The following is a 137,417-nucleotide window of genomic DNA, read 5'->3' on the forward strand; positions in this document are numbered from 1 at the left end:
CTCTCATCCCTACAAACCCCCCCCGGCAAACCGACGCGTCCCTGGGCCAAACTAGACATCGACAAATGGAAGCAGGTTTTGGAACTCCTTAAACCAAACCATGAATCAGACCCTCTGACAGCAGATCTGGCGTTTTCCTGTTGGATTGAAAACTCTCTCAACAGGACTCTTCCAAAAAAACAGTAGCTAACTTCCCGTAAAAAAACTTTCTCCCCATGGTTCACCCAGGAGACTCGCCACCTGAAGAAGATCTGTATAAGGGCCGAAAGAGTGTGGCGCAAAGATTTCGACCCTAATAGCAAGAAGGACTATAGATTGCCTATTCTTAACTATAAAAAAAGCCCTGAAAACTGCCCAAACCACTTTTTTCCAAAAGAAAATCAGTGATGCATCTTGCTCGTCTAGGGAGACTTTCCAAATCGTAAAACAACTTTTAAAAACACCAGAACCCACAGGCCTGATAGAGCCTTCAGACAACCACTGTGATAAATTGGCTACGTTCTTTGATCAAAAGATACAAAATATTCTACAGCAACTTCCGCCCCTCTCCCCTATGGACCCCCCATCGTTGTCCGTAAAGCAGGTCAACAACCTTAACACCGAACTCGACTTACTCGTCCCCATTAGCCCGGACACTCTGTCCCCCATCCTCCATGCACTTAAAAGTGGCTCACCGTCGGACCCCGCCCCAGTAAAAAATTTAAAGCAAGTAGCATCTACCATTCTTGCACCAATGGTAAACGTGATCAATGCCTCCTTGACAAAAGGTCTGGTACCCCCTAGCTGGAAGAAGGCAAAAGTTAGGGCCCTACTTAAAAAACCTAACTTAGATCCCCTCAACTTATCTAACTTCAGGTCGATCTCTCTCCTCCCGTGCATCAGCAAGATAACAGAAAAATTCATCAATTCCCAGCTGTCTAATTACCTCGAGACGAATGAACTTCTCAAACCATCACAGACAGGCTTCCGCCCGGGCCAGGGCACTAAAACAGCGATGGTGACGGTGGTCGAGGAGGCCAGGAAGATCATGGATGCAGGAGGATCAGTGGCAGTGATCCTCCTGGACCTGAGCGCGGCCTTCGACACGGTCAACCACCAGATCCTGGCCCAGCGACTTAAAGATCTTGGGATCTCAGGCACTGCCCTGTCTTGGCTGAAATCGTTCCTTCAGGACCGCTCATTCCAGGTGATTGAGGGCAATTATACATCTAAAGAGACCCCTAAATGCTGCGGAGTGCCACAGGGCTCTTCTTTGAGCCCCACGCTCTTCAACGTATATATGTCCCCCCTGGAAAAGATAGTCACCCCACATGGGATCAAACTCCTGACGTATGCAGATGACACACAGCTGGTTGTCTCTCTTACTCAGCAGGAAAATCCCACCATCGACCTCTATTCCTGCTTGAGAGACATAGTCAGCTGGATGGACAGATCTCACTTGAAGCTTAATAGCGACAAGACGGAGATTCTTGTGATGGGGAATCAGGCCCACTTTCGTCCAGACTCTCTCTGGCCCCCATGCATGGGCAAGCCCCCAACTCCCAAATCCGGGATTAAAAGCCTCGGTCTACGGCTAGACCAAAATCTCACCATGCATACTCAAGCTAGGAAAACGACTGGAGTCTGCTTTGGTCTCCTGCGCTCCACCCGGAAAATCCTACCGCTGCTCCCTTTCCAATCAAGGAAACTTCTGATCCAGGGCCTCATTTTGTCAAGGCTGGATTACGGAAACGCACTGTACCTGGGGGTACCGCGGAAAGTTACCACTAAATTACAGGTAGTGCAGAATGCGGCCGCTAGGATTCTGACTAATACCAAGAGTCGCTGTTCGGCCAAATCTGCCATCAGAGAGCTGCATTGGCTTCCCGTCGTAGAAAGAGTGCAGTTTAAGGCACTCTGTCTAACACACAAAATCCTAAATGGAAAAGCACCCCTATCATCAAAGACCTGGTGACTCCCTACACCACCTCCAGACCCCTCCGATCCTCTAACGCCCACCTCACTCTGCCACCTAAGATCAAGAGAGCACGTTCAGGAGGTCGACGTTTTTCATACAACGCTTCCAAACTGTGGAACTCCCTCCCCTCCAACCTCCGCGCACAACCCAATCTTCTGGCATTCCGTAAATCTCTGAACACTTGGCTGTTCCCGTAGGCCTCCCCTCTTGATTCCACCTGTACATGTTCAGCGCTGGGACGCTCACGGGCAGCCATGCGCTCTAGAAATCTGGTAACATTTAACATTTAACATTTAAAGGATTGCCATAAAACACTGGAGGAAGGGACCATAGCCTTGTTTAGCTTAAGGTATTAGTAGTTATCCTCTCGAAAGAAGGTAGAAAATTTGTCATCCATGAGACACTCAATTGCCATATTCCAGGTATGCCTGCACTTGTTCAACTGATGGGCAATTCTACTAATGAAAAGTCTTGTAGGACCTATAAAAACGAAATAAGAATCACACAGTCTACATACTACACTGAAAAGATTAGATCGGCTAAGTCTAAGCCTAAAGAGATCTATCAGATAGTGAAAACACTGACTAGGCTGCCGTCTCCGTCGACAGGTGATGACAATTCATCCTCTCGATGTGACAAACTGGCTAATTCTTTCTTTTTGAAAGTAAACACAATTTATCTCTCCTTTTCAGATCCAGACGTAGAATTGTCCACTCAAAAATCGGACTTACCCATAGAGCTAGAGGCCTCCCTTCAAAAAAACTATCTAGACCATTATCCTCTGCTGCACCTTGACACTCTTGAGCCCTTAATAAACCAAATAAAATCGGGTTCTTCATGTGACCTTGCTCCCCCTGGCACGCTGATCCTAGCCAACAAAGTCATCCTTCCCACACTTATGGAGTTGTTGAACTCTTCCATAGTAAGTGGGATAGTGCCACAGGCCAGGAAGCATGCCATGGTTTGAGCATTGTTGAAAAAACCCGCTCTTGATCCGACGAACTTTAATAACTATCGTCCGATATCACTTCTTCCCTGGGTAACCAAGATCTTAGAGAAACCCATTAACATCATTGTAACTCAGTTCTTCGAGCACAACCATCTGCTCGACGTTTCCCAGACAGGCTGTTTGGGACGGAGAGTGCCTTGTTGGCTGTGACAGAAGAGACAAGGCGGATCCTGGATCAGGGAGGGTCAGTGGCAGTGATCCTCCTTGATCTGAGTGCCGCCTTTGATACGGTAAATCATAAAATTCTCTTAAACCGTCTCCTCGACTTGGGAATATCGGGAGAAGCCCTGGTTTGGTTCAGGTCTTTTTTAAGTGATTGAACCTTCCAGGTCTTTGAAGGTACATCGGTCTCTTCTAGCAAGCCACTGGGATGTGGAGTGCCGCAGGGCTCTTCACTAAGCCCTACACTCTTTAAACGCATATATCAGACCGCTGGCTGGGATTGTGCGTCCACATGGTATTAACATCATTACCTATGCGGACGATACCCAGCTAGTGGTCTCCCTTGTGCAAAAGAGCAGCCCACTACCACAGTCCAACTTAACAACATGCCTGGAACAGGTCAAGAGCTGGATGACAAAGTCCTGTCTGAAGCTCAATGATGATAAAACGGAGCTTATGCTCCTAGGCCCCCCCAACCCCTTCTACCTTAGTGCTGTTATGGCCTCTGAGCATGGGCACAGCCCCCACCCCCAGAGACAATATCAAAAGCCTGGGGGTGTGGATGGACAAATCATTGACCTTCGACATGCAGGCAACTAAAGTCTCAGCGACCTGTTTTGGCCTCTTGAGGATGGTTAAAAGAATCCTTCCGCTTCTTCCCTCTGAGGCTAGGCAGACAGTTATACAGGGCCTAATTCAATCTCGCCTTGACTTCAACAATGCTCTGTACCTGGGGGCGCCGGAGTACAAAAACTGCAGCGCACCCAAAACTGTGCAGCTCACACATTGCTTGGAATTCCCCACAGAACCTCAATAAAATCTGGCTTAAGAGCGTTGCACTGGCTCCCCATTAGAGAGAGAGTAAAGTTTAAGTCTATGTGCATTGCCCATCAAGCTTACTGGAAATCCGGCCCAGAAATCAGCCACTCTCTGGTATCACCATACCAACCCACTAAAGCCCTCCGCTCCTCATATGCTTTCTTAGCCCAAGTTCCGAGGATTTATAGAGCGAGGGCTAGAGGTCGATCCTTTGCTTATAAAGCCCCTAAACTATGGAACGCTCTACCCCTCCATCTTAGAGCGGACTCTAACCTGTTGAGCTTCCGCAAACAGCTCAAAACTTTCCTTTTTAATTAGTGGGATCTTCCCTGCTCTTTTTTTCTGAAGGCATTGGTTGTAGTCTTAGCGCCTGGACGCCTCAGGGCAGCTGTTAGCACTTAATAAAATTGGTTTTCATTTCATTTCTGAGATGCCCTGAGGGAGGCTACATGAGCTTAAAGCCCATACCAGATCGGTAGCTGGAATGAAGAAATGGTTGATTCAAGACTCATGAATGGCTGAATAAAAAGTGAAGGATTGCTTTCTGAATGTCAGATTCACCATAAGTTGCATCACCCAACAAGTCGTCCAAGTAGGATGTTTCTAAACGTTCTTTAGTGTGGTGGAAATGGCAGACATTGAGGTATACCTCCAGGATTGCAACAAAATATCTCCTTATCACTTTTGAACCTACTGAGCTAGATTATTAGGTCAGATAACATCCAAAAGGTACCTTGAGCATGAGGTTGGCACAAATGCGCAATATTGACCACAAGTGACCCGCCAGTTTGCCTGTTACCGGAACATATTGTCCCAGAATATCTATGTTCTCTCAGGACGATACTAGTTGAACAGGTTTACAGAATATGTCTATCGCGCTTAATGACCCTATAATGAACCTGAAGTGGTACACAGTGTCATATAGCCAAGTCTTTGCAGGAAGCTGCAATGAGTGCCCTCAAAATACATTTCTTACTGTGACAGAACCTCAAGGAAGTTCCAAACTGACACTGCAGAACTGTGCGATCGTATCATTGAGTAAGTTAATAATCCATGCTAAGAAGCGATACAAAAGATTCATACTGCCGCTATATTTGAGCCATTAGGAGATCTATGTAATACTTCGAAGGAACAAGTTGCATGCGCATGCTCCTGCCATAGCGATCCATGGCCAAGCAAAGCATGCCTTTGTTAGGCTGTGTTGCACCTAGAGGATCATGTGCGCCCTCATTAGCACTGTGAACACACTGCAACAGCAAATTTTTTAATTCTGGAGAAAACTCCTTTCCCAACTCTCTTACACCCCACACAGAAATGTCTGCTGCCCTAAAAACCACTGATCTAAAGTGACTGGAAAAACATAATGTTGGGTGGAAAAGACCCGAAAGATAGGTTAATCTGTATAGTCTACAGGTGGCATAGTACTGTTGTCATGTGGGATGGCCACGCAACCTGCCCACAACCCATTCACAAGATCCCACCTCACCTATCAAGCTAAGAGGATGAATTAATTAATGTGGACCAAATCCATTCGGGTTCCCCAACAGAAAAAGAAAGACTCAAGGAAAAGGATAGCTGAGTGACCAAAGCAGATGCAGTGTGGTACCCAACGCTCTGCTATAATAGCCTCACCAGTGGTTGCGATTTTACTGGAGGATTTGTGATAATTGTGCCCCTCCCTTTCACTTAGCCCTCCATGGGCTACTTTGCTTGCACTCAACACTTGTCAACAAGCCATTCATGATACAGCACTGGTGACTTAGCCAAAATATCCTTTATTTGGGGGCACCATAAGTGAATCCTCCCTTACCGCAAACACATGGGAAGCGGCTTTTGAATGTCCCGAAGGACTGAAGAAGACCACCTTGTCTTCAACTCTGTCCCAGGTACCTTCCAAGATCTTGAAGGAGTATGACTTCCCCCAGAGGATATCCTTGAGTTCAGCCAGGTACATCAGGCAAGTTCTAACGTCATAGTATTAGACGTGGCATCCTTGGCGTGGTTTGCCCTGACTTTTTGATCTCTACCACCTATGTTTTTGACTCTATGCTGGATTACGTTTTGCTGGTTTAGATGCTTTGGGCACGTTGCCACTGCTGATCAGTGCCAATGGGCAAGTGCTCCTAGTACGGTCTGTACTGATGTAGGGGACATGCTGTGGTAGTGGACTACTGCCAAATTCGTTTTTCACTGCAGCAAGCTATCTTGCCCATAGGACGGAATGAGGGAGGGCGGGGTCCCATGGGTGCCTGCCTATCTTCCCCCAGGAGCAATATAGAAAATCCATACCTGGTTTCCCAGGGACCGGAAATTGATAATACATCTTTTAGCACAGATGGTTTTCCAATGTTGTGTCTGAAAATAGAACTTTTAGAAAGTGGCTATTTTCTTGTCCAGTCTGTCTGTGGGCCTGCCTGGGTGTGCGAGTTAGAAGGAGTGTGACAGGGTCTGGGAAAGATTTAGCAGTGGAATGATAGCTGGCTGCCCCTGAAGGTTAGGGGGAGGAGTGTTGCTGGGCTGTGCCCTGCCTTTTACGATACCGGCTCCTCTGTCTGCTGGATGAAGTATGTCCCTACCTCCCTGCTTCAAAGAGAAAGATTCCCCAGGACCAAGAGACTCCCACCGCTAGGGTCTGGACAAGGGCAACCTGTGCCTAAATCACAAAACCTCAAAGGCATCAAAGACAATTTGCTGTATAAAGGAAAGACCCGTGCACGATAGAATCAGACTACTTGTGACTCAAGAGGAGGATCCCTGCTGAAGAAGAACACCGGAAGAAGACCTGGGGAACAGTGCTGCCATTGCTTTGTGTCTGGGAGCTGACCTGCTGTCTTTATTGTTCTACCTAAGAGGGACCGTTGGGACTGTGCTGTGTGCTTGGTCTCCCTCCTGCCAAGAAGAACTCTCCAAGGTCTAGAAGTAGAGCTAGCCTCCTGATCTCATGAATCAGGGCCATCAAATTCCCGCCGTTTTGACCTACACCACTCTGCTGCCTTCAGAGCGGGAAGATCACCCTTTCTTGCGTCTGTACCGGAGGAGAACAAGAGTGGCGTGTGCCTTGCTGGCCCACTCTCCCCCTGGTGCCTGTTTTACCAAAGATCACCGCTGCGGCCACAGGGCCTGTCTGCCCATGCCTTCCCCGAAGCGCCGAGGGCCCCTGGCCTCCACCGCTGGAGCTGCGAGGTCCAGAGAAGATCGCTGTGAGGGAAGAGGGGCTCGTCGTCCCCGCTGTGCTGCGATTGGCCCGTGGGCCCTGACGTTATCGCCAGAATCCCCAGAGGCCGCGCCGTGAGTGGCTCGCCGAGTCTTCAGGAGGAAAGCCCGGAAGCAGCGCTAGGATTGGCCCAGCGCGTCTGCCACGAGCTTCGCGTCACAAGGAACCCGGGAGCCGTACTGCCTGCGGCTTCCCCCCCAGGTAACGCTCAAGTGTTTGCCTCGGACGAGCGCGTGTCTACCTGGGGGGAGAGGGAGGCGCTAAGTGTGTGGATCGCCGGCATTAGCCGGCGCTGAAGGGATCTATCGCCGAGCCCCTCCCTGGAAGCCCGTACCGGCACCAGAGTGAAGTGCGGTACCGGGCTAAAAGGAAGATATTGTTTGTATCATTATTCGAGCAGCCTTAAGAAGGTACAGTTCATGGGTGCATTACATTCTTACGCGCACAGGGTCCCCATGAAGAGAGGGGCAGTCCTTTTCAATCAAAGACTGCTCGTGGTGCATTCTGAATTGCACAATCTTTTGCAACAGACTCTTTTTACCCGTGAGGAACCCTTTCTACCTTAAGAATCCTTTTGTTTCAAGAAGCATATTTTATGTTGGTTTATGTCCGTTTTAAAGTCTGGCTAAAAATATATAAAGATATATTATTTTTATAAATATACCTGTGTGGTGTCCGTTTGTGGTGCTCTATATTATTACTGTATGTATTGGCGCAAATACTTTACACATTGCCCTGGAGATAAGCCTGTCTGCTCTGCCAAGCTACCAAGGGGGTGAGCAGGGATTATCTACTAACGTGTGTCCACCTTGCCCTGACTGGAGGAGAGGGTCCCTATTTGGTCAGAAGCCTTGGCCTCTGCCAACTGGAGACCCCCAATTCTAACACATAACATAGAGAGGATCTGCCCCCCCCCCCCCCAGTGTAGAAAAACATTTCGCCAGGCCCCCCCTCAAAATATTTCACAATTATTTTATTTAACTGGCAATGTTTAAATATGTCTAGACTTATTTAGCTAAGTTCTGTCACTGTTTTAGAAATGCAAACAAATACATGATTTCCAAACATACTATTCCGGTGAGGCAGGCCTTACTAATGTGCAAAGGATCCAGTGTGGTTATTCAAAATGGCAGTGTGGGCCTTGGAGAAAATTTGAAGTCCCTTCCCTTTTGACATCCTTCTCCCAGCCAGGATTTAAATGACAAAGGATGTGAATGATGGCCCATTACAGACGTGCTTACTGCTGCTCATTTTTTTAGGCTGAAAACAAAAAGCATAATGTTTCTTTTGGCCAGAGCCTGGCGCCCCCCCTGAGATCACTCGAGCCCCCCCTAGGGGGGCCCGCCCCCCAGTTTGAAGACCTCTGCCATACGGTCTTCAGTAACACCAGTTTTGAATTGATCTAATTCTTTATATTGCATCAGGTGTATCTTTCCCCCATTAAATTACATACATTTTCTGAGGGGAGCTCGCCTCTTTCCTCCGTTGCAATTTTGGAAACATGGACCTGCACCACATGCTATGAGCTTGCTCCTCCCTTTCCACGGACTGCACTCATATCTTTCACACGCTCTTCCCATGCACAGAATACCCTTTTAATAGATGTGGGAAGGAGGAGCTCTAGGCCCCCCCAGTCCTAAACACCATAAAGTGAGGGCCCCAATTTGATAGTGGCTAAATGAGCAATTACAAACAACTCGAAATCCCCCCGCAGCCAAAATGTATTTGACCAATATGTTTAAGGGATGGGACCAAGCAGAAAGAAAAGCCCTACACAGTGAAGATTGTAAAGGTCTTCTCACTCATCTGATAATGGAGTCCTGGGATCGCTTATGGGCCAAACAAGAGGAAAAACCAGTGGACAAAATCCTTCCTCCGCGACAACTCCAGACCCCTTGCCCACACCCTGCACTGCCCAACTCCTTGAGTATCTCATTTCACTGACCCCTATGACCACTTCCTTACTAGACTCCTTCAAGAAACAACACTCCGTCCAAGTCCAGAATTACCTCCTCTCACACAGACTTCTGACTTTGCCACTCAACACAGATTCCATCCCCACCCCATCCACTAAGCACCATCATCTGATCCCCCCAGACTGTCTGTTTGCTTTCACCCCAGTTTCTCCCATTGTCTTACCCAGTTTCCATTTTTTAAACCCCCCAACATTACCCTCTAGAAGCAAAGTTACTCGTGACCTCTACATATCAGACTACTTACCCTATGGATTCTCTGAAGGGTTGACATCCCATTGAATATCTCTCCCCCCCCCCCCCAATTAATGAATTTTGAATGCCATATGATCTGGTACACTCACACAATGTCACCATCCGATCCAGAAATTCAAGCCACTTCACTGCCCATCCTAGATTTTATCTGGCATCCCTCATTCCAAACCTCGCTTGTCACAAGTGATAATCCTTCTTCAAAGGCGATGAGTCGACCTTAGACGGAGGCTCCACCCTAGAAGTGGACTGTTTTCACCCAATGTACTTTGACCTTAATCTGTTGTAACGTTGCATTGCATAACATTTCACTAAATATGTGTGAGAAAAAATATAAAATTTATAAAATTCCATTGCTGGTCCAGGTAGTCCTGGGACTAGTGGAAACAAGGGACAAGGCACCGTGAGATGGTGCAATACCTCAAAGATGACTGAAGTCTTTGCCCCAGTCACAGTTGCTGTCAACAATAGGTGAAAAGCGTGCAGGTGGAAATTAAGAAAATGTTGAAGCATGCAGAGGAATTAAAGAGGAGGAATCTGAGAATGTGTCTTAAGACCTCCATTATCTAGAAGATCTAGATTGCCTTGTTAATCTAGAACAAGTAGATCTCCTAGACCAACGGCACCTTCTGGAGAGGTCTCCTGAAGATCTTGGACTTCCAAAAGGAGCCAAAGGAGGCACTGTAGGCAGGGGACCTAGTAGAGGCGCATGACGCACGGGATATGGAGGAGGTAGATATAAAGCTCCCTTATCAAGTGATAGCCAACATGAAGGAAAGTCACTGCAGTAGATATTTCTCTGGTAGTAGAGAAAGTCCTGCAACATTTTGTAGTCAGGCATACATGGAATCCCTACTCTTTTTTTAGCCTGCTGACCCATTTTTGCAAATAAATGGCATGATTGCCTAGGAAAAGAGATCCTAAACATCGATTGCATCATGGACTTCTATATAGTTGTCGACATGGCATCCTTTTGACCATGGTGCCAACCTACCCTTCGTTGACGTCAAGCCAGCTCTTTATAGCAAACAGATAGTGAGAGACCCTACCATCAATATCACAGTCCTTCCCCAGAGGAGTCTTCTTTCTTCCGATAATCTTCTCCTGGATCTCACCCACAAGGCTAGCCATAGCCTTGGGAAAACGTGGAAGGAGCAGAGGTAGCGAGGGCAACCTCATGTCCCAGGTCTTCCAGACAGCTCTTCACATCTGCATTGATCCTCTTGAAGGCCATACAGCCTAATAGTCTCCCTCTCCTTTAAAGTTCTCCTGGACCTGTTGCTAAAAAAAGTGCAGGAATCAGGATATATATGACACCCCTTGTAGTGGCACATTTACAAAAACTGGCTGCCAGTGATCCCATTCTTAGACAGTCTGTAGTTACTGGCATCTTCTTTTCTATGCCAAAGACTGATAGCCAGCATGTGTTCCTCTTTCTGAAACACCATGGCTGAATCCTGTACTGAATGAAGCTTCACCAAAAAACAAACCTACATTGGAAGTCTTCTTGCCTTGTAGAAATGAAATGAAAATGGGATTTGTAGAGCGCTACAGTTGCCCTGAGGCGTCCAGGCGCTGAAACTAAAACAGAAGGTGCCCTCAGAAGGTTACTACTTACTGAACAAGAAGGTTTTTAGCTGTTTCCGGAAACTAGTTAGACATAGAGCTTTAAACTTCACTCTGTCCCTAACAGGTAACCAGTGTAAAGTTCTTAGGCCAGTTTTTATTGAGGTCCTCCGTGGGACTTCCAATAGCGCACGGGGAGCACAATTTTGAGTGCGCTGAAGTTTTTGTAGGGTGTAGTCTGGTGCTCCAAGATAGAGGGCATTATTAAAATCCAGACGGGATTGGACAAGGCCCTGTTTGATTATTTGTCTGGCCTCAAATGGGAGAAGGGGAAGAATTCTTTTGATCACCCTAAGGAGGCCGAAACAAGTGGCCGACACCTTGGTGGCCTGTGTATTAAGGCTCAGCGATTTATCGAGCCATAATCCCAGACTTTTGATATTATCTCTCAGGGGTGGGGCCGCACCCATGCTTGTGGGCCATATCAGCTCCAAAGTAGAGGGGGCCGCCGGGCCCAGGAGCATGAGCTCGGTTTTGTCGTCGTTGAGCTTCAGACATGAGCTCATCATCCAGCTCTTTACATCCTCCAGGCATGCCGCTAGATTGGGCGGTGATTGGAGGCCGCTCTTCTGTGCAAGGGAGACCACCAGCTGGGTGTCGTCCGCATAGGAGATGATATTGACACCATGCGGACGAACAATCCCAGCCAGCGGCCTCATGTATGCGTTGAAGAGCGTGGGGCTCAAGGATGAACCCTGCGGGACTCCGCACCCCAAAGGCCTACTTGATGATACGGATGTGCCGTCAAAGACCTGGAAGGTTCTGTCCGATAGGAAAGACTCGAACCAGACCAGGGCTTCTCCGGACACTCCTAGGTCGGCGAGACGGTTCAACAGAATTTTATGAGGTACCGTGTCAAACGCGGCACTCAGATCGAGGAGGATCACTGCCACTGACCCCCCCCCCCCCCCCCCCGATCCAAGATCCGTCTCGCCTCCTCAGTTACGGCCAGTAGAGCGGTCTCTGTCCCATGTTTTGGGCGAAAGCCCGTCTGGGAGGCATCGAGGAGATGGTTTTCCTCGAAGAATTTTGTCAGAGTGGTATTGACGTGCTTCTCCAGACTCACAGAGGAGCATCATAGCTACGACGACTAGTGCCAGTCAGCTATCCAACAGCAACAGCCAGACAATAGCTTCCCTCACTGGTACATTTGGGGGGAACCATAGATGTAGTAACTTGGTCCCAGCTGCACTTAAACCCATTGGCATTCTGTCCCAGTGGGTCACAAACTATAAGGATTATGTTTTTCTGATGCTAGTGCCAGGCTCAATCAAGAAGGACCTAGACTGGTGACTGGAAATATGTCAAACAGCCAGGATTACCTTCACCCATAAACATACACGACTTCTCAAAACCAATTTGACGGTTCTGGGTCAAAATTTTCAGGAATGTTGGATGGCACCGGAGTCAGCAGTCTTTCAGATGGAGGGATCTTCTAAACACAGGGCTCTGCCTCACTGCGCTCCACTACTGGAAGGACAAATTGTTTCAGTGCGTAATGATAAACAAGTATTCAAGAGCAGTGTTACCTAGCTGTAGTTGAGGCGGCACAGGGAACGTAGGTTCCACAGCTGAGAAACTTTGACCACAGCAGTTGTCCATGACCTGGCATACCTGTGCAGGTCCGGACACCTACATATGGGTCAGCTCTGATGTGAATTTCCTTCCTCTGTTCACTTCCATCTGCATTTCTCACAATTTGGGAAGAAGGGGAGATGGGGAGGGGGAGGTCCTCAGAAGGTCCTCTTTGCCCCAAAACAGTGTCCATCTACCAATATTCTGCCCAGAAGCTCCATCCCTACACCCTTGGCAAGTAAGTGGATTTTTGGATTAACGTTCCAATGGTTGGGAAGTCCATTTTAGGCCTTATCAGCATTCCCATGCTTGTACAAAGTTTTGAAAAAAATTCAAGAAGGTGTCAAAATTATTTCTAGAGCTCAGAGGGCGGGGTGGGGGTTCAGTTCAAGGCCCTAGCTTTGATAACATCTCTAATTACCACTCCCTAGGTTCTTCTGGTTCTTTATGCGAACCTCCCTTTCAATTACAGCCTTGCACTGGCTTCAAATGATGGTCTAAAGGCATATAGTGTAGGTCTGCATAGGAGTTGTTCCTTGAGATTTAGAAATCTTATCAGCCAGAGATGTTAAACTTTGGGAAGAACTGCTCACATCTGCTAATCAGGCATGCATCGAGGGAGTTGCGCCAAAGGTCCGGCCATCTCCTATACATCCTTGACTTTTGGAGAGTTTTTTTATTTACTAAGCTTGGAACAATCATTGCATGACTAATGTCTGCCAATTCAAGTCTTAGGAGGGTTTGGACTTCGGTGTCACTGAGCCAATGTCAAGTAGGTGCCTAAAAATCTTAGAGAACAGAACACATTCCATGGGCGCATAATGTGATTTCCCATAGGTCTTGCTACTGCTCCAGCCTACTTCATTCGAACCACCTGAACAGTTTAATTTTGGCTTCTCAATGGCAGTAGTTGTCTTTTTGACAGCCATCACGTCCTCCATGTATGAGAGTAATGAGCAATCTTACAGCTAGGTTCTCCCTTTTGAAGTGTTTAAGCCAACCCTTCAAAAAGGTGATAAACCAAATAAACACGCTTGAGAAGCACCAATCTGCTAGGCAGAGATGAGATTCTTTACTTGAGTGTGGCAGAGGGTATGTAAAGGCCATGGAGATTGAGAGAAGGAACGGAGGCTTAAATTAAAAGATTGATCAGCAGCTCAAGAGGACAGGTGAAAAGATGCAGGAACTACACAAGGTGTGACTATCCCTATTGCTAGAATTGTTGCACCACCTCTGACGGCACATCTTTCTCAGACTGACAGGCACCGCAAAAGCTGCAAATGGTGGCCTATAGTCAGCATCAACAATAAAAGAGTTCCAAAGACAAGGTGGAATAGAAGTGAACGTTCCTCATATCAACCTATTTCGCAGTTGTTCTTTACCCATGGTTCTTCTCGTAATCTTCCCAATTTCTAAGTCACCCTCTGTCCCAAATAGCAAAAATGTAGGCATATCAAATCCACTTTAATCCATTAGCTCAGGGACAACCATCTGCATCCCATCGTCTGGGTTCAGTTGTCAAACGTCACAGGTCATAATCACAGTGACTAAAGTAACAGACATCCCTGTAGGTGACCTAGTTATGCAGTGAGCGCTCTGCTTTTCTCATGATTCAAATCACCTAAATCAAGCTTCTTTAGTGCTCCTATGTAGCTTAATCTAGTTTAGCCACTGATACTAACCAGTTCATCAATCAGTTGTGCATCTCTGAGACCTTCCGAAGTCCCAGAGCTCAAGGCCAGGACATCTTATAGCAAAACAAATCCTGGGCAGTTGACCTGACACTAAGTTACAGAAAATGTCACAAGGCGTCTATAGCAGAATACACATTTAGTCCCACAGTCCTTCATGTTTGTATTGTCGTCTCTACAATGCGGCAGACAGTGTTTGGGAGATCTGGTTTCGCTCAGAATCTTGGACTTGTAACCACCAGATTGGTTATGGGCCTCTTGGAGGCATTTAGAAAATTCATTTCTATTCAGTTTGGTCTCATCACCATTGATATCTTGTTGGCACAGTCAGTTTCTTGGGTCTCTCTATATTATCTTTATTTGAAAGTTCCCCAAAAGGGCCAGAGAGGGAATAGGAGTTGAAGATTTGTTATTGGTCTTGCAGCTAGCACAGTTTTCTTTGGTGCATTTAGTCTCTGGAGCATTTTTCCCTGGTGGCAACACACTTTTAAAGTTTCTTAAGAAATATGGAAGCACAGGTAATCTCATCATCTTGATCAGAGGATATAGTTTAGCGAATATCTTTGTTTGTTTCATCACCAGTTTCCAGTGAGTAGTGTACTCTAACAGATCTGTGACAAATGAACAATTGCTCTCTATTGTGTGGTCTTGTCTCTACATCAAACTAATTAAAGACCTCTGGGAGGTGTTGAGTATCACACACAATATCTTGTTCTCACAACTAGCATAGTCTTCAATGCCACCAGGAGACACAGTTTATCAACAGCGACTTATTGCATGATCCCACCTAACAGAGGTGGCGCTGAATATCTCCAGGAGGCACAGTTTCTCATCATTTTTCTGCTCTTCCACAGTGGATTTGCTCCAAATAGTTCCTCAGTCATGCACCAAAGGGGTGGCTAAGGAGGTAAGAATGTGAATGAGCATGGGAGATGGGTTGCCACCCATGAACTGCCACAAAGTATACACTCAGGAGCTCTAGTGAACACTGCGTAGACGAATCCCAGATTCTGGTAGGGACGGAGTGTCATCCAAGCTTCCCTCGGTCAGGATAGCTGGATCAGGCACAGCTGGAGTCTCTTGCACTGAAGTAGTAACTGGTGGAAGGTTTACACCGGAGAGCAACGGGGCATCGCCAGTGAGCTCTGAAAGAAAGAAATAGCTCTGTTAGAATCAACCTGGTACCTCAGGACAACGCAGCCACTGTGTCTGAGCCCCCTTCATATCAAATAACCCTCGCTTATTTGACTCATAAATAACCAATCAGTCATTTCTCACAACTAACTAAGGAAGTAATTGTGACCCCCCCCCCAATTTACCACCAAAAAGACAGACCATCCCTTTTTTCCATGTAGAGGCTGGATGGCAATGTTCTATTCAACATCAAACCCGAGTTAGTTCTCACCTGCAACCCAGAACACTGCACCCTCCAGTTGCAAGGACTAAAACATATGTCCTCAAACCCAAACTAAGAAGCTGGTAAGCAAAAATGGGGGTGCAGAGTGAAAGGAGCCAATGCAACTAGGCAGCCAAACCTAAGAAAGCATACTCTATCCACACATCTGGCTGTACACAGACAAATACAGGCCCAGACAAACCAAAAGGGAAAAAGATCTACTTTACATCTCAGGTTGACAAGTCACAGAAATTGGTACACACTCATAATAAAAAGTAATTACTCACTTTTTTTGTATTAGTGGGTCCTTTCTGACATTAAAAAAATGCCTCCCCCCAAAAGATGAGCAATATTCATCTAGTTTGTCTGCTGTAATAACAGCATACCAATATGATGGAGTCCGTAACATACTGCCCCCAGTTGCATAATGTCTATGACTTCCATATTTTTTAATGTACACATGGCTAACAAAGCACGCCACACTTATTTCTTGGCATAAAGGCACTTGCTGACCTGCTATTTAGTTTAAAGGTTCTGGAGCAGAGTGGCCGCTATCAATACATTTGAGAAGCTCTGACTCACAGTCCCCAAGTTGCATTTGTTCTCAATCTACTTGGACCTGCTAATTGGACCTAGTAATCTGTGGTTGGTGGTGTTCTTCAATGTACGTTTTATGGTACCATTTGTCTTTCTTGGCTTGTTTTTCTAGTTGTCTGTGGAGGCAAACTCAGCATTTCCGTCACCATAATGGGTGGTCAACTGCCATTATACATTGGATATTGGCGATAGGTATAACTGCCAGTTGCATTTTGAGGGCTTCCTTTGGCAGGCTGTAATGTGCTGGTCAGTCAACCAGTTTAAAGACCTGGCATCAAAGTATGCGGAAGACAAGTGAAGCTGCACTTGTACACACCAAACATTTGCCAATGGAGGGAAATGCTCTTTCAGCTGGAAGCAAATTTGAGAACACTTATGTGGAAGAGGTGTGGCGCAGCAGCCAGGGTGCTCGACTCCGGACCACAGGGTTCACGATTGGATCCCTAGCTCCGGCAGCAGGTTAGCCCAGCACCATGTGACTCTGGGCAATTGCTTGCTTAATCTTCCTGACAGCCCCCAGCGCCAGGACACCTCCGTTGGAGGTAGCTGTGCGCTTTACAAATGCTGGCATGTTATGTTATTAACACTTCTAACGCGCACAGATACTAGAGAGTGTCCCGGCACGTAAGGCAGCTGCGAATGCAAGGAGCTAAGAGGAGCTATGGGTTAATTAAAAAAGCAAGATCTTTAACTGCTTCTTAAACAGCCTAGGATCTGGAGTATGCCACAATTCATGAGGAAGGGAATTCCAGGCTTTGGCTGCCTTAAAAGGAAGAGCTGTCCCTCTTTCGCGTAAGACGAAAACGGGGAATCGCAGGAAGACGCTGCGCGGTTGAGCATAATTGTCTTCAGGGGATGTAGAAATCAAAGTGTCTCCTAAGATACGGCGGCCCAAATTTGAGAGTGCTCCGTGGGCAAGAGTGAGCCTTGAACTGGACGTGTTGCAACAGAGGGAGCTAATGAAGGTCCCAGAGATGATGTTTTAAGCTTGATCTACCAGAGATACCGAGCAGCACTCTTGCTGCCACGTTTTGAATAATTTGCAACTTTTTCAGCTGGTATCCAGGTAAGACAATATACAATGCATTGGCATAGTCAATACGTGACAGAATAAGAGCACGAGTCAGCATTTCCTCAGCTGGCCTGGGTAGCAATGGAAGGAACTTCCTAAGCGATTTCAATGTACCAAAGCATAATCCGGGCTGTTCATCTGTGTAGAGCAGGGGTCTCCAAACCGGTCCTGTAGGGCCAGATCCATGCCAGATTTTTAAAATAACTACATGTATCTCAATGGGGAAATCCAAAAAATCTGGCATGGATCCGGCCCTCCAGGACCGGTTTGGAGACCCCTGGTGTAGAGAACAAGAGGTCCTCACTAAACCAGACCCCCAGATTCTTAACAGGATTACCCACAGAGATAGGTATAGGATACTCTGTGGCCCAAAGATTCTCCCTAAATGGGGGGGGGGGGGAGGAGACCCATAGAGAAGTACTTCCAACTTGTCCTCATTAAACTAAAGCTGAGCCTGTGCAAGCCAGTTAAAAATAGCAGAAAGACAGTTTTACTTCCTCGTGAAGAGGAGCTGTGTATCATATGCGTGCGCTATGATCTTAGCTCCCAGCTCCTCCAACAGAAAGTTCAAGGGAGTAACGTATAAATTGAAGAGAAGGAGACTCAAAGTAGAGCCCTGCGGAACTCCTGTGGTCACCTTTCTTGGGGCCAAAGAGAACGGAGGCAGCCAAACCTGCTGTGTTCTATCCTCATTTGAGCCAATCGCTCACCCGATATTCCAATGCTTGAAAGATGGGACAATAGTTGGTGAAGAGGCACCGTATCGAAGGCGGCAGAGAGATCCAATAAAATCAAGGCCGCTCTGCCGCCTACATCCAAACATTCTCTTATAGCCTTGGACATCTCAACAAGGGCCGTCTCTGTACTATAAGTGACCCTAAATCCCGACAGGGCTCAGTGAAGAGCTCCAGATGTCACAACAAAGTTGGCAAGTTGTTTGTGGACTGCTTACTCGCACACTTTCGCCACAGCCGGGAGGAGAGAAATAGGTCGCTAGCTGGCTAGCGTAGAAGGGTCTAAAGAAGGTTTTTTTAATAGTGGGAGCAATTTAGCCTGTTTCCACTCAGGTGGAACTGAGGCAGTCTGAAGCGACATGTTAGTAATGGTGTTAACCTCAGAGTTGACCACCTCAGCAGCTGCCGCTAGCAGCCTAGCCAAACAGGGGTCGGCTGGAGAATCAGATTTAAGTGATTCAGTCAATTTCTTCAGCATTCAAACCTCTCAAGTCTGCTTCCACACATTATGATGCTACTGTAACAGTTGAGAATTGCAAATAAATTAGTAAATGCAACAATATGGGATTCAAATTATTTTGTCATGTCACATTTCTACACCGAGTGCTTTTCGGCTAATTTATCGCCGTCTGACCTAATTCTTGGATAATATATATTTTGATATAATGGGACAAACAGTCTTTAAATCAATCATGACTACCAACATTCCGTTCCCAAACGGCCTCACGTCTCCCCTCACCTCAGGAACCTTCACTGGCTCCGCATCAAGAAGATATGCCAGATCAAGAGCCTCACGCCTACAAAGCCCTCCACGACCAAGTACCATCCTGCATTGACCACCGCCTGAACTTTCACCAACGCTCCAGACACCTCCGCTCCTCCTCAATTGCCCTCGCTCACACCCCTGCAACGATCACAGCCATAGCAGAGGCCACTTTTTCTCCTACATTGTTGCCAAGATCTGAAACAACCAGGCCCTTCATCTCCAAACCCTACCCTCCCTGGCAGATTTCAGAAAGAGACTCGAGACTTGGCTCTTCAACAATAACAAAGAATCTTCAGCGCCTAGATACCCCTAGGGGTGACAGAGGTGCTCTTTACAAGTACTGAACGATTGAACATTGGTGAGCTTATTTACATGTGAACAAGAACACACTGCCGGGGTAGCGGTGCTAGAGTGCGGAGCAACAAGATTCCGGGCCCTTGAAAAGCTTCTCCAGCCAAAGAATTATTCAATATGAATCTGGTTGAAACAGGCCCTACCGAGCAATCCAAGCTGGAGGGAGACTGACTCCACCTCTTCCAGGGATTAACTGCATTAACATTCATCTGGCCTGGGTCTGTTAGTCCGTCCCTTATTTTCCCCAATCTCATATTGGATGCATGAGGCAACACTGTTCTGGCGGGGTGAGGCCGGACCCATTCTGACAGCACCCTGCAGTGATGCCCTCAATGTTATTTCCTGTTGCTCCCTGGAAGGTCTGGCAGAGGTTAGCTATGAAATCAAAGAGACTGTCCCTGCCAATATCAAACCTCACTAGGTGGAGAGCTAATTTACCTGCACAAACTACGCACGCTTATAGACTGAGCAATTGCACTCGCTTTGGAGCGAACAAGGGGAACATAAGAGCAAGGAATCTACGATCATCTTTGATTCCCGGTGCATGGCGAAGCCATCCGGCCAGAACCCCGCTGTAGACAATCTGCACCATTCTGGGTCAGGGGCTACCCTGAAGCATGATCTTCTGAGTCTTGTTGACTGACATGAAACCATGTCTGATCATGATCAACCTGAAGATTGATAGGCTAATTGACCAATTGTATCCAAAATAGACCTACTGGCCAGGGAATAGAGTTCTCCCGCAAAACCTGTGAAAAGACCTGAATAAAACAGATCAGGTGAAGCTCATCAAAACTTGGCTAGCCACTACAACAATAAAGTATGCTGTAATTATTAGAATGTTTTATAGATTGTGGGTGCACTGCAGATTCCTGAATGTGTGCGTGTATTAGGGCCGTTATTGCAAGCATGAATTCTGTGCTTAGGGTCTATAAGCTGCAACATAATTTTCTTTTTTCACTTCTCATAAACTGTGCAGCAGGGTGTTGCCGGTTGTTTTACTAGTTTTCTTGTCAAAAACGAATTTTAACAAATTAAAAACATGCACACCCTTATTTGGAGATTTTTTTGTTAAAAAAGGCTCGAGACCTTTGTTCGACTCCAATTGGTGGTTCTCAGGACTTAGTGGCCATTGATGATGTTTACCCTCTTACTTGGAAAGATCATCATTTGGTTTCCTTTTTTTGCCAACTTTCTGAATTTTCAAGGTATTAGGCCATAATAATGTGAGCCCGCTGTTAATTATGAGTGGAAAAATGTAACTTGTTGCTTTGGAGGAAGAATATTGCAGTCCAGCTGGGAAACGCCCTTTGACTGATTGAATGACTTCTTTCTAGTACTTTTATAGCTGTGACAACAATTTCTTAAACCACATGAATCTTTGTAAGTCTGCAGGTCGCAAAACTGCAACACCTCCAAATTCCTACATTTCTTTTATTGCAGAGATCCTACTCTTTTTAGGAGCATAAAAAATATCCAAACCGAAAGTACAAAAAAGGCTTTGTTAAAGCCAGAGCAGATCCACACTAATATTAACAAGGCTGGAAAACGTATCTTCCACTCATTTTGTCCTCACAGGTTTTTCAGGATCAATAAAAACCATACTTTCTATTCCTGGGCACAAGCCCAACAAAACACCATAGAGAAGCCTCATTACCTGTCCGCTTCGTCGGCTCAGAACCTTCATCTTCCTTCTAACTGATTTCTTATTAGGAGGTGGTAGTTCTCGGGCAAAAGGGTCTGAAAACGGGATCCAAATAGCCGGTGCCCACTTGCTGCTCTTACATCTGTGGTCTATTCACTGGTCAAATGAATGTGTCAGCTTCAGGGTTAGTCCCATCTAAATACAAAGGAGGAGGGAATGCTTCTTTGATGAAGATGGCTAACCCTGATGACCATGATGTTACTATTTATCATCTTATTACCCTTCTCCAGTTTTGTATAAATTATTGCATAAGCTTGCAATAAAACACCTTTCTACAATTCTGCAAGAACTGATGCAATGGGAACTCTGGAAGCTTGGTTTAATCCAAGGCATAAACACAAAACTGTCCTAGGTTACTGTTGACAAAATTAGGACAATTCTGGATTATGACAGTGATACAGCAGAAGTGATCACATTTGACCACTCCACCGCTTTTGATCCTTTGGTTCACATGAACTTGATCCAAGTGCTAGAAGACAATATAACAAGTAAAAGTACAATGAGCTTTGAATTGCCAGAATGGAAGTTTCCCCATCTCGGCACCTAAACACAATCTCTTGGTTTTAGCCTGGAACAAGACCTGGCCTAAATTAAAAGTTTTTGGATTCATCTTTCAACTGTTGCAACAGCTAAAGAAGATTCTTCCCTTTCTCCCAAACGAGTCTTATTTTAAAGTAGCAGCTTCTTGTATCTTCCCAAGGCTTGACAACTGTAATAGCTTGTATTCTTGAATGACATCCTAAGGTCTTGCTAAACCATAAAGAGCATAGAACGTTTATGACAAGAAACAGACGTGGCTTCCCATTCAGCATAGTCTTGTTCGGCAGTAAGTGCATGGTTTATTACTCCATTCCGACCTAGTGGCTTTTTCCACTAGGTAGTTGGTCCCCCCCTGAAGAAGTTGCTGTGTAATCCCCTGCAGCTGCGACGAAACACGGTTTGGCTAAGAAGGCTTAAGATCTTGAATTAAAGACATTTGAAAATACAAAGACAAGCATAATTGTGTTATTTTATGAAACGTTATGTATTTACTTTTAAACGTGTGCAGAGGATTTGTATATATAGTAGAGTGGTCTGCTAGCCACACACGTGGGGATTTGGTTGTTTTTCACTACCTTATGTACCGTGCTAGATTACCTGCCATAACTGATTAGTACTTGTGATAGACCTTAGAGCGCCACTTTGCGACCGACTGTATACCAGAACTCCAAAGATGTCAGGAGGTTCGCCATCATTTAGAGGTTCGCCATGACCAACTATAGCAATCCCATATACAGGAGCCAGTCTTCATGGCAGGGAAAAACTAGCATCCCCAACCTCCAAAGATAGGCAGCGAGGATTAGTTACTTACCTGTAATCCTAGTTCTCTTCCAGGGGTATACTCTTTAAAGTCATAAGCACTGAATTATCTCCGCCCATGAGCGGGGACCCGGAACACAAACAATATACATATATATGTGTAAATATAACCAAAAGTACAAAGTACTAAGTAATTATACACATATACATGTATAATAACATAATATGCAGCCTAACCTTAACACATAGGCTAATCAAACCAAAACCTTACACGTTCTGAAGCATGAAAATATGCTGTATATAAATGCAATAAACAGGCATGAGCCTAAAATGCATTTCATAGCCATGAAAAAACCTTTTATTTTCATCAAAGAACCTGTAGTAAACAGTTATTAGCCTAAAAGGGCTGCATATGAAAAAATGTCTGTGTACAGAAAATCAGACTGGCACCCTGCCTTTAAGGCCCCAGAGAATCTGCACACTTCGCCTTTAAGGCCTCCAGGAGAACTCTGTTCCCATCATGCCCCACAGGTGACAGTTAGGTCAGTTCTTTTGTACGGTACAGTAAACTTTAGCAGGAATCTGCACTTAAACATATTGAAACTTTAAACCTTAATGCTACTGCTCGCCCGGGGAGGCGGGAGGGTGCTTATGACTTTAATGAGTATACCCCTGGAAGAGAACTAGGATTACAGGTAAGTAACTAATCCTTCTCTTCCAGGGGATACTCATTAATAGTCATAAGCACTGAATAGAGTAGCAAGCTCATACCCACAGAAGCGGGCGAACAGATTAAAGCATAGTCATACTTTAAAATCACAGTGTTTAACTAGTATTAGCAAACAAATTTCTGAGTGATGCTTGTCCCACTTGTGCATCAGCCTGAGCATCAGAATCCAAACAGTAATGGCGTGTAAACGTATGAACTGAACGCCAAGTAGCTGCTTTACATATCTCTGACATAGCCACATTCCTAAGGAGAGCTGTGGTAGAAGCTTTTCCCCTTGTAGAATGAGCCCTAGGTCTACCTGGTAAAGACTTGTGGGCTAGCTGATAAGCCAGTAAGATACATGACACTATCCACCTAGAAATGGATCTCTTGGATGCTGCCAAACCAGTATTTGTAGGACCATAGTTCACAAACAGACGGTCCGTCTGTCTCAAAGACTTAGTTTTATCTAAGTAAAATTTCAAAACCCTTTTAAGATCTAATGAATGTAAAGTCCGTTCTGCCGGACTTGAAGGGTTCGGAAAGAAAGTAGGCAATGTTATGGATTGGTTAATATGGAAATCCGACACCACCTTAGGTAGGAAAGCAGGATGAGTCCTGAGTACCACTCTGTTTCCATGAAAAACTGTGTATGGTTCATTGCAACACAAAGCCTGGATTTCGCTCACCCTACGAGCAGAAGTGATGGCCACCAGGAACGCTACTTTCCACGTCAGGTGTTGCAAAGACGCCTTATGTATCGGCTCAAATGGGGGACCCATTAATTTAGTCAATACCACATTAAGCTCCCAAGGTGGAGACGGAGACCTGATTGGAGGATAAACCTTTCTTAACCCTTCCAGAAAATCCTTCACCACAGGCATTCGAAAGAAAGATATCTGTGTTGGCGATTTTCTATAAGCAGTTATTGCAGCAAGATGGACCTTGATGGAATTGAACTGCAAACCAGATTCAGCAAGGTAAAGAAGATAAGGCAAGACCACCTTTTCTTGACCATGAATAGGGTCCAGACCCTTACTCTGACACCAAAGGTAAAAGCGTTTCCACTTAAATCCGTAGGATTGTCTCGTAGAAGGCCGCTTTGCTTCCTTAAGGATGTTCATACACTCCGGATTCAGCTGTAAGTGTCCGTACTGGATGACTTCAGGAGCCATGCTGCCAAGCGCAAGGAGGGCAGATTGGGATGAAACACTTGCCCCTTCTGCTTGGACAGAAGATCCGGGCGACACGGCAATCTCCTGTGCGGTGTTATTGACAACTGGAGGAGATCTGGGAACCACCACTGGCGTGGCCACTCTGGGCAAATCAGTATCATTCTGGAGTGAGTCTTGTACAGCCGATTGATCACTGCTGGTATCAACGGTGTCGGTGGGAAGGCGTACAGCAAATTTTGACACCAATCTATCAAAAGGGCATTCCCTTGAGACCCTTTCTGGTAGAACCTGGACGCGAAGACGGGGCATTTTGCGTTTGCCGCGTCTGCGAACAGATCTATGTCTGGTGTTCCCCAATCCTGGAAAATGCTGTGCGCGACGTCTTCGTTGAGAACCCAGTCGTGCGCTTCGACGAAGTCTCTGCTGAGGTCGTCCGCCTGTGTGTTGAGACTCCCCGGCAGGTGAATTACTGTTATGGACAGGTCTCGCGCCAGTAACCAATGCCAGATGGTCTGGGCTTCTATGGAAAGAGTCCTGGATCTGGTACCCCCCTGCTTGTTTAAGTAATACATTGTAGTTGTATTGTCTGTTTGTACCAGGAGGGACCGAGTCTGTAGCGATGGCGCCAGGGACTTGAGAGCAAGATGGACCGCTCTGAGCTCGAGAAGATTGATGTGATATCCTTTCTCGAAGTCTGACCATTGCCCTTGTACCTGCAGAGGGCCCATATGCGCCCCCCAGCCTTGGAGAGAAGCATCTGTTATCAGAGCCTGCGTTGGTGGGTCCTGATGAAAAGGGACTCCCTTCATCACATGCACCTTCTTCATCCACCACCGGATGGAATCTTTTGCAGACTGTTGGAGATAAATCCGGTCCTCCCAGCATCCCGTCCTCTGTTGCCATTGATCTTCCAGACACTGTTGTAGAGGACGCATCTGCAAACGTGCGTTTGGCACGATGAAAATGCACGACGCCATTGAGCCCAGGAGAGAGGACACTTGCCGAACTGTCGGACGTGCAGTTTGAAGGAGAAGCAGACACTTCGCTCTGATGGATGACCACCTCTCCTCCGAAGGACACACGTTTTCTACTTCTGTATCCAGCTGAGCACCCAGGTAGTGTATCTTCTGTGTGGGATTCATTATCGACTTCTTGTAGTTGACTTGCAGACCCAACTTGTACATGAGCTGAAGACAAATCGACAGATGTTCCTCTAGAAGCGATGGGGATGAACTCTTCAGAAGCCAGTCGTCTAAGTACGGATATATGAAAATCCGACTCTTTCGAAGACAAGCCGCCACTACAGCCATACATTTTGAAAATGTCCTGGGAGCTGATCTCAGGCCAAAAGGAAGCACTGCGTACTGATAATGACGAGCCGCCACTTGAAACCTGAGAAATTTGCGATGTTTTCTGGATACCGGAATATGAAAATAAGCGTCCTTTAGATCGATGGAGCACATCCAATCCCCTTGGTGTAATTGAGGGAAGATCTGGTGAAGAGCCAGCATTCGGAATCTCTCCTTCCGAATGAATTTGTTCAGTCGCCTCAAATCCAGAATGGGTCTGAACTCTGTGACTGGACCTTTTTTCTGCACAAGAAAGAATCGAGAGTACAGGCCTTGACCTCTCTGCTGGAAAGGGACTGGTTCTATGGCCTTCTTCTTCAGGAGGACGTTCGCCTCCTGTTGCAAGCGCTTTATATTCCACTGTACCATCTTTAGAGGGCGCATGACAGGGGGTGCCTTCTTGAACCTCAAAAGGTACCCGTTCTGAATGACATCCAGCACCCATCTGTCCTTCGTGATCTGTTTCCACTCGTCCAGATAACGCACAATACTTCCTCCAACCGGAGTGGGACACGGTTGTAGAGGAAGCATCCATTCATTGTTTCTGAGGCTGTTTGGCAGCTGATGACTGCTGCCTATTTCCATTGCCTCTGCCCCGTCCAGGCCGCCTCTGCTGGAATTGCGATCTTTGCTGATTCTGGCCTTGATTTTGCGAAGACCAATTCGTTTGTTGAGTCCTTTGTTGAAAAGATCTCGTCATAGGGACGAAAAGTACCCCGACGTTTAAATTCTTTTTTCTTCTCAAGGCCTACGGCCTTAAGAGTGTCCAACTCCACTTTCATCTTAGACATCTCGTCGTCTGCATGAGATCCAAACAGAGTTGATCCATTAAAAGGTAAATTGACCATTTTCCTCTGTGCCTCCGGCTTTAGCCCCGTAAGGCGAAGCCAGGCTGTACGTCTCGCGCAAACACCGTGTGCATAGCCATGAGCCGACAAGTCTGCAGCATCAGCCGCCGCGCTAATGCTCTGGTTAGCCACCAAACCTCCTTCCTCCACTATTTCCAGGAAGTCTTTCTGATCCTCTTTAGGGAGTTTATCTGCAAAACGAGTCACTGAGTCCCAGAGTAGACGGTCATAACGGCCCAATAGTGCAGACGCACTGGCCACTCGCATGACCGATCCTGAGGTATTGCACATCCTTCGCCCCAAGGAATCCATACTCTTACTGTCCTTTTCAGGTGGAGCAGAAGAGGTAGATGCTGCCGAATGCGCCTTTCTGACTGCTGCTACAATCAGGGAGTCTGGTGGTGGGTCAGATCGCAAAAACATTGGGTCTTCATCTGGAGCCTTGTATTTTTTCGCAATCCTTGAAGGACCTGAACCCACCGTGGCCGGAGTTAGGAATGTTCTCATTGCTGGTTCAATCAATCCGGGCACTAACGGTAGGAGAGGCCTGCCAGTCGTCTTGTGATGTAAGGTTTCGAAGATGACTGAGGTTGCTACCTGGGGAACTGCCATTTTGATGCTGAATTTACTCGCTCCGCGACATAACACATCATTAAATGTGCTTAAATCGTCTACTGGAGACACCCTGGAAGGAGGAGTAGAAGATATAGTCGGAGAATAGTCCCTATATGAAGATCTTGAAGAGGACGAAGACGATGTAGAAGATGGAGTAGGAGTTCTACGTCTTCTTTGAGGAGTTGCCGATCGTTGCCTCCTAAGCTCCCTTGAACGAGATTTCTCTCTCACTAAGGATCTTGAGCGTGATCTTCTATGCAGTTCCTTCCGAGGGACTGGAGTTCTCTCCCCCATTATCGGACGCATCTTCCAGTGCCTTAAACTTTCCAACCACCTCGGTGACAAGTTAATAGGCCGCTCTGTATGCTCAGGTGAAGCTTCAGGTGACACCTGCACAATATTCAGCTCTGCGGAAGACCTAGAAGCTCTCGACGCTGCACTGTGTTCAGAGACCAATGAACCAGACGGGGTCCGCTGTCTGGGCACCAACTGTCTGTCATCTGGCACCTGACCTGAGGACGAGCCCGAATGAGCCACCACAGAAGAGTCCTGGTGCACTATCCCTTGCCCCACTGCAGATCTGTTGTCTTGCTGATCATGTGGGGAACCTTCCACTCTAGGTTCGGGACTTATTTCTGACCTCGACAAAGACCTAATTGAGGTCCGAGAGGCTGGTCTTGATAGTCTCGACTCCGACCTATGATCAGGTAGGAGAGACCTAGACACTCCATGCTTCGAGCCCGAAGCATGCTTCGACGTCGACTTACATCGCGATGGAGACCTTGACCTTCTCTTTTTAGGTCTCGACGTCGAATCCTTCGACGTCATCCTTTCTCTCGACGTCGATCTTTTCCTCGACGACGTATGTCTCCCCCTCGACGTCGACCGATGACTCTTCCTCGACGTCGACCCTTTATCCTTAGACGTCGACCCTTTATCCTTCGACGGCGAACCTTTATCCTTCGGCGTCGAACCTTTTTCCTTCGATGTCGACACACGATCCTTCGACGTCGGACATCTCTTGTCCCTCGACGTCGACCTCATACGATCCTTCGACGTCGAGCGTTGCACTCCCGACGTCGTCCTCACTGCAATCGACACCAATTGCCTCGACGTCGACAAGGATTTCGATGGCGACTGCCTCACTGGCGATGTCCTCGACGTCGATGGAGCTCTCTTCGACGTCGACGGTGATCTTCTCGACGTCGAGCGCACCTTTTTTGACGGTGACGCTCCCTGGAGTCGATGCTTCTTAGATCTACCTTCTGGAGACGCTGATCTTCGACGTTTGGGCTGAGAAGATGGCCTGGCAGATGATAATAGGCCTTTAGAACTCTTCTCACCACGGTTTTCTCTCTCCAGAAGGCCCAGCAACCTCATTTTCTCTCTTTCTTTTAAAGTTCTATTTGAAAGGTTGAGGCAGTGATAACATTCTTCCACCTTATGAGAAGCTGGAAGACACACCACACAAACAGAGTGTGGGTCAGTTTTCGACATCTTCTTCCCACAGGAAGGACATTTGTAAAATAAAGGTGGCATTCTGACTAAAAAACACCAACAGCTTAGTCAGGAAAGGGTAACAACCCACCACCAAAGATATATTTTGTCAAGACAAGGCAAGAAAAACCAATTTCTGACAGAAAATACTTCAAAAGAGCAGAGCTCAAGTTCCAGGTTCCTCACAGAACAAGCCGGAAAAAAGAACTGACCTAACTGTCACCTGTGGGGCATGATGGGAACAGAGTTCTCCTGGAGGCCTTAAAGGCGAAGTGTGCAGATTCTCTGGGGCCTTAAAGGCAGGGTGCCAGTCTGATTTTCTGTACACAGACATTTTTTCATATGCAGCCCTTTTAGGCTAATAACTGTTTACTACAGGTTCTTTGATGAAAATAAAAGGTTTTTTCATGGCTATGAAATGCATTTTAGGCTCATGCCTGTTTATTGCATTTATATACAGCATATTTTCATGCTTCAGAACGTGTAAGGTTTTGGTTTGATTAGCCTATGTGTTAAGGTTAGGCTGCATATTATGTTATTATACATGTATATGTGTATAATTACTTAGTACTTTTGGTTATATTTACACATATATATGTATATTGTTTGTGTTCCGGGTCCCCGCTCATGGGCGGAGATAATTCAGTGCTTATGACTATTAATGAGTATCCCCTGGAAGAGAACCACCACCATCACTTTCATGAACACCTGAGAGGCACAGGGAAGGCGGAAGGGGAGCACTGCAAAGAAATGCTTCTGGCCAATTCTGAATTGCAATTAATGTCTGTGAGACTGCAGGATGGGCACATGGGAGTACAGGCCATGCTAGTCCAAGGCTATCATCAAATCACACTAACCTGGGGCAGCCAGAACCTGGGCCAGAGTGCACATTTGGAGTTTGCCCTTCCGTAGGGAAGGCATTCAGATGGAAAAGTTCTAAATTAAGACAAAAGCCTCCATTCTTTTTCAGGATGAGGACATAGCAGGAATAACATCCTGTCCCTATTTTAATTTCAACATTTCACTCGATGGGCCCCTTGAACAGTAGAGCTTGCACCTCTTACAGTAAGATGGATAGGAGCCCCTCTGAGGGCTGCTATGATCTGGGAGGAAACAGGCAGGTCGGAAAGGAATGGAAGCAGAGCATAGCACTGTTCACTATTTAGAGGACCTACCTGCCAAATGTGATGGATTGCCATTTTAGGCGAAAATGTTGGATTCTGTCTCCCACCGAGCGATTACGTCCTGGTAAAGATGATCTAAAATGACTTGGACAGTGATGTTGCAGGGGGTGGGGTCTAGGAAGATCGATGCCCCTGTGACCTGTGCGTTGCAGCTACGAAAGGGCTGGGGTGACTACGGTGGGGGGACCCTGACGTTGCTTCTATGAAAACCCTCTGCAGTAGCCTTGGAAGGGACAACACGGATCTCGGTCTGACTTTACAAAACCATGAGCCCACCCACACAGGTGGACACCTTCTCGATTTGGTTTTCACCAACTTCCCCAAAGTACACTGCCTTTCCCAGACTCAAATAATTTGGTCCGACCACCATATCGTGGAATTCTCTATATCCAAGGTGGCCAAGCCTTCCAATAAAAACTCCCTACCTTCTGTCTGGCGTCGACAATGGCATAAAGTCACTGCAGAGGAATTGCAAAAGGTATGGAAGCAGCCTACTTCCACAGAGACAGACAGTACAGAGACCGTTTTAACCAAATTTAACACGTCCCTTAAAGAAGCAATTGACCAAATAGCTCCTCTAAAACTACACAAACAATACCCTGCCACCAAACAGGAAGCATGGTACACCGAGGAGCTTAGAACAGAAAAACAAAACTGTAGGAGGTTGGAAAAGAAGTGGAGAAAAACTCGTACCGAAGAAAACAAGATGGCACATCATGAGACTCAGGCTAGATATTACAAAAATATCAAACTTGCTCGGAGGAATAGCCTTTCTCAACGACTCGCAGAAGCGGGAAACCGCTCCAAGGAATTATTTAAAATCCTTCAGGACTTTGTAAAACCAACAGCATCTAAAAGCCCTGATGACTTTTCCCAACATCTATGCAATGAAATCTCCCTGTTCTTCGAAAATAAAATCAACTTGATTTACGATAAAATTTTATTGGTCTCCAATCAAAATAGTAACAACTCATTCTCCCCTTCCATCCTGCCCACATGGAGTAAAAACCCACTTACGGCATTCCCAGCAGTCAATTAATCAGATCTTACCTCCCTAATGAGTCATATAAAATCAGGATCTCCAGATCTTCTAAAATAACTGCCTCCCTGCAAAATCTGCTTAGGCCCCACATTCTAACATTGATCAATCACTCTCTTAGGGAAGGATCTGTGCCTACAGGATGGAAAAAAGCAGTGGTGAACCCAATGCGAAAGAATGCAGCAATTCCATGGACTGACCTCTCCAACCTCCGACCCATCTCCCTCCTACCCCTTCTCAGTAAGATGACCGAGAGACACGTTAACATTCATTTGTCTAAATACATCGAGGCAGCGGAGGGCCTAGACCTCTCTCAATCTGGATTTAGGCCCAACCACAGCACAGAATCTGCCCTCCTTTCAGTGACTGATAATATCAAGATGTCACTGGATGGAGGAAATTCAATGATCCTAGTGCTGTTGGATTTATCCGCTGCCTTCGACACTGTGTCCCATGAGATACTTCTCGGTCGTCTGAAGGAGAGGGGAGTGGAAGGGATGGCTGTCTCTTGGCTGGAGAGCTTTCTTTCGGATAGCCAACAAGAGGTGAGACTGGGCTCTCACCATTCAATCTCAAGGGAGCTCACCAAGGGAGTACCACAGGGCTCCTGCCGAAGCCCCACACTTTTCAACGTGTATGTGGCTCCCTTGGCGGATATTGTAATATCTTATGGGTTCTCCCCTGTGTCGTACGCCGACGACACACAGCTTTTGTTCCCCTTTAAAACCTTAACGCCCGCAATAAAAAAATCTTTTGTGGACGGAATGAGGGCAGTATCCAACTGGATGGCCATTAATCGCCTCCAGTGCAACATAGGCAAGACTGAGGTAATGCTGTTCGGGGAGGCCACACTTCTGTGGTCCCCGGATTGGTGGCCTCTGGACCTAGGACCAACTCCGAGCCCCAAACAGATTGTCAAAAATCTTGGTGTGCGCTTAGACAGAACACTCCTGCTCAAAGAGCACACAAATCAAGTAGCAGGTTCCAGCTTCCAGGTCATTGGTCTGCTACGACGAGTCTTCCCATTTTTATCAAACTCTTATAGGAAGACTCTCATCCAGGCCTTGGTTATAAGTAGGATGGACTACTGCAATGGCCTGTTGATCTACTACAGAGACTACAGGTGATCCAGAACATTGCCGCAAGACTAGTCCTCAACGCCCAGCCAAGGTCTGCCTCACTCCCCCTGCTGACAAAACTCCACTGGTTGCCAATTAGACAACTTGTAAAATGTAAAATCTGTTGCACAATTCATAGATGTCTGTTTGGCAACGGACCCAAATATCTAAAAGATATATTCAAACCCTACATACCCAGTCGAACTCTGCGATCCAGTAGCCAGCAACAACTCCAGGTTCCTAGGATAAAAAAAGCCAGGCAGGGAGGGCGAGCCCTGTCCAACAAAGGCCCCATCCTTTGGAACTCATTGCCTTTTGTTCTCAAAAATACAACCAACTTTCAATCCTTTAAGAAGTCTCTGAAAACTTTTCTATTTGTCGCCTGTTAGGTCCGTTTCCCCTCATTTCACTGTCTTAATACTAGCTTCTGGCTCTTTCTGGTAATACGTAAGCGCAGAGATATCCTTTCGAGGATTGACTTCCAGCGCTATATAAGAATATAAATAAATAAATAAATAAATAAATAAATGTGCTCTGCGGACATAGGACGGTGTTTTGGGGGTATGTTGGGTGGAGTGGAGGTTAGCTCTAGACAATAGCCGTACTGAATAAGTTGTCTCACCCACCTGTCTGTGGTAATGCTTTCCCAGACTGGCAGGAACTGTTGTAATCGTCCCCCGACCGGTGTTATATGGTCCGGGGGCAGTGACAAGGCGTCACTGTTTAGTATTGGTGGAGGATCCGGTGTTACTCTCCCGTCCTCTGCCCTTGCTGCTGTTGCCACGGTATCAACCTCTATTGTTCTTATTATAGGTGGTCTGCGTGCTCCCTTTATTGTATGGAGTCTGCTGGGATGCCTGACCCCGTGTAGCTCCTCTGTTACCGGAGCGACGAAAGGAGCCTCCTCTGAATTGTTGTGACTGCAAGGGACCCATAGACTTGGCTGTCTGTGTCTTTTTTAATCTTCTCTAAGATTGTGTCCACATCAGGACCAAATAGAAAATCAGGGTTCACAGGCGGATTTAATAATGTGGTTTGAATCTCAGGTTTGAACCAAGAGATACGCAACCGAGCAGGTCTCCTGAGCATGACACTTGTGTTGATGGCCCTAGCTGTGGTGTCTGCTGCATCTAGCGCACACTTAATGGATGCGTTGGATATGAGTTTTCCCTCTTGTATCAGTGTTTCTGCTCCCTCCTTGTAGACATCAGGCAAATGTTGTAGCAGTTGCTCTAGTGGGTCATAATGCGCCCTATTGTATCTGGCTAATAGGGCCTGAGTATTAGAAATTCTATTAGCTGCTTGAGCAGCTACCCTTTTCCCAGAAGCTTCTAATATCTTAGATTCCTTGTCTGGAGGAGGAGCATCACCAGTAGTCTGAGTTGGCACGCTTACGAGAATTTGATACCACCAAAGAGTCCAATGGCAGCTGTCCCTTAATATATGTAGGGTCCACAGGCGCCGGTCTGTATTTTCTTTCAATTCTGGGGTTAGCAACCCTTGCTCTTGTGGTTTCCTTGAAAATGTCTCCTGCGTGTTTAAGGACACCTTTCAACATTTCTTCAATTGGGTCAGCATGCATTTCTACATCATGATTCTGTGCTGCCCTTTCTATTAATGCGTTAAACGCCGCTGTATCTTCTGTTGGCGAAGTTTTGACAGGATAAGATGTAGTGTCAGGAATAGTCTGTGACTCCCCCGGGTCAACAGGGTCTGTCCAGGCTTGAGTCTGGTCATCCTGATCCGTGTACGCAGGGTAATTATATTGTTCATCATAGTCATACCCCATATCCTCATTAGTGCGTGTGGGTGAGTATGCAGAAGTGTCCTGGTCATGGTACCGTACAGTCTCAAAAAGGACAGGCGATGTGGAAGAATCCCTTTTCTTTTTGAGTGGAATTTTATATGATTAAAGAGGATTTTTGACCGGATCTTCCTTTGATAGATAGTAAGTCTGCCAGATTCGGAGTCGATATGTAGTTTCGACTGCTCATTATAGGAGGGCTCTTGGTACACAATGTCCTCTTCAGGAGGATGACTCCTCTTTCCTATCGACACAGTCTTGGGTGTTTCGACCCCGGTTTTTGGATCGAGCGCCTTAGGGCGTGCAGTCGTGGGCAGTCCGAATTTTATTGGTGGCATAGTGTCTTTAGACAGACTGACCTTTTTCGGGGCAGTCGTCGATATAGGTCCGACCGACTTTGCCTTTTCACCAATATGTTTTTGGCCTTGCGTCGACTTCGGGGCTTGTGGCGTTGGAGGCGCACTCTTTTTCCTCAATTCGACGTGCTCCTTCGAGGCGCTTTTTGATTTCGTCTCGAGGCCTTTGACGAGCTGTGGCCTGTCGACTCGTTGCTTCGGATCGAGAACCTTCCGAGACTCGAGTCCCTTGTTTGTGTCGCTGTCCGTCGACCTCGACGGTTCGACGTGCTTGACTTTAGTGAAGGACTTCAGCGCACCGATCTTCGGTTCGACACCCTTTAGTTTCGCTGTCTTCATAATAGTTGGAGGCACGCTCCGAACCTGGATCCGACTGCTGTTCTGGATCCTCAGTCTCGACGGCCTCATCATCTTCTTCATCGAAGATATTCACCGGGTCGGGCGCTGGCTTCGTCATCGTTTGCCTTGCGGCGCGTCTGAGCCGAAGCGTCTTCTTTGACCTGAATCGAGCACAAGCTAGACAGTTGTCCTCATTGTGCTCTGATGATAAGCACTTGTTGCACACCGGGTGTACATCGATGTGCGGGTACTTAGAGTTACAAAGGGGGCATCGTTTGAACGGGCTCCGTTCCATCGACGATCGGGCCTCTGGTGTCGAAAAGGCCACGTGGCTCTTTTCGACATCCTGCTCGAAAAGAACTGGAACAAAGAACTCGGCACCGATCGAAAGAACAATACCGACGACCCGAAGGCCTTTTGGCCTTTAGAAAGTTTCCGAACTTAAGTAAAGAAAAGTATATCCGAACCCAATGGCGGAAAAAAACAATCTGAGGATGTAGAGGATGCCCATGCGCACTGAAGTCTGGGGGAGGAGCCACCTATCTCGTGATACTTCGAAAACTCTTCCAGGACAACAATGTGCAATCATCCGGACCCAACACTAGGCAGCGATCTATGCACAGATATGATTTCAGCAGCCCACATGCCTCAAACACTCTAATTTAGCCCAGTCTCTTTCGGATTCGGGGGCGTAAGTTTTGCTGTTCTTTAGACAGTGACGTAGTCTGCCACTCAGAACCACAAAACCACGCCCCTGATTCCGAAAAATTCGGAAGCTTGCGGCCGACATTTTTTTGTCACCTGCAGTGAAGGTGAGCCGTTCCTCGTTGTTACTCGTTGTGCTTGTGTCCTTGTGTCCGTCCCCCCCCCCCTTTCCCCCTCCTTCCGTCACCTCTCGTGTTGCTGTTTTCTGTGCATCCCGGCTCTCCCGGTGACCAGCAATTTGACCCTCGGCACGAGATGCGGTGCTGGAAGACCCGTGCAGAAGGTGGAGGCAGTCCGAGCCTTGCCACCTCCTTCTGTCCCCTCTCGTGTTGCTGTTTTCTGTGCATCCCGGCTCTCCCGGTGACCCGCAATGTGACCCTCGGCACGACAATTATGGCGGAGGTAAGGCATAAAGTGCAGGGCAGGGAGGCCGGAGAAACCACCACTACGGCAAACAATCAAAACAGCCGTTCCTCGTTGTGCTGGTGTCCTTGTGTCCGTCCCCCCCCTTGCCCCCTCCTTCCGTCCCCTCTCGTGTTGCTGTTTTCTGTGCATACCGGCTATCCCCAATTAAGATATACATGTAAAGAATTGAGTACATTAACCAGACATATGGTTTAGGTATACATCTCCCAGACCGTAAAATAAAGTAAAATGGCACAACCATTTCTTTGCACCAACCTTTATATTCACAAGTTTGCCATATTCTGAACATCCGGCCTGTAAATTGCATCCACGAACGGCAGGAGAAACATCCCCGTTTTTTAATTAAAGGTCCCCGCGCGTCTTAGCTACATGATGCGTTTCTGGTCCGCTAGAGTGGCAATTGAAGTAGAGATAGGACGTGGGATCCTATAGTTGTTGTTCTATGGCCGATTGGCAACTGCCATGATGAAATAGAAATAGGATATGGAATCCTATAATTAGCGTTCAATGCACGATTATCAGCTGCCCTATTGAAATAAAAACAGGATCCTAAAGTCTGTATTTTGTACCCGATTAGCAACCGCCATAGTAAAATATTGATGTATCTTATCCCAGCAGGCAGCAGCTGCCGGGGCAGGGAGGCCGGAGAAACCACCACTACGGCAAACTTAATCAAAACAACGTGATTGGGATGCGCCACATCCTCCTCTCTTCTGCCTTTCGCACATGCCCTTACTTACCGCATCATTTCTCTCCTCTTTTCCCCCTCACATATCTTTCTCTCCACGCGCTCTCCTTTCTCCGTTGCACGGCCCTCCCTCCCCCTGTTTATTCTCCCTGCTCCTAGGGCCGCTCCCCCTGGTTCCACCCTGCCCGGCCGCATCTGCCTCTTCTCAGCGCTGTAGATAGTTGAAGATTAAGTGATTTGTCCAGAATCACATATGTTGTGCAGACGCCGAGCTGGTTCCCCAGCTTCAAAGTCGCGAGCTCTGGCCGTTGCGCCACACCCTCCTCTCTTCTGCCTTTCACCTCGCCCTTGCTTCCCTCATCATTTCTCTCCTCTTTTCCCCCTTGCGTATCTCTCCCTCTCCACGTGCTCTCCTTTCTCCGTGCACGGCCCTCCCTCTCTGTGTTTATTCTCCCTGCTCCTAGGCCCGCTCCCCCTGGTTCCACCCTGCTCGGCCGCATCTGCCTCCAGGGTTGTGCGAGGGGGTCATCAATCTTAGGGCGGACATTTGAGGGGGGCGCTTTCTGGGTCTTGAGCCTGAAATACTCGCTATAAGGTACGGATCATCCAGGATGGAACAGTAATGTGAATCTTAAAATGTGACCGATATTTGATGAGCCCCACAAAGTGGAACTCTCTCACTACCTCACTCTCTTTCTCACTACCTCACAACTTCACTCTCTCTAACTCACTACCTCACTCTCTCTCTTTCTATCTCACTAACTCACTTTCACTCTCTTTCACTACCTCACTCTCTCTCTATCTCACTACATCACAACCTCACTCTCTGTTTCTATCTCACTACCTCAGAACATCCCTCTCCCTCACCCTTTCACTACCTCACTCTCTCGGTCTCTCACTACCTCACTCTCTATCTGCTAATGCAATAGGTCTCGCATATGCAAGCAATGAAGCTATTGCCAATATAAATGACAATGCCATTTATTTAGGGATACAAAAAAAAAAAATAATGAGCAATGCCAATAGCTCTACCTATAATATTGCCGAGACCATTGCATTGTAAATGCTTGTTTTACATTTACTCTTAGTTTTAGGGATCCCTCCCTCCTTTTCCTCTTGGGTGTTTAGCTCAGCCGCACTACTCAGGCTTGTTGTGGAGGACATAACTCTCTGGTAGGTTTTAGGTCTCGCCTGTCGATGCGCATGCGCATCGAGCAAGGCGAGAGTATTGGGACTTATCCACTCTTTATCCACACTGCAAGGAATCGTGGCGATTCCTTGCAGTGCCCGTGACTTTTAAGCTCAATGCGCATGCGCATTGAGCTTAAAAGCGCGTGCACGTCCGTCTTTGTTTACCCGCTCCGCCCCCTCCCCTTCCCGCCGTGTCGCATTTCTCCTCCCCCCTCCCCTCTCTTCCCTCCGTCTTGTTTTTTGTTGTTTATTTTACCCGCCGTGTCGCCGTGTCTCCGATCCTTTCGCTTGTTATATTAAAGGTTTAACGTGCAGAGCCGTCCCCACCCTCGCCTCCCCCACCCCTGCCAGCCCAGCAGCGGCATCGGGAATCTACGTGGGGGGTGAGGACTGCGTGCTCTCAGGGAGAGTTTTACTCACAGCTCTCCCGAGACACCTCACTCCCAACGTGCACGACCAGCGGCACGTCAATTGGGCTCACACTCGACTCCGTGCCATTACCAAGCCAGGCTTGACTTACATCCCAGTACTGAAACGCACACGCAGTTTTATATGTGCACCTCCCTTGAGGCAGGAACACCCCGGTTCCTGAACTTCAGGGTTATAAATTCCCAGGTCAGCCGCCTCATTTCAGCCCTGCTGAGGCATTTCCTGCTATTCCTGTACTTGTATCTACAAACAGCTCTCCCAATTCACCTCCATCATGCCCTGCATTTTTCACAGCTGGGAATCGATCACAGGCAGTGTACCTCAAAGTCCCTGATGATGTTGAACCCCCCACATTATATTAAAGGTTTAACGTGCAGAGCCGTCCCCACCCTCGCCTCCCCCACCCCTGCCAGCCCAGCAGCGGCATCGGGAATCTACGTGGGGGGTGAGGACTGCGTGCTCTCAGGGAGAGTTTTACTCACAGCTCTCCCGAGACACCTCACTCCCAACGTGCACGACCAGCGGCACGTCAATTGGGCTCACACTCGACTCCGTGCCATTACCAAGCCAGGCTTGACTTACATCCCAGTACTGAAACGCACACGCAGTTTTATATGTGCACCTCCCTTGAGGCAGGAACACCCCGGTTCCTGAACTTCAGGGTTATAAATTCCCAGGTCAGCCGCCTCATTTCAGCCCTGCTGAGGCATTTCCTGCTATTCCTGTACTTGTATCTACAAACAGCTCTCCCAATTCACCTCCATCATGCCCTGCATTTTTCACAGCTGGGAATCGATCACAGGCAGTGTACCTCAAAGTCCCTGATGATGTTGAACCCCCCACACAGCTCCACCGATGCCCCTCAGCCCTGCCCGGCTTCTGTTCCCGAGGGACGCCCGCCCTACCCTCACACACCCACTCACTCACAGAGCCATGCAGGAGGCTCACCCTGCACTCTGGCAGGCCCAGCGTGTGTCCCTGGCAGGCGCAGGCTGTGTTCCTGGCAGGCTCTGTCTGTGTCCCTGGCAGGTTCAGTTTGCTCCATATTTAACATTTCTTTTTTGTTTTTTTTATAACTAATTGCGTTTATCCATTTAATTATTTATTTGGGCTGGGTGGGTAACGCCTGTATTACTATTTAATCAGCAAAGCCGTGGGCTGGTATTCTGAGAGTGCGAGACAGAGGGAAGAACCGGCGACAAAGAAATATCATGAACCCAGTGTGTTCGCGAGGCATCGCCGCTGGCATAGACTTGTAATAAATAAGTCCCCCGCCCCGAAACCCACGAACCACGCGCGCGCTGGCCCTGCGGGCGCTCCTCAGGGCTGTAAGCGGCGCGTGCTCGTGCTCAGTCCTGTGACGTCGCGCACAGCTAGTCAGAGCATAGCCATCTTGTCTTGTAGTGCCTCCTATGCCTGGAATGCTGCTTCGATAACAGGCCCGGTTCCAGCAGGGGGCCGAGTGGGCCAGGCCCACCCAAACATGACATTTGGCGCTCCCAGTTAAGGCAAAAGAGGCCATGGAGATGGCACCTGTTAAGTGCTTCCCCCATCTCAACGTCGGAACGTTGTAATGTTTTTTTTCACTGTCTTTAAACTGTAATTACGCGGTGTGTGTTGTGTAATTCGGTGTTTGCGCAAGAGAGATCGAATGCGCCCACACAATTCACTGAGTCAGACGCAGTCAGTCATCTCACTCACCCTCACCCTCACTCACCCTCAACACCTCACTCACCCTCACTCACCCTCACCCTCACTCACCCTCAACCCCTCACCCTCACTCACCCTCACCCTCACTCTCACTCACCCTCAACCCCTCACCCTCACTCACCCTCACTCACCCTCACTCACCCTCACTCACCCTCACCCTCACACAGTGCAATAGTTCTCAGACCATTTCAGTTAGAGCTTTTAGAAATGTTTATGGCTTTTTTTATTTGTAATACTTTAGCATTGGCTACAGGAAACAAAAATGCTAAACATTTACAAAAAAACCCATAAACAATTCTAAAAGCACTAACTCTAATGGTGCGAGACCTATTGCATTTCCAATGCTTGTTTAAGAAAGGGGTTATTTTGGTTTTAAAAACAGTTCTTTTCTTTCCCCTACTTTTCTGTCTGCTTTTTGGAGCCTCCCTTGCCTTTACTTCCACTTCCACCTCCCCAGTCGATACACTTTGTTTCTTCTGTAAACCCCTATCAACCGTCTCCAAGATAGGAGGAGATTTCCTAGGGGTCACTATTGGTAAGATGATGTCTGAATTCCGCAACGAGGGGGCTGCCCTGGCCCTCAAAGTGTAGCCACTTATTTTTGGGGGCGAGGGGAGGGGGGGGGGGGGATGAGAAGAGACCTACTTTTGCCTTCTCGGACTCCTTTTGCGCCTCTGGCACTACTGCCAGCCTCCCAGCACCCAAATGCGGGGGAAGGTTGCTCCGCCGGGGGCTGCACCAAAAAAAGAGGCCGATGTCAAAGGGCTCTCCTGAATGGCTCAGCTGCTCCAAAATTGACACGTTAACCTCAGGCCCCCCCGCTTGGCTCCGTAGCGAGCTGCTTAGCCTTAATAGGCCCGCTTCGGACCCCCAGAAGCAGCCTCGGTGTGCTCCGCTCTGATCGGGAAGCGAAACCAAAAGCAGGCGGGGTCCCAGCGTCTCCGAAGCCGGGCAGCCTCCTCCCACCTCCAGTCTGTGCACTCGCGTCTACCGCGTTTGTCGGAGAAGCCCGGCTCCTTGCCAGCGCTGCAGCCCCCGAGCGCTCTTGAATAGCCCCTCAAGCCTCCAGGCAGAAAGGAACACAGGAACTTCAGGGACGAGGAGAAAAATCAACGGCCAGAGCCTCAGACCGTCATACAGCAATCAAAGAGGTGAGCGCAGCTGTGGCAGTTTAGCTAGCGGCCGCCATGTTCCTCCCCACCAACTCATGCTTATTAACACACACTCCGCAATACTCCAGATATAATAGGTCTCCTCATCTACCACGAGCTTGGAGGCCTTTTTATTACAGAAACAAGGTTCACTCGCACATCCTAGATGTTCTTCCCACAGGCTACACCATCCATATTGTGGACCACAGACATAAGAAAGGAGTCTCACTGTCATCCATAAGTCCTCCTGGTCCTAGACAAGCAAGTAGCACTCAACCCTATGGTGCAAATGATATGCCATGTTTCGCTTTATGCAACTTAGACCAACAAATTACATCTCATCTACAGACCTACAGGCCAGAATAAGGGCATCATTAATTAACTCTGATCTCACAACCTCATCCATCAGAAAAATTCAAATCACTCTCTCGGGAGACTTCAACCTCCCAGAAAACCTGAACTACAAAAAAAAAAGGAACAAAAGAGATGCACACACCCTCCTCCCCCTCCCCACCCAGTCTTCATCAGCCCAGTCAAAGTAGTACAGTGAGTCACACAACCAGCATACTCCAAAGACCACATCTTTGACCTTGTCTTCTCAACTTCAAACTATCAATGTAAACTACCAATACCCCTGAATTGGATCAAACACGTTGCCATCCCTATCTCCCTGGTCAGTGGCCTACCTCCAAACCAAGGTTCAACAAATAAGACCAAACAAGATGTAGATGATCCCTCCTTCCTGATATTGCTGGACCTCTCAGCTACCGTCTAAAAAGGTGACCATCCCACCCTTATACAAACCCAAGTATCATATAGGAGAGAACCAATAATGCCCTTCATTGGTTCGCTTCCTATATTTGCAACCAACACCAAGGTTGTGCACATGAGCACATCCAGGTCTCAGAAGATCCCACATTAACTGCGGAATCACGTAGGATTCCATACTGTCTCATGTCATATTCAACCGCTACATGGAGCGCCTTGTTGCTCTACTTTCAGATAACAGCATCAAGATTTACCAATATGCCAGTTGTATACAGATAGGATTGCACACACATGTATACAGATAGACACCCATAGCACCCTTGAAAGATAAACTCACCTGATGCAGGTTCATCTTGCTCTGCCTCTACCTCCTGTTCAGAGCGTTCACTTCCAATAGTCTCTGTGTCTGCTTGACTACGCCAATGCAGACCATGCCCTGTGTAGATAACAGAGAGGGTATTAAGCTTTACTCAGACTCATATACATTAAACTATCCTGTACTCTATACGACCTGCATGTAACAAACAAGACAAACAATGTCCTGCCAGGAACAAGTCACAATAGGTTGTGAGCTAGCTTGTTTGCAGGGGATTAAAGCACCCCATTCAGCTGATACATAATAATGTTACAAAATAATCCAGAAAAGACCGAAGAGGACTTGCAAATAAAATTGTTTTGATGAGTACTAAGTGGAGGAATGCTCTCCATAGGATGTTAGCTGCATGTACCTATGGTTGTGCGTTTGTGTATAATGGTAGGTATGTGAAGGTATTAAGTTGCTTCTATTCACTTGTTTGCAATCATTTTTATTAATCAAGCAATAAAGATCTTATTATTCATGTAATTGTGGATGTGTCTGTGTACAGTGCCACTTATGTGAACAAATTAAAGTGGTGTATTGCGTAGGATGATGGTTGTGTGGAAGGACGTATGATAGAGAGTGTGCGGACATTTGATTGTCAGTATGTTGGTGTTTGTGTGGTCACCAACTTCAGTCACTGTGTGTCCCCACCAACCTTTCGCATTTTTTTGCTCTGTCCCCTTCCCCACCCCTCAGAGCCCTGAGACACTCCACCTTCCCTGCCACCCGTGTCTCACACGCCCTCTGCACCCACTTTTTGTGCATCTTGTCCAGCCTGCAGCCCCCAAATGTGTCTCTCCCGCTTGCAGTCTGTGTCTCTCTGCCTTTCTCTTGCTAGACCTTAAGCCCACCCCTTTAGCACCTCTGTGTAACCCACGCTCAATTGCACTGCAGCCCCTCTGAGTGATCCCTCAGTATGCTCTTTGTGTTCTCCCCTGCTTTGTTCCACCACCCTACTGCAGTGCTTTTGGGTGCCTACCCTCTTTATTTATTTAGTGTTTTCTGCAGCGTGATCATTACCCTGCGTAGGGTATCAGAGCGCTTTACAGTTGCATTTCCACAAACAAAACCTTATAAGTTACCAAGACATCCGTTATTTTACCATGACCAGATCTAAACATTAAGCTTAAAAAACATACAAGCCCATAACGGGTAAATGAACAACTAGAGGTAGCAAGAAAACAGTCATGAGAAGTTCGTAGACAATAGTTATACTGTAGAAAATTAAGGGAGATATTTCCTCATATACAACAATTTTGCTTCCTTTAAGAGTGTCGCGATGGATGGGATTCTTCGAATGTTAGGGGGGAGAGCGTTCCAGATACTAGGAGCTCTCCCAGAGAACGCTCTGTCATAAGTTCTTTTCTTACAAAAGAGAGCCGGTTTCAGTAGTAGGTCTGCGTGACTCCTGGAAACCCAGCACCCTCCTGATAGAGTGAGTTTCTGGGCTAGGTAACCTGGTGTTATGTAATGTGTCGCTTTGTGAGTGATGCATGCCAACTTGAATTGAATTCTTGCTTCGAAGGGAAACCAGTTGAGTGCTTTCAAATGAGGAGAGATATGGTCGAATTTTTTGGATGCAGATATTAGCCTTGTGGCTGCATTAAGACATGCTTTCAGTGGGGCTGTTGAGATCTTGGGGAGCCCAGCCAGAGTTTTGCAACCATACTCTATCCTGGATATGACCAGTGCCTGAACTGCTGTTTTGAGATCTGCTTTATTTAAGTTTTTATTTTTAGTTTTCCAAGGTAGCTTAAATGGAAACAGGCATGTTTTTGCCATCATGTTGATATGTGCTAACATGTTCAGATTTTTGTCCAGAATAATTCCCAAAGACTTAGTAGAGTCCACAATCTTCAGAGTACACTTTAGAGCCGTGATTAGGTTGGTCCATTCTACTATATTTGATTTGCTTTTATGTGGCGTAATCAGCAGGAATTCGGTTTTCTGAGGGTTTAGCTTCAGGTGGTTGATGGTTAGTCATTGGAGGGTTCTCGTTAGTGCCTGGTTCATGGTATTTACCTCTTCTGTTGATGTGACTTTGATGTACAGCTGAGTATCATCTGCGTACATGTGGAAGGAAAGGTTAGCTTTTTGTAATATATCTGTGAGTGGTTCTACATGATCTTTGCAATGTCTAGTTCACTGACCGGCTTAAACCCTGACCAAGGAGCATTGTTTTTTGGTTTTTCTACCTCTAGTTGAAACTGTTGATCCTCTAAAGTACCCTTATCACTTTCAATGTCCTTGGCTGCTTTTATGAGCTCCCCCTCCAGTGAATTTGCTTTGTCTGTAAAGAAAGGAGGAGAAATCTTCACTATTTAAGATTATTTTTGTAGTGGCTGGTGCTCATTTGGCAGATTTATTGGATTGTTCTTTTAGTAGATCAAATAGTTTCCTTGGTCCGTTTACAGCAGTATCCAGTTCTTTCCTGAAAAAGTATTTTTAGATTTTAGAATGCTTTTATTATAGGCTTTCCTGGACTGTCTCAGTTGGGTTAAGTGGGGCGATGAAGGGTGTTGTCGCAATTTACAAACAAAGTCTCAGTGACCTTGAGTCTTCATTAAGGCCCCTATTAAACCCTACAACACCTCTGTAAGTCACTGCCATCTCTGGAGCCACTCTCCTTCTAATGACTTTATATGCGTCCTTTTCAACCCTACAGCCCTTCTGTGTGACCTGCTGCATCCCCTTCCAGTCGGTGTGGATCCCTCGGCCCGGCTACAGTCCTCGGTCTACACCCACCAAGCCTGCTGCATCAACAAATACAATTAATCTGGCTTGTAACTTATTGTGCCAGCCAAACAGTTTTTGTCAATTGTTTTTACAAAAAAATCTCTAAATGTTTGCAAACACCAATAGGGGTGTTTTTTCTTCAAAAAACAATTGGAGGAAAGGACCTGGGGTGAAATAGACTACAGTGTGAAGCTGGTAGTTCTGGTCATGTCAAGTCTGGAGGATTGAAATGTCATTCACTCGTCTCCCAAGAAACTCTCTGCAGAATAACAAAGACAACAAAAACCAGGCAGCCATAATGTAAATGTGTGTATACTTGAGGCACTCTGCACCGTCCACAAAACATATAGAATCACAGTCCCAGCCTACCAGCAAATAATGGCAGCACATTTTAAATCTTAATTTAACAACCACACACCTGATTAAACAACAAGCCATCAAGAGGCTAAAACACAGAGGCAGATACTTGGCAGTAGAAGGCCACATAATGTAGAATGTCTAAAACAAAACTCTGGTGCAGACTCTACCCACAAGCAGTTGACAAGTGTCTGAAAACAGATATGTAAACTTGCTTTGAACAGCAGAGTACAGAGGTTGGGATTGAAGAATGGTTACCGCCTCATCCAATTGAACTCAAACTACCCATCCCTGACATGGTACGTCATCATGCAGGGAATGAGGTCTTATTCTAAAGCAACTGAAAGTGAAGTGCAGCACATATAAAATCTCTAAAAAAAATAGAGGCACAGGGCACGAAAACATCACTTATCAGTAAAAACAGAAACGTTTATTTGTTATAGATTAACATGTTGTATATACTTCAGCCATCTAATTCTTCAGCTTGGAATAGCATCTATTTTTGTGCTGACCTAGATGAACCAATATAAGTGAAAGTGATAGCTTACCACATTGTGTTTGGCATTCCTGATTATAGTTTTGTACTTACTATTCACACAGAGCAGTTTGAGTGATATATTAGATTGCCTTGGACAAATGCAGTTTTTGCCTTTCTGCAGATGCAGAAAAACTAAACTATTGTGCACTACTGATGTTGTATTGTTACTTTTGCTTTTTTCAATTTCATTCCAAAGACTACACCTTGTTGACCCGAGACTTTCAGGCTCAATGTCCTTAGATACTCAGGTAAGGGTTAATGCCCAATATGTCATGTCAAAAAAGTTTCCAGGTCAACGTTGAGAACTCCCCTCGGAATTCGACTTTTTAGATTTTTTTTCCTCAGTGCTGACTCACAGGGATTTTGGGAATCAATGATAAAGATTTTGGGACCACAAATACCAGTTTCACAACTCTTCAAGGCTGAAGGAATAGGTGCATCCCCGATTGTTCCACATTTTTCCTTACTTTTTTGGTTATTGCCTTTTCTAGCTTACAAGCTGGCTCCTGCCATCTTTTACAGCTTGAAGCAATTAATATTTAGAAATGATTGAAGGACGAAGTATGGCTAGGCAGAGCAGTCGATGTGTAGGGTCACTAAGCTAACATAAGAATTAAGAAGCCCAATTCTATCCATGGGTAACTGGAGATTGACCCCAACGCTCATCCACCTCCAGCACAAAGACAAAAAAAGATTACGATAACAGGCGGGACCGGCTCTCTGCTGCGGTAGCCACTTGAGTGGAAGAGAGGAATGCTGTAGAGCAAGCACTGAACCAAAGCCGAAAGGATACCGTTGGCTGCCGGGCTAGCAAAAACTGTCAGCCAAGTGCCACTACACAGCAAGGTAATTTCTATGAGGCACTGCCAAGTACTAGCCATCTCTGATGAATGAGAGCAGCCCAAGTGGACAAAGAGTTGAGCACAGAACCTGCATGAGACATGAAATGCACTCAGAAGTGGAAAAATATACTTGCTGTACACAAAGCAATGCAGTCTGCATGATGATAGATGAGCTCAATGTCTGGATGGATTAATACCCATGAGAACCATTTTGCTTCAGGGCACAAGTATAGGGGAGCAGATGAAGAGAAAAGCAGACATGTGAAGCCAATGACGAGTTAACCAATCTAAGGTGACCCAAGATTTCAATACGCAAGTCAGTGATACAGATGACATGCACCCAGATCAATTCTTGGGTGCATGATATGATTTGTTGGTCAAACTCAGTCTACGCTGGTGGCCACCCTCTTTTCACACCCAGACATAACGATGACTGATTCGAGAACCGGTGAAACATACGTTTAGACATTAAACACTAAAAACTAGACCTGTTAGTACGGAAGCATCAAGATTCATATAAACAACCAGATCCCAAGGAGAATAAGAGCTGCCGTAGATGACCTGAGAGAGTAAGATGGTGCAGACACAAACTTCATTTTAAGTTGAACCTAAAAACAATAAAAGATACAAAGGAATAACGGAGGGCTTGTTGTGCAGGTAATTAAATAGATAATCAGATGTGATTCATCCAAGGCATCATCTACTCAACTACACAGTGTTGTATGCACAAAATGACAAACGGGATGCAAACAACAGTAGAAGACTTGAAACAAAGGCAAGAAGCACGTGCAAGTTCAGAAGATACAACTAAGTGGTCAGACCTGTGAATAGTGGGAATATTAAAAAGAATGGAAGAAAGAAAAATGGAAGGCTTTCTAGAAATTTACCTCGGGGACTTGACAGTGTCAAGTAAGCCATCATAATGAATTATGATTTAAAAAGCATACAGTGCCCTTCAAGAAACACTGAACTAGAGGCACTCCCTAGCACAGCAACTGGAAAAGTACTGACTAATAAGGACAGACCTACTACTAACTAGTGAAACCTGCACACTGGTATGGAATGGAATCACACCTGAGCTACATGCACTTCTTCCCACACTACACACAAAAGACACAGCAGAAGAGAATACAATTGAAAGGTGTGTAAACTAATCTGAGAGCTGTGAAACAACTACAAAGTGTGCTTTACAGCAAAATTAAAGGTGACAAGGAAAAAAAAAGATTTTTGGGAAACTAGTAGCAAGCATGGGGTTGAATGGAAAAGAAGACTAATTAATGGAGGATTCTGAGGCACACTTTCCATAGGGAGCAATGCTGATAGACAGATCAAAAAGGAAGAAAGGGAGGCTCAGGAGGAGGACCCAGCGTCTGGGCCTTTAAAACAACTTAGCCAACCGAACTAGAGAAAGGATGAAAAATGCACAAATCTGGTTAGAACTGTTTTGAAGATAAAGCTAGGGTTGATCTGGTAGTGCATGATGCAGAGGGGGAGGGAGAGAGGTAATGGTCAATCAGCATGTACTGATTTTCTCTTCACACGAGGGTGAAGGGAAAATCAGTATCAAACATTGTGCCCTAAACAGATGATCACAAAGAACAGCTGCCTCACTTTTAAGACTCTGTGTAAACATGGGAAGAAAGTACTTGGAGCAGGGACTGGCAAAAATGCATATTAAAATAGGAAGCTCACTACAGTGTGAATAAGCTAAACAAGCTTCATGGGAGAAAGCATAGGACGGTGATATGATGTGGAGGTTAGCGCTCTTCTACGTTGGGGGAAAGCTTAGTAAACGTGATAGGAAGACTGATATATAAGACAAAAGAAAGTGGACTGATATACAAGACAATAGAAAGTGGATTGAAGCAATAAGCCAGGATGGGGAGTTTCACACTCGATAACAAATATAGACCGTATGGACTTTAAGACTTAGAATGGCAAAGTACTGTGAGACAAGGACAAAGGGGAACATAATAAAGAGACACACAGATTATCATATATGATTTGTTACTGCTACAGGAGCCAATTTGTAGGCTTGAATGATATTGCCTATGTAGAGCGCGGTACCTGCTTCTGGCACAATAAGGGTTTGATACAGGAGATTAGTCAGGCTGTAAGGAGGGAGGTGTCACCCGTTTTCAGTTCAAAGGGTTTGCACAAACCTCAAAAAAGTGCTATGCAATAGTTGCTGAAACATGTGGTGTTGTGACAGGGAACTCAACAGTAACGTCACTCTATATTACACCAATGCAATCTTTGAGATTTTTACAATAAACACCAAGTTTACGACTAGGCATTCTCAGTGGAAGACTGGTTTTGGGAAGGACATCAAGGAGATTATGGACGGTTACCCTGACCAGTCAACCAATCAATAACGTAACACATCCATTTACATAAAGGTGGGCAAATTTGTAGGTGGTAAGGGCTTGAGCAATGCAAGTACAGAGACAAATGAAGGCGAGAAATACCCTTTTTACCCATATGAACACAGGTTATTCTCCAGACTGGATTAAGTGTTCCTCAAGAGTGCTAATATTCACCTGACCCAGGAGACAGCTTTTCTCTCTATGGTAATATTTAATCATATATCAGCAATTATGGCATGGAGGGGGGAAAGGATATGCAGAGGGTCAATGTCTGGTATCATTCTGAGAAAAATCTGTCTCAGCAATTAGGATTGTTAGACCATGGGTATTTTGAAACCAATAATCAATGGACTGACGCAATGAGAGTGAAGGTATTTTAAAGCTGGTCATGAGGCTACTTGATGCCACTACTCGGTGCTGCACTAGGAAAGAACAGAAAGTATTGGAGAACAGAAGATGGGGTTGGAGAACGTCTTTCAGTTAGATCCAGCTTTGCCTCCACTGCGGAAGCCAGTTCTGTCATCTCTTCAGCCATCCAAAGTGTGTTGCAGCTGAAGGAAACCATAGGACTACTAGAGGTAACCAAAATTATTTGAGAGCCTTTAATTTTTTCATAGTCCAGTCTTCTTTTACAGTCCAGTCTTGTATAAGATCTCTTAATTTAGCGATTACAAAAACCTCATGTAAATATTCAAGAGAATCCATTACCACCTGAATGGCAAAGAACGACTGTTTCAGCAATTCGGTCTATAAGCATTCAAGAATTTTGAAGGCATCACCTTGCAAAATGAGCCCCCTTGTGGCAATTCAATGGTGTTGTAATGAACCTGGAACATTAAGAAATTGGTTGTTTCAACCATCCTAGATCATCTTAGAATGACCACATATGAAGGATTCCAAGCTGGACAGTTGAAGTAGGAGAGCTGTAGGGTGAGGCTTCTTCCATGGTTGGTGCCTTATTGAAATAAAGTTGTACTACTACATTGGATAGGAGTTATGGATCATTGGAGATCTTAATACTGGCGACGAGCGTGTGTGAGGAGACTGTCATCCCTTGGCACCAATCTCTCCTGAACCCACTGCTCAGAGAAAAACTCACCACGTGGGGTAAGACTATTTGCGTGTAGGTTTAAAGAAGATTTATGCCAGCGTTTAGGTGGATACAGTACAAGACATTTTGGTAACTGGCCAGGCATTCTGGTCACTTTCGGGATTGCAGGAAATGATAGGTTGAGTTGCTACTTTCAACTTACTAATGGTTGCTGTGGGTCGTGTGAGTGTGCTGGCCTAGGCTTCTGATTCCGCTCATTGAATTCTTTGACATGCATTGCGAGAAAATCGCCATCAAACACTTGTGCAGAGTGATGAATACCATGCTTGTAACACAAGCTCCAATTCCTGCAGCGGACGTCGCTGAACGACGTACTGGCAGCTATTTTAGAGGATTGGGTAGTTTCCTGGCTCTCTCTATGGGGAATGCAATGTATTGGGAATGCTCATGAAGCATAGCATCGTTGTTCTGAAGAATTTTTGTCTGTTACTTGCTTCCTTGTGGTGAGCATTTACAGCAGTTTTGTGCTCACTATTCATGATAGAAGGATCCTATGGTGATTGCTGTAATTGATCAGTAAAACAAGGTGTGCCAAAGTTGCAGTCACGGTTCACAAAGGAAGGATCCTACAGTGACTGGCAGTGACTGGCACACATTCTCTAGCCAATCACTTACAGCAGTTTTGTGATCACTGTGCATGAAGGAAGATCCTATGGTGATTGGCACACCTTGTTTAGACAGACTGATCGTAATTACATGTTTTGGATGTCCGGTGGTAGGCACACCAAGGGAACAAAGTGCTTTATCCACAATGTTAAACTACACAAGTGTTTTTAGGAGGTGATAGGCACACCTGTGGGTTAACTATTGCACTGGGAACATTATCTACACAGTACTAGACACATTAAGACATCCTTGCTGTTCAGTCTTTCAGGATTAAACTACTTGTAATGTCACCATGACTTTGACGAACATGCCTTCTCCCCCAGTTTTTCTGTCTGAGAAGTCTGAACCAATTATATTGTGGAAGTACCTTTTTGATTCATATTCGGTTGCCATTGGAAGGGAAAAGAGGTTGATGGCTAGGAAACAGGTAGTGATGCTCCAAAATTTGTGGGTGGAGGGGCGTAATATTCATGATAGTCTAGAGACCTATTTAATGCAGATGGGAACGCAGATACGGTTTTTGATATGCCAGTTCTGATGCTAGAGAAGCATTTTGAAGCAAGAATTAATGTAGTGTTGGAGCGTCATAAGTTTCTTTTTAACAGAATACAAAGGAAGGATGAAAGGGTTAGGAATTATATAGCTTGATTACGAACTCTGGTACATACCTGTGAATTTGATCCATTGACAGACTCTTGTTAAGAGACCAATTGCCTCTTACTAACAATATAAGAGTCCAAGAGAAATAGTTGGCCAAAAATCCAGATCCGAGGGAAGCTATTGCTATTATAGAGGGGTAGAAAGTACGAACACATGGGTAAAGGAGATGTGGGTTGTGCCTTCCACATCACAAGAGGATTCGAAAGACCCTGATGTGTGTGAAATGGTAGGTGAAGTTGGTGCTAAAGTGTGGCGTACAACAGAATAGTATCAGCAAAGATAGTAGTTTGTTTACCAAAATTATGTTTTAGCGCTGTGGAAACCTTGGCTACTCATCGAATAGTACGCAATGTTATGCTAGGAATTCAGTGTGCAGAAGAGGTGGTAGGACGGGCCATTATGCTTGAGTGTGCAAAGGAGAGATAAGTCAATCTCATAGTATGGATTCAGTCATTGAGGATGTAAGATGGTGTGGACTATAAAACCTGATCCAAGTGAAGTGGATGTAGGTCCTTTACAGATCCCAGTTTCTCATATCAGACTGCATAACAGATGTGGTGGTGTTGGCGGATTCGGGGTCACCATATACAATGGTGGGTGACAAGAATTGGGAGAAAGTTTGGGGGTGGAGGAGTAACCCTGTCTCGGCCGGGTATAGATCCAGTGAGCTATGGGGATCCAATAACTTTTGAAGACTAAAACTGTGTGGAAAGTGTATTTTACGAAAAAAGGGGATGACTTGCTGGGGTGGCACCACCACCGTGAAATTGGGAAAACTCTTAATCCCAATATTGTGCATCCGGTCATGTCAGTATCGTTGAAGCAAGGCAATGAGGACATTGTTTTGAAGTTTCTCGATGTTTTTAATAACAAGTTGGGCTGTCTCAAGATTTTCAACCGGAAGATCATTCTGAAGAAGAATGCAGTCCTGTGTGTTCATAAAATAAGGAAGGTTTCTAATCTCATGCTTGAACCATTAAAGCTGGAGACTGACAGGCTGATGAGAGAGGGGATAATCCAGGAGATAAAATCTTCTAAGTTACTTGCACCATTTGTGCTAGCATCTAAGGATTGGGGGAAACAAGTTAGCATGTGTGTTGATCTACGTGATCTGAGCTAACATCTATGGGTGGATCGTCAGCAACTTCCAAATATTTCTGAGACCCTGTCCATGCTAGGTGATTTTTGGTGTGGTAGATCTTTCATCTACCTATCACCAGGTGAAGTTGCACAAGGAGTCCAGGCACTTAACTTAAATTGTAATGTGTTTGGGAGCATATTCGTTTGTGAAGATGCCTTTTAGCTGGCATCCACAGTGGCATTTTTCCAGAGGATTATAAAGTAGGTGCTTGATGGTGTTAACAATACTCTTTTCTTCCAGGATGACATCTTGATTCACGGAAAGCATTGTAAAGAACATGATGACATTTTAATGAAAGTGTTGAGAAGGCTGGCTGAAGCAGGATTGACGTTAAAAAAAAAAGTTAAAGTGCAAGTTCAGAGTTACCGTTGTTTCTTATTTGGGTCACACTATTTCAGCAGAAGGAATCGGACCAAAGGCAGAATTGGTTGATTCCATTATTAAGACACCAGCACCTGCAGACAACGATCAAGTGAGGTCTTTCCTTGGTGACGTCGAATTCTATTCGAAGTTCATACCCAATTTCTCCGCATTGGCTCAGCCGATCAGAATGTTATTGAGGAAGAATGTGCAGTTCGAATGGTCTGATTGCGGAAGAGCTTTTCAATCTGTCAAAAGACATATCAGTGTGTTACCTTCATTAGGACATTTTGATGCAACGAAAAGAACCGCATTGTCCTCAGGCATGTGTGTGGGCAATCAGAAACTTTAGGTTTTATCTGTAGGGGATACCATTTATGGTTCGGTCTGAGCACAGGACATTGGTTCATGTGTTTTCTACCAGAAAGAATGATGAACTAACTCCTTGCATAAAAAAGTGGGTAGAGTAATTGAGTGAGCTCAATATCCAAGGTGGAATACATCCTGGGTTCAAAGAATGTGTTTGCAAACTGTCGTGTCGTACAAGAAATGGGGAACTGGGAAGCAAGTTGTTGGGTGTGGAGGCTGATCAAACTCTTACTGTCAGTTGGATTAGTGAGTATTTTGCAGGATAGTGAGTAGAAGTCTGAAAGAGGTAGATCATGTTACGAGTGAACTCATGGAGTCAATGGTCAATGGCTGGCTGTATTACAAAGCTCTTTCAGAGGAATTGAGGCGGTATTGGAATGCGAGGCATGAACTCAGTTGGACTGGGGGAGAGTTGTACAGGGGCAACAGGTTAATTCCACTTATGGCGATTAGAGAAAAGAGTCAACCTAGCACATGAGGGTCACTTAGGGAGGAACCTAAATAAGTCCAGGGTAATGGAGTGGTATTGGTGGCCTGGCTTGGATAGTCAGGTAGGTGTTGTCAAGGAATGCGATTCATGTGCAAGGAACGATAAAAGCAAAGTTGCCTGGAAGGTTCCATTATCTCTGCTGGAGATACCTGTTGAACCAAGGGAAAAATTGGGATTAGACTTTGCTGGTCTGTTCCGTCTTTTACCCCAGAATGAAAGTTATGTTATTCTTATGGTGGATTACAGGTCTAAGTGGGTTGTGACAAAGTGTGCGAGTCCACAGACACCAAAGTTGTAATCAACTTTTTGAAGAAGAAATTTCTCCTGGGCGTAATTCCACTAGAAATCATTACTTATAATGGGTGTTCAGTTAACCTCCCATTAGATGCAGGAGTTTGAGAAGTTTGTCCATTACGCACCTTTACACAGCATTTCATTCTCTCTCCTCAAGCCAATGGTCAAATCTGGTTTGCAAAGAGCTGTTGAGACAAGAAGACCTTTTCCTGAGGTACTGAATGTGGTGTGTTGGGCTCACCGGAATGCACTCAGTTCGGTCACATCAAAATCACTGTTCTTCTGGATGAGGGGTTGTGTTGGCAATAGTAGGTTGAACCCAGCATGGTTGAGTAGAATGGAGCAAGTGCAAGATGAAGAGATGAGTGAGATCATAAGGAAAGGCTGGTGGCTCAGCAGAAAATATCAAGGGAATTATTGGCGTTCTTATGATTTAAGGAATTGTACGAAGAATAAACTGTAAGAAGTTGGTGACAAAGTTCTGGTGAGGAAACCGGGGCTTGTAAGGAAGGGGGAATCAAATGAACATGGATCATTAAGTGAGAAAGTGATGAAAAACGTTGTCAAGCTGAACAATGGAGATGTATGGAGCACATCTCTGTAAGTGAAATCTCATGCTTTTAAGTATATGCAGGAGTCAAAACCCAATGGAAGCACTTCTGGCCTGGGCTGTCAAAATGACAGTGTGGCTGCTGACTCAACACCTAGACACACTGGAAGAGGTCATTCAAAACCTAAGCGGTGGAATGATTATGCTGTACCAACATCAAGCACAGGTTAATATGCACATAATGGTCTGCCTGTTCTTGGATGTAGAACTTTTTAAACTAGTACTTATATGGTTGTCCTAGGTTGAGTCCAGTTGCACTTTTTTATTTTTTCATATTTCAAAAGTATTTTTGTACTAATCTTTTTCTTTTTGTTATTGTTTGGTTGCATGCATTTATGGTTTGGGAATGGATATGCGGTGTAATGAACATGGAATGTTAAAGAACTGTTTGTTCCAAATATCCTAGATTATTTTAGGATGACCACAAATGAAGGATTCCAAGTCAGACAATTGATGTGGGAGAGCTGTAGGGTTAGGCTACTTCCTGTGAGAAGCTGGCCTGGCATATGCTGTCCACTAGTTCTAGTGGGTACCTTGCACCAGTCCAAACAACCCTTATTAATGATAGGTTTAAAGACATCCTTCATTGAAAGCTATCCCAGTGGTAGCTATGGAGAGCAGCCTTCAGGCTAAGTCTTGAAGGAGTGTAAAGCAGCTTGGTTTACCAGATTATAACCTTTTGAATGACCAAAGGAAAGGAGAACCACAAAAGGTATATATAAAATATATGTATTTATTACTAAACACGCTCTACTAACTTCTTTATGAGATTAGAGAACAAGATACTCAATATCAACACACTAGAACGCAAGTAAATAGCACAATATACAATGGGCCCCAGGGAGGGACCAAACCATATATTAAGAAAGTGGGATAAGAACCACGACTTGACTAGACAGTGCCTAGAACACGTAGAATCGCTGGGACCCCAAGGAACCACCCCAGGTAGTGACACAGGGGACCCGCGGGGGACGCGTGCAGTGTGAGAACACAGCCGCAAGCTCCGTACAATCCTATGGGAAAGTAGCGGTTAGAATTTTAAAGATTAGGGACACTTCGGAGAGGACTTGGAGCAAACCCTTTTAGACTTAGAAGGTTCTAAGGCCAGCACCCATGTGAGCACTGGAATACTCGTGTTACCTCACCCTGGGAAGCCGGGTGCATAGGTTCCTAAATGGTGTTGGGAATTGTCTCTGTTTTTAATTGTGAGTTGCTGCAAAGTGCTCCTGCTGTGGAAAGGAAAAGTGTCCGGTGTGATCCAAGTCTGGATAGGAGATGTGAAGAACCTGAAAGCAGAGGGGAGAGAGTCTGGGTCATTTCAGGGTGACCAGGGGCATGGTAGACCAATGACCACCAATATCAGGTGTTTGAGGTGCGACAAGGTGAAGCTTGACTCCGCTGCCACAGGGACCAGGAGACGTCGACCAGAGTCTGCAGGCGATCTGTCCCACGAAGGATGTAGAGTGCTAGGGGTGTCTGTGTCCGGATCAGAGACCAACAAGCCTTGGCAACAGCAATCCACGCGGTGAGAGTTAAATGGCTTTAGGATGGACCAGCAAGGTCCAGGTGACTCCAAGCAATGGAGAGTCAGGGCACGTCTGGAGCAACCAGGTAAGCCCGTTCAGAGTTACAGTACCCTTCTCAGGGACCCACAAGTCTAGGGACAAGGGATCGTGAAGGGACCTCAAGAGGAATCACTAAATACCAGCCCACGGGTCCCTCGTGGAGTGTAGGTCAGTAATCTTTGGTGGAATCATTGCTCGGGGTCTGGACTATAAGAAGCCCAATGCACAAGCCTCAGGGATCGCCAAGAAGCATATGCAGCTGCAAATGATCACAGTGTCCAGGGGTTCGGGTTCCACAGTCCCCACGAGGGCTATGGATCTCAGGTTTGCTGAGAGCACGGATCGGCCTCGGGGAAGTTTGGAAACCCACCTCCTGTGTTGCAAAGTCTTCGGAGTCCTTCAGGAGTTGCGTAGTTGCAAACCGGAAAGATGTGTCTTTAGTGCCTGCCTTGCAGGGGAGTAACTCCTTTACTCCAAGGGAGATTCTTCTGTCATCCAACGAAGTGGAGATAGCTGAAGTTCTGGGATTCTGTAGTAAAGTTTCGTCCAGGTAAATCTAAAGTCCTGTAGTCAGGGGTTCCTACTTTATACCCAAGGAAGGGGTGGGACAAACTCTGGGGACCAACCTATGGGAGGGTCAGGATAGAGGGGTGGTTACACCATATCCTTTGTCCAGTGTTGCACCAGAGCAGGAACTGGTAGCCCTGCAACCGGTTTGAGTTGGACTATACACAGGGACCCCAAATGTGCCCCAGTGCAGGCATCAAAGCACTCTTGGAGTGCACCCACCCAGCCCCAATACACTAATGCCTGTCTGGGTGGTGGTTACACCTCCCTGTGACAGGATACCTATTGTCCAGCCTCCCCTGCCAGAGTTTCATCCAGCAGCAGGAGGCCAGATTCGTGTCTGTGGCTGCAGCATCCATTTTGTGATGGCAGGGTACTGTTAAGCTGGTACCTGGTGTACCGGTGTAGTCACATTTCTCCCTCTGGGAGAGTGGAATCATACCTCCGCCGTCAGGACTGGCAGGGAGGTATGATTCCAAGGTGTTTGACACCAAACACAAAATGTTTCTTTGCAGACTTTCCAAAGTTAGCATTTACTGCGAGCTTACAATGCACTTAAGAGTATATGGCTTGGCTCCATCACAGAACAACCCCAGATAATAGATTCCGAAGGCTGCAGAGGGGCCCTGCTCATGCATGGACACCCTCTCACACAAAAACCAGCACCCTGCCTTCAGGATTGATAAGGCCTGCCATAGGGGTGACTGACAGGTTTATATGTGCAGTGATATAAGGTAGATATAGGGAACCTATATCTAAGTAAGGGGTGCATACACCACCTTACACAGGCTGCTGTAGCAGACCTGTTGTGTCATTTTGAGTGGTCTCTCAGGGGTGGCATAATACATGCTGCAGCCCCTGAGAGGCCTCTGGGGTACCTATGCTCTAGGTATATAGAATACCCTATACTAGGGACTTATAAGGGATCCCCACAATCCAATCAGTGGTGTACCTAAAGTACCTAAAATCATTTTAGAGAGGACGCAGCTAGGCTGGGGCCCTGGATAGCAGGGTCCCATCCAGACTAAAGTAAAAAAACAGTGAAACATCAGCAAAAAGTGGGGGTAACTATAAGAATCAGATCCTACTCTCCTACACTTCCATGGTTGGGTCCTTATTGGAATAAAGATCTTCTACTACTTTGTATATGAGCTGTGGATTATTGGAGATCTTAATAAATGGATACAATTATCTCAGATTAAACCATAGAAGAATATATTTTCTAGTTAAAAGCTAAACACATTTCTGTTGAAGGCATCTTCACCCCCTCTGTGGGTGTGCATATAATTGGGTGGAACCTCTAAATGGCAGCCTGACCGCTCTGAGTGATACTACTGCTGAGGCTAGATAGAGTTGATAGGAATAACTGATGCCTCAAAAGTCTTTACATGGCAATCAGGAGAGTTAGCAGATACGTGTATCACAATGTCCCCAACCACTGCATAAACAGTGATTCCACCAATGAACCATGTGCCAGAAACCGCAGAATGAAGAATGGGCATTTTTTGACAATTGATCTACTTCTGGGTGCGTACACAACTCAAAAAGGTCTTTCACTACATATTTGTGCCATACACACTAGAGTTCCTCCCAGAGCACTACACTTAATGTATTGGTTGCAGAGTTTTTAGTGACTAGAAAATACAATGTTGTCAGCATTAGGTTCTCATGGAGTCCCTAATACCACAATGCCTGGGTTCCATGGAAAGGGAACAAAAACATACTTTATTTCAGAATATAAATCTTTGCTGCTGTATTGTCTGATGTTATCAGTTAAGAGGCTCCTCGAATCATTGGTGGCAGCAAAAAAAACTTTGGAACTAGATAGGCTGCTTGGAGTTCCAGTATGTTTACAAGCAGTAACTTCTCCATAGACCATTCGCCTTGCGCAGACATCTCTGCCCGAAGAGGTCTACAGATTAAGGGTAACACTGCTATTCAACAGACCCTTTGGAACCATGTCCCTTTCATGCCACAAGCAACCCCATCATCCTCAAATAATTAGAATCACATCACTAAAAATTAAAGGACCCAGATCAAAGATGAGTCTCACTGATCGAATCCCTATGAAACTAAAAAATCCTTCAACATAAGCCCAACTAATCATAGCTTATCCAAGTGAAAAGACAAATGAAGTCACAAGAGAAATAATACATAACAATTGTTATTAGTCAGAAAGGGAAATGAATATATATCCACATAACACCTATACACATTGTTTAAATAATTCCTTCTACAAAATTAAAAATGAAATATCAATTAGGATATTTGTACAAAACAATACCAATTCAGTATCTTTTAATAAGACACCTTAATGAAATTATATCCCATGTCACTACTGAGGAATACAATTTTCCACTTCCCGCGTGAATACTATTATGCTCTTGCAATTATGTCAAGTGCTCTAATTTCTTAAGCACAAAGATGCTCTATACAAAATAACAAATCGGGCTAAATTTTTGTCTGAAAGCAGATCCCTTTCCTATGCATACAACAAATTAGAGCCTTGATTCAGAATCTTTGAATCTTAATTTTGAAAAATAGAAAGTCACTAGTACAAACATTCCTACGGGCGCATCAAGAAGAGCCTGGTGTTCATGGGAAAAATATACAGAATGTGATAAACCCTAACATCACCGACATGTGACTTAGAGTCAAATACTGTCCACTTACAAGTGAGCTTTCCAAGTTAGGAATGAAGGCCTCGCCTTCTCAGAATCAAAAACTCTTTAAGATTCCACATTGATCAGAGCTCCTCGACAGGATACCCTTCTTTATGCTGAAGAAGCTAGCTAGTTACGATTTACTGAGAAACCTAGATCCTAAAGCAATTATGCGGTAATCTACAGGGATTTAGGAGCTACTTTTAAAGATGGGGAAAACTCTCAAACCATTTACTATTGTGTATATACAATGTTTAATGCATACAAATACAATAACACACTGTAGAAAGATGGCTCTGTAACATACTAGACTAAAATGAGGTATAGTGTGCACAGAGTCCAGTGGAACCCCAAATGTAGGCAGAGGTAAACGTAGATAGAACCTTACTCTCTATTTGTGATAGTGTGGGCGAGCAGTAAGGCTTTATCAGAGGGAAGTGTTAAGCATTTGTTGTACACACTCAGGCAGCAAATGATGTCACACACTCAAAGACTGAACTCAGGCGAATTTGTTTGCATCAAAAATATTACGTTATTTTATTTCTTATAACCAAGCCTGGTGCAGGTATATGCTTTGCAAAATCTTATGCAATGTTTCACAATTGAAAGCAGGTTAAAATGCAGTAGATTGAATTACAGGTAAGTCAATGTTACGAAATTACTTTTTAGATTACCTTTGCTAATCAGTGTGATATGCCTAGATATTACACCGATACAGCTCCTAGACAAAAGGTAGGTATTTCACTTTTACTGCATAAAACAGTTTTTCAATGTTCCATACAAACCAACTGAACACTTAGAACAATTTTCAAGGACAAACAGTCAATGTATTCCTATGAGAAAAATGATGTTGCCGGTTAGCAGGTAAGCACTGTTTTGTGGGAGTTGGTATTCTGGGGTTAGAAACAGGGTTCCCCCAGGGTTGAGGATGCACTCTCAGAACACCCTCAGTGGCACTAGGGCGGACGGGTGCTGAGGCCCAATGTTATCCAAAGGGGGATAATGGGCCTCCGGTTGGTGGCTGCTCATGAGCAGGCCACAGGGTTGTGGGAGCAAAGCTCCTAGTGTTAGGCTCAGGACAAAGGGAATCCGGTTTAGCACACAAAGTGCACCAGCAGCGGCTGCTGGGTGCCAGGTGCTGCTTTGGCGTTGGGTGCCCGGTTTTCAATGCGATTTGCCAGTTTTGGATTTTGACTGCAGGCTCGGTCCAGGAAGACTTCCGGGAGAAACCAACAGCTGGGCAGGTAAGTTAGAGGGCTCGGGATGTTGGTGCACCTCTGGTTCTTTTCTCCAGGGCGCAACGCGGCTGGTTGTAGGGGTGTCTTTTGAGGTCGGATTTCACCTTATCGGACCACTCGCTGTGGGGTGGGGGGGGGTCTTCGTGCAGAGGCTGCAGGTGACGTCGGGGAGACCCGGAGGGGTACACCCACAGTGGACTCAGACTCTGGAGCACCTCGCTGGGAACGGTGGGCCACTCGGACTTGGGCATAGGTGTCGGGTGCAGCAGTGGTTCCAGGCGTCGGCTTTCCTTATCCTCAGCGGACTCAGTTTTTCTTGGCTGTTTCTTTTGAACGGAGCTGCTATTCACAGGCGATCCGGTCTTTGTTGAAGACAGTCAGTCCTCCCAGGGTTATGGAGGTTGCGGACTGCAGGACAGGGCGACTTCTGGCAAAGGATCTCTGGAAACTGCACATGGGCCGGTAGGGCTGGAGGTGTTCTCTGCAGTATCCTCTGCTGGGTGTCTTCTTTTGTCATTCTTCTTCCTAGGTTGCAGCAATCTGTATTCTTGGTTGCGAGCTTCCCCCTAAATACTAGTATAATAATAGGGGGTGTTTTAGGGGTCTAGAGGTTGGCTACTGACCTTAGGGTGACCACACCCTTGGTGTGCTCACCCCACGTGGGGGAGTGGGCACAATCCCTAATCCTGATTGGACAGTGCCTGCCATCGGTAAGACGGTGGGCACTGAAGAGTGGGCTTCACCTCACCTCCCCCACCTGAGGGGTGGGGTTGGCAGAGATGGGCACACCTTCTGGGCTGTGCTAATTTTTATCACCTGTCTTCCTGCCGAAAAGGAGGGGAGACAGGAAGGGGACCTGCACCTGATTGCAGGAGAGGCTGGGGGTCGAGTTACAAAGGCAGCAAGGCCTTTGAAGCTCCCCTACAACAGATGTATCTTCCTGACCTGGGGGAGGAGAGACTACCTCCGCCCAGTAAAGGCTTTGTTTCTGAGCTCAGGGAGCGAAAGCTTCCACAACAGGGGTCCAGAAACAGGTCTGGTGGTGGCAGGCTGATGTTTGCCAGTCAGGGAACCCAACGGAGACTGGTCGTTTTCCTGGGGCATCTATAAGATGCCCTTAGAGTGCATTTTTCATAAAATCCCACACTGGCATCAGTGTAGGTTTAATGTGCTGAGAAGTGTGATACCACATTTTTTTTTCTTTCAGTAAAGCCATTAGGATGCTGTGGAGTTCGTAATGACAAACTCCCAGCACCATACACACTTTATGGCATTACTGCACTCGTAATGTCTAAGAATTGGTCTAGACACTTTAGGGGTAACAGGGCTCATGCACCTGTACCCTCACCACTGGTATAGTGCACCCAGCTAGAGGGGTGGCTGACCTATGCCAGGGCAGGGGATTGTAGGCATAGGTGTATAGGCATGGCACACAGGGATGTGTGCCATGTCGACTCTTCACTTTGTTGTGCACCAAAACATGCAGCCTGCAATGGCAGTGTGTGTGTGTGTAAAGGTACAGGACCTCTAAGGGTGGCACAATGAGTGCTGCATCCCTTAGAGGCCCCTCCCTGGCCACAGTGCCCTTGCTACCCATGGTACCTTTTACAAGGGACTGACATGTGGCCAAAGAGGCGCCAACTGGGGGTACAAGGTACAGTTTTGGGAAAGAAGACAGGCCTTGGGAACCTGATTGGCAGGGACCTAGGGAACATCAAGTTAAAGTGCATCCGTAGTCTGGCAAAAAGTGTGTGGGGGTACTGCAACAGAAACCCAGATTTTTTTATATATATATATATATATATATATATATATATATACATACATATACATATATACATACATATACATACATATATACATACATATACATACACATACACACACATATACATACACATATATATATATATATATATATATATATATATATATATATATATATATATATATATATATATCCAAAGAATCAGCAATAGATCTCCACAGGGCGAGGCGTCCCTCCCGCTCCATAGACAGACGCAGACACGGTCCAATTCAGTGCAAATCGTTTTAATTTAGTGCAAGCACATCGTATGACGTTTCGGCTCCGAGGAGCCTTGTTCACATGACAGTGTCAAACTTAGTGAGCTGTTCTTTTAAAGAGACAGCCTGTGATTGAAAAAAAGTTGATCACATGCTTGATTTTAAGAGTGGACATGGAAAAAATACTCACACATAAGTTACTTACCTGTAAACTGTGGTTCTCCAGTATTGGTGTCTTTCATAGATTCACATGCTTGAATATTCCCCGTCGTCGAAGTGGGAGTCCCACGGTACATAAAATAGCAGTAATATATGTATGTATAAGTAAAATCATTATAATTATAATTATAAAAAATACATATACATAAATAAAATACAGTAAAATATCCATAAAGCTCAAAAGTACCATAGAACAGACTAGGCCCAGAGAAAGCCTAAGGGAGAAACTCAACTTGGTAACATATCAGTGTCATTATGTTTTGGTCCAAATTCCGGACAATCAGGCCGCAGCTCCCTCTAGAACCTTCTCCTCAGAAGCCCTAGACCTCAGATTTTCGTAGCACAGAGTAACCAAAAAGTGCCTGAGGAGAAAAGAGCCTCTGAGGGGAGGACGGGAGGGTCGCATGTGAATCTATGAAAGACACCAATACTGGAGAACCACAGTTTACAGGTAAGTAACTTCTGTTCTTCTCCAGTATATGGGGTGTCTTTCATAGATTCACATGCTTAAATAAGAGTAGAAAGCAGTAATCACCATATAAGTCATAAAGGTAACTGACCATTCAAGCATATAATAAATATAACATCTTAAAGAGAAAACATTTATGACTGGAGGCGGGTAGCAACAGAGGCTCACCTTTAATGGAAAAGGTTCTGCAGCACCGCTTGTCCCACTGCTGCATCTGCGGCGTCAGTTGACTGCAGACAGTAGTGCTTCGTAAAAGTATGGCTGCTCGACCACGTAGCAGCTCTGCAGATATGTCGCAGAGGTACCACCGCAAAGAGGGCAGTAGAAGCTTACACAGCTCTAGTTGAATGAGCACGTACTGGAGCTGGAAGAGGCTTGCCGGCCCGCTGATGACAAAAGGTAATAGTGGAAGAAATCCACCTAGTAATAGTTTGTTTGGTAACAGGTTGTCCTTTAGAGACCGGGCCATAGGCCACGAACAGTTGATCAGATTTCCTGAAGGATGCAGTGCGCTGAATGTAAAACTTGAGGCAACATTTTATATCCAGGGAATGTAATGAACGTTCCGCAGGAGTTTGTGGATCCGGAAAGAAAGTTTTTTAAATGACCAGTTCATGGAGATGAAAATCACTGGGAACTTTCGGAATAAATTTAGGATTAGTACGTAGTGTAACAGCCTCTTGAGAACTGGAGAAAAGGAGGCTGAATTGTGAAGGCCTGAATGTCACTGACACGCCTAGATGACGTCAAGGCGAGCAATAGGGCAACTTTCCACGTAAGGAATTTTAAGCTTGCTGAATGGATGGGTTCAAAAGGAGGTAGGAGGAGCTGAGACAAGACCAGGTTTAAGAGCCAAGTAGGCGGAGGACGTCGAATGGGTGGAAACATTCGGAAGAGACCTTTGAAAAACTGTTGAATGATTCTAGACGAATACAGTGAGGTAGACCCATGACGGAAGTGGGAGAGAGCCGCTAGAAATACCTTCAGAGTGGAGTGGGAAAGTCCTGACTTTGCAAGGGATAAGAAGAAAGGCAGAATCTGTTCTGGTTTAGCCGTCATCGGATCCAAGGCCTTGGTGTGGCATCAGACACAGAAACGCTTCCACTTCAACTGATAGGTTTTAATGGTGGAAGGAGCACGGGCGTGCGCTAACACCTTTCTACAGTCTGCGTCGATGGTCAGACGCGCAAATTCATGGTGCTCAGGTTCCAGGCATGGAGTTGGAGGTATGCTGGATCCGGATGGCAAATCTGCCCCTGCTGCTTCGCGAGGAGGTGAGGCAAAGGATGAAGCGGAATTGGCTCGCTCTGGGAGAACAAGAGAAGGTCCGGGAACCATGGGTGCCTCGGCCACTTGGGTGCGATCAAGATGACTTGGCAGGGTTGAAGCCTCATTCTGTGCAACAAGCGTGGAATCAGAGGAAGAGGAGGAAACGCGTAGCTGAATGCGTTCAACCAGCTGATCGAAAATGCATTTCCGCTCGACTCTGTGGGGATGAAGACTTGCAAAGCGTTGGCATTTCTTGTTGGTGATAGTCGCAAAAAGATCTACCTGCGGATGGCCCCACTGGCGGAAAATTAACTCCAGAGTTGGTTGATTGAGTTCCCACTCGTGGTTGTCCGAGAAAGACCTGCTGAGTGTGTCCGCCAGAACATTGGAAACACCCGGCACATGTATGGCAGTGAGATGAATCTGGTGACGAATCGCCCAATTCCATATTTCCTGTGCTTGTTGGGAAAGCAAAAGGGACCTGGTGCCGCCCTGCATGTTCAGGTAATGCATGCTGGTGGTGTTGTCTGTTCTCACCAGCAGAGATTGACCTTGAACGATTCGTTGAAAAGACTTCAGGGCCAGGAAGATCGCTAGAAGCTCTAGGCGATTTATATGCCAAGTGCGTTGGACCGCAGTCCATTTTCCTTGTACTGACAGGCCTTCGAGATGCACTCCCCAGCCCTCCAGGGATGCATCGGTCGTAAGCGTTAGAGTTGGAGTAGTGTCTTGAAAAGACCGACCTTTTGAAATGTTTGGAGGGTGAGCCCACCACTCCAGAGCCTTTTGGATGCGGGCGTGAGAAGGATCCGGTCGTTGAACGATCCGGATATCTGCTTCCACTGCTTGTCTAACTCCTCTTGGATGACCCTCATATGTAATCTGCAGTGGGGAATCAACTGTATGGCAGAAGAAGCCATGCCGAGGAATGATTTCAACATCCGGACTGAAACGTACAGTTTTGACTGGAGGGATCGTACCATCTGGAGGATACCGTCTTGTCGTTCCTGACAAAAACCATTGCCAGATGAGAATCTAGTGAGGCTCCTAGAAAATCTCGCCGTTGAGATGGGCGAAAGTGTGACTTCTGGCAATTGATGGAAAGGCCCAAGTCTTGAAACAGGGAGAGGCAAGACTGTGTATTCTGGATTGCCAGTTTAAGATTCAGGCCTTTATGAGACAATCGTCCAGGTATGGATAAAATGTATGCCTTGTAGGCGTAGAAAGGCAGCTACCGGGGCCATGATCTTGGTAAAGACCCTCGGTGCTGAACGGAGGCCGAATGGTAGGACCTTGAATTGAAGTGCAGGTGTCCGACAGTGAAGCGCAGATACTTCCGGTGTCTCGTGTGAATTGGCATATGGAAATATGTGTCCTGGAGGTCGATTGTTGAGAAAAATTCCCCTGGATTGAGGTAATTCAGGATTTGAAGCAGAGTTAACATCTGAAAGGTTTTGGAGATGATGAATTTGTTCAGGGCCCGTAAATCTAAAATTGGACGCCAATCTCCCGACTTTTTCTTGACTAAGAAAAACCGGGAATAGAATCCCTTGCCGCGTTGACCTAGCGGCACTACCTCAATGGCTCCTTTTTGGATCATTAATTTTACCTGGGCCAAGAGTTCTTTGAGGTGGGGAGAGGGTGGCCCCGAAGGTGGACGAGTGGGAGGTAATTTTGTGAACTCCAGGGTATGGCCTTTGGAGATAACGTCCAGGACCCATTGGTCGGAGGTGATTTCGAACCATTTGCAAAAGTACTTTGAGATGCGACCTCCAAGATGCACAGTCAGCAGACGAAAGGAACGGAGTGTCACTGTTTTTTGTTGTTTGCGCCACCCCTATAAGTTGTTTTCCGTTGGTATGGTCTGGAGGAAGACTGACGATTTTGGTTTTGGTAAGAACCTCTCTGCCGGTTATCGCTGTAGGTATTGTATGAGCGATACTGGCCTGATCCACGAAAAGTAGAGGAGCGCCTCAAGAGCATCGTCTACATGCTTGCCAAATAAAGACTCTCCATCGTACGGCAAGTCAAGGACTTTTGCTTGTACTTCTGGGCGAAAGGTTGTAGATTTCAACCAGCCTTGACGCCTCAAGACTGCAGCCCCAGCTAATTGGCGAAAGCCCGTGGATGAAATGTCGAGCGCGCATTCGATAATTTCAGACGAGATTATCTCTCCCTCCTGGATAATGGCCTGCGCTTCTGCACGGATGGCCTCAGGTATTTGAGGAATCAGTGCGGCGATCTCGGACCACATCTGAATAGCCAAGGTATTTGCCGCTCTGACAGTAGTGGCCCCCATTGTAGTAAACTTTTTTCCTATAGAGTCCAACTTGCGGCCTTCCTGATCAGGAGGAGACGGAGGAGACGTGAGTGGTGTAGCTGGATTACGAGATCTTTTCTGTGCTGCTTGAGTAATAATCTACTCTGCTTTTGGTTGTGACACCAAACAGGCTGGAGCGGACGCTGGAGCCTTATATTTTTTGTCCAATCTGGGTAAGACTGCAGGTACTGAATTTGGATGTTCCATTAGTTTAAGGCCCTCCATCCAAATAAAGTCAATAATTGGAATTGTGTGAGATTGTCTTTGTGAAACGTCCTTAAAATCATACAGAAAGCATTCACTTTCATGTTGCTATTTCTCGACAGTGAGATGAAAGCGTTTCGCAGCACGGACCATTAAAGTATGGAAATTTGCAATGTCCACTGGAGGCGATGCAATAGGCGAGGTGGGCGGAGTGGAAGGTGTCTGCGCCCTGTAATTGTCCCACTCATTCATATCGACGTCATCAGTGTCGTGAGGAGCAGGATCCTCACTGTCAGTGTCAGGACGAGTTCCTTCCGGTGACGCGGGTGGATCCGGAGCAGGTGCTTGTGGATGTTGAGGTTGAGGCTGGGGAGGAGGTTGTGATGCTGGGGAGGCAGGTGTAGATGGAGGGAACCTGCGGTTATAGTCATCAAGCATGTGCTGCAAATTTTTGACTAAAGATAAAGGTATTTGTGTAACTGGTTCTGAACTTACTGTTTCTGCTTTGTCAACAGGAAATAAATAATTCCCACCTTCGACGTATTCCTCTTCATCACCCTCATCACTGTACTCTTGGCACTTAATGTGCAAATCAGATGGGCTAGATGCCTGTCCAAACAGTTGTTCAACCTCCGATTCATGGTCAGATTCTTCTCCACCTGATTGAAACAAATTTTCTGGAAGACGGGCTCCACTCCTTATTGGACTTAGTCGAATGAGAGGTACCGTCTTCAAGGTAGAAGCAGTAACCACTGTAAAAGTGGTAGCTGTGGCCGGAGGAGGATGAGATGCCAACGAGCCCGTTGATGCAACAGCAGTAGTTGAACGACCAACCTGAGGCGCTGAAATTGAAGATTTTATCGTCGTCGACGAAGATTTCTTGTCCGTCGACGGAGCCGTCGACGATATTGGAGCTTTAGTCGTCGATGACGAAGTAACCGTCGATGAGATAGTCGTCGACGGAGTCGTCGCTGCTGATGGGATGGCCGTCGACGAAGGCGCCGTCGACGAGGCTGTCGTCGACGATGATGGACCCGTCGTCGAGCTTCTTTTAGATGACTGTCGTCGGTATTCGCGTCGACGACGGAACCGTCGGTGTTCGTGTCGACGATTATTTCTTCGTCGACGGTACCGACTTGACACTGGGTCTAGTCTCCTGGGCTGTCGTCGACGAGGTGATAGTCGTCGACGCAGCAGTGGATGACATAGAACATGTCGACGTAGAGGTTACAGACTTCGTCGTCGCTGAAGACGTCGACGGGCGCGCAGATTTCTGAGAGGAAGGCAAGGCTTTGGGCGCAGACGTCAGAGAACCAGGTCCCGTAGACGTGCCGTGAAGCAAATCCTGTGGGGAAACAACCCTGGAGGATTCCAACAGTCTACTCTTCTTAAGAAAAGGAGATGGAACCTCAGTTTCAGACCCACGCTTCTGAGAGGATCTGGAAATACCTGAAGAAAAACTTTCTACATCAGAAACCACAGACTCTGAAGTCTTCAACTTCTGTAGCCACAGAAGGAGACAGGCCTCTCTATCCCTCAGAGTCTTGGGAGGAAAAGTGTGACAGTACTTACAGTTCTTAACCTCGTGGTCTGGGTAGAGACAGTAAATGCATTTACTGTGAGGATCATCATGGAAAAGGCGCAGTTTACCACAAGAAGGGCAGGCTTTAAACAAAGATTTCTTATTTGAAGACATTTTTGAAGAAATAACAGCTAGAGTTGAAGAAAACTGAGCAGAGCTCAGGGAGACTCCCTTCACACAACGTGCGGTAGAAAATCTGAGGTCTTGGGCTTCTGAGGAGAAGGTTCTAGAGGGAGCTGCGGCCTGATTGGCCGGAATTTGGACCAAAACATAAGGACACTGATATGTTACCAAGTTGAGTTTCTCCCTTAGGCTTTCTATGGGCCTAGTCTGTTCTATGGTACTTTTGAGCTTTATGGATATTTTACTGTATTTTATTTATGTATATGTATTTTTTATAATTATAATGATTTTACTTATACATACATATATTACTGCTATTTTATGTACCGTGGGACTCCCACTTCGACGACGGGGAATATTCAAGCATGTGAATCTATGAAAGACACCCTTAATACTGGAGAAATATATATATATATATACACACACATATACATACATTAAAATATGTACATCTCAAAGTGCAAATAAGGATTGAGTTCCAATAAGATAAAGAGTCAATAAAACAGTTATATATACACACATCATAATCACCTTATAGTAGGACACATGATCTATATCGTTGGCACCAAGCAAAGTATACAAATTTAGACAAAACAGAAACTCTCAATTCATGATTGTTGGTTTTAAAAATCATGAGAGCAGTGCCATGTTGCCTTATAGCCCCATTCCAGCAGTTTGGGACAACCCATTTCCTCCTGAAGTATTGATAAGGCATACAGCAAAACAGAAAATAGGCCTCTGTTTTGACCTAAGCCTTACAGATCGGAAAGGCATAAGATTCTGCTGGTGAGTGCCTCCATTTGCTACAAGAATTGTTAATCAGTAAAATCCCAATCCTAAAATGTAGGTACAAAGTTCTTGCCTCAGATGGCAAGACTATTGCGGAAGGGTTCAAATGCCAACATATTTTTGCCATCAAGAAGCATCTCTCCACCAAGGGATAAACTACTTGCAAAGGGCATTAGAGGCCCTCCCGCAGACACATGGGACGATTACCTGAGTTCCCTGAAATCCAAAACAGATAAACCGCCCTGAACAAAATGCAGAGAAGGACCAGAAACTTCATGATTGGGTGGATATCAAAGCACAACCTGGGACACAACACACCCACCTGCATCAAGAATCCATGGGTACGGAATATAACACGCATGAAGGATACCCTGTGGGCAGGCCAAACACTGTCTGAAGAAAGAACAGATATGACGGGCACACATTATGAGAGACTGGTACCTACCAGGACAGGGTTTAGCAGAGGGGAGCGCCTGGACTCGCTACAATAGTCCTCTCCCCCTACTTGCAATTGTGAAAGAATAACAGTACGGAAGCACAAATCTTTCGTACCAACCAACCCAGCTGATGAATAGCAGGAAACAAAAGGTTTGAGAGATAACATTCTGAACTTCTTACTTATGAATTTGTTGACCAGGTTGAGGTCTATCGTGGGTTTCAGATCTCCCTCTGGAGCTTTCTTTTGAATTCAGAAGTTTCAGAATGGGCATCAGACCTTCTCCTGAAGTCTTCAATTGACTTTACAAGTTCTATGATGGATTGCAAACCTACAGCTGAAAGTTTTTGAATTAAAAAAGGTCTTGAAAAACAGCCTCTCCTCTGTTTGAGGCTTTAGCAGGAGCATGATCATTTATTTTTGACTGCAAGATCAAACGTTCCTGCTGCAATTGAAGCAAATGCCTTGGACTGTACTTGTACCAACACGGAGACATGAACAGGAGGAAAAAGTGTGGGGTGGGGGAGGGGTTTGAACAAACTAAGCAGACCCAATCTAGAAAATGTCCAGTATCTAGACATCTATAGTTCTATTTTCCCTTGTCTTCAAGAATTCTGAAATCCTCCCTTCCACCTAAAGGAGGGAGCAGGCTAAAGGTGTCACTTTGATTTGATGGTGAGAATGATGTTTTACTTGAGCAGCCAAAGGCTGGCCACCTCCTTTATCTTTACCTCTGTTTTGGTGATATCCAGACTTGGGAACTTCTTTGCTGCTGCTGATGAACAGAACCTTGTGCCTCAAAGGACGGACATATAGAGCAGAGTTTGAAGACTGGTAAAGATGGCTCTTTCTTTGTTCCAGGTCTACCAATTGTACGACTGGATCTTTATCCTATCTTCTGATCCAGCTGAACACCACAGAAAGATGAAAACTAGAAGGCACGTCCATGATCATCTGCACTACTTTCTTCATTCTTGACAGCATCAAGTATTCGGGTCTCTCTATGCAATAAGACTCCATGAGAGACCCTTCTAGCTTTAAATTCTGCCACATCAGCTGCCGTGCAAATCTAATGATTTGACAGCACTTGACCTTCAGCCACAACACCCAATTTAATTTCAGCCAGATGATGCTGCTGCACAAAACTCACTAACTTTTGCTACAGGGGGCAGTCAAGCGACAAAGAGGTTTTGAGCTTGCAGCCTTCAAACTGTAGACACTAGTGGTACGCATCTTCTTTCCCTAATACTTCAACTTTTTACTCTCCTGTTCTGGAGGCACTAATGAAGCAAGTGAATCCAAATATCTCATTTTATCTTACAAAATACCTATGGAATCTGCCAGCACTTCATTTTAGCAAACTATATTTTCAGAGAGGGACCTATACTTCAGTTCATATCAATTCATGATACAACATTACTCGAGTAGTTGTAAGAAAACATTCATGACTTGCTCCAGCAAAGTCACCACTATAAGCAAATTATTTTTAGGCATTGCTCTGCTCCGGGCTAGTGACCAATTTTGCCAACACAGGAATCTGAGCCTACTAATTCTGTGGCCTTTCAGGAATTTCCGAAAACGATATCAGACTAAGCAGAGGCAAGGTCTGTCCTCGATTTTTGGAGGCGGCAAAGGTGCAACATTGTTCCAGTCAGACTCTGAAGATGAGGAGGAATCTAAGCCAGTAGATACGGGGTGCCCTATGTTAAAGACACTACAGAAGGATGAGCAGTCTGAGGCACAGGTGTCCTTGGAATTAAATTGTCATTCTTTCAGGCGCTCTGAAGAGTCCTTCACTGAAGTAAAATTGTCATGATCCTTCTCAGCCTACAGAGTTGGATAAGATATAATGTGATGCAAGGTTTCAACCTCAGTATGCCAAAGAGTTTCTCATCATCAAACCCTCATGACTGTAAAAGCACTGACTCTAAAGCAATCAGTGCAGAAGCTGTTGGCACAAAGTCAAATTCCTCTGTGCTGAAGAAAAACTCTTCAACAAACTTCGGCAGGTGGTGCACTTCGTGTCAATGAGCCAGCCTGCACCTAATCACTCCTTGGGCCCACCACACTGATCAGTCGACCTTAAACTGGTTAAAGAAGGGAACACACTGGTAAAATCAGACAATCATTTTAGGGTATCTGATGGAGAACCAGAGGGAAAAAAAGGACAAGCTAAAGACACTTCGGTTCTCAGCTCCTAGCTGGTCGCATGCTCAATCCCACCCCACTTACCAGACGTAATTGTTCTAACTAATAGTGATAAACAGTGCTGGAGACGAAGGACTCATACAACCAATAAATCTCCTTGCTTCCCTCTTAGAGGGATCTGAAATGGATTCCATAGACAGCAGTGCTGGGGTAGGTCGTCCAGTGGAGTCCACACTTTGACATTCATGCTAAATTAGCGGTTTCACTGCTCCTACTTGAGGAGACAACATCTCTGCCCTAATTTGGTCGGCCACTCCTTTTGCAAGGAACAATGTTAAGGTATCAAATACAGCAAACACAAGGGGACGATGGACGGAGCACTGAAACTTTTCAGACGCTCACCCCCAGTCACAGATCTGGGTTGAATCCATCATCGTTCTTTAGCTCACTTTGCCACCCCAGTTCAGACCAAGCTATATGCAAATCAGTCTTGACCCTGTGCCTCATGGAACAATCCAGCCCGAACTGCCAAGCTAAGTCTTCCCTTGACAGGAAACAAGCATCCTGGGACCGGTTTCGGGGTAACGCCCTCATCAGTCAGGCTACCTTCAATCCAGTGGCAAAGTGAGTAAGGGACCCATGTCTGGGCATACTCTGAGGTGGCAAAGTGAGCTAAAGAAGGATGATTTATTCAACCCAGATCTGTGACTGGGGATGAGTATCTGAAACTTTTCAGCGCTCCATCCATCATCTCCTTGCGTTTGCTTTGTTTGCACTAAGTTGGCAAGGTATGCCCAGACATGGGTCCCTTGCTCACTTTGCCACTGAATTGTAGCTAGCCTGGCTGATGAGGGGCATTACCCCAAAACCGGTTTTGTTTTTTCCATGTTTTAGACAGGGCTATGGTTTGTTTTCCAAGTGTTTCTTGAAGAATGGGTATGATCAAGACCAGCCTGCTTAGGAAGTACACCATTTCAACTTGTTCTGCAGATAGGATACCTCTACAATCTGTGTTATTAGCAGGTAGGAATTTGCAGAACGGACAGTCCCGACTGTAGCAGCCTAGATTGTGCAATGGGAGGACTTACCTTGACTGTGAGAGGCTCTCCTGTGACGGGCTTCCTCACGTCTCTGCTCCATGGTACGACGTTGTGCACGGAACACCTGAGTTTTTTAAAATTAACAAACATTATGAGAACCTCTTTACAAGACGTAGTAGATGCAGGAACAGAAGAAAATTAAGGTATGCATGTAGAACTCACCACACACTAAGGCAAAACTGTTTGCCAACACACAAGCATGTGCAACTCACACCACAGCCAAAAAGGACTACCATCCACCACTAGCTGCCATAGTATGTTTTTCCGAGGTCCACATTGCATACTCACCTCTAGTTATTCTGGGGTTCACTTTGTCACATGCCCAGCTGAAGCCTTGGACCTATCTCAATAATGCCACAAACCCACTTACACCTGGCTTGACTCGGTCTCCTTGGCTCGCACCGTCATAAACAGACCTTTAATACTGAATCATTAGTGACAGGCTAAACTAAAATTTAAGCACTTCAACCTCACTGAATCTGCCCCTGTAGTTAACAGTTCTGTGAACCCACTTCTAGCACAGCAGCTGTCCCCCATGGTCTGCACCATCATGCACCTGCATCCATCAGCCTCTGAGATCTACATCCTCCAGTAGACCATAAGCTATCCCTCCACTCCTTGGACTAGATCAATGATTAATTTCAATGTCATACGGGTGCCCTCTAAAAGCATGCTCGGCATACTCACCTGTGCTGGTGGCCAGATGCTGCCCCACACCCACTGCAGGTAACTGAAGATCACAATGACGCTCAGGAAGGTGAAGTTGCTAATCACACCAACAACGGCAGATGTCACAGGGAAATTATACAGCAGGTACCTGGAAGGATGAAATCAAAGCATCTGGTGAAGGTCAGACACTGGTCCAGTAGCGAGAGGACTCCAGAATTCTGTAATGGACCCACTGGTTGTAGGAACAATAAAAATAAATATGTACACACTTTACCCGTAAGAATGACTTCTTAGCCCTATTCCTGGGACCCGTTGCCAGCTAGAGGACTTGAAGCTGCTTCTCCAAACTGTCTGTTCACAGAATTCCAATAGCTATGCACTGGCATGTGGTAATAGGCAGGCGTTCTACGCCTACCTACCATTAAGAATTCACTCAGACTCTCTGTATAACTCTCTGTTGCACTTTGCAAACAGAAATGCTGTGGTTAGCTGAGGCTTCCTTTCTGTGCCTTCACAATGGGATGGAATGCACATCACAGTAGAGATTGTAATTGTATTTATATAGCACTTACTACCCCCGACGAGGCGATTTTGGCAAGTAGCATGCTATTCTGGAACCCACAGAGGTGTAGAGAATAATGGCCTAGAGTGCAGTGGCGTAGAGTGCCACAGAGTGCAGTGGAATGATGCAGTAGTGTAGAGTGGTGCAAAGTAGAAAGGAGTGGCGATGAATTCAGGGAAGTAGAGGATAATGGTTTAGAGTTGCATAGCATGCAGTGGTGTAGTGTTGTAGAGTATAGTGGAGCAGAGTAGTTGGCATAGAGTGCATTGGTTTAGAGTAAAGCGGAGTAGAGTACATTGGGTATAGTATAGTGGTTTAGAGGAGAGTGGCGCAGTGGTGTCGAGTAGAGTGCAGTGGCATACAGTAGATTGTTTCAGAGAAGAGTTGCACAGCATAGAGTGCAGTGGCATACAGTAGATTGTTTCAGAGTAGAGTGAAGTGGAGTGCAGAGGTGAAGGGTGGAGTGGTGCATGGCAGATTGTAGTGGCATAGAGTAGTGGTGTAGAGTGTTGCAGAATAGAGTGCTGTAGAGTGCAGTGGCGTACAGTTCAGTGGTGCAAAGTAGAACAGAGTGGCGTAGAGTGCAGGGATGAACAGCACAATTGTATAGAGTGGCGTAGAATGAAGTGGTGTAGAGTGTTGCAGAGTATATTGGTGTAGAGTGTAGTGGTGAAGAATAGTTGGAGAGGAGTGCATTGGTTTTGAGTACAGCGGTGTACAGTACATTGGGAAAGGTGTAATGGTTTAGAGGAGAGGGGCGTAGTGCGCAGTGGTGTAGAGTAGAATGCAGTGGCATAGAGTATATTGTTTCAGAGTAGAGTGAAGTGGCGTAGAGTGGATTTGCGAAGGGTAGAGTGAGTGTGCAGAGTGGAGCCATTGTAGTGGAGAAGATTGCACTGGTGTAGAGTGAAGAGGCCTAGACTGGAGTGGTGTAGAGTGCAGTGGTGCACAGTAGAGTGCATTGGCATAGAGTAGTGCACAGTAGAAAGGTGTAGAATGAAGTGGAGCACAGCAGATTAAAGTGACAGAGTAGAATAGTGTGGTGGCATATTGTGCAGAAGCGCAGAGTAGTGTGTCGCAAAGTTCAGTGATGGAGTGTCAGAGTGCAGTGGCACAGAGCAGAATACAGTGGCATAGAGCTCAGTAACGTAGAGTATAGTGGCGTACTCTATAGTGGCATAAAGTGTACTTGTTTTGAGTGCAGTGGCGTAAAGTGCAAAGGTGTGGAGTAGTGCAGAGTGGAATAGAGTGCTGTTGAGTGCAGTGGCATAGATTAAATTGTGTCAGAGTAGAGTGACTTAGAGTTGATTGGCGTAGAGTGCAGTGGTGTAGAGTGGAGCGATGTAGAGTAGAGTGGTGCAGAGTGTAGTGGCGTATAGTGCATTCGCATAGAATGGCCTAGAGTGCAATGGTGTGGATGCAGCAGAGTAGAGTCACATAGAGTTCAGTGGCAGAGAGTGCAGTGTTGCAGAGTAGACAGTCGAGTGCAGTGGTGTATAGTAGAGTGGCGTAGAGTGCAGAGATGCAGAGTAAATTGGTACAGAGAAGAGTGGCGTAGAGTGCAGTAGTTCAGAGAAGAGTTGGTAGAGTAAAGTGGAGAAGAGTAGAACAGAATGGCGTAGAGGGCAGTGACTTAGAGTACAATAGTGTAGCATGCAGTGGGGCAGAGCGTTGCAGAGTATAGTGGCCTAGAGTGCAGTGGTCCCAAGCAGATTGACATAGAGGTCAGTGACAGAGCCCATTGGTTTTAATAAAGTGGTGTAGAGTGAATTGGCATTGAGTGCAATGGGTAGAGTGATACGGAGTAGAGTTGTACGGAGTAGAGTGGAATGATGCACAGTAGACTGGGCTGGTGCAGGGTAGAGTGGAATGGGGCACAATAGATTAGAGTGGAGTAGAGTGGATGACAGAATGCACTGGAGTGGAGTGGTACAGAGTAGAGTGCATGGTTGCACAGTGGAGTGGTATAATGTGGCGTGGTATAACATGGAGTGGCGCATAGTGGGGTAGAGTGCATTGGCAGAGTAGAGTGATGTGGTGTAGAGTGCAGTGATGGAGTGCTGAGTGGCATAGTGGGGAGTGGTGCAGAGCTGAGTGTGGTTAAGTGGAGTATGCATGGTGTGATAGCGCACTGCCATTACACACAACACATCTCCAACTAAAATGACCATTACGTTTGCGGACATACAGTTTTAGTGATAAAAATAGACTGAGCACAAATGATAATGTGTGGAAATGTCATCACTTAATGTATTGATTTTTTTGAAGGCATTGAAATATTTGTTTACACCACACTTCGGAATTACCAGAATTGTCCCTAGTAGCCAGCATGATTGTCACAGAAACCTTCTCATTTTAAAGTCAGAGCAAGAAAAGTAAACACCAAGCTTCTCCAGAAGACAAAGCCTGATATTTGACCTCTGACTTAATGCACAGCAAATGTGACAAGATAAGAACAAGATTTAAAGGAATGTTAACAGAAATGGAGCACCAGGAAGGATACTGTAAAGAAGATTTGGGCAACGAGAGGGACGAACTCAAGCTGGACAGCCTAAAACAAATAAAGCCAGCAAATAGAAAAAAAGAAAATGCGATTTACAAACCACAAAGCCAATGGTAAGCAACGGCAGGATGCATTCCCAGAGAAGTTTTCTGAATGTTCACAAGATATTGTTAGCAAACCAGACAGCTGCGCTGGTAGGCTTCAACCTAAAATCAGCTACTAAAAGGATGCATCATTTTGATGGAAAAGGTCACCATGAAAACGATTTCCATTGGTTTGTATTATAAAAAAACAAACTTAACAAAAATGATATGGTCAAGACAAACAAGATTTGAACAGAGATGGGTCTATAGGCTCCGCACAGACGCAGAGGTTCTTAATGATGAAATACCCTGGTCATAGATTGGTTAATGGGATGATAGCCTTCTTAAGATTTCACTCAAGATTGATATGTTCATAGCCGTACCTTGTAGCACCCTTACTACAATGGCTTTTATGAGGGTCCTATGGACAACACTGTCCATGTACGTACGACTGCATCACAGCATGGAAGGAAGAATACTCATAAGACTACCACTATGTTGTGATCACACATTTAGGCAGATAAGTGAGTGCTAGATCTGCGAGCGTAGCCAGACCACATTTCCGAATCCAAGACCCTAATGATGATTAGGTTTTAATGTCGAAACAGACCAACAGGGTGGCACACACATAATAAGTACAGGGATGAAATCAAATAGTATGATGAACCGTTAGAGAATTCACCCTATCAGAAGTGTTTTGATGCTATCAGGTTCTAACAGGCAGCGGATACATAAGAATTAAGATGACCCTGAAAGGGAACTACACTTCTCATGTTCCATTACCATTATGGAACCCAGACCCATAATCACGACTCTGTTGGCAGATTATTGCAACAAGGGACGATTGCCCTAATAAAATGATAAAATCATCAAAATAACACTATGCGAGTAGTCAATGACGATAGTAAGGCGGAGTTTGCACCGATAATAATCAGAAGTCATAAGCAAAAATTCCTTTCTCATATTCCCACGGCATCCGGATGCCTGGGGCAATGACGTGATATGTGGCTGTGATGCATTATGAAATTTTGTACTCTCCAATAAAAATACCAGCGGCCACCAGGCTCGGGAGCAGAAGATGAAGTGCACCGCCGGTGGCAGCGTTAGGTTACCAGCAGGATCCTGTACCTTGACGAAGTAAGATGGGTGCAAAGGAATGGAGGCTGGATTACCAAATACGGGGGCCTGTTAAGAGGGCTTCATGTGTTTATACGCACCTTGAATCTCAATAAGAGTTTTCTGAGTTCGCTATGGCCTGATATATGATAATGGTATGCATGGATTAAGTCACACAATGTATCTCAGTCCACGTTTTGTATTTCACACAGGAGGGGCAGCATTGAATTTTAGTGCTTTATCTATGGGTGCAATATGATCACGACGGAGCTATGCTATACAAATTTTATGATGACAATGGAGTTGTCAAACATGTGATAAAATGGGTGATACGATACTGCGGTCTCATAAATTCAGACACTATAAACCTGCTTTGGGGGCACTGAGCCGATGGAACAGTATCAACATACGATTTCTACCACTGTGCATTTATAAATAGAATATCTAAGTATGTAAGTGCCATCATTAAAATTGGAAAATATGGGTGACGAAACCCACATCAACTAGAGCACTTGGACTTGTGTATGACCCTATAAATAATATAGTAAAACTGATAGGAGTATTTTGTCCCAATCGTATATATGTTCAATTAATCCATAGCATTTTTGGATGTACAAATAATACTAGTCAAAGATGATATCAGCACCAAAGTTTTTCACAAACCCACTGATAGAAACGCGAGCCTTTTATTTCAAAGTTTCCATCCTGATTCTTTAATAAAGCACCTTCCCACTTCACAATACATTAGACTGAAAAGAATCACGCCAAGTGAAGACGATCTACACATTTCACTCAAACAACAAACAGTGAAGTATGTACAGAGAGGTTATCCTTCGGACATTTTGCAAACTGCTTTGGAAAAAGTTGAAAAAATGGAGACACTTTATTGGCACCTAAAGTTAGACAATCAGAGCAGAAAACAGTCTGTGTCATGAAATATTCCACTGATTCGAACAAAATCAAACGTATCGTCAACAAACATTGGCATTTGATTCAAACTGAACCTGATCTGAACAATTTATTTTGCGACAAAATCACTTTTGCATTTCAAAGATCAAAAAACCTCAAGGAGCTACTCAATACACCTAAAAAGGAGAAAAAAACAGGCAAAGGGATGTTAAAATGTTTAAACTGCATCCACTGCAATAACGTGATGACTGGAAAAACTTTTATGCATCCCACTAAAGGTTATCCTATAGATCTGCACCATTCTAGTACTTGTGACACTTCTAATTGCATTTATTCCATCAAATGCCCATGTGGCAAAATATATGTCAGACAAACGGAACGCAAAATCAAAGTCCGTATCACGGAACATAAGAGCAATATTAGACTTGAGAACATGAAATCTTCTTTAGCATGCCACTGGAAAGCGGGTCACCAAATTTCACAATTAAAATTCATGGTTCTCAAGACTATCTCGCAACGCCCAGACCTGGATCCGGTTAAACAAAGACTAAGAGCTGAATTTCACTGGATAAAAAAATTGAATTCCAACCATCCCATTGGGTTGAATGATCGGATTGAACATTCGTGTTTTTTATAATTCAGGAACCTTCTAGCATTGACTTCTGAACAACTCTGGTCCCTATGACATTGCAAAGTTTTAATTTAATTTGTATTTAATTTATTTATAAAGCGCTAACAATCATCCTAGGTAGGATATCACGGCGCTGAGGTTTGGTGCTGAGGGGTACGGTGACCGCATTGATTACTGATTATTCTGGTTTAGGGAAGAGTAGTGTCTTTAATTGTTTCCTAAATGATAAGAGACATTCTGTCAGTCTGAGATTGGGAGGTAGATCATTCCACTTGGTTGCAGCTAGATGAGAGAAAGCCTGCTCTCCCATCCCGACAGTCTTCACGTGGGTAGTGTTTGCTCTTCCTGAAGTTCTGGATCGAAGGTTCCTCGATGGTCTATGGAATTTGACTTTATTGTGTAGAATGGTAGGGCCTGTATTGTAAAGTACCTTGTGTGTGATACACAGTAATTTGAAGTTGGCTCTTTGTCGCATTGGGAGCCAGTGTAGTTCTCGCATGCAACTTTTGGCCGAATCATATCTCTTCTTATTGCATACAGCCTTTGCCGCGGCATTTTGCACTATCTGCAGTTTAGAGAAAAGATAGTCTGCCATTCCAACAAACAGAGAGTTGCCGTAGTCCAGTCTGCTCATCAGCAGCGACTGGACCAGGGTCTTCCTACACTCAGTCGGAATCCAGGGGAAGACTCGTCTGAGCATTTTCAATAATGCAAAGCCTCTGCCACAGACAGTGGAGACATGTGATTTCATGGACAGAGCACTGTCCAGTACCACACCCAAGTTTTTCGCTTTTATGGTAGGATTTGGGGGCAAGCCCAGGTTACTTGGCCACCAGCTGTTGTCCCAGAGCTGGGGATTTTTGCCAAACAGGAGGATTTCTGACTTGTCTGCATTTAATCTCAGACAGTGCTCTTGCATCCAATTGGCCAGCTCAGTCAGGCATTTTAGTAGTCGAGTTTTAGGATCATCTTTCTCATCAATGGTGACCATCAGCTGGGTGTCGTCAGCATAAGAACACATTTCAACACCCCACTTTCTTCCAATGGCTGCCAATGAGGAAACAAATACATTAAACATGGTTGGGCTTAATGAAGCCCCCTGAGGAACCCCATATTTAATGTTTCGCTGGGGAGAAATGAAATCACCCAGACACACTGATTGTGTTCGATCCGCCAAAAAGGATTGTAGCCATCCCAATGCCTTGTCTCGAATACCTTTCCCTTCCAGGGCTTTCAGTAGTTGGTCGTGTGGTACGGTATCAAAAGCCGCCGATAAATCCAAGAGTATCAGGACGACTGTCTTACCCTGATCCACCTGGGCCCTGATATTATCCGTCACCGCCAAAAGTGTTGTTTCAGTACTGTTGTTCGCCCTGAAACCTGTCTGAGAGACATCCAACAGTTCATTGGCTTCCAAATAAGTGGATAGCCGTCTATTGACCAGTTTCTCCAGCACTTTTGAGAGGTAAGGTAACTGGGATATTGGTCGATAGTTGGCAGGGTTGTTTACATCTAATCCTGCTTTTTTTACTAATGGGGTGACTAGGGCCTGCTTCCAAGATCTTGGAAATTTAGCAGAGCCTAAGGAAAGATTGAGTGCTTTCGTTACGGCAGGGCAAATTACAGGGGTTAGCTGAGAAAAAATGTGGTGCGGACATGGATCTAGTGAGGATCCTGACTTAACTTCGAGCATGACTTTGCCTACCTCGGCTTCTGAAAAAGGGCCAAAACTTGAACAGGTAACTTGAGTTGTGGTTGGCATACTGCGCTCAATAGTTTCTGGTCTACAATTAGGAAAAGAGGCATAAATGATATCAATTTTCTCACAGAAAAAATCATTTAGTTTATTGCAGTTCTCTTGTGATGGAGTAAGTTTACTGAAAGATTTGTTGGGTTTGAGGTAATATAAATTTTATGGTCATGTTGTGTTCCCTAGCGAGTACCCCACCGACTCCATGTACGAGTTAAAAGTGCATGTAACTTCCCTCCTGTACCAGCTATGAAGACGCAAATACATTTGCGTCCAACGTTAACTTGTCCTCTTTCAGACCCACCATGAATGGGTTTGATGGTCCGTTCCTAAGTATGCTATGCCAACGTCTTTTTGAAGTGTACTCCTACGTTTTTCAGCCTGGCTGAAAGTAGGCCCTGAATCTCTGCCACCGAGCCTCTTTTCTGGCTTCTGACTGCGAGGGCCTCTGCCCAAGCAGCCCCCGTACCCGTGAACTCTGACTTACTTCTAGCGCGGCCCTCCGTGCTCAGCTCAGCCTGCTGCCTGCCAAGATTGACTATAACCTTCGAGTTATCTGTTTTCCTCCCCGAAGATACATTCCGGCCTGCTAGCTTCAGTAAACATCCTTCCTCAGCTACAGGGCTAAAGGGCCGACCTGTCTTTATGCAAGTAATTCATAGCCTCTGTTGCCATGCTTCCATGGAAGGCCCCATGCCCCCACGCTTCTCATACAGACACTCAGGCGCTTATACACGCACTCACAGCAAGTATAGAATAGCTTCTGCTCTAGAGACCTTTCTGCCCAGATAGCTTAGTTCCTAAACATCAGATATCGGATATGATAGAAGCACAAGTTGATCTGACATGCCAGACTTCTGTCTCTTTCCGCCAGTGTAAATGTCAAGTCCCCTGCACCCCGTCTATCACACGTCATGCAGCTGCGCGCGCATCCAAGCTTCCGATTTCCGCTGACATTGCAACATTCTGTTAGCACCACCCCTTGGTGCCACCCACTTGCGTCACCTATCAGTGACGTTTCTAGCACACACGCCTAGTTTACGCCTCTTGATGATGTACTAGCACCACGTGTATACTGTTATCTTGTCTTCTCTCAGCTGTTACGCCTCTTACATTGAACATTATGATGTAAATCAAGTATATAAGCTATGTATTGTCAATAAACGACGGCGCGCTCATCTATCCCTTCTGACATCCTGTGTGGTGGTCAGAACATGATATCCTGATTCCTTTATGAGGAATAAAACCCTTAGAAACTCTTACACCACGGACTCTGTTTTCCTTCATTTCGATTGAGTTATTATTGATTAAGTACTTACCTGCATAGAAATTAAGAGAGTAAATTAATTATTTACATCATTTTGGCGCCCGAATAGGGACCCCTCCCCCACCTCACGCGCCGGAAGGTGCGTTGCAATCCGTGTCCCCTGCCATCAGTTAGACGGACAACACGTGTACTGGCAGGATTTCCTGCATCCCCCTCTGACACACGGAGGTGACGAGGACTGCGATCAGTGCCCAGACGAGGCGGTGAGGAGTGCGGAGGATCCCGACCAGAGCCCAGCCGAAGGAAGCAAGGTCCGAGGTGTGAAGAGGCCCACCAGTTTTCCGAAGTTTTCCGAAGTTTTCCGAAGTTTTCCGAAGTTTTCCGAAGTTCCGAGTCGAGTCCAGTCGAGTTTTCCGAGGCCTTCTGTTTTCCGTGCTTCCCGGTGAGTACCATTGCTGGGTCGTATCTAGACGGGTTTGGGTACGCAAGTCCGGTCTGCACTGTTTTTAGGCAGTGTATCTGTACTGTTTAGCAGTATATAAAGTATTCCGAATTTCTGCACTGTTACAGCAGTGTATCTGTATCGTTGAGCGGTACATTCAGAGTAGGGGGAAGTTAGCTATGTCTTTAAATGTTTCATGTGATTAATGTCGTGGTATGAATGTGATTGTTCTTGTGTATTATAGTGTTTTTTTGTTTAAATAGTTACAGGCGAAATTAAGTATAAAGGATCAAGCATTTCAGTATCAAGTAGGCACAATGCCGTTTTTTAACAAATTAAAGCAGATAGGAACTAGGAAAGGGATGTTAGAGGAAGAGATTCCAATCCCCCCTAGGGACACTCCAGGTAATTTCATGTATAATAAGCATGGCATAGACGCCATCTTGTATCTAGAGTTATGGACAGATTATACCAAGCACCTAGAGGAAAGATACCGATGGCCAGTTAACGGAACATGGGATGCCGAGTGCATCATAAAGGTAGAAGAAATATTACGGAAAAAGAAAGCTAGACAATCTCAGAAAGACGCCATAGAATTTTGGCGTAAGGAATCACGTAAGCGTGCTGATAGAGCACTCCGTAGAGAAGACAGGCTTAAAGAATCAGAAAAGGCCCAAGAAAACGAATTAGTTACTGAGGGAATTCGAGTAAAAGTAGAACAAATAGATCGTATCCTAAATGGCAAAGTGAACAACATGTATCTTTTGGCCGATGGTACCCCTGACGCCATTTCAGAAATACCGAAAAATTTGCCGTCACCATTAGTTCCAACTAAAGTAATGCATAAGACTACTAAAGACATATTCCTAAATTCATATCTCGAAGATGTAGCGCCAGCTTACACCAATCTGCCTGTTCGTGCCCTGCCTACTGACAGGGCCGGGGGTGGTACTGCCCCCCAAGATCACTCTCAGCCGACACCGAAAAAGACTAGTCCCGTTCCGCCAGCTCCGCCACTTCCCTCACCTAAAACTGATCTGCCGAAACCACTTCAATCAGATCCTACTAAAAGACAAATTCAGATACTGACTACACACAGAGATAATGCCCAAGTTTCCGCTTCAGGAGGTGCGACCGCGGGTCTCCAGACCCCGCCACCGACTCACAGATTAAATCTCAGAGGTATGCAGAGTCCTTTTACGCACAGATCCCCCCGTTCTTCTAATTCATCCCGTCTTGATGCACTAAAAGAAAATATGTCAGTTTGTAGATATGATCCAGAACCTGGACAGGACGACTTAATGATATTAGCGTCTTTACGGTTAAGATCTGCTACTGATAGTTTGTTATGTTATGCAGGAATGAAGGAGCACCTAGATAGAATATATGAGTTCGTTCAAACGGGAAAGGACCCCGACAGTATTAAGGATGCCCTGGAGAAACAGAAAGTTACCATGCAAGCACTGATACTACGATTTTTCATAAATTGTCTAATAAGAGAACGAGACAGGCCCGGAACAGAGCAGAGTGAATTGGATGCATTGAACAAGTGGGGTCAAAATATAGCCGATGGAAAACATGACAGACAAAATTGCATAGAGGCCATGTATAAAAAGATTAAGAAAGCAGTGATAGCAGTACACGAGAAAGAGAAAGAAAAGGCTCCCTCCGAGGAGGAAGAAGAATCTGAAGAACTAGAACCGACTACAAGCACTATAGCATATGTAGGTAAGGGAACTTATCTTAGGAAGGGTATCCGTCCAGAAAGCAAGAGAGTTTTCTTCTCTGCCTTAACGAATCCGAATTCTGCTGAGCATCAGTTCCAGGAAACTGATAAACGGCTTCGAGATCAAGTTGGGTACCATGTACTCAATTCTATGGATGAACAAGAATTAGCCCGATCAGCGGTATCATGGGCCGAAAATGCAGACATATATAATGATGACACCGTAGCACAGACATTTCTGAACCTCTCCCCCGACGAACAGAAATTAGCAGGTATATATATGATTCAGCACCTTCTCATTAAGTACAGAAAACATTATTCCGATCCAGGTCCCTTACATGAGACACTAGAAGCACTACTGATGGATAGATGGAGAGGCCTAAGCACTAAATTAGTTCAAATAATTCTAGAACAACGACGCAGATATGACACCTTTGTAAGTCCTGAATATGTTCCCGCCCCACCTCCAGAAAGGAAAATGTACCATATGCAGTGCGGGGGTGGTATTGAAAGTCAGAACCCCTTGCGAGAAGTGCACCCTGTTATGGGTGAGGATAAAATTTTGAAACGCGTGTATGTACACACGCCTCTAACTAAATTAGAACTGTTAGAAATGAAGAAATTAGTACCGTGCCATGATAAAGACCCTGCAGGTTTTCATAGAGAGCTCAAAGACATGTTACTGATGGGGGACTACACATATGATGATATCATGAAAATGTTGAAAGTATTATTGCCTACGGGTATATTCGAGAAATTAAAGGAAAAGGACTGGGAGGTGGGAGACGCAAAGATTGCCTGGGCAGAAATAGAGGATGAAGAAAAGAAACGGGTTCCAGGGTTAGGCCTTGGGGACAAAACTAAAGCATTACCAGGTTTAATAGTACAGGTCCTGCCCAGATTATTGACAACTAGAAAGGAGGATTGGGATGCAATCTCGTCCTGTAAACAGAAACATGATGAAGATACTAGCGACTTTTATTCAAGATTCGAGAAATGTTTTATTATCAATAGTGGCCTCCAGCCAAGTAGCGAGTCGTACCCACATCTTTTTGTATCAAAGTTAGTCGAGAATTCCCTACCGTTAGTTAAAAATAGAGTGTATAAAGTCGAGAGTACATGGCAAGCAAATACGCCATCCCAGATGTTACAAATGTTACAATATCACCAGAATAGAATTAGGGAAGAACAAGATCAGGAACAGAAGCGCATGAAAGACACGAAAATGAAAATGTTAGTAGCCCAGACGGTCCCATCCGACAGTCACAGGAAAGGTACGACCCAGACAAGTCACGCTGCAGCTCCTGTTAAAGGGACATGCAATTATTGCAAGCAGCCAGGTCACTACGTACACGAATGTGCAGTTCTGAAACATAACATAGCGACAGGTAAAACTAAAGAGAGACCGCATCCGCCTAGACAAGACCATAACCAGCATCAGTCTACACAGAATACACAGCCCATGCATGCATCCGCACAGACAGCACAGACCGTAGCAGTACCACAGCCACAGCCCATTGCTGCAACTCAGCAAGTCTCACAACAGATGTACCAGTATGCCCAGTCTGCTTACCCCGAATATTCCCGATATACATGAAACAGCCTAGAGAGGGAAGGTGGCTTGCCTCTTATCGAGATTCCTGTAGATCAAGAAGGTCCTTATGTACACAGTCAAGTATTGGGGAAAGATAGAAAGTTTTTAATTGACACAGGGGCAAGTCGCACTACAATAAGTCATGACGAAGTTCCAGGGGCACCCCTCTCAGGCTCACAAAATGTTTCCCTTGGTTTTTCAGGACAACCTATTGTAAATGAAGTCTCAGAACCAGTTCCCCTGGCTGTGGGTCCATTATCACGCGTTACAGACCTGTTACTAACAAAATCATGTCCGGAAAATCTGTTAGGAATTAAAACACTGAAGGCTCTAGGGGCTATAATATGCTGCTCCCCGGAGGGAGTTAGACTCTTTCTGCGGGATTTCAAGGGTCATTACGTCCTTCGTGAGTTTGACGTCAGATTGAAAAATGTACCTGATTACTTGTGGGCAAAAGGCCCAACTGATGTAGGATGTATGCACATTACACCATACCGCGTTACCCTCAAGGCAGGTGTTGTATTACCCAGAATCAGACAATACAAGTTACCACCCGATGCTGTAGCGGCTTTACTGAAAATCATTGAAGAGCTCATTGCCCAAGGAGTGGTCGTCGAGACCGACTCCAATATCTGTAATTCACCCATCATTCCGATTCTTAAACGTACTGATCCCAATGCACCGCCAGTATATCGGCTGGTGATTGATCTTCGAGAATTGAATAAATGCATTATCCCACAGTATCCTGTGGTCCCCGATATATCATCTCTCTTGACTGCTATTGATTCAGAAGCAACGTTCTTTACTGTAATTGATCTCAAGAACGCCTTCTTCAGCGTGCCTATTGATCCAGAGAGCCAATATCTCTTCGGATTCTGTTTAAATGGACGCAGTTTCAAATTTTCGCGCGCACCTCAAGGATTCACAGAAAGCCCCAGCATCTATAGTCAAGCACTGAAAAGACAACTAGATTGTATTCAAATGCCAGTTAACACCGCTTTACTACAATACGTCGATGATCTGCTGATCACCGCACGAAGTGAGCCCGAATGTGAAAAAGCATCACTGACAGTTTTACATTTCCTGGCCGACAAGGGACACAAGGTGTCTCCTTCGAAGCTACAATTCTGTGTTCAGCAAGTTGTGTACTTGGGTCACTTGCTGTCCAAAGTGGGGAGACAGCTCACTCCCGATCGCATTCAGTTAATTGTGAACATGCCGCAACCCAAGACACAAAAGGAAGTGCGGGCCTTCATAGGCCTCACCTCGTACTGCAGACAATGGATTCCCCAGTATGCATTTCTAGCTAAACCACTCATCCAGTTAACGACACAGGAGGCAGCGACTTCGACTGTCCTCCCTTGGACTCAGGAACACACACAAGCTTTTGAAGAATTAAAGAAAGTTTTATGCCAAGCACCAGTTTTAGCGACACCATGTTACAGCAAACCGTTTACACTTTTTGTTACAGAACGTGATGGCACAGCGTTGTCTGTCCTCACTCAAGACCAAGCAGGTTCACATAAGCCTTGTGCTTATTTTTCTAGTACATTGGATTCAGTAGCTCAAGCACTCCCTGCGTGCTTAAAGTCAGTAGCAGCAACAGCGTTAGCAATAAGACAAAGTGATTCAATTGTTTTAGGTCATCAGTTAACAGTTCAAGTACCACATTCTGTAGAGGTTTTGTTAAACAGAACCCAGACTCAACACTTAACTATAGCACGACTGACAGGTTATGAATTAACACTATTCCAGCCACACATAGAAATCAGACGTTGCAGCATCCTGAACCCCGCAACACTGTTACCTACAGTTATGACAGATCCAGCTCCGCATGATTGTATAGAAATAATTAATGCAGTAACTAAGCCTAGACGAGACTTAACAGATGTCCCATTGACAAATCCAGACCTGACACTTTATGTGGACGGTTCATGCATGAGAACAAGTACAGGAGAATTAGTGGCCGCGTACGCCGTGACCACTGAAACTGAAATTAAAGAAACACATCGTATTGACACACTGTCTGCTCAAGCAGCAGAGCTCATCGCTCTGACTCGAGCCTGTATTCTAGCCAAGAACAGAAATGTTAACATATACACAGATTCCCGCTATGCCTTCGGAGTTGTACACGACTTCGGAGTCCTCTGGCAAGAACGAGGTTTTCTGACTTCCCATGGGGCCAAGATACAACATGGCCCCCTCATTCAAGCACTGTTAGAAGCAATACATTTGCCCTCGGGCATATCAGTCATGAAGTGTAAGGCACATACTAAAGTCACAGATTCTGTTTCCCAGGGTAACGACCTGGCAGACCAGACAGCAAAACATACAGCATTGACTTACACCCAGACTACTGATGTGACAAAGACAATAGTCCAGACCCAGTGTATGGCAGTTAGAGATCCCGCCCTAGATGTAATTGATATCCAGACACATGCTACTCCAGAGGAGATAAAGAAATGGACTGAACTAGGAGGGATTCAGACAGATCAAGGTTGGGTGACGAAGGGAAAATCTATATGGTTTCTCCCCGACTCAATGGTTCAAGTCATGATAAATACAGCACATAGTCCTGCCCATCTTGGAGAGAAAGCCATGTTAGACAGTTTACAGAATCTCTGGTACAACAAACACTTACGAGCAGCAGCAAAACAGAAAGTGCGTACTTGCATGATCTGTTGTCAGTTCAATCCAGGTAAAAGCGTCCCTGTTGAGCAAGGTGGATTTCATCCTCCCGATCACCCTTTTGAAGTCCTCCAGATGGATTATATCCAGATGAATAGCTGTAGAGGATTTAAGTATGTCCTTGTAATTGTTTGTGCTCTGTCCCGCTGGACCGAAGCATACCCAGTCCCAGACTACACTGCTCCGACCACTGCCAGACAGTTGGTTCGTGAATTCTTCCCACGGTACGGTTTGCCCCGTGTCGTGTATTCAGACAACGGACAGCCGTTCTCGTCCGAGCTGATGAGACAAGTTTCCCTCTTGCTAGGATATCAGTGGAGGTTCCACTGTGTCCGACATCCCGAAGCAGCTGGCCTTGTAGAAAGGCATAATCAGACACTAAAAATCCGTCTTGCCAAGATCTGTCAGGAAAAAGGGGTCGACTGGATAGTCGCCCTGCCCGTGGCACTATTCTACATGAGGATGGTCGCCCACTCGAGATCAGGGCTATCCCCGTACGAAGTGGTCTTTGGCAGACCGCCGAATATGTGGGGGACGCCCGTTCCGAAAAAGATCACTGATATTGATTGTAACATGTTGACAGATTACCTTGCCTCCTTGATGTCTGCACTCCAATCATGTCGTTCACAGGTTGCCGCAGCCTTCCCTGACAACACCGATGTAAAGGCGCATGAGGTCCGCCCAGGTGACCTGGTAGTCGTCCGGAATTTCGACCGGAAAAGTCCGCTGGAGCCCCGCTGGAAGTCTCCAAAGACCGTTCTGCTTACCACTAGGACCGCCGTGAAAATCGAGGGGAGAAAGGGGTGGGTCCACACGAGTCACATCAAACTATGCAATGAACTAAAAAACGGACTGAAACAGGACTCTGACTCGTCCACCCCCACCAAAGACTGTGTTGAAGCACAAGACGTTACTGTGCCTAAAAGAGAAAAGACTCCTCAAGAACTTTACCGAATGAAGCTTCGATCTAGCAAGTCAGACAGTTTAATTGTTTAAGTCCTCCCTTAGGTGAATCGGTTAAATAGTTTCTGACATGTATCCCCTAGATCGAGTTAGAGAGAGAGAGGAAAAGAGAAGAACATATTGCAAATCACTTCGTAGTCACTGCATAGTGACACTAATAATCATGTTTATTCTGAGTATTCTAATTATTATTGCCAGCATTCTGCTTCCTATGTACTGGCCTATTTTCAGGCGTGAACAATCTGCTTACAATGTCTCTGCTGAACACACTTTTAGTGAACTTCCTGCACATGAACTCTCTTACAGACTTGCGCTGCGCAACAATACATTCATTAGTATGTTACACCATTCCCATCAGACAAATAATGCTACAGACTGTTGGATATGTGGCCGACTCCCTCCCTACCAGAATTACAAGGGAGCTCTGCCTCTCTTTCCGTACCCATTCACTCACAATGGCTCCTGTGGAGCATGGTTTAAAATAATTAATTCTTTAGATCCTGATATTGCTGTTTTCGATGGGGGCTGGGTTTGGGGAAACTTGAACTTAGTCCTGCTCAACGTCTGTTATCCTGATCAAGAAGGACTTCCCACTCGAATAGGAACTGATCTAGAAAATGAAGTATATGGATTAGGTAATTACACAATTAGCCTTATGATCCTCACTGTTGAATCTGAAACTACTCCAGTTCTGCCCCATATGTTAGTACTACCAGTCACAGGTGAATTATGTGTTAGCAAGAAAGGTTCAGTACACGTAGGTCATAGTAAATGCACTACTGTGGTCGAGTTCAGTGACCATGGTAAATCGTCCTTTAAAGCTATCAGTCATTCCTACTTTGTTTGTGGTCATACCGCATACATACGTTTGCCTCCAGATTGGGATGGTACCTGTTACATTGCCTTCCTTCTGCCACCTGTTTTCCTAGCTCCTCCTGATTACCATAGAAATACGAATCTAGCACCGAATAGACCCAAAAGAGATATTCCCCTTGTCGACTACACAGAAACGGCATGGGAACAGTACACTGATTTCAATAAAGGATTCTTTTTCTTCCTAGGACCTGTCCAAAACAGTAAATTAATACGCAGATTAACGAGAACACTCGAAGCAGTAGTGAACGAAACTGCCTCCGCTCTAGGTAACTTAACAGAGGAGCAGTCTGCTATACGGACTGTTGTCCTTCAAAATCGTCTTGTGATTGACGTCATCTTGGCAGATAGAGGTGGAGCTTGTAAGGTCATCGGGTCAAGTTGCTGTGTTTTCATTCCACAAAACGCACCATCTGTCTATCAAGCTATCACCCGTTTACATAAAATTGCAAATCAGATACATCAGAATCCAGGCACCTGGACTTGGTCCGGTTGGTTCTGGACTACGTTGACAGCTTGGGGATGGAAGATCTTATCGTTCCTAGGCATTGGCCTTGTTATAGTATTCAGTTGTTGCCTGTGCCTGCAGTGTGGGCCAGCGATATGTGGACTGTGTGCCACATCCTGCATTGAGCATTCCAGTTGCCTCTCAAACAGTCAAAGAAAGAAAGACGAACATATAATGTTACAAGAACAAACTGATCGATTTATGAGGATCGATATATCATGAAGGGTCCGTAGGGAACAAGGAGGGAATGAGGTAATATAAATTTTATGGTCATGTTGTGTTCCCTAGCGAGTACCCCACCGACTCCATGTACGAGTTAAAAGTGCATGTAACTTCCCTCCTGTACCAGCTATGAAGACGCAAATACATTTGCGTCCAACGTTAACTTGTCCTCTTTCAGACCCACCATGAATGGGTTTGATGGTCCGTTCCTAAGTATGCTATGCCAACGTCTTTTTGAAGTGTACTCCTACGTTTTTCAGCCTGGCTGAAAGTAGGCCCTGAATCTCTGCCACCGAGCCTCTTTTCTGGCTTCTGACTGCGAGGGCCTCTGCCCAAGCAGCCCCCGTACCCGTGAACTCTGACTTACTTCTAGCGCGGCCCTCCGTGCTCAGCTCAGCCTGCTGCCTGCCAAGATTGACTATAACCTTCGAGTTATCTGTTTTCCTCCCCGAAGATACATTCCGGCCTGCTAGCTTCAGTAAACATCCTTCCTCAGCTACAGGGCTAAAGGGCCGACCTGTCTTTATGCAAGTAATTCATAGCCTCTGTTGCCATGCTTCCATGGAAGGCCCCATGCCCCCACGCTTCTCATACAGACACTCAGGCGCTTATACACGCACTCACAGCAAGTATAGAATAGCTTCTGCTCTAGAGACCTTTCTGCCCAGATAGCTTAGTTCCTAAACATCAGATATCGGATATGATAGAAGCACAAGTTGATCTGACATGCCAGACTTCTGTCTCTTTCCGCCAGTGTAAATGTCAAGTCCCCTGCACCCCGTCTATCACACGTCATGCAGCTGCGCGCGCATCCAAGCTTCCGATTTCCGCTGACATTGCAACATTCTGTTAGCACCACCCCTTGGTGCCACCCACTTGCGTCACCTATCAGTGACGTTTCTAGCACACACGCCTAGTTTACGCCTCTTGATGATGTACTAGCACCACGTGTATACTGTTATCTTGTCTTCTCTCAGCTGTTACGCCTCTTACATTGAACATTATGATGTAAATCAAGTATATAAGCTATGTATTGTCAATAAACGACGGCGCGCTCATCTATCCCTTCTGACATCCTGTGTGGTGGTCAGAACATGATATCCTGATTCCTTTATGAGGAATAAAACCCTTAGAAACTCTTACACCACGGACTCTGTTTTCCTTCATTTCGATTGAGTTATTATTGATTAAGTACTTACCTGCATAGAAATTAAGAGAGTAAATTAATTATTTACATCAGGTTACATAATTCCCCGACAATTTTAAAAAGTTCCTTTGAGGAATTTTTATTCTCAGTGATTCTACGTGTAAAATACTCCTTTTTAGCCTTCTTGATTGCTTTATTGTAGAGTACGAGTGCTTGTTTATAAGTGTTTCTGGTCTCGTCTGACTTGCCTATTCTCCATTTATGTTCCAGAGATGTACATTTTCTCTTTAGAGATTTCAATTCTGGTCCGTACCACCTTTCCGATTTTGTAGTTCTGGGTTTGTGATGAACTCGGAGGGTGGAACAGAACTCAAGTGCAGTCTTAATACTTGTGTGAAGTAAATCTATTTCTTCATGAATGTCAGTAGATGCTAAACTCGGGTGTGAAAAAAAAGTTCATATTTCCCATTCTTTTCATGTTTTAATTTTCCAATGTATAATTTATCTGCACACATTTTGTTCACTCATATTGCACTGTACAATGTATGGTTTATCATATATATTGCCGTGCGCTATGTAAGAACTTGTGCCCGTAGTACACCACTGTTTACAATTCATTTACATTTCGGTGCGCTGTGCGCTTCCTTATTTTGAAGCTCGTGTACTCTTGTCACATGGTGGGGAGTTTCGCGTCGTGATTGGTCACTGTCGCGATCACATGATGTAAAATCTGCCTATGATAGACATTGTTGTAGCATGGTGGTTATCTGATTGAACTCTGAGACGCGGCGGCGGCGGTTTACTCGTAAGTGTGGATCCGTTAGTTTATTTCTTTTTCGTGTATTTGGCAGTTACTTTGGCACTGATATGGGTTAAGCGGACTCTTTCGCTCACAGTGTCGGATTTAAGAATGATGCACCGAGCTGTCACTTTTATCTGGTGGCGTGTAATATCTCTTGTTTGCTGCACATTTTCTTCTATCATTTTTCTTTCCTTGATATATTTCCGTTTGACTCTGGCAATCGGTTGGTATTCTTAGAGTGCATGTTTTAGCACGTTGACCATGATTTATGTAGATACTCATATATACAAACGGAGTGATTAATTTGGTCCTGTCCGTCCCTTGTTTCAGACCCCTGACGAAGGGTTATATTCATATGACCCGAAATGCATTGGGTGTAATGAAGTTGAGATAATTATCAACAACTTGGCTACATAAGAATGTAATTATGTATGCAAGGAAAATCCTTCGCACAATGTTGGGTTAAATCGAACATTTGAAATATTCTAATGAAGATAATAAAATACATGAACTAGGATAAGAAACTTGGTGTTTCACAGTTGATTTTGCGCTCAGCCTGGAGGATAGATGACTCTACCCTCAACATTCATTATCAGATTGAAAGGCACGTCCTGACTACGTGAGACGACCAGAGCGCTGTTCTTAAAATTTGCATACTCAACTCAAAACACAGTTTAAATTTGGAGTGCACCGGGATAACACTGTTTCAATGAATGATCTATACCTGTTCTCTAAAACAAGTGTATGACTACAGGAGAGGTTCATTCCCGATGGGACTACCTGGTGAAAACCGGACAGTTTTAAGGTAACTAAATGTATTAGTTGTGCATGTTCACCTGTGTTTTCTCCATGTGTGCTTACTGTGCTGTGAATATTCTTGTGTACCACAATAAGTGCATTGGAATGAGAAAGATTAGGCTTGTCTACATATAAACCAAAAGGTAATTAAAAGAATGTAATAAAGAAATTATAGACATGATGTTTTATCCACAGGTGAAGACGGTGGACGGGAAGGTAAAACGTATTCACCTGTTGCGAGTTATATAATATGCGAGGGTTGGACACACCAGACTAAACCTAAAGAAGCATTATGCAACAAACGGATAGACTATAGTTAGAATATGAAGACTCCTGGGAAACAAAAAAATGAAATCAGGACTGCCATAATGAGCAGACCAAGGAAAGACCACTATGTACCCAGGCAATGGAGAAGAGTACACATGAATCTCATGATCTGGTTGGGATGCAGGGAGCCATACTTAGGTGAAGAGCTCATATAAGCAGTTCCTTCCCATCAGAACCTCCATCAAAACGTAATAACTGAATGCTTACATTTACTAAATCAACCAGCATGTACAGAAAAGAAATTGAGCCGTCAACTATCAATAAATAATTAATGTATAGGGAACCGCCCATTGGCATCTTGTAGCTTCCCAGAAATTGCCTCCCTTATAGAAGTTCTAATCTTCTAACACACTCTTAAACATCCCGCCCGCTGCTTTGTTTCCTATGACATACCTTCAGCAAGAGAAGAATATCTCTAGGAGAAAAATATCTTAAAAACACCCCATAACTGAAACAGATATGACAGACAGCATTATAGATTGTGGAGTAGTCTCTAATACACATACAAAGGAGGAAACGTGTCACAGAAATTCCCATCAGGGACCAGTATGTCGACAAGGTAACTGAGGGAAAACAAGTGACTTGCACAAAATGCACATCATTAAGAATGTTCATAAGGTGAAATGTCAACACCGGCAGTGAACGCCTTTAGGTTGCCGTTGCTATCCACTGTCTCAAGGCCATAAAGGTAGCGACAGGGTGGCTAATTAGTACAATGGGTTTAACAGACTGCTGATCATTTTGACCCAAGTTCATATACTTTCGATGCATGACAAAAGTCAATTGTCTCCCGTGGGTTTACCCCACTCTGCTCGGTAATATATGACAAGCTATTTTTAATGGCCTTGTTAACATAATTATGCACAGAGACAATATGCAGGATCTGAATTTATCAGTTGTTGCAAGCGTAGGGTATTGTAAGGTTTGAAAACAGGCCTATGAATATTCAATGGTATGTGCTGGGTAGAAAATAAGAAACAGAGAAGGAAGAAGAACATATTTGGCTTTTTGTTAGGGAAAGTGTTTGGTAAAAGAAGGTAGAGTGTGCGTTTTGCCACCAACACGGTCTTGGAAACAGAAACTCATAATGGACTTTAGATAGTTAGAGCTGTCTGATGCAAGGACCAAAAATAGGTAACCGAAGGTGGGAAATCCTATCATAACAGCAAGTCTTGCGAAGCATAATAAAAACAGCATCTTCCAGTGCAAACCAACCAATGAAAGCCAGAGAAGCAGTGAGGAGCACAACTGCTGTGAAAGGGGAATATCCTCACAAACGCAATGTTGGGTCATGGTCTGCACAACTTGGTACTGCAGGTTTGAGACAAAGGTTATGGTCTCACCATTAGGAAGTAGGACACCTCAGTGGTTGGGACAGATTGAAGAGAAGAGAGGAGCACATTCTCACCACGTTCATCGATCTCATACATTCTTATGTAGCCTTATATACAAGAACATTATGCCTCGGGGGCTCATTGCACGCACACACATTGTCTGAAGAGACATGGTATCTAAAAATTGCTTTATTTGTCTAAGTGTATATATGCATTCTGTTTCACACGGGTCAGTGTATATGTCCACTGTCACATGTGGCCCAGTGGGCATGCATACCAACAAGTATGACACTTTGTAGGTTAATTTAGTCTCACAGGGCCCAGTATACACACTTTGCCTTATATGGCCTAAGATACATTTACATTTCAACTCAAGTGGCTAATTATGCACACCCATTCCCACATTTAACTAAGTATATTTACAGGTCATTCCATTTGGGCCAGCAAGTATGAACAATAGATCTTAATCGGTCATGTGAATATGTATTCTCTCGAACATGACCCAGTGTATCTGCCGCCTTAGGGGAAGAGATAGGAATACCTCAGCTTAGAAGGGTGTTAAAGAAATGGCTCAGGGGGAAAACCCTGGAATCCGATGAGCTTCTGCTTAAATTTTACACCCTATATGCAAAAATATGGACTCCAACCCTTGCAGAAAAGTAAATGAGGCAAGGCGACAGAAGAAACTACCTTGATCGCTGTCTGAATCAATAGTAGTGGCCATTCCTAAGGACGAAAGATCTGTCAAAGGTTATCGCCTATCAGCTGCTCTCAATGCTGAACGCTGACTATAAACTGCTTAATAAAATTCTAGCGAATAGGCTGCTTCCCCACATGCAGACTGTTATCCACCCGTAGCAATAAGGGTTAAATCCTGGATGGAACACAGCCTTGTACATGTAATATCGGGCGATTGCTGAGGGGTTTGGAAGCACCCACCAATATTACCAAACTTGCAGTAATCATTACTATTACTATCAAAAAGGCTTTCAAAACTCAAGTTTGGCTCTACCTCTACGAAGTGATGAACAAGAGGAGTCCAGACCTCTGGTTTCATCACGGAGTGTAACTCCTACACACTAAACTTCTACCACATGGTCTGGGACTACCATGATTTCCAGATTATTGGCGGTAGGTCACACATTTACACCATGAGGCCACAGATAGAAATCTGAGTGCACGGCGGACACTTGTGAGCTGGGAATGCACCCTCAACCGGCAGGCAAGAAATGTACTAGCATGTTTATAAACCTGGCTTAGGTCTTAGCCAAAAGACAAATAAATAGCCATGTGGTGAAAGAACAGACAAACCCCTCCTAGGGGGTCGTGGTAGCAGAAGTACAAAAGTGGGTGGGGTATGCGAGCACACTGCTCCATATGGAAGAAAGTAGTAGACTGAGAAAACCTGAGCTAACGGAGGCGTGAAATGCGACCCTAGCAGATTTTGAGGAGGCGGATGGCGAGAGTGAATGCTGTGGGTGAGACATTGAATATTCATACCACACCACTTTGTGATTTTCCACCTCCAAAGAGAATGGGGATGGCGCCTTCTGTCCATTTCCCCGTATCGGGTTATGCCTTTGTCCAGGAGAAATGCAGGACGGTGGTAGTTTCGATATTGAGGCCTGAGACAACCTCAAAGTAACTGATAGGGTGAGACTTTAAAAAAGTCAAAGGTCTAAAAAGGGAACCAACAACGGAATAAGTGAGGTTTCACAGTTTGGCGTCTTTTTTATACATTTTTTTATTAGTGCTTCCTTCTATGGTTGGTTATTTTGTGTTCCTCGTTGCTTGACGAGTCTCTACTTGGACCCATTCAGTGAGAACTAAATGCTGATGAAGTGGCAGTCTTTACGAAAACTGCTGACAGTGGAAAAGAAGTTGTCTCTGCTAGCAAAGGAAACCTTCCGAAAAGGTTTGTATTTAATCTGATATTCATACATGTGTACATTTGTGTTGTAGCAAAAGCATGTAAGCATTAACAACCCGATAAAACTCTACAAATCAATAACATTAGGTTTAAAAAACAGTGCATGTGTGCACTCTGACTAACAAGGCTCAGGGTACATACACAGCGTCCAACATGACAAAGTACATGCACTGTACATCTGGTATGGCTCTTCAGCATTCATGCACACTGTCTCATGCAGCCAAAAGTAAACTGACATTCTCTCACACTTCAAGTTGATCATTTTTACGTACACATTCCTTCTCGCATTTGTCTTGTGTATATGCCTTCTGTCTTAGATGGCCCAGACCACTGTGTATGTGGCTGAGAGATAGGCAACTTCTGTCAATTAAAGGTCTACTTTCTCTTCGGAGGCCTTGCTTACATTAAAGGTTTTCTTTGCTTGGCCACCAATACATGCGTATTCTTGCCCTTTGCACAATACACTGCCCAACAACACAATGCCCAACAACATGTGAGACTGCATCTGCAGCATCTATTAAACCTCATTCTCTGGGAAGTCTATCTCGGCCACACTACTGAGAGGTCGCAGCACCTACCGTAGGCCAGTGAAGTGCGCATGGATCTTGAGCTCCGCAGAGTAAATCTCTATACGTTTGCTCTGTATCTCAATAATGGCTCCCAGCGTTGGCACATACTGCAAAATAAGAGCACTGTGAATTAAACAGCACAAGCCCAGAAAAGAAGGGAACAAACTCTAGAGGGATAACTAAATGTAGCGACTTGTGAGAAAAAAAGCATGGAGAAAGCTAGAAAGTGTGCTAATGAATTGTGTGAGGTTTTGTATGTGCAAAACAAGAAAACATCAAACCTACAGCACAGACAAACGCATTAGAAAAATGCATCCTACAAAAAAAGGTTGCTTTGTTCTGTCTAGCACCCGTTTGTCAGATGACTTTGTCAACGACCACTCCCCTCCGATACCAAACTGCTCAACAACTGATTATACAAATGGTGGCAAAAGTGACAATACCTCAGTATTGGCAATACTGTTCCATGATGACTGCCATGTTTATAATCAATCAGCAATGCGTGCGGCAGCACTGGGGTGCAGTCACTCACAAAAGCAGCTGAGAAATGGTTGCAACAGAAAATAAAGAACACTTTATTTCCCTGTAGCATCCCATTTTTCTCGGGGCTCACTCCCCATTGCTGCCAGGGAGCTTGCCTACTAATTTTGTTTACATAGTAGGCCTTCATACATTTCACTAAATTGGGAGGGACACACTTAACCAACCACAGAAAAACAATGAGACTAAAATACTAATTTGGGCTGTTCTACAAGATGATTGACAATGTCGCAAGCCAATGGTGGAGGGTTCAGTAGCAAAAGCATCCAATGGCTGAAGACGCTGACCCAATGCCCCTTAAAGTAAATATAAAACACAATTCAAGATGTTTACCATGAATAGCACAAGCCCCATTCATGTTGAAACTAAAAAGTAGGGGATAGAGACGCATCCCTAAGTGGGTCGGGAATGTGGCAGTGCCAGGTGTCGAGCAAGGAGAAGCAGAGAGAATAAAGAGAAGAGAGACTGCTAAATACCCAAGAACGCTCAACCTCAGAAATTAATTACACGTGCAACCCCTTCACGCTCTACCAAAAAAAGCTTGCATGCTATTATGCTAGTGCAGCAACAATGTCCCTCACCGAGTCCTCCTTGTAGTCGGAGTACAGCTCCACCTCGACTACTTGCTTCTGCTCCAGGAGCCCGAACAGGAAGAGGCTGGCAAAGGATAGTGTGTCGACGATTTGCAGAAGTTTTGACTTGTAGTGCAGCATGGCCTGCATCGAGAGCAGAGGAGACAGGCTCAGGAAAAGTGGACTGATGGATTAATGGCATTAACAGTCTCCAAACCAGCTGCCTCTCCTAACACTTTTTCACTTTATGCTCATCTTTGACCCTGTACAGTGCTTCACTGCCGTTTAGCTTTTCTGTACTATAAAAATACCACCTTCATACATGTATGCATACAAAGGGTGGGACTGATGAGACGATGGAGACAAGCAACCCCTTAATGTGACAAAGAAAGGCATCGAATGTATACAAAGACACTAGAAAGCACCTTGGCATCTATGTAAACTGTATTCCTAGACCGTGCACCTACCGAGCGTGCAGACGAAGAGATGACACTTCCGCCCCGGGTGTAGCATGAGATGGAGACCATGAACATGCCAAGGTTCTGGTTCACAGGAGACTCCGGCATGTCCAACTCTAGTGCAAAGCGGTAAGGCTGTCCGTACATCAGCACCTGCAGTGAAGGGGGACATGACGTCAGCTACCAAAAGAGGAGCATCAAGTGCTAAGAGGGGCGAGAGGGCATCAGAAACAGTAGATAAGTCCGTTCCCGAATGGGGAGCCAAAGCATAAGGTACCACCAAGTGATCGACTGCATCAGGCATGAGGGAAGCAGGGGGTTATGAGGGACGCAGGGGGTTATGTGCCAAGGCTGAGTGGGGGGGGGGGGGGGGGGGATCAGGTACCAAAAGGATGAGGAAATAAACCACGTACCAGTGATGAGGCAGGGATGGTGCACTTGAAAGAGTATGGAAAAGTGTTATTCAAGTACGGTTCAAGGAGGTAGGCGGGGGGGGGGGGGCGTACTTGGTACAAAAAACGTAAATGGGGGCATTTGTGTAGTGGTTGGAATAAAGGTAAGCACTGTGGTGGAGAGTATGTCAGGTACCACACTAAAAAGACAGTAGGGCAGACAGAAAAAAATGATCACCTGAGTTTGGCCTGGAGATGACAACCAGGGGCAAATATTGAAACTAACTTTAGAAGATACCTGAACTCTGGCAGATCCTGAGACAACAGAACAAATATCAAAACATTATTTGATAGGGGGATTTCCTGCTAATCTAATAACTTGCACAATACACCATTTTAAAGACAGACAAATCAATTTTAGTATGCGTCATTCCAACAGTCAATTAGAATGCTGCATTCTGGTCTATAAAGCAAAAACGTTATTCGGATTGACTGAGAAGAATTAAGTCATACGAAGGAATTAGGGGACTGAATATTTACAAAACACATTAAAACCTATTCTTATGTTTGATTTACAGGGAAGGATAGATGGAGATATTTTATTATATTAGGCTTCTTTATGTTGTATTATAGCAATTTGTAAAACAACAAAAAGTGATAAGTAGATTACTTGCAAAGTCTCAGCCACTGGCAACTGCTCCAGGCTGCATTCCAGTCTAACATTATTTTGCCCAATGTGCCACTACACACTGGAGTAACCATACAAAATACTAGTGTTGGTCTGATTCTCAACAGCATTCCAGCCTAAACTGCATGCCATGTCTCTTCTGAATTAGAACACAAGCAACCTCAGACCAGTCACAATCTTGTTGGGCCTCGTCACAGATGTGAACCTTGATCATAGTGCACAACGATTATATCCCACAAGTGGTCACAACCCCGTACTTAGGGCATCACATCAAAAACACACAAAAGGGCAGGGCCAAGTCTGATTTGCATTTGGCTGGTCCCAATCTGGAGAGCATAGGGGGTAAAAAAAAAGCAACGGCCTGGAATGCAGCCCCAAGTAATTACCAGTGGCTGAGATTAATTCAAGCTTTCAATCCATCTAACAGGGATCTATTTGTATAGCGACTGTACTTCCAGAACAAAACCTATCCAGATTTACTGTGCAAGTTACTAGGCCTGTCAACCAACCTAACAATTAACACAATGAACATACTGGTTGAGCTCATTGGCGAAGGCTTCGTAATCAACACACTACAAATGTGAGGAAATCTAATTACAAATAATTTCTTGCAAACAAGATCCTATACCTGAACTAAGTGCAAACAACCCACATAAGTGGTAGAAGTCAACTAACAACTCAAGTTCCAAACTTATTTCAAATAAGGGTGAAACCTCTCAGATATGCATGAACGTCTTCCCTTACTTTAAAAACAACAAACAGCACCCTTTGACTAGCCATAACACTTATGGGCTTCTCTATGGGTCATCACATGCCTCTACCACTAGGAATCTGACCTAGAGCAGAAAATGTCCCCACCCCTGTCTACCTGCATATTTGTATCTATACCTCTCCAGCATTATATAATCTAAAACGGCTTAACACCAGCCAGTCTGCTAAATCTTAAATTATGAATCAAAACAATCTTGCTGCACACTGATGACACTTAAAATTTCAGTAGCAAAAATACGTGTCATCAAGAGCAGTATAAATCACTTAATTATGTGCAGGAAGGTAAAATAACATTAGAACACATTGCCTAAAGATGTGTTAGGAAAGCCCCTGCTCGATCTCTGCTTACATTCAAACTAAACCAGTATGCACCTCTCCAAAAGAGCCATACACTTTGCCTCAAAACCTAAATAACTATACCTCGCCTAAAGGGTCTCATCCATCCTGTAAACGCAGATACCTACACAACTCAAAAAAGACATCAACTCTTCTTTTAACCCAAACTACCTGCAATTCTCGTACTGTACCTTACACTTACCCTCTAACAACTCATACTGGGTCCTACACTCGCACTACAACCATAGAAAACTCTCCTCATGAAGAAATAAAAACATCCTCTAACCATATATATCTGTCCCACTTACAAATACCCTATGAATCGAATCCTATACACCAACACCTCTCAAAGGGATTAACACATGCATATCAATATTTGGGACTGCCTAAGAGGGGGCTATTGAGAAAAAAATGTGGGCAACGTAAGTCCCCCACTTACTTGAACCGAAGTTGAGAAAGACACTAACATTTTTTGTCTTGTCTAAATAGGGAATTTTTGGCATCTGTGCAACACCAATTCTTGCACCCAGAGTCCAGTAGTTGTCTTCTGAGGTCTCACCCTAGGCAACTCCTAGTAACCTGCAACCCACCTAAAGGGCCGAAGTAAGATGCACTTGACTAGAGTGCTAAAACACTCAAAAAATGAGTGCCTAAAAAATGAGCAGTTGAAGGAAACAAGTAATACATCCATACCCCAGAGAAGATTAAACCACCTGAAGAGGAGGGAAGTCTATGGTCGATGACCAATAATAAACAAACTAGTGACAATGCGCCCAACCAATTGTACACAACGAGCAGCATCTAAAAACTCACTGCTCAGAAACAATGACTCACAAGAGTCTTTTAGTTGAGACCTAAAAAAGATAAACATTTTAGAATGGTGATTATTGAAGTCTACGTAAGCATGTTACTTTTTGGGAAGGTAAAGAGGGCGACAAGTTCCAAAGGAGGATGCGCCTTTCCACCAGCAGGCATAGATTCTACTTCACGGGGACAGTACCCTCAATAACACACCTATCAACTAACCCGCCATAAACTATTCAATCTCCTTTCACTTTAATGGGATCATGATCCTCTTAAACATACGGCTTCAACCTAGTTTGTGGGGGCAATGGGGTGGGAGCCAGGTTGACATGAATACTCTAGAGCAGGTTTCTCCAACCTTTTACGTAACAAGAGCTACTTATGTTAAATGCAAATCATCCTTAACTACTATAATCATTAGTTTTGTTAATAGTGACTATCAGACAAGAATAAATTAGTGTTTTTTGGCTTTGTCAATTTTAAGTGATTCTACATGGAAAATATAGAACCGCTTCAATGCCACTGGCCAGAGGCGCAACTAGAGCCAAATTTTGAGGGGGGCTAAGAAAAAATGTCGGCAGGGGGGGTGGGGGGGCGAACCTTTAATCAGTAGGCAGAGTGGAGCTGCAGGGCCTCCAACAAGGGGTGAAACAACAGCAAGGCCTAATTGCCTAATTAACATTCAAATGGTCTTTTAAACACCTGTGAAACGTTCTGGTGTGGCTGTGTGTGTGCCCGGGATCTGTCTCATCCCGGGCTGCCACACACGAGGGGGGAGGGAGGGGGGGGGGGGGGGGTTGGGGCTGAAGCCCGGTGGGTCCAATGGGTGATGCGCGCCTGCCACTGGCACCAAGGTAATATTAATAGTCTTCAATGTTGTATATTTCATCAGTCAAATATTAGATTTAAGAATAGTTTGGAAATTAGGAATTCTTAAAATACACACGTTTTCGTCTCAAAACACACTTTTCTATTGTGATATGTGGATATATTAATTTAACCAAGCAAAAACTTCTAATTTAGTAGGCTGGGCTGCACACGGGAGAGCTACTCAGAAGAAGCCGGCGAGCTACCTGGAGCTCACGAGCTACTCGCTGGTTGGAGATGCCTGCCCTGGAGCAGTGGATGACGCTACTCACTCAGCACTCACCGGGTCGCGCCCGTTCCTCAGCAGGGACACGTTGGCGACGGGGAAGGAGCAGAGCTCCAGGCCTACAGTGTCACAATCCGATCTGGGACAAAAAACAAAGGACAGTCAGCATCTGCGGGAAAGGCAGCGAAGGTCAACCTGGACAGGAGGACTATGACTCACCTGTAACCATAGTGCACGGGGGCCGCGTGCCGCACCGTGGGCATGTAGGAGTAGTAGAAGCTGCCGTACAGGAAGATGGACACCCAGAGCAGCAGGATCACCACGCACACCAGGATGGCGACCTGCAGCACCACCCGGCGAATATGCACAATAGCCAGGCCGGCCACCTCCCGCGCCAGGAACAGCAGCGGCAGAGCCGGGGCGGCGTCCATCTTGCAGGCCGCAGCCGCCGCCGACTGACGAGGAAGGGTCGCTTGACGCGGCTGAAGAAGCCCGACGTGTGCCTTCCTCGCGCGCCTCAGCAGCGGTAATCACTGGGATGCGTAACGTGTCATGAGGGAGCGCGCCGGTCACGCTGCGGGCCGAGCTGAGGGGAGCAGACTGTCACAAGGCAGTGGCGCTCTGGGGTGTAGGGGGATAAGCTGGCACCCCGCCAGCTAGGCGAGAGTGTGTCCGACGCCCCGGCGAGGGCGGTGCAGTCTCGGTTCTTTTCACAACTTCCTGTTCTGGCCACCGGCCCGCTGCAACTTATGCTGCCGGTCCCCAAACTCTAGGAAGAAGGGACAGTGAGTAGAGTAGGCCGTAGGCCTCAGGTCCGAGGATGATTAAGGGTCGCAGGTGTCAGGTATGAGGATGATGAAGGGCCTATCTCGCAAGGGTGGATAGGGTTCTATAGCCCTGGTCTTGCGATCTGCTTCAGTACCAGTACACACTGGGCGTCTGTGTCCTCGTGGTAAACAGGGCACAATCGTTTCTTAAATGGTCGGACTCCACAGCCCAGGCCCTGAAAATAACAAGAAAGAAGCCTTTAGTGTAGTAAGCACAACGGAGTTAGGCGTAGGACAGGGAGCGACACCACCTAGAAATTACCAGGCAACACTTACTCAAACATTCCCGCACCACCTACAAGGCTACACCGAAACACTACATGATACTGCAGCCACACATTGTCAAGCCCAAAACAAATCTACCACCCTAATACATCGCGAGTTAACAGAACAGTCCAACACCACCCCCACACATCACCTCCACCACATATGCATAATGCACTGCCAACCTCAGCAGTTCAAAATCGCCTCCAAACCATAGCAGACGACCACCCACCCAGTCAAACTTAACATCCCCATCTCCAACGCAACAAATCCCATTTCGCAGGGGCGGCTCAAGGCTCATGGCAGCCCTGGGCAGGGAGCGTAGGTAGGAATCCCCGGAGGAACGCAGGCACGGAGGCCAGTAAAGAGGGGTGGGGGAGTGGTGTTTGGAACTGGAACAGAGCCGGAGGCCCCAAAATCCCTGCCAGGGGCCGCCAAGCAAATATGTATCCATCCTCGGAGGATTATTATATTAAGGATATATATTGGCGTGGCGGCCCCTGGGGTTTGGCGGCCCCTGCATTTCGTAAAGAATTGCCAGTGACCCAGTGCAATCTAAATCACCCAATACCAACGTTATCTATATTATTAATGATTTTGTTCCTTTTACCAGTCTGTCAGTCATAAGCATCTTCTGTCACACCCCATTAAGTTTGTAGGGGTTTTCATTGTGTCCGACAATACACCTTTCATATTTCAGAATATGGAGGCAAAACAAGATGCTTCGTAGCAATGAGTCTTTATTAGGTAGTATCCTGTGTCGGTACTGTGTCACTACCGTAACTTACATGGTATTTCAGTGGGATTTGCATACCACTTTATACCACTTACATGTAGGGTGTTCTCTCAGGAGGACAGAAGATACCATGGTTATGGAGTTTCCTTTCGAAAATGTGTTTCTGGTATTTCCTATGTGTTGAACCCTGCCTTGTATGCTTTGTATCTAGTGTCTGCTGTCTGTCTATTGTGTCCATGAGGTAATACAAAACCCTGGCGTGCAGTAGATTTGACAATTTATTTGAAGGACTCATGAGGGCTATGACTGACCTGTTGTGAAAAGCCTCCTAGTGGGGTACTATTAAATGTAGCTTAGTAAATCAACTTAAAGGCACAATTACACATGGATTTCTTTACTTCGTAACACTGGCAACGAGTTGGCTTGGGACTGAACCCTGCAGAGTGCCTACATGAAACTGAAAATTGAAGAAACTGAAGACAAGGAAAAAACCCTTAAAATAATGAACAGAAGAAAAGCACACCACACCAGGGCCAAATGCCAGCTGCCCTAGAAAGCAACTGAAGTACTACAGGTGTATATCCCCTGTAAGCAACTAACAGCACTGCAGAGGACTATAGCAGTCTGACTGCGAGAGGATGGAGTAATATCTGACCAAAAGCGCTTACGTAAGAAGCTCAGAAAAATGGAGCGTTCTCTGAAGAGAAGTAAGAGGCGGTTAAATATATGCCTAAAACGAACCTGTGAGGATTTTCCCACCTGCTTTGGCTAGACAGTTCAGTGAGAACGCCCAGGATGATGGCAGGGTAAATATTGAAGCTAATTTTGGGGGAAATTACGTTTAGGAAGCTGATTCACAGCGGTCAGCTAAGTCTTCTCTTAGGCAGTTCTGTACAATAATTTGTCATATCGTGAAAATGAACATCCACAACATGCAGATGAGAAGTTTATTAAAAAGTGAGACAACTCAGCCACAGCTTCTGATCACAGCTCAACCCCTCTCCTTAGAATCTCATACTTTGTTCATACAACAATCGAAAGGAATGGACACTATGGATTTAAAGATATCATTCATCTTCGCACTTAGACGCATGAAAATCTAGGCAAAATTATGTACTAACAAACCAATAACTAAAACAGAATAATATTGTCCAAAAATGGTTGAATTCACACTGCTCTTGAAAAAGCAACCTCTCGATCCAGAGAACCTGAATAACTACCACCCAGTCTCAACACTCCAATTTTTTAGGCAAAGTCTTCGAAAATTGCGTAGTGTCAACTAGCATCACACATTCGAACAAACAACCTCTTAGACCCTCTCCAGTCAGGTTCCCGTCAGGGTCATTGTACAGAAACTGTTATCCTCCAATTAGTCGATGACTGCCTTAAAATCCTCGACTCAATCAACACCTGCCTTCTGGATTTATCTGCCGCATTCAACACTGTCAACCATCTCAACCTCCTTCGTATTCTTGAACTATGCATGGGATGTGGAGCCACTGTCCTCAACTGGTTCTTCTCTTACCTATCCAAACATTCCCAAATTGAGAAAATGGGCAACTCGTTCCCAAGACCAGTCATCGTTCACCAAGGGATGCCTCAAGGTTGATCCTCTGCCAATCCCTCTTTAACCTTTACCTAGAACCACAATGTGTGATTTTCAGAAACTCTGGAATACTCTTCCACCTCTACGCCGACGACACCCAAATATACTTGAAAATCTAATCCCTGGAAGACGTTGCCCTGCTTTCAAATACACTCTTAAAGAGTCAGAACTGGATGTCCAACCACCATTTAAAACTGAACCCAACACAATTTATTTTGCTCTCACATCCGAAAGCAAAACATTAGTACAAGAATGGATGGCCAACTTTCCTGCCCTGGGTGGCTGCCCCCCATTGTCCAGAGTACTGGATCACTTGTCATCACCCTTGATAATCGTCTCAATCTTCACAGCCACATAGCAGCCATGGCCAACAAAGCACAACACCAACTTACACAGCTTTGGGGCATCAGACAGCTGAATCTGGAAAAAAACAAAAAAAACTGTGGCGTGGTCCCTTGTTCTCTTTAGACTAGACTATGGGATTGCCCTTCTCTTAGGCATTCTCAAAGTTCACCTAGGCCCACTGAGAGCAACACTACATGCTGCAGCAGGCTCCGTCTTGAGTATCTAGAAATTTGAACACATTTCCCCTGCCTTGCTAACCCTTCAATGGATCCCCATTCCAGTGTGGTCCCAATTCAAAATAGATTGCATTCCCACAGAGCACGGCACTCCTCACCATTCTATCTAAATGACACTGAAAATCTCCAGAGTAAATAGGCGTTCCAGAAATGCCCAATCCCTGCTCCTTGAATCCCTCCTTCAGTCAAGAATAATACACAAACCAGTCTTTCTCTGGTAGTGCCAAGAGAATATGGAACTCTCTGCGCCTCCCTCACTCCATCTTACCACCTGCCTAGCAACCTTAAAAAAGGACCTCAAGCTCTTCCTATTTAGCAGACATCTTGGTTAATTTACCCTCGACCAGACTTAAGTCCTCTCACCACTGCGCCCTGATCTGTCTTCGTTATATGATCCAACCGTCTAAATCGATGCTTTAACTATGTATATCCTCTGCCCAATTGTTATAACGGTCTCATGTGGTAACTCCTGTACACATCCACCGATGTGAACATCCAAGTTTAACTACTATTGCTGTAACCAACTTTAACCCTATGTATTGTAAAGGGCTCTGATGCCTTCGGGCCATGTCCACTCTATATACAATTTAAAAAATAAATTGTGAGAAAGAAGTCACAAGACGTACCGCGGGGTCATCATGGAGCGGACAGTCGACATCCGGAGTCAGCCTAATGCACGCTGGGACTTGGAGGCCAAAGTATGTTCGCGTTAAAAAGTAAAGGAGGACCCCGCACAGGCTAATAGGGGACTGGGGGGATAGCGCTGTTCCTACAGATTTTGGGCGACGAAGAAGTTAGCGAAATCAAGATGGACAGGGCCCATAGGGTTGGGCTTCCTAGGCGTGGAGGGGGCCCTCCGCCGGACATCTTGGTCTGCGTCCACGATTTTCAGTTGAAGGAACGCATTTTGCGGAAGGCGCAGGAGGCTCCATCTCTCCAGTTTCGTGGCCATCACCCTCAACTGTACCAGGACCTGGCAGCTACCACTCTGCGGAAGCGACGCGAGTTCCGACCTGTGACTGCCTTCTTGAGGGAGCACAACATCGCCTATTCCTGGGGCCACCCATTCCGCATCATATTCAGATGGCAAAACAGGCTTGAACAGATCAGATCCCTTCAGGTGGCGAAGGATCTCTTGGGCATCGACGAACCGGAATCTTCGCCTGGCAATGGGAGCCCTTCTGCGAGGGGACGGCGGAGGTCCCCCTCCTGGCACAGAGTGGGTGGGGAGGCGGATGCCTGACAGGACTGCCAGACTACAAGAAAGACAACGCGGTGGCCTCGGTTGCCTCTGCCACGTTGTCGGCCTCCCAGCTTGGTTCCGGGGCGGCGTGATTTGTGGAGGGTGATCTGACTGGCGCCGGAGGGACACGACCATGAAGGTACCGTGGGTTCATTTGTACTTTGTGGGAAGACACCCCGGTATGTGGTCTTAGGGAGGCACCGGCTGGTGTCTCCCTTCCGGCTCCTGTAGGACTCTTTTGGACTTTCTGAACTGTCATCCTCACGGGAGGTTTGGTCCTTCATTCTTTTATGGTTTGGTTTGTACAATATTTTGTTTGGGTTTTTCCAGGAGGGGGGGGGGGGGTGAGGGCCTTGGGGGGGAAGGTTTGGGGAGTTGTGGGGGAGGGGGGGGCCGAAGGTGGTGACGCGCGGATGAGATATGGGGAGTATTGCGTGACTGTGTGAAGATGGAGGTGATGAGCATGTGGTGGGGGTGGTACATGACAAACTTGCAGTTGATTCAATGTTGGGATGGCGGGGTGAGGGGGGATGTCTGAGAACCCTTCTCTGTACTGCCTGTGGCCGAGGGACCTTCCGGCGAGGGAGGGGGGTCTGATATGGTGTCTGTAGACGGTTCCTGTTTCTCGCTATATCATGCCTGTTAGCATAGGGACTTGGAACGTTAAGGGGTTGAACTCCCCGCAAAAGCGACAGAAGGTGTGGAAATATATAACTGACCACCAATTGGATGTTGTGGGGCTTCAAGAGACTCACCTAGCGCGCAAGGATGAGCTGCGCCTTAAGCATAAGGCTTATCCACTGATCTACAGATCCTCTGCCTCCACGAAGCATCGAGGGGTGGCTCTCCTCTTTCGCGCTGCGCTGCACTTTCAACCTGTAGAGATACGCACCGATAAGGATGGCCGCTGGCTGATGGTGAAGGGGCTTGTGCAGGGGAGGTCGTGTACTTTCGTTGTGGCGTATCTCCCCAATGCTGGTCAAAATAAGTTCTTGCATAGCCTGCTGCAAAAAGTGAGTGACTTTATTGACGGGCATTTGTTCCTCATGGGCGACTTTAATTTGGTATGGGATGGGGCAGTGGATTGCTCCGGCGCTCATAGGGCCGATACTGGTGTGTTCTTTACCTTGTCACAGCAGATGGTTGGGGAGCTGGGGCTGGTTGATGGGTGGCGTTTTTTTCATCCTACATCACGGGATTACACATTCTTCTCTCATGTACACCACTCATACTCACGACTGGACCATATATTTCTCAGCCAGGCTCTTAGAGGAGATGTCCTTGACTCTGCCATTCTACCGCTTTCAGTATTTGATCACAGCTTGCTGGTGCTTACCCTGCGTTGGTCTTCGACCAGCGACGGGCAGCGGAAATGGTACTTCCCGGCCTCGGTGGTCCGGGATGATACCTCTAATAAGGCGCTGCGGACGGTGATAAGGGAGTTTTTTGAGCTCAATCCGGCATCCGATACCTCAATCTCCAATACCTGGGACGCCTTTAAGGCGTCCGTCAGGGGCACATGCTTGGGCCTCAATGCGCAACTCAACCGGTTGCGGCGCAAGGAAAGGGAAGACCTGGAGACTGAGCTGGCTTCCCTTGAACAGGCGCATAAACTCAACCCCTCGAGAGTGACCCTTCGACCTCTGACGGCGGTACGGGGGAAATTGAGAGCCCATTATAATAACAGGGCTGAATTTACCCTATTGAGGTTGGGACGACAATCCTACTCTTGTGGGAACAAGGTGGGAAGGCACCTGGCGCGTCAACTACGCGATAGGAGGGAACGTGAATATATCTGAGGGATTCGTGATGCGGCGGGAGTGTTGCAGCATCGGGATGAAACGCTTCTACTCGGACCTCTACATGGGGGACGGGCTGGACGCGGTAGCCCAAAGGGAGTATCTGGGGCGCCTGCCCCTTCCCCAGCAATCGCGGGAGTGGAATGAGTTGCTGGGGGCCCCGATTACCAGGGAGGAGGTGCTCGAGGCCATCGGGAACTTGAAACTTCACAAGGCTCCTGGACCGGATGGCTACACCGCCATTTTCTATAAATCATACGCTTCCGAACTTTGTGATTTTTTGGTATCCCTTTTTAATGACATGGCAGTGTCCGGTTCTTCTGCTGGCTCCTTGGCGGAGGCGGTGATCACAGTTTTGCCAAAACCAGGGAAGGACCCCGCCCAGTGTGCCTCCTTCCGCCCTATAGCGCTTCTCAATATAGACGCCAAACTATACTCGGCGACCCTGGCGCATAGGCTGCAGGACTTGATGCCGGCGATCATACACCCGGATCAATCTGGTTTCATAAAAGGGCGCCAGACTCACGACAATATGCGGCGGGTGGTTCATTTAATTGAAAAAGCAGACAGATTCCATATACCGGCGGTACTTGTGGGCCTGGACGCCGAGAAGGCCTTCGATAGGGTGGACTGGGGTTTCTTGTTCAACACGATGACGGCCTTCGGTTTCTCGGAGACATTCATCACCATGGTGAGGGCTAATTTCTGCTGCCCCCGATCACGGGTTGCGGTGAATGGCCATATGTCGGCGTTCTTTCCACACTCACGCGGCACTAGACAGGGATGCCCCCTGTCCCCCCTCTTGTTTGCGTTGAGCATCGAGCCGTTGGCGGTGGCGGTGCGGGAACACGAAGGGATCCGAGGCCTGCCATTCACGGGGGAGCAACATAAAATCTCGCTCTTCGCGGACGATATTTTATTCTCTACGGCGGACCCGGAGCATTCACTGCCATGTATTAGGGAGGTCTTACTGCAATACGAGGAGGTGGCCGGCTTCAAGGTCAACTACAGCAAGTCGTATATCTTGAATCTTACTCTCTCGCGGGCGGAGGTGGATCGTGTGCGCCCATTGACACCGTTGGCTTGGGCCGCCGGTTCGATCGTCTATCTGGGGGTCCATCTGACTCCGACAGTGGGCGGACTGTTCTCGGCTAACTTTCCACCCTTGTTAGCGAAAACCCGGGCTGAACTGGATAGGTGGAAACCTAAATTTTTGTCCTGGCTGGGCAGAATCCATGCCATTAAGATGGTTCTTCTGCCTAAATATCTGTATTTGTTTCAAGCACTACCTATCCCCTTGGACGGCGATTTTTTTCGGCGGCTCAAGACTCAGATAATGAGATTCGTATGGCAAGGGGGTCAGGCGCGTTTTTCCTTTGCGGTCTTACGTCGGCCGAGGTCCGAGGGTGGAGTGGGGCTTCCTGACCTGCAGCTTTATTACAAAGCGGCACAGCTGAGAGTGTTGGTGGAGTGGTCGCAGCAAACATCGGAAAAACACTGGCTGCATATGGACTGGAGCGTGGCTGGCAGGACGATATGGGACTTGGCTTGGAAGCCAAAAAAGGACCGCCCCCTCAACGCGTATATTAGTACTCCTACGAGTACGACGTTGAAGGTTTGGGATACACTCGCCATGGACGACCGCTGGACTACATTCCCCTCGCCATTCACGCCCTTGCACTTCAACCCGGTCTTCCCGCCGGCGCTTCAAGAGGGGCCCTTTGACGTATGGAGGGAGGGAGGCTGCAGAGCCTTGACCCATCTGTTTCATGGTCAGGACACCCTCACTTTTGCTAATTGTATGAGGGACTATGGAGTCCCCCGGTCTGAGCAATTTCGTCATGTTCAGCTGCTTCACTGGGCCACGTCGCCTGGGATATTGGAGGCGGCTACTAGACCGCCGTCGCCCTTTGAGGCCTTCATACTACAGACTTCTGCCATGAAGGGGGCCATCTCCTTTCTGTATCAGCTTCTGCTTAAGTCGACGATGGCGCCTCGGCCTCGCTATATGGGGCAATGGGAAGAGATGTTGGGGAGAGATGTCTCGGATATAGAGTGGTTGGCGCTTTGGCGGGGCTTGGCAACATTTAACCACTCACTACATCTGAGGGAGGCTCACCTCAAGACGGTCATGCAATGGTATATGTGCCCGACCAGGCTCCACCGCATCTATCCGGCCACCTCCGATAAATGCTGGAGGGGATGCGGATTCCTTGGGGGCTTCCGCCACATCTGGTGGGATTGCCCGGTGATCCGACCGTACTGGGAGGAAAATCTCTCGCACATCAGGGACATCCTTGCTTATCCCATTGAGGACTCCATGGCCTATGTTTTGTTAGGATTGCGTGAACCTGGACTTGAGTATCAGACCAGGGCGGATAAAAAGATTCTGTGGCTATGTCTCGGAGCTGCGAAGCTCACATTAGCCGCTGCCTGGAAACAGAAAGAAGCCCCGGCGATCTCTTTGTGGCACGCGCAACTCTGGAAGTTGCTAAGCATGGAAAGAGTTGCGGACATCTTCCTTGGCAAATTCAAGAATTTCCAGTATCAGTGGGGTCCATTGGTTTCTTTCCTCTCTAAGGGGTTGCCTTCGGCCGTATGTCCTGCTTCTTTGCGGTCACTACACCTCTTTCAAGTCTAGTATGGTTGAGGGTATGAGTGTTGGTATGGATGGAGTCACCACCTGGGGGGGGGAGGGAGGGGGGGGGGGGTTTAATGTACTAGTTTTCAGGACTGTGGAGGTGTTATTACCTGGGTACATAGCCTGCTTGCCTGGATATGCAGGATCGGGGGCCGGCCTGTTAAAATATTGACTATCTGTACTGTACTGGCCCAGTTGACAGGCTTTCCGAGCAATTTGCACTACTGTTTTATATTTATTTATTTTATTTATGGGCTTGTAACGCGCCGGCATCACACCCGAAGGTGTATCTCCGCGCGGAGCTGTGGAGAACAGGACAAACAGCACTCCAAACTAGAATAGAGTTGTTTTTAGGAGCTTCCTAAAGGCCAGATGGCTCGGGCACTCTCTAAGGGAAAGAGGGAGATTGTTCCATAGGCGCGGGCCCATAATGGAAAGGGCACGACCTCCCTGTCTGGTCTTGTAGTGTCTAGGAACCTGGAGTAACAGTTGGTTGCTGGACCTGAGATTGCGGCCGGGGCGGTGGTAAACAAATTTCTCGGCCAAATAGTGTGGACCGAGGTTGTAAAGACTCTTGTGTACCACACAACAAATCTTGAATTCCACCCGCTTCCGCATGGGAAGCCAGTGGAGGGCCTTGAAAAGGGGCAGAGATGGAGTTCTAGGGGGGGCATTGGTCACCAGGCGGGCCGCGGTGTTCTGAACCACCTGCAGTTTATTGAGCACTCCTTCGTTAGCTCCCAAGAAAAGGCCATTACAGTAGTCCAGGCGGCTCAGAACGAGGGCCTGGACCAAGGTCTTTCTTGTGTAGTCTGGAAGAAGGGGGAACACCTTCCGAAGGAGGCTTATAATGTGGAAGCAGGATCCCGCCGTGGTGCTAGCATGGTGGGCAAGGGTGAGGTCGTGATCTAAACGAACCCCCAGGTTTTTCACCACCTGTTTAGGGGAGGGGGCCTGCCCCAGACTGGAGGGCCACCAGTCAGGAGTCCACAGGATTTTTGCCTCTCCGAATAACATGACCTCGGACTTTCCCACATTGCACTGGAGAAAGTTCGTGGCCATCCAGTTGGCGGTCGCAGTCATGCCGTTGGAGAAAGATTGTCTTATCTCCGGAGTAAATTTTTTAAAAGTGAACAGCAGCTGCGTGTCGTCAGCGTAAGAGATGGGCATGAACCCGAAGGACCTCATAATATTAGCCAACGGGGAGACATATACGTTAAACAACGTAGGGCTAAGACAGGAGCCCTGCGGTACTCCTCTGGTGATGCTGGCCGAGGGGGAGCTGAAAGGGCCCATATTCACCTTCTGGGTACGCTCGGAGAGAAAGCTGGTAAACCACGCCAAGGCAGATCTATCAATACCAATCTCCTTTAATCTGGTAAGGAGGATGGCGTGGGATATGGTGTCGAATGCTGCGGACAAGTCCAACAGCACCAACACCACTGACATTCCTCTGTCCAGGGACAGGCGTATAGCATCTGTGACGGAAAGAAGAGCCGTTTCGGTGCTATACCTAGGCCTGAACCCTGACTGAGAGTGGTCCAGACTGCTGGTTTGCTCAATGAAGCTGGAAAGATGGTGATTCACATGCTTCTCCATCAACTTGCTGATGAACGGTAGGAGGGATATTGGCCTCAGATTTGTCATGTCCGACCAGGGGGTGGAGGTATTTTTCCTAATAGGCTTGACCATGGCCTCCTTCAACTCCCGGGGGACCAGTCCCTCAGAGAGGGAACGGTTGATCACCATTTGGATGGAGGGACTAAGTACACTCCCAATCAGGTGCATAATACGGGCGGGTACAGGATCCACTGGACTGCCTGATTTGATAGTCCCGATCAGGGAGTTGACTTGTTCTAGGCTGATCTCGGGAATGGAGGACAGCGTGACAGAGACAGCGCTGATAGGTTCGGGCTGGAGGCTGGAGGCAGGGGCCAATTCCTCAATAGGAGGTCTAGCTAGGGAGATGTTTCGATAAATAGAATCGATTTTATCGGCAAAGAACCCAGCAGTATCTTCACACAGTTTTTGGGTCAGCATTTCCGGGCTGTCACAGGCGACGGGCTTGGTAAATGTACTGAGAACCTGGTACAGTAATTTTGAGTCCTTGCCAGCCTCAGACAATTGGGAGACAATGTGGGATTTATGGGCAGCTCTGATGTTTTTGTGATAGAGTCTCATGGCAGAGCTGTAGCGGTCTTTATCGGCCGAGCTGCGTGAGCTTCTCCAGGATTTCTCCAACTTCCTACAGATCTTTTTCTCCGCACGCAGTAGGTCCGTATACCATGGTTCCTGTCTGCGGTCAGAGCGCCGGTTGCATCGTCTTAAAGGGGCAATTAAGTTGACCGCCTTGATCAAGGCATCATTGTATTTAGACAGGGCCAGACTGGTGGAGTCTGAGGGGAGAAGATCAGGGGGTATAAAAGTAGTTTTGAAAGTGTCACCGGACACCTTGTACCACTGCCTGCGCCATACCGGGAGGGGAACAGGTTGGGAGCGTTCTTTGATAAGGGTGGGGAGTGAAAAGTTGATGACAAAGTGGTCGGTCCATTCTACCTGCATTGGAGGGTAACAAGTCAAGGAGTGCGAGTTGGACAGGATTAGGTCAAGGGTATGACCAGCCCGATGGGTCGGACCTTTATTGCACTGTTTAAAACCCAGGGCAGATAGATCGGCCAGCAGGTTACGCGCTTCTGCATTGTCAGACAGTTCACTGTGGACATTGAAGTCTCCAAGGAGTACAAAATTGGTCCCTATGCTGATATGAGGAGCTAGTGTCTCCAAGAGGAGGGTGGAAGCCTCGGCGCAGGGGCCCGGGGGACGATACACCAGAGCTCCCTTCCAGCAAGCTTGAGAGGAGGAACCAGCCTTGAAAACCAGGACCTCAATGTCCTTAGTACAGCATTGGTCGAGAAAGGTGACAGTGAGGGTGTCTTTATAGATTACAGCCACCCCGCCGCCGGTTTTGACTGGGCGGTCAAGCCTAAGAATCTTATACCCTGAAGGGATCCCCAAGGTGATGGCGGGGACCAGATGGGGCTTAAGCCAGGTCTCCGTACAGAAGCAATAATCTGGGCGGGTCGAATGGATTAGGTCCCAAACCTCCGAGTGATGCTTAGGGAGGGATCTTATATTACAGAGAATGCTGTTGCCCCTGGGAAGGCTGGAACTAGAGTCCTCCGGGGTCAGTGTGCCTGTGGGGGGAGGGCAGGGGTATGACTGGTAGCGGCAATGTTTGCATGAGAATGGACCCCCGGGACAGAAGCCGGGGTCCTGTACACAACCTTTCAGCGGAGGTAACCACAAATTTAATAGATCATTGGAGGAGTACCTGAGAATGTCAGTGCCGCTGGCGGGGGGTGCCGCTAGGACAGGGGTCATGGCCCCTGGCCCCGTGCGGTCACGGACGGGCACAGACGGGCTCCTCTCTGGCTCGTCTCAGGCGCGACTAAGGCGCCCCCTGCGCGCAACCGCTGCGCGCTTGGGCGACGAGAGGGCTTAAATGCCCTGCCTGATGCAAACAACTAGAGCGCTAACAGCGCGATGGTCTAGGTGGGGTCACTGGCTCTTCCTGTCCCGCCCTCCGCTCAATCGGCACTGGTTGCCGTGTCGGACCGGGGCGGGGCAGGGGAAGAATCGAGCGCAGGCCCTCTAGGAGTCAGGAAGAAGCTGGGTCGTCACGGTGAGTAAAAAGAATACTATTTAAAATAGGTACACACCAATTAAAATATAACTGTGCAAGAGCACGCAAACAGGTACCGGCTAGCGTGGAGCGCAGAGTTCTGTAAACACAGCAGGTGAAATAAGCGGGTCGGGGAGACTCTGCCACAGTCCTCCCTTCCGCAGGCTCCCGCTGCTCCTCGCCGCCTTAAATGCCCTGCTTGATGCAAACAACTAGAGCGCTAACAGCGCGATGGTCTAGGTGGGGTCACTGGCTCTTCCTGTCCCGCCCTCCGCTCAATCGGCACTGGTTGCCGTGTCGGACCGGGGCGGGGCAGGGGAAGAATCGAATTCTTCGTTCTCGGACTGGATATGCTTATGTTGTCTTGGGACGCTAATGCTTTATGACTTCTGATTTTGCCCCCTGTGTGGGGTACTCTGTGGCACCTCCGCAGCCCTATGTTTGTTCTATGTAACTCAAAATAAAAATTTTACACAAAAAAAAAAAATAAGATCTTATCATCACCCTTACAGTCTACAATATAAAACCGGTTTACAAATAGTTCTGCAAATATGAAGGTCTACTTCATCTTCTAGGTCAACATGCAACATCCTGCTCTTCAACCTGCTTGTTCTGTAAGCCCACATTTTTCTTCACATTCAACCCAAACACATCTTTGCACTATTCAAACTTAACTACCCTGGTTAAGTTACGAACCTTCCCATCCTACATTTTCACAGCATAAAAAAAAAAATGTAACCATCTTCGAACGTTTTCACAGCATTTACTTTAACCACCTTCGAAGGATAAGTAAGTGAAAAGTTCTATCTGGTAACAGTAGAAGCCCTCACTCGGACCCAATGTCCTGTCGAAATTACCTGTTCCTTTATGCACCATTATGTTATCAAATCTTCCCTTCCCATCAGCAACAGCCTCTCCTTCTACATCCTTCCACAAATCACTAACGGACTAGTTTTTCTTCGCGTACATCCCTTGAAGAACCAACATCCTACAAGGCCTCCTACCATGAAGTAACTCAGATTTCCCTGAAGTTGCATGTGGCGTAAGTCTGTAGGCAATCACTCTTTTGCCCATCTCATTAAGTTCAACCTCAAAGCCATAACCAGGTGAATTGCTTCAGTGGTCTATTAAATCTCTCAATTACCCTGCTTGTTTATGGATGATACAATGAACACTTCTAGTGAGAAACAAAAAAGCTCTTAAAGAATTCCTTCATTTCTACAGGACACAACTGTGTTCCATTATCGGCCAACACAGCTCTAAGAACACCTTCACTCTCAAACACAGTGCCTACAAATCTAACTAGTCTTTAAGCGGACATCACTAACACTCTGAACTATGGGTCACTTGAAAAACAAATCCAACAAAACCAACAAATACTGTGTGACATTCTCTGATCTTGAATAACCTTCAATATCAATTGCCTCTTCTTGCCAGGAAACATCTAATGGAGATCTAACCTGCATAGGCAGAACTCTAGTCTTCAAAATCTTGTCGCTGTTACTACACTCTGTGCATTCCTTAACCACTTTCTATATCTGAAAATCCATTCCAGGCCACCAGAAAACCAACTCAAATCCTTTCCATGATCTTAACAATTCCCAAATCTCAAATGTGAGCCAACAGAATCACAGTTTGACACAATATTGGTACTACCAACCTCAGACTCATGAAAAGAAACCATCTTGAACTGACCACTCATTTCAAACCATTTCATGATTTCACCATGCTTTCACCATGTCTCCCATTCACCACCAAGTCAATTAACCGACTCAGAACCCTATTGCGCCCTTCCTCATTCCATTTCTCCTCCTCCTCAATAACCCCATCAGTTATATCACAAACACATGGCCATTGACCTTCAACCTCCTCTTCATTTCTTCTACCTGAACTACTAGAACCAATCCTCAAGAGATAATCTGCAGTTCTATTCCCCACACCAGATACATGCAAAAATATTGAAGGAGTACTCCTACAACAACATCAATCACTTCCCGATCTTTGCAAAAACACTGTCCAAAATTTGAGCTATACATCAAACAGAGGTTTGTGATAAATTCTCACACCCCATAGAAACACTGAAGCAAACAATCTTCAACATAACTTCCAGTTGGGATTTCAACCCCAACACACACACTCCTGTGGATCATCTTCATCTCATACTGGATAAGGGAAGATGTGCAGTGTTAATACTTTTGGATTTAAGCAATGCATTTGACACCATCTCCCATCTTATTCTCATCAATTGGCTGTCCTTCATTGACATCCAAGGTATGGCCCTATATTAGATCACCTTCCTTAAGTACTGCCTTCAAGCTGTTTATCTGGCTCCTTTTTAGGTCTCGCCTACGCAGCGCGCATGAGCTGCATAGGAGGAGACCTCTTTTAATCTATTCGTTTTTTTACCCCAAAACATGCACGCTTTGCATTTCTTCAATTGCAACGTGTGCACGTTTGGTGTTTCCCTTGCGGGAGAGCACTTTGGCGACATCGGTTTGTAATTATCCTGCAAACAGATGGTGCCTTTGCTCGCTCCCACAAGGGAAACAGGCGCAGGGGCCATATGTTTTTTTTTTTAATTAGCGTGCTCAGGGCTTGCGCTACAATTAACCCAAAGCACAACTTCAGGAGACGTCAAGAAGTCAATGCACTAGCAAATGTGCACAGTGTCCAGGAGTTCCGGTTCCACGTCGCTCACGAGGGCTGCGGGTCTCAGCTTTGCTGGGGACTCGGGTCAGCCTGTGAGAAGTCTGGAAATCCTCTTCCTGTGTTGCAAATACTTCGAAGTCAGGCGAAAGCTTCGGAATGCAGACCGGCAAGATGCTTCGTTGGTGCCTGCTTGAGCAGGGGAGTCACTCCTTGACCCCAAGGGAGATTCTTCCGTCCTTTAGTCTTTAGTAGAGCGTCGAAGTTCCAGGATTCAATTTCAGAGTTTCGTCCAGGTGTAATCTAAAGTCCTGTTGCCAGGGGTCCCTTACTTATACTGAAGAAAGGGGTTGGACATACTCTGGAGACCAAGCTGGTCGTTTTAGAACTAAGGTCTAGGAAAACAAAGATACAAGACAAGACCCCCTGTGTCTGTCATAACCAGTAGCCTAATCGTACCTCAATATCTTGACCCGTGGTCCAGAATGCCAAAGACTAGTATTTCCAAAAGATTAGGCTACTGGTTATGAATCAATCAATTTAGAGAGGAAGCAGCTAGGCTGGGGTCCTCGATAGCTGGGCCCCAGCCAGACTAAAGTCGAAAAACAGTGATAGACCACCAAAAAGTGGAGGTACCCATAGTAAGCAGATCCTACTCTCCTACAGCTAGTGTTTTGTTAATCACAAAAGGTAAGGGAACAACTGCATTGTCAAGGCAGCCTTAAAGATGCATATCAGTTATTGTAACCCGAGGCATCTCATGTAACTACACTGGGGACCACACCCAACTCATGATAAAAGCCATGTATCATACCACAGGCAACTGTAGTTAAATAACTCTAGCCAACAATCTTAAAAAGAAAAAAGTTATTACATCTTTTATGAACCAGAGCAGATATTTAACGCCTATATAATACTTTATGAAAAATTATACCCCAGGGAGATCTCTCCATGAAAAGATGACATTAAGAGACACCGCCACAAGATATCAGCACAATCATTATCAAACCAAGATAAAGCAACTCTGGCATCAGACATCAAAGAACAGCACATCGAGAAAATCTTATGAACTGGAAAATTTACCTCAGCTCTCTCGAACAGGTGGAGACATGGCTCCAAGTCGACTATGACACTTCCACCAGATAAGACGTCCCAGACCCATATGTAGTGCCGCCCAGCACTCTGTCAGTTCTTGTCCTCCCCGATTCCATCCCCATGCAAATTGAAAACAATACAGTCCACAAAAACTTGGCACCTTGCTGTGAGCACAGTAGCCACACCTCAGAGGGGAAAGTGGGTGGGTCAGTGAGCAATTTGGAGAAAGACAGTATCTACCAGCAAAGGTAAGTAACTTTTTCTTATGATGGCTACATCTAACTTCAGTTCCGCACCTTATCAAGATACTCAGGCAGTATGTCATGGAGGTGGGTCTATGAAGCGAGATGGCTAAATTGTATGTCCTCAAAGTAAGTAGACTAACCAAATAGCTTTAAGAAGACAGACAGAAGAGCATCTTGAGAGATGCAACAAGACCGCAGCCCCTTCTGTAATACCAACGTTTTTCAGGGACAAACAAAGCAGGCACAGATGCTTGTTACGCCCCAAGGTACTTTCTGTAATACAGCCCTAGACATTTACAGGCTGACAAGGAAGCTCAAACAGCATTGCACAAACCTTTGGAACAGAAGAAAACTTTCAAAGAAAGTGATGATCCACGTCAAAGGGTGTGAACAAAAAGAAAACTTACGTAAGAGCAGAGTTCGGCACCCTTTATGGCTCGTGACATCACATTCTGGAGAAGTCTTGGAGTCTTTTTAGAGCCATGAGGACCCCTGGTGGTGCCAGATAACTACTGCCAAATTTCCAGCCAGAAAACTGAACAATATTGGTCTAACATCACCAGGAACGTATCAGGCCTTATAATTCCAGCCTATCGGTCTATAACAAATTATTGAATGCCCCACCTTTAAGCAGACATAGAATCAGGCTACTTGACACACTACTAGCAAACATCCTACCAATAATCACCATACAAAGGGTAACTAGTATTGACAAATCACCAGGTCCTCCAAATATGAACTACTGGTGGATATTGGTTTGCTAGTCTCACAGGTTAGAACTGAAAGATTCTCCTAGACAATACTTACGGAGTTCCTAGACAGAAGGAGGTAAAGATCGAACCATACCGCCATAAAACAACAAGTATACAAATTTCCCCTTTAATAACTTCCACTCACACCATTTCCAACTCAGTTCTCTCCGTCTCCTAAATAACTGTATTCTTCATCTGCAAGCGCTCATACCGTTTTGCAAAGCCTCACAACAGTTGGCTACCCACATCTAATTCATCACAAGCTCCTATCTGTACCCCACTGCTCCTCTTGCTACCTACTTATGTAGTCTGCCTGGTCTGGACTAGGCCTTGAAATTAATAAAAATATTAACATTTTAAAAAATGTATTTGAATAGGTTGCTAGTTTTTTTGCCAGATATGCAATCTCCACTGTAAAGGACAGTTAGCCTAGTGACTGAAAGACCAGGGGCTGGACCTAAATCATGGATGTTACAGCCCCAAGCGTTAACTGCTATCACTTCTTTAGTGTTCTCCTGTGCCTGCATTTTTCATGTACCATGTTAATGCAGAAGTTGCTCTCTGTGATAGCTAGAGTAATATACCTGGACACACCACCATGCAAGATATCAGAATCAAATGGAATCTTCTATTGTAGCCAGAATCATTAACTTGACCAGAAGATTACCCCTATAGCTATTAAACATGTGACACTCGAACTTGATCCCTTGGTACCTAGTAACTATGGTCCGCTTACTGACCTAACCAGTCTCAGTAAGCTCGAATAGAGAGTGGTGGCTTCACACCACAAAAGTATTTTTAGAAGCCCAAATTATAGAATTTGCGCAATCGGCTACTGATTCTCACGGACAGACAGCCTTGCTGGAATTTATTGATCGCATCTAGCCAATTGTTGATGGACATATGGCTGCTCTTGTCCACTTGGATTTATAGACTGCTTTGTCCTCGTTGCAGACTCCATCTTCCAGAGCAGATGGTGGTAGTAGGTGTTGAATTTGGGAGACATTCCTTGCATCGCATGCGATACATCGCATGCCATTACAATGCGGTTGTTACAACGAATGAGTTGTTACATCACAAACCACTACAACGCAAGTCGTTACGACTTTGCTGTAAGGGGCAGAAGGTGTTGGATTTTAAATCCAACACCTTCCCTACTGTTGCACAGACTGGAGTTGGCATAGTAAATTATACTATTCCAACATCCAGCGCCCCATACAGCAAGTCGATGTAACAACTTGCGTTGTAATGGTATGCAATGTAGCAACGCGGTCGTTGTAACAACCAAGTTGTAATGATATGCGATGTATTGCACGCATTGTAACATTAAAGATTCGTTTAATTTCTGCCAGTGAAATGGTTTGATCCATTCTGGAATAATCGAGTCACAAGTACTGGATCCAATTCATACAATTGAATACAACTAGCAATTAGTCGCAAGGTATTCAAGAATTCCCGCTCTCACCTTACCTTTTAAACACCTGGATTTACCCTATCCTTAAAATAATTTATTCAGGAGACATTACATAAAAGTATACAGATGATGACTAAATCAAAGTAGATTTGTATGGGTCTGAGGATCCACTTAATAAACCATAACAGTGTCTCACAGACATCAAGGTGTAGATGCAAGAATACATGTTACGTTTAAGCAGTCAGGAAGCAACTTCTGATTCTAGGCACCACACAGCAATTGAAGTCTTTTCATAACATGTTACAAGTATCTCCATTTCCTAGCCAAGTTCTTTTGCCATCAAGCAAAATGGTCAAAACTGTAGGTGTTCAAATGGATGTTCGCCTTTTTACAAGAACCCAGATGACCTCTATAGTAACAATACTTTTTTTATTGCTGTACCTGAGGATTTTGTTTCTATCTCATTTCAACTCATTCCATCAACATTTAGCAGCACAGTGCGGAGCTCGAAATTAAACTCCAATTAAACTATGCACATTCTAAATTAATTGGCATCCTTAAGAACTGATTTAGTGATTGGGAGCTAGGATATAAAACAGGAGTTAGTGTAACTGAAGGCCTAAGGAAGTAAAATTCAATTTCAGCAAGGAGTCAAAGACTTTATTGGCAACAGGTTGAGGACGGGGGCCCACTTTAAATATCAATGGATCATACGTCACCATATGAATGGCACTGCAACACAGTAATTGTCTGACAAGATCATCAACCCTCCCCACCTCATCCCCGGACCCACTTGGAGTTTCTATCTTCCAACAAGGGCACTTCTGGCTCACACCTTATGATCCTCTTGATGCAGAGGTTTAAACTCTGGAATACACTCCCAGAATATCTGTGGATAGTAGCTTATTTCCCAAAATGTAGAAACTCAAAGGCTAGCTGGGCAAATTAATAATTTGTAATGTATTGCATTTGTAACCAAGTGGAGCAAGAAGACAGCCTGGACACAGTGGTGAAGGTAAAAGGACCTGTAACACTGAACTACAAATCCACTGTCACCACCACATATTCATGGGTTAAGTGGTTGGTAGCTGCTATCACTCAGAACGGGAGTACATTTTGTATGTGTTGAACTTGTTGGTGGCGTTAAACACTATCTCACATCAAACTCTTTAGACAAGATTGGCAGATACTGGAGTAGGGGGGGGACAATCCTGCAATGGATACAATATTTTCTGTCAGGCAGTGCACACGCTGTTAGGCTTGAGCCTTTTCTTTCCTCTGCCAAAACTCTTAAAACTGGAGTTTCATAGGTCTTATCCTTGAGTCCTACTTTATTCAATGTATATATAGTACTTTTGCCCTATATCATTGAAGCTTTCAATATTCAAGCTATTACCTACTCAGAAGAAACCAAACTTATTTTCTCATTTGGAGATAGCTCAGGAATAGGATAAGAGACTTATGTACTGTTTTCTGTAGGTGGTGGAGTGAATGAACCAAGATAGCTCGTTTAGGAATGCGTCCAAAACAGACATTCAGTCAGTCAGTCAAAAAGGTTTTATTATCGGTTAAGAACCATAAAAAGACATTTACAAGTAAAAGTGGCAATATTAAATATATATATATATATATATATATATATATATATATATATATATATATATATATACATACATACATATATATATATATATACATACATACACACAAATCAGTCTTAAAAAGTACTAAATTCAAACAAAAGTTAAAAAGATTAGTGAGATACGGACATAAAAAGCTCTACATACAGTACTTAGTCACAATGGAAGATCCCAATTTTTTGAAAGGGAACCACATGAGCTACAATGGTCAAACAACTACAGAGACGGAGGTTAATGGTCTTGCAGTTTTTAATAGTGCACATCTTGAATACCACACGGACAGAAGAAAGCTTGCCATTGCAAACACTGTCAGGGGGGTGGTATCATATTTGAAAATTCTGAAAGCCTACCTGTAGTCCCTTACACCCCTGGACTTGCAAAATGGGATAATCCATTTGGCTCTTGCCCTTGAGTACGAGGGGCAGAAGAGCAGAACGTGCAGATCTGTCTCTCTGCTACCTGCACACCCTAGGCAAGAACTCGCTAGGTGTGGGACGTTTGACCACTTCTGTGTGGCACCCCGAGAGGCAATGAGCCGTGTCTAATCTGGATGTATAGTTTCTTGGCTAGAGGGGGCCGGATGACATCCAAAAATTTCTCAAAGTTAGGGTAAGCCTTGATGTCAAGGAAGGTGTTATTCAGCCTACCCATGGAAGAATTTGATAATATGAGATCCATACGGTGGCGCTTTAGTGCCGAGCTCAAGGATTTCTTGGAAAGCAAAACACAAGCCTCCTCGGGGACGACCACATTTCCCCCATGCCAAGAGCCTGGGAAAGGTGCTTGATGTACTTTAACCATGGGATCTTCCCCACGCCCACTCTGGACAAAAGATCCCCCAGGTCCTCCCTAGAGATCGCCAGCTCAGGGGTGGACCAGAGTCATCTCCAATTCAGCAGCGGACGATTCGAGACAATCTCCTGGATGGGCACCAAACCTAGATCCAACCTTAGGGGGGTTAGTGGGGTACTCCGGGGAAGTCTCAAAAGGCACCAGATAAAGCTATTCTCAGTGAGGGATTTCGGGGCAGCACTGACATGACCCCATAGGTCGGCACCATAAAGCGCGTCTCCTCTCGCCTGGGCTTTATAGATTTCCACGGGCGGACCCAACAACTTAAGAGAGGTCTTGTTAAAAACCTTTACGATACTGCCGGAGGATTGGACCAGCTTCAGGTTGGCCTTAGCCATGTGGGATACCCAGTCCATTCTATCGTTTAGGGTAATCCCCAAATACTCGAAAGTGGACACTCGATCCAGGGCCATTTCATCTAAATGGGGATGGGGGCAATTGGATTGTTTGGTGTTAAAGACCATGTACTTTGTTTTAGGGAGGTTGATCTCTAGGTTCCTCAGACTGCAAAAGCGGCAAAAGGCCTCTAATGTGCACTGGATACCCCCAGATGACCGACAATAAGAGGGTATCATCGGCGAACTTAAGGGCCGGTATTTTACGCCCGCTAGACTAGGGGATTCCAGATCTCTCGCTCCCAATAAGTGTGCAATCAACCCATTAAGGAAAAGGGAGAGGAGCGTGGGGGCTAACAAGCACCCCTGCCTCACTCCCTTTTCCACCGGGAACGGAGCCGAGAATTCCCCCCCCCCCCCCCTCCCATACCTCACCCTTGCGTACGTGCCCTGGTGCAAGCGTTTGAATAAATCACACAGGTAGGCGGGGGCGCCCATCTCGAGTAATATTGCCCAGAGCTTATCCCTCTGCACCAGGTCGAATGCGGACCGGAGGTCCACAAAGATCAAATACAAACTACCTGCACCGAGAGTAACTGTCTTCTAGTATAGCAACTGTAGTCTAAGCAGTTGGTCGGTCATAGAGACCTTTGCCCAAAAGCCTGCTTGGAGGGAGGTTAGGATGTGGTGGTCGTCCATCCAGCTCTGCAACCTAGTTAAGAGGACACAGGCAAATAGTTTCTGGAGGACGTCAATCAAGCTGATGGGGCGATAGTTGGCCGGGTCCAGGGGAGAAGCTTTTTTGTGGATGGGTATAATTTCAGCACCCAGCCAGGTCGGGGGAATGTCTAGACCCTGTATAATGGCGTTAAAGTAGAAACAGATGTAAGGGGCCCAAACCTTCTGCTCGCTCAGGTATAGATCACCAGGAATCTTGTCTAGACCCAGTGCTTTCCCCGAAGTCAAGCTTCTAAGAGCTGCCTGGACTTCAAGGAGAGTGCAAGGGTGACAATCAGGGACCATACCCTCCGGGTGAGCTGGTTCGGATATACTTATTTGGGCGGCTATATCTACTTGAGAATCAGAGCTCTAAGTGAATAGAAGGGCTTAAAATGATCAAGCCAAACCTCTTCACTAAGGTTAGGGATAATGGAAGAAGTCCCTGCAGCCGACCCCCACGAACAAGGTTCCAAAAACACCTATAGTCACGGGCATCCAGCGCCACTCTGATACTTTCCCATCTATCAGCCTCCCACTCGGACCTGGCCTCCCTAGTCAATCTTTTGTAAATTTTCCTAGCATTTCTGATGCTTGACTGGGACCCCAATTTCACCTCCTTTATCAAAGTGTCTTTTGCCGCCCTACAGTTTTTGTTAAACCAGTGGTCAAGTTTATTTACCTTTGGCCTGCCAGTCTTAGTGGTGTAAAAATAGTCGGCCAGTGAGCTGAGAAGTGTATTATGGATGGGCTGCAGGGCCTGGGGGTGGGAGAGATCACAATTGCAGCTCAAGAGGTCGCTAACCTCTGCTAGGGCGCATACTACATGAATGTATATGTCGACTAACTTGTCGGGCGCTAGCGCGACCATCGCCCACCTAATGCGTCTGCCGCCCACCTCTTGAGCCAGGTTGGGATTAGTGATGATCTCCGCCCCTCCCTGTTCTTTTTGATACCCCAATGTATTAAAAATAATTCTAGTGACATTAAGTTATGGTCACTATCAACCCTTGGGATTACAGAAAAGGCTCTCACTCGGGCCCAGAATTCCACATTGACCAAGATATAATCAAAGGTCGTGCTTTTCCCTGGCCTGTTGAAGGTACATAACCCCGGGATGTCTGGGAGAAGTCTGCCATTACAGGTCCTAAGGGAATAAGTTACAGCCAACTTGTTGATCGCAAGGGCCGAAGGGAATAGGTGCTTTTCCGGGTACATAGAACATTCCGGAATAAGCCAGATGTCCTCTTCAGATTACAGAGGGGATCCCCATGAGCGGTTCAAAATGGCAATTGAGGTCCGCACCAATAATTTTGTGATAAGACGAGGGGAAAGAAAGGAGCAGCGCCTCTAGAGCCTCTAAGATGGATAATCCCATCTGATGGGATTGGGGGCGTAGATAGATATTAATCCCTGCCAGTACCATACCGTCCTTAAATGTGAGTATGATACAAAGGATGTCCGGGCAGAGGGAGTCCATTACCTTGACAGAGCACCCCAGGTGCACTGCAACCCAGGTACACAACCCCCCCCAAAGGTCTTCCCCTAGGGCCCTGTGCTGCCGGTGTGTGATAGGACCCAAAACCTACCCTAACAGGAGAAGACAGTAGCCAGGTCTCTTGGAACAGACAGAGATCGCATCCATCCATCAGCTCTCCCCACTCCGGGTAATGCAACTTCGACCCCAGCCCTGCTACATTCCAGGACCCAATCAAAGAGCTATAAGAAGCCACTCGGGCTGGGGGGTCCCCAGTGGGTTGCAACATACTGGAGGGTATAGGTGCCATGCGTGTATGTAGATACCACTCCTGTCCTCCTCCTGTGAAACCAGAATTATGGGATAATGAGAGGGTCAATGTACTAGTGGCCTTCGATCTAAGATCCCATTCCGGAAGCCCTACCTCAACACTTAAACCCCCCACAACATAGCTCCTAGGTAAGTTCAGGACCCTTCTGTCTGTGCCCAGGGGTGATGAGTGTCAATCCACGTTGTTCAGTGCCCTATATCTATTACCCACTGGGATGTTGTACTCAGGTTCATGACCACCATAAAAGGAATAGATTTGCTCCGGCCTGGCAGGTTCCAGGGTTCGTGGATAGAAATGCCCCAGGTGGCAAGTGTTTATTGCACCCGCGGACACAGGCCCTCCACTACCTAGTATGTGTTTGACCACTCCAGGATCCCTAAAATTAATAATTACGCAGTCGCCACCAATATCTTTGGGTCTGGTCCCTAGCCAGCTGACTCTTCGTGCGAATAAAATCTCCCCTTGGCCGGCTACCATTAAGGGTCTATGCCTGTTAAGCCAGAAGATAATTTTATTCTTAAGCTCGGAAAAAGATTCACCACGAGCACTGGCCAGAGGTGGGACTCCCGTAAGCACCACCACGTACGCAGATGCTTCTGGGGGTAGCTGAGGGCAGAGAGGGGATTTTTTGGGTCCAGTTTCATGGGGTTTCGGGGAAGAGTTGTGTTGGGATCTACTATAGTTTGGATGCTGGTTTCCAGAAATGATCGAAGTGGAAAGAAAACCGCATGAAGTCAAGCCAGGTACAACTGGTGGCACATTAGGGCAATTAGGTAAACCAGAACTAGTTGAGGCTATAGTAGGTACCCGCATAGTTGCAGAAGCCGGGGCATGTGTAGATTTGGCGGGGCGAATACTATCACCTGAATTTATGCCTACGGGGGCAGTCAAGGTGGGACCAGAGCCCGCTCTAGTGACAGAGTTCCCCAATGGACTAGATGGCTGGGCTCTCCCTAAACCTTTATTGTTGATCAATGAGACTAATCTATCAATCCTGGAGGACAAGGATTTGAAGTAGGAGGGGATGAGATGTTCCATGTGGGCCTGGAGATCGATTAGTAGCTGAGTAGCCCACACGGGTGGTCCACTAGAGGAAAAGGGGGGACCTGGCTCAGATTGTAGACAATCAGATATGGTAGCTGTTCTTTTAGCTTGTTTTTTTACTGGTTTCAGCTTCTTACATCTAGGGCGGGGTTTAAGGGACTTTGTGGCTACAGGGTGTGGAGGAGACAGAGGGACCTCTGTAGCGGCGTTCACTTCCGACACCATCTAAGCACAACGTAGCTCGGCAAAGGAGGTCATAAGAAATTAAGTGTATTCGGAAGGGTTAACTGTGGCAATAGAGAAATCCCCTACAGACTGAAAGGGGGGCAAAGCAGGGGTAATTGAGAGTCACATTTCCATGTTTTCAATAGCCGTTGCCACTACTCCTGTTGTTTTTTGGAGCATTTTATCAATGGCTGTAAGGCTCAGGAGTAGTTGGGTTGTGGCGGCTAGCTGCCTGGTCATGGGGCGAGAGATGGTTGGCTTGTTATTTTTTCCCCATACTGCTCATCATAGGAGCTAAGTGTGCGAACTCCCTACTATGCACAAGAATTTTTTTTTTTTTGATTTAAGAACAAATTAAACTACACGTTTAAAGAACAGGATAAAAGATAATAAACAAGTTAGCCCCTCCACCAAAACTTCTCATAGAACAAGACCGTGTCGGGGCAAGCTTTGACTGAATAGAAATAAGGTAAAGAGTTTACCACATCAATAAAAGTACCATGCCACAGCGAGTCTCTTCCCGGGGGGCTTAGAGGGGTGGCCCAGCCCAGCCTCCTGCGGCACCTGACTGCCACAGACGGCCTGTCCTTTGCCCGGGGCTTAGTCCAGTGACTCCCGCGCTCGTCCCGCGACGCGGGAACTCCCGGTTCCTTATGTGCGCCACCTGGCGCAAAATTGATGCGTGAGCGGCGTCAGCCGCAAGGAGCCCTGAGTACTGTGGCCCCCCCTCAGCGGCCGCGCACAGGTTTCGAGTGGCAGCGGCAGTGGGGGAGACCAGGAAGCAGCGTAACTCGTCCTCGCGCTTCACCAACACCGGACACACAGAGAGCCCCAAAGCGCCTCTGGAATATCCACCGCAGGGAACAGCACACCAAAGTCCAGGTAGGTCCGTACAAAAGGGCATCCCAATAGACATTCTATTTTTTGGCTATAATTCTACTGGATGGTCCAATGGCTGGTGACCAACAGCACTCAGTGGTAAACAACCTTGCGGAAAAACGTGGTAGTGTACTTTCCTTTCGTCCTCATATCACTTCTTTGGCTGGATGTGTTGTGCTCTACTCCACATGCAGATTAAGATATTAGATGTCGTGCTGGTGGAAGCCTGGAAATCAACTGTTCATACGGCCATTACCTCTAGGTTGGAGTATGTGAAGGCCTTATTTTTGGGTCTCCCAGCCTATTTGATCAAACATTTGCAAGGAGTTCAAAATGCTGCTGAAAGGTTGATTTTAGGAGTTCCAAAACGCCATGGTTTAGCAGGTCGTCTCAAGTAATTATACCAGCACCCTATTGAGAAGAGGACTGTTTTCAAGGCATTGCTGCTTGCTTTTTTCATGCTGTGTCACCAAAGTATCTTTATAGGAGGCTTTGTCACTATATCCCTGATTGCCCCATCTGATCACAAAAGGCCTAGTTACTGAAAACTCCATGTTTCCATTGGATATCGATAGGTAACCACTCTTTTACTTATCGGACCACCAAGGCCTGGAACTTGTTACCTTTTTCCTTACACCTGGCTTTTTGTCAGTACAGTTTTATGTTGTGTGACTGCTTGCACTTGCTGTTTAGCGCCAGGACGTCTGTGTGCCAGCTGTGCGCTTTAGAATTATTATTGTATATAGTCTGTCTGTTACCAAGAAAGGGCATCCTGGCAACTGGCAATGCTGACACTCAGGAAGGCAGAAATGGTGTAAATTTAGGGCTGCTGAAATAACCACGTTTTTCAATTATTTTTCGCAACGAGATAAAAATTAGTGAGATGACAGAAGAAGGCAGTTGGTCCCATTTTTTGTCTTTAGATAAGAGCGGCCAATAATATGAGAATGATTTTTGTGTGTGAAAGTGGCCAACATCTAGCCCGAGGATCATAGAAACGATACGTTGATACATTTTTTTCTTAAGTATGTCGGGCCCCAGACATTTAGAGAACTGAAAGCTAACAGTGCTTTAAAACAAGCACATTTCTGGACTGGGAGCCAATAGAAATCGTGAAAATCAGTAGGCGTGTCTGAGTTTCTTGGAAAGTTAAAAAAAATAGATGAGAGATCTATGTAAGAAGGATGTTGAATTTTTCCACGTCCAAGGAATTGCCATAGTCTGGACAAGAGGTTGTGAGATTGTGCAGCCGTCTTACAGCTAGAGAGTGGGAGAAAATTCAACATTTTCCTCGGCATATCGAGTATAGTAAAACAAGTGACAGCAACTTTAGTCCCTTGCAGGACCATAGAAAGGTCCTTATCAGCAAAAGCCCTTAGATCTCTGGCAGAGAAAACAGTGGGTTGCTTTAAAATGGACAGCTAAATTCAGATAGCAAGAGGACCAGGACTAAGTTTTTCAAACAAAACAAAATCTGTTTTATCACAATTCATTTTCCGACAGTTAACTTTCAGTAAATTGATAATGGGTGACATGTAGGAGCAAAATGTGTCCAGAGTGTCAGAGACGTTCTTAGAAATAGAAACAATTTGAGTATCCTCTGCATAGTAGATGATCTCGAAACCAAGAAAGCAAACTAACTGGGCAAGAGGGGAAATGTAAATGTTGAAAAGTGGCAATTCCTGAGGGACTTCACAAGAGTGTTGTGGATGTCAGGGAAGGACAGAATCTGGATGTCAGGGAAGAACAGAATCATTTAAGTGCTTACCTGCAAATGCCTATAAAGAAAAGGTGTGAGAAAAGAGTGGCATGAAACATAGTATAGAAAGCTTCCAAGAGATGAAGTAGGACAAGGAAGGCAGACCCAAGATCATCCTCAGATCGCCAGTAGCAGCAAGCAGAGCGGTTTCAGTACTGGGACAAGTATGAAAACACAAGCGACAAGAAACCAATTTGGGTGATTATGGCGTTCTAGAAATATATTTCACTGTTACTGTGTGGTATCCAGAAAGAAACAGATATCTAACTATTCAGAAGTCATTTATTGAGTGTTTTCTCAATGAGCAATGAATTTAGCTAGCAGGGGTAAGTGTGAATTAGTGCAATAGTGGGAGGGATTGTTAGGGTCAGCTGAAGGCCTTTTCAAGAGAGGCGTCACCTGTGCTTGTTTCCAGATCTCAGGAACCGATGTCTGGAGAGGAGAGGCATTACAAAGAGTTATCAGGCTAGGAGCCAGAATCTAGGAGGCTAATTAGAATTGGCAGGGGGACAAAAACCGAGGAGGGAACCTGATTTTATCTGTGAAAGAACTGAGCTGGTCTCCGACTCGGATAATATCTTAAAATCTTATGAGGAGCCATGAAGAGAGGCAGGGATGTAATTGATGTGGCCCAAATAAATTGATGGCTGGGGAGCCTCAAAATGCAAGCATTTTTGCAAACTTCTCAGTCACTTAACGCCTAGTAAAAGAAGCACCGATAGAAGTTTTCACCCTTCCTCCCCACTCAACATAGTAGTACAAAAGGACTGGAGTTCAAGATCATCTAGGGCAATCAGACCTGAAGATTTTAGATGGATTTTGACCATGAAGACCCCCTTACCCACCACTTTTCTGCTGGACCATCTAATCCCAAGTAACCTCCTTACACCTGCCACCCTTGGAGATACGGGTAGGAGTCTCCTGCCTGTAAGGATTTACCGAGCACTCTGTTCGAGATTGACCAATCTGTAAATGGGCAATAACCTTAAACTTTTACTGAACCAGGGCTCTGTTACTCACTAGGCTCTAACCGGTTTTGGAAGCTAGTGGGATAGTGTCTAAGAAGATTAGGCCAAAGCACTCTTCTAGGAGGTGGGATCTCTGTTATTACAGGACAGACTCTTCAGAATAGCATAGTGTCATTTGTAGTCAGTGACACATACTCTCGCTGTAACTCACTGGCAGGCTGATACCGACATTTCATCTCATTCTCTCTGTCACACCAACTATTTTATACGTTCTCAGATAAAGTACATACCAACAATCCGGCCACGCTGAAAGACATGGATCTTAAAGTTTCTATGACTCTCTTTGTTGTGGTAACTCACAAAATGGCAATTTCTTACACACTAAATGTAAAAACAACTTTGAAAAGTAAACAATTATAGATGAGCAATACAGAACATAATAACCAAGCAAAGATAGTTCATAAATAGTTTAACTAGGGACGACCTAAATTGAAATAAAGAAGCAGATAGCTCTCACTTAAGACAAGATAGTGCTCAAAGGCTGCAGGAAGTAATCAACAGATTCAAAGGTAGCTGTAATCCTAACATGTAGTTTATTTGGATTACTCCATGTTGAGCCATCTATAATGTAACAGTTAACGGTAATCGCAAACTCTAATCAATTTCTTCCTATAGGTGGGATCTTCAGAAATAAAGAGGTACGGTTGATAGACATGGGAGCAGCGGATGTCTTTCAAAAGTCCAATTATAGTTGGTCTGCAAGCAAGCAGTCCTGTTCTGCTGTCTTCTTTGCAGTTAGGTAAAATCATGAGACATGGTTTTCAGTGACTAACTAGGAACCAATGGGGAGAAAAGAGCACTGCCAATTCAATTCATGTCAGAACCATAAATGCCAAGACTTAAGTGTCTCTGCAGCAAAATAGTGTGCAAGACGGAATCAAAAAGCCGAAAACAGGTCCAACAACATTATGGTTGTAGAGACCTCCGATCCAGAATTGGTCTAGTGTGATCTGATACTGCTAGCAGTGCTGCTTCTGTACTGTGTTGTGGGTGGAACCTAGATTGGGAAATCCGACACAGAGAGGACGCCCAAGTATTCAGAAAATGAACCTTGTCCAATGTTTCCAATATTTTGGAACTCACAAGGAGGAGGATATAGTCCTGCATTTGGCCAATTCTGCTGGATCACCTCTGGGTTTCTTGAGAAGGGCATTCCGAACCTTTCTCCCCATCTCAAGAACTGTAGCTGTCATGAGAGACATGTTGAACAGCTGACACAGAATAGGGCAGATAGTGCCTGGCATTGTACCCCAAAATGTGGGGAGATGGGGGGGTTCAAGGGTTGCCTGTGACCTTGGTCGCAGGATGTGAGGGTTGCAGCGTCTGGTTGAGTAGAAATGGAAAATAAATTAGGATGGGAGGCACCCAAGGGTGTGGCAGTTAATCTTTTTACGCAAGGCAAGTCCGTCTGTAGGTGACTGTGTCGCAAACTCTAAATAAATCTTAGTAATTTTATCTTACAAATATGGTGCAAGAGTCTTACAAATAGAATTCGAAGGGTGGATAAGCAGTTGACAGGCAGGGGGTTAAAGCAGAGATTTGAGGATGAAATAAATTTCTCTGTAAGCATTTTTGGCTTGTTCAATCTTAATATCGTAGAATGCGTCTCGAATGGACCGAATAAGCCATTGATAATTATTAAAGTCTGTTCTTTACAGTTTCTTTACAGTCACGGTCATAATTACTTCACTTCATCTTCAAAGCTCTGGAATGAGCTTTGACGTATGCAAAGAGTTCACAGACAAAAGTACTGACGGTCTCTTATGTGAGAATCTGCTAGTTTTGAGAGGCAATCTTATTGAGACTTTATGAGAGCCTGAGTTAAATCTGGAAGCATCAGAGGAAACCTAGCCAGAGATGGAGAGACAGGGAACGCCATGAGAACAGTGTCTAGGTTGGTCTGAGTAACCTTAGAGCAGGCTTGGGAGGATTTTTCAGCTGATGGGTCTGGTAGTGGGCTTGATGACAGAACATGTATACGGGATTGCATAGTAGTCGAACAAGATGAGCGGAATGGAACTAGACACATGCAGAATAACTACGTTGGAGAATATGATGTCAATTGTAGGACTGGCTATGTGGGTGGTGGAGACTAGCCACTAGGGTAGGTTTAGTGCAGTAAGCAAATCTAAAAGCATAGTAGTTTCTGGATCCGACATCTTGTGCACATGGGTGTTCAAATCGCAAAGAAGCGGGAGTATTTAATGATAAAGGGCGCTAGAACTTCAGCGAAGAGTTTTTAAAGGTGGGTGAGCAGTCCTGTTGGTCGATAAATAAAGACGCCTGAAAATGAAAATGCAGGGCCTTCTTCCAGGGTAAGGATCATGTCTTCCGCTTCAAGGAGGTTGTGGAGAGTGAACTCTGAGCATCCAAATTTAGATGGGCAAATTATGGCTTGGCCACGCACACATGATGGGGTGGTCCGGATGAATGATGGAATAACCATAGGGCTCTGGGAAGCCCAGTGTTTGGCGCCGAGGCCTCATTAAGCCTTGTTTCCGTCAGAAAAAGTGCTTCATTGTTTGTGGGAAAGATAAAGTCAAAAATATCAACACAATGTTTGGGAAGTGACTTAATTGGTATAAAAAAGAAACTTAGATTAGAACTGATAGAATACCTGTGGTCTTTCAGTAGGGCTTTGAGAGAGCCATGAATGTTCTGTACATGAGTTAGTGCCCCTTTTGCACGAAGGCCTTTCTGAATAAATACTGAAATTAGTGGTCAATTTCTTGCATTTTAGTGATCTGTTGTAGGTTGGAAGCTGGTATTTGCGTTGTGCTCACAGCTACGTTATTTTATTATTCCATAGTGGTGATGGGGGTTTAATGTTTTTTGACCCAGCGTAGGTGCTATATTTGCTACTTCTTCCTGGTTGCCGTTCTATTTTGGTTGAGGTTGTAACAGAAACTAGCATGATGCCGTTTGGTTATGCTGGTGCTACATTTGTTGCAAAAGTGGGAAGATGTCGAATAGGACACCTGCAGAAATCTCCCCTTTTTAGATGACATCACTTTGCACACCAACAGTTGAAGGCCCACACCTATAACTGGAATCCACAAACCAACTTCCGGCATGCAGTTTGTGATTTGTTGTGTTAGTAATGGGGTGATGTTTGGAGTTCATTGTAATAGCAGTGAGCATGGTCTTCTGAATATATGTTGGGGTTGGCTCTATAAAACTGCACAGCTTAGTCGTATGGACAAAGTGTTAATCTGGTTTGTGAGGAAGACTAGGTTTTTATAGTTTGCCAGTCTTGGAGGATATTGTCCAATTTCCATGGCAGGAGTTCTAATGAGCTACACTCAGGGTCGTGGAATTCCTATAGCCTGATGCCCAAGACATATTGTTTGGGCTCAAGTGCAACAAGTTTTCAGGAGTATTTCTCCTTGCGACAATTAGGCCCAGCCGCCTGCAGCACTCCCCCTTTGGCTGCCAGTTGCAGTACCACATTATGGATCAGGGAAGGGCACCGTCAGCAAGTAAGGTAATATTTTGTCCATATGTTAATGCTGTTCAAACTTGTATTTATGGTTCATTAATTGAAAGTCTTTATTATTAGGGTGAGCACTCTAAGTAAATGTGTACGGTCTGACACTACTGACAGTGGTTCCAGTATAAAAATGTGTACACATGTTTTCAAAGTTTAGCAATATGAGGCTATGTATAATGCTC

General features: G+C 45.7%; 1 protein-coding gene across 1 annotated transcript; it reads right to left on the minus strand.

Annotated features, from left to right (window-relative positions):
• Positions 1–13,645: 13,645 nt before the first annotated feature.
• BSCL2 (BSCL2 lipid droplet biogenesis associated, seipin) lies at positions 13,646–104,490 on the minus strand. Its single transcript, XM_086938106.1, has 9 exons — positions 104,147–104,490; positions 103,985–104,066; positions 99,853–99,996; positions 99,395–99,529; positions 98,283–98,380; positions 73,548–73,677; positions 72,849–72,924; positions 41,640–41,738; positions 13,646–15,423 (listed from the first exon to the last, which is right to left on the minus strand). The coding sequence occupies exons 1-9, from the start codon at positions 104,356–104,358 to the stop codon at positions 15,257–15,259; spliced, it is 1,143 nt and encodes a 380-aa protein (XP_086794232.1). The 5' UTR covers positions 104,359–104,490; the 3' UTR covers positions 13,646–15,256.
• Positions 104,491–137,417: the final 32,927 nt, after the last annotated feature.

This window comes from Lissotriton vulgaris, chromosome 9, assembly GCF_964263255.1.
Source record: "Lissotriton vulgaris chromosome 9, aLisVul1.2, whole genome shotgun sequence".
Taxonomy (NCBI): domain Eukaryota; kingdom Metazoa; phylum Chordata; class Amphibia; order Caudata; family Salamandridae; genus Lissotriton; species Lissotriton vulgaris.

Coding starts and splice junctions, on each gene's coding strand:
- BSCL2 (XM_086938106.1), bottom strand. CDS start 104,358: ATGGACGCCGCCCCGGCTCTGCCGCTGCTGTTCCTGGCGCGGGAGGTG. Junction 41,739..72,848: donor GAGAGCCTCTCACAGTCAAG/GTAAGTCCTCCC, acceptor TTATCTACACAG/GGCATGGTCTGCATTGGCGT. Junction 15,424..41,639: donor GCAAGATGAACCTGCATCAG/GTGAGTTTATCT, acceptor TCTTTCTTTCAG/AGCTCACTGGCGATGCCCCG.